This window comes from Phaseolus vulgaris, chromosome 8 (assembly GCF_051622355.1).
Source record: "Phaseolus vulgaris cultivar YP4 chromosome 8, ASM5162235v1, whole genome shotgun sequence".
NCBI classification, from domain to species: domain Eukaryota; kingdom Viridiplantae; phylum Streptophyta; class Magnoliopsida; order Fabales; family Fabaceae; genus Phaseolus; species Phaseolus vulgaris.
Window position 1 is genome coordinate 44,568,536 of NC_143505.1, and position 144,179 is coordinate 44,712,714.

The 144,179-nt window shown below is 34.1% G+C and overlaps 6 protein-coding genes across 8 annotated transcripts; 2 read left to right on the forward strand and 4 right to left on the reverse strand.

Moving 5' to 3' along the window:
- Nucleotides 1-3,275: 3,275 nt before the first annotated feature.
- LOC137825202 (uncharacterized) lies at nucleotides 3,276-4,067 on the reverse strand. The gene has a single exon (XM_068630874.2). The coding sequence runs from the start codon at nucleotides 4,065-4,067 to the stop codon at nucleotides 3,276-3,278; it is 792 nt and encodes a 263-aa protein (XP_068486975.2).
- A 22,992-nt stretch (nucleotides 4,068-27,059) lies between these two features.
- Nucleotides 27,060-29,414, forward strand: LOC137826928 (GDSL esterase/lipase ENOD8). The gene is made up of 5 exons (XM_068633083.2): nucleotides 27,060-27,581; nucleotides 28,117-28,323; nucleotides 28,436-28,605; nucleotides 28,698-28,962; nucleotides 29,042-29,414. The coding sequence occupies exons 1-5, from the start codon at nucleotides 27,161-27,163 to the stop codon at nucleotides 29,311-29,313; spliced, it is 1,335 nt and encodes a 444-aa protein (XP_068489184.2). The 5' UTR covers nucleotides 27,060-27,160; the 3' UTR covers nucleotides 29,314-29,414.
- Nucleotides 29,415-41,411: 11,997 nt separating this feature from the next.
- Nucleotides 41,412-54,621, reverse strand: MAA3 (P-loop containing nucleoside triphosphate hydrolases superfamily protein). Of its 3 annotated transcripts, none has more exons than XM_068629111.2 (20): nucleotides 53,946-54,621; nucleotides 53,694-53,853; nucleotides 53,018-53,151; nucleotides 52,714-52,923; nucleotides 52,326-52,517; nucleotides 51,337-51,372; nucleotides 50,134-50,219; nucleotides 49,886-49,930; nucleotides 48,855-48,966; nucleotides 48,675-48,780; nucleotides 48,228-48,325; nucleotides 45,963-46,076; nucleotides 45,791-45,883; nucleotides 45,083-45,136; nucleotides 44,663-44,721; nucleotides 44,481-44,565; nucleotides 42,818-43,186; nucleotides 42,330-42,452; nucleotides 42,150-42,236; nucleotides 41,412-41,940 (listed from the first exon to the last, which is right to left on the reverse strand). In XM_068629111.2, the coding sequence occupies exons 1-20, from the start codon at nucleotides 54,045-54,047 to the stop codon at nucleotides 41,728-41,730; spliced, it is 2,478 nt and encodes an 825-aa protein (XP_068485212.1). In that variant the 5' UTR covers nucleotides 54,048-54,621; the 3' UTR covers nucleotides 41,412-41,727. The 3 variants fall into 3 exon arrangements, 2 of the variants coding, with proteins under 2 accessions (XP_068485212.1, XP_090149884.1); XM_090293758.1 differs by having other exon boundaries at nucleotides 50,134-50,209; nucleotides 53,946-54,565; XR_016514728.1 differs by lacking the exons at nucleotides 41,412-41,940; nucleotides 42,150-42,236; nucleotides 42,330-42,452; ... (3 more) ...; nucleotides 45,083-45,136; nucleotides 45,791-45,883 and adding an exon at nucleotides 48,030-48,110 and having other exon boundaries at nucleotides 53,946-54,495.
- A 17,363-nt stretch (nucleotides 54,622-71,984) lies between these two features.
- LOC137825203 (uncharacterized) lies at nucleotides 71,985-74,192 on the reverse strand. Its single transcript, XM_090294656.1, has 2 exons — nucleotides 73,805-74,192; nucleotides 71,985-72,833 (listed from the first exon to the last, which is right to left on the reverse strand). Exons 1-2 carry the CDS (start codon nucleotides 74,081-74,083, stop codon nucleotides 72,513-72,515), a joined length of 600 nt encoding a protein of 199 aa, XP_090150782.1. The 5' UTR covers nucleotides 74,084-74,192; the 3' UTR covers nucleotides 71,985-72,512.
- Nucleotides 74,193-78,051: 3,859 nt separating this feature from the next.
- On the forward strand, nucleotides 78,052-80,493 carry LOC137825204 (uncharacterized). Its single transcript, XM_068630876.2, has 3 exons — nucleotides 78,052-78,532; nucleotides 79,115-79,431; nucleotides 79,951-80,493. The coding sequence occupies exons 1-3, from the start codon at nucleotides 78,052-78,054 to the stop codon at nucleotides 80,491-80,493; spliced, it is 1,341 nt and encodes a 446-aa protein (XP_068486977.2).
- Nucleotides 80,494-131,904: 51,411 nt separating this feature from the next.
- Nucleotides 131,905-142,582, reverse strand: LACS9 (long chain acyl-CoA synthetase 9). The gene is made up of 11 exons (XM_068628904.2): nucleotides 141,807-142,582; nucleotides 140,547-140,627; nucleotides 139,542-139,805; nucleotides 138,947-139,078; nucleotides 138,650-138,823; nucleotides 138,050-138,279; nucleotides 136,990-137,107; nucleotides 134,971-135,102; nucleotides 134,633-134,767; nucleotides 134,036-134,242; nucleotides 131,905-132,333 (listed from the first exon to the last, which is right to left on the reverse strand). Exons 1-11 carry the CDS (start codon nucleotides 142,251-142,253, stop codon nucleotides 132,166-132,168), a joined length of 2,088 nt encoding a protein of 695 aa, XP_068485005.1. The 5' UTR covers nucleotides 142,254-142,582; the 3' UTR covers nucleotides 131,905-132,165.
- Between the last annotated feature and the right edge of the window lie 1,597 nt (nucleotides 142,583-144,179).

Consider the following 144,179-nt stretch of genomic DNA (forward strand, 5'->3'; position numbering starts at 1 on the left):
ATTATGCGGGGGACTTCCTCAGCCCAAGACCCCTTGGCTTTCTCCAACCTCCTCTTCAGTCCTCTCTGCAAAACCCGATTGGCCGACTCTACTTACCCATTCGTTTGTGGGTGCTCTACAGAAGCAAACACCTGTTGCGTCCCAATATCCTCGCACAGCTTCTTCAGTAGGTGACTTGCAAACTGGGTCCCATTATCTGATACCAAACACTTGAGCACACCAAAACGATACACAATGTTCTTCCATACGAAACTCTGAATCTTGTGTGCGGTGATCTGGGCTACTGGTTCCGCTTCAATCCATTTTGTGAAGTACTCGATCGCTACAACCAAGTACTTCATTTGCCTGATCGCCAATGGAAAATGTCCCAGAATATCGATTCCCCACGTATGAAACGGCCAGGGGCTGTAGATTGACTTTAGCTCTTCTGGGGGCGCTTTGTGCCAATCGGCGTGTTGCTGGCATTGTTTGCAACGCTGTGCGTATTCCTTGCAATCTTCCCTTATGGTTGGCCAATAATAGCCCGCGCGGAGGGTTCTCGTTGCCAGGGCTCGACCTCCGATGTGGCTCCCGCAAATCCCCTCGTGGAGTTCAGTCATAATTCTTATGCACTTCTCTCCATGCACACATACTAACAGGGGGTGTGTAAATCCGAACCTATACAGCTCTCCATCGATTAAGGTGAACTTGCTGGAGTTTTTCTTTACCTTTCTGGCCTCCGTCGGTTCCACTGGGAGGACGTCGTTTGCTATGTACCGCTGGTATGGTGTTATCCATGTATCTGGTTGGTAGACAGCGCAAACCCACGTTGGCTATCAGTACTCTCGCCCCCATCTCCTTTGCCAATAGAATATCGGCAATCAATGCTTCATATTCCGCCTGATTGTTACTAGCTTTGAAGGCAAACCTCAGGGATTGTTCTATTAACACGCCGTTGGGTCCTTCCAGAATGACTCCAGCCCCACTACCTAGCTGGTTGGACGATCCATCAACCGAGAGCACCCACCGATCATTACTTCCGGCACTATGCGTCGTTTCAGCAGATAGCTCGACCACAAAGTCGGCGAAAATTTGTCCCTTGATCGGTCCTCGGGGTTCATAACTGACGTCGAACTCTGACAACTCCACCGCCCATTTTACCATTCTCCCAGCTACATCCGGTTTCTTAAAAACCTTCTGGATGGGCAAGTCAGTCATCACCCATATCGCGAAGCTCTGGAAGTAATGGCGCAGCCTTCTTGCCGAAAACACGACCGCCAGTGCTGCTTTCTCTAAGGCTTGGTATCTCACTTCAGGTCCTTGCAACACCTTGCTGACAAAATAGATAGGTCTCTGAACTCGATCTTGTTCTTGGACGAGCACCGCACTCAGAGCCCTCTCGGTAACGGCGAAGTATAACCTGAGGGGCGTTCCCACTTGAGGTTTGCACAGCACCGGCGGGCTCGCCAAGTAGTCCTTGAGTTTCACGAAAGCATCTTCACATTCTTTCGTCCAGACGAACTTGTTGTTCCTTTTTAGACACTGGAAATACGGGTGGCCCCTTTCCCCACTGGCGGATACAAATCGCAACAACGCGGCCATCCGACCTGTAAGCTGTTGCACCTCCTTGACAGAAGCGGGGCTTCTCATTGCCAGGATGGCAGCACACTTATCAGGATTCGCTTCGATTCCTCTTTCAGTTAAGAGGAAACCCAAAAACTTTCCCGCTTCTACACTGAAGATGCACTTCTCGAGGTGTAGCTTCAGCTTGTATTTGGCTATCGTAACGAATAGTTCTTCTAGGTCAGCGACGTGCCGATTCCTTTCCGAGGATGTCACGACCATGTCATCGACATAGGCTTGCACGTTCCTCCCTAGCATAGGAGCGAGCACTTTATCCATCAGCCTCTGATACGTGGCTTCCGCATTCTTCAGCCCAAAAGGCATCACCCTGTAGCAATAGCACGACCTTTCCGTCATGAAGGCAGTCTTTTCCTCATCCCTGGGGTGCATCTTGATCTGGTTATACCCCGAGAAGGCATCCAGGAAGCTTAACAACTTGCACCCTGTTGCACTGTCCACCAGGGCATCTATACTGGGCAAAGGGTAGGAATCCTTCGGACACGCCTTGTTCAGATCTGTGAAATCGACGCACATTCGCCATCTCCCGTTGCTCTTCTTCACCAACACAACATTAGTCAACCACTCCGGATACTGTACTTCCTTGATGTGGCCTACAGCGAGGAGTTTCTGTGTTTCCTCTTTGATCGCCTGCCTCCTTTCTTCATTGAACTTCCTTCTTCTTTGACGGACCGGCTTGACTTGGGGGTCTATTGTCAAATGATGGGACAAAAAGTCAGGATCAATTCCCGGCATATCTGATGCGGACCACGCAAACGCATCCAGATGTCCACTTATCACTTTGACGATCTGGTCCCGCGTTTCGTCATCTAAGGTTTTTCCTAGCTTGAATGTCTTCCCGCCGATCTCCTTCTCGAGCCAATCCTTGACCGACTGGGGCCTCCTTTCACTGGCGATGACCGTCTTCGCAATTCCTGACTCCCTGTTGTCTTCTGGGTGATTCTCAACATCTAACATCATCGTATCCCCTTCGGCGACTACTTCAAGCGTTGTGTCCCCAACTCGCTGGTTTTGTTGTCTGGGTTCCGCTCCGGGGGGTGGCGTTGTGCTCACGTGGCACACCGATCGTTTATTCTTAAGGCTGTTTTCATAGCACTTCTTTGCCTCCTTTTGATCAAAATGGATGGTGATAACCACCCCTTCCATCGAAGGTAGCTTGACCTTCATATGCCTAGTGGAGGGCACTGCTCCTACCCTGTTGAGCGTTGGCCTCCCTAACAGGATGTTGTATGCTGAGGGGGCATTTACGACCAGGTACCTGACCTTCTCTGTTCGCGAAGCCGCCCCATCGGTGAATGTCGTTCTTAACTCAATGTATCCCTTGACCTCCACTTGGTCGCCAGCAAAGCCGTATAGGCAGCCCCCATACGGTCTCAGATGGTTTGGGGACAACTGTAACTTTTCGAAAGTTGGCCAGAACATCACGTCTGCTGAGCTCCCTTGATCAACCAATGCTCGATGAACCATCCTTCCCGCCGTGACGAGCGAAATCACGATGGGATCGTTGTCATGGGGCACAACGTCCTTGAGATCTTTTTTGGTGAACGTGATGTCCACGTCGGGTGAATGATCCTCAAAAGTCTCTACTGACATTATGGACCTAGCATACTTCTTGCGTTGTGACGCAGTACACCCACCGCCCGAGAACCCACCCGCTATGGTATGGACCTCGCCGTGTGTCCTGTCTGCTTTTCCACCAAGTAGTCCTTCAGGAAGCCATTCTTTACGAGTTCATCCAATTGGTGACCCAGCGCCAAGCAATTGTTAATATGATGCCCAAATGCCTCGTGGAATTCGCACCATGATTCTTTGTGGGGTCCCAGCGCCTTGTCAGACTTCACCGATGGCCTCAACCTGTCGACTATGTTGGGCACCGCAATCAGATCTTTGAGTTCCATCACAAAGTTGTGCTTCGGTGGCCTGTTTCCTCCTCTCCTTTCCTCAGCTCGACCCCTAGGTTGGGTTCTCCTTGGCTCGTAGGCGCGCTTCCTTTCTGAGTGTTTTCTCTCTGTGGCGGCTTGGTTAACCCGAACAGGTTGCGTACGTATCTGTGCCTTGGGCCGCGCAGGCGCAGCGGTCGTGCACTTCTCGTATGTCTCACCTTCTGAGGCAATATGCTCTACCGCTCGTCGCCTTATTTCGGCGAAAGTTTTGGGGCGACTGCAGTTAAGCATTCTACTGAAAGATCCGGGACGTACCCCCTTCCTGAACGCATACACAATCATGGGCTCCTCCGTGGTGCCTACTTTCACCACTTGCGCCCCAAAACGACTTATGTATTCTTTTAGGGTCTCGCCTTGGAGCTGCTTGACGTCGAAAAGGTCGTACGAGACTGGGGCGGGAGTTCTGTTGGCTAGATACTGCTCTCTAAACAGTTGTGAAAGTTGGGCGAAGGACGTGACGTGGCCCTCTGGGAGGCTGATGAACCAATCCATAGCCATCCCCATCTAGGTACTCATGAAAAGCTTGCACTTCGCAGCGTCTGAATCGCCTAAAAGCAACATCTGTGTGTGGAACGCCGTGAGGTGTGCCTCGGGATCCTCTACCCCTGTGAAGGTCGTTTTGGGTCCCGTGAACGTGTTGGGAATCGCTGTCTCCAGAATTGCCTGTGAAAACGGTGTTGTGAATTCCCTGGGTGGGGATGCAGCCTCAGGCTCGTCTCTGCCACGCCATCCACGGCGTAATTCCTCATTGGCGTGGTGGAGCTCGTCGTTTCTTGCTTGAGAGGCTGCCAGATCCGCCTGCATGCGCTCCTGCTCCACCCTTGAGGCTGCCATTGCGTCCTGCACGCGCTCCTGCTCCACCTTTGAGGCTGCCACTGCGTCCTGCAGCCCTTGCACCATACCCATGAGTGGTTGCAGGGTCATCTCTTCACTCCTGGCGCGTGCTGGTAGGGTGGTCATGGCTCTCTGGAGATCCTCTCGATTTATCTGGGTTTTGAAACCTGGAATTGAAAACTTGTGTGGTGGAACCAATGTTTATTTCGGCTCCACGGTGGGCGCCAAATGTTCCGGTCGGTTGACCTGGGTCGTCTTTATGCGTGGCTTGTCCTAACGAGCTAGGGCACCTTCGTTCTGCCTTGTCTGTGAGTACCTGAAAAAGAAGAACAAAGGGGCGCCCTCGCGGCCGTTTGCACTCCGACGATCAAGTCAGCTAGCGAGAAACACCGAAGTGACTAGAAACTATATAATAGTCTCAATGACCAAAACTGTGTGGCTAAAACTGTGTTGCCCTAATTGCCTTGTGCTCACTGCGGGGTGCTGCGAAGACAACTAGGGTTTGTGCTCTGTGTAACTATGAGAATTAGGTTAAAGCTTGTAAAAACTGTGAAAGCGTCCCTTACTAGGGTTCTTCGTGCCCTTTATATAGGTGAAAACTAGGGTTTACCTTTGCGCTGTTGCTATTACCTAGGGTTCCTTGGAAAAGGTCCTTGCGCCGCTATCCCTAGGATCTTAACGTATCTGGCCCATGGACTTTCTTATCTGGAGTGCAATGAATAACCTTGTGGCCGCTTGGGTTCTAACTTGAGCGTTGTCTCTCTCGCGCCATCATACTCCGTGGGTGCCCTAATTAATCACGTGTCCTGCATGCAGCCTTCCCTGGAGATCTTTAACGAGCACGTGATCATTGCCACGTGCCCCTTTGACTCAATCGTTCGTTATGTGCGGAGGGTCCCACAGGCCGCCACCCAACTCTAGGGCGACATCTTACTTTGGGCGACGTACCTCTATGTGTTGACTTTGACTTTGACTTTCGGTTGATCACCCCGGGACGGTACAGATCTACTGCATCATGAACAAAGTGAAGCTTAATTGGATTCACATCATCAAGGATCATATGCAAAAATCCATAAGGTTAAGTGACTTCCACTATCCCTATGCTATTTTAATCTCTAAATTTCTACACTATTTTGAAGTGGATATTGAAGAGGAGTTGGCTGAAATTATCAAACCTTCAAGTGAGATTAATAGTGGATCCCTAAGCAAAATGGGATTTACTAAGATTGGTGGGAGATGGGTTAGCAAAGATGGTGACCAAGCTGGCCCTAGTGGAACCAATGATTGTGATGAACCTGAAGCTGCAGCCACTCAAGAGGAACCTGCTGCTGAGACTCATGAGGTTGGTCCTAGTGATGGTTACATGGGAGAAAGGATGACTTCAATATCTCCTTTTGAAAGGCTGATGATAAACCACATTGCCACATTTGCTGAAAATCAGAGGAATCTCCATGATTTGTGCGAGTCAAGGTTCAACTATACGGATTCAAGGTTTTCAAACCTGGATGAACAGGTAAAAGAGGTTCATAATCAACTTCTGGAACTACAGTTTGAGAGGGATAACATTCCTTCATTCTAAATTGTTGGTTTAAATTTCTGAACAATTTCTCTTTTCATTTTTATGTTGTTTTTTATCCTTCCTTTTGTCTATTTGAGAAGACAAATATGGGGAGAAGTGTTTGGGATATGTAATATTCTAATATCTACACTTATTTATGATTTTAAACATTGCTATAACTGGTTTATGTTTGAAATTTGAAACTTATTTGAAACTCTGATACAAAATTTCAACCGGTTATTTCTGTGAAATAACCGATTATTTATCTGTGTTGCACCTTTGTATGTTTTATTGGTTTCTCACATTGATTTGCTTGATGTTCCTCTTTGGAAATCACCTATTGGGAACTACTTTGTGGTGCCTGTTTGAATGGAATAGATTATCCTGTATGTCTATGTTTGCTTATGAATGCACGTTATACAGATTCTAAACAATAACATTCCAAAAAGCATCCCAAGGATTTGTCTCCATCAAATAGGGGAAGATTGTAGAACATGAGATCTTTGATGTTTTAAATCCATGATGAAGATTGAAGTTGTGTTGCTTTTGGTTTGGGTTTAGTCTAGAGTGTTTAGAATCTTTGTAATATATTTTCTAGTCCCTTGCCCAAGCTTGCTCAATCTGTTTTGAAAGAGAAAACTATTTTTCTAAGCAAAGAGAAAAACAATCGGTTGAAATCTCAAAATAATCGGTTGTTTGCCACTTGGCTTGTTTGAAGGTTTTAAAACTATTTTTGACTTGGTTAAATAACTGCCTAACCAATTCAACCGGTTAAACTGACTTTTCAACCGGTTGATTGTGACATTTCATAACATCTTTTTGAAAACCTATTAATTTGTTTTGGATGTGAATCAAAACTGTTTTGGCTCATAAATGCTACCTAGAACGACTAGTTTTGAGTGCTATAAATATAGCTTTTCTTTTAAAATAAAATACAGAAGTTTTATATCAAATATAGTGAGATTGAGATTGGTTTTGAAAGAAGTTTTCAAAAGTTTTGCAAGATTGTTGAATAGTTGTGCACTGGTTCAAGGTAAGATCATAAGAGCTTTATGATTCCTGTAAACTCAGGTGTAATCTGTTCCTTTCATTATTCTTGTAATTGTTCTTTCATAAACTTGTAAGTGTGCGTGAAATCTTGTAAAGTCAGAGGTTGTTCTGGCTAGAGGTGTGTGTTTGCAAAGAGGGTGAGTGGTTCTTGTGGTTTCAAGATCACCTCTTTGTGGTTGTGTAAGTTGTAATTTGTGAGTGATTACTAGGGGAACCCAGTGGTTGTTCTGGGAACTAGATGTAGATAAAGTTTGAGTGAACCAGTATAAAATTGGCTGAGTAAATTTCTCTCTCTCACACTCCTTATAACTGTTTGTTTTAATTCTGCTTTTGTTGCTGCTATAAACAACCGGTTAAAACGAAGTTTCAACCGATTGAAATTCTGCAAACAGTTTCTTAATCATTGTTTGATTGCTTTTCTTGATTGATTAATCTGTGAATTGTGTTAAAGCTTCATTCTTATTCAATCTTTGCGAAAATATTTGATAAACAATTCACCCCCCTCTTGTTTTAGCCCTATAATTCTAACAACTACCAGACCTAAAGAATTTGAATATAAAAGAAACATGCATCTATAAACAACAATAACTCCAAAAATATCACATTGTCATCCAATCCCAACAAGATAAAAAAATCTTAGAATGATAGTTCAAGTATGAGAGCCTAAAGTACAACAAACATAGATCCCTGAATGTTGTGGTCGGTGTAGGCTTCAAGATTTCCTTCTACAGAGGTTAGCCTTCACTTTTTTTAGGTTTTGGCTTTATAGCCTGATTGATTTTGTGGTTCAAACTCTCTGAGTCTAAACTAATAGAACTTATTTATCTAATCCTCTTTCTAGATCTCACTTGATCCTTTAAACCTCTATGTTTCTCCACTACCTTTATGTTTCATCATCCGCTCAGCGCAGGTCAATTTGCTCAGTGGATTGGCTTTCCTCATCCTTAAACATTCTTCATGGGCTTCTTGAGATTCCAAAGTCAAGGATTTGTTAAAGATTCGCTCCAAATTCATTTTTAATCATGAGTTAAGTTTAGCTTGACTTAGGCTTCAAGCAAAATTTCCTTTTTCCCAAACTTGGTGTACGTGGGCTTGAACCCTTTTTTAGTGAAGTTGGTTTCTTCATGCTTAAGTATTCTAATTTGCACAACCATTTGGTTTTCGCTCTACCTTTTTTTCTCTTTTATTATTTGATCTACTGGCCTTGATTCACTGAGTGTATGTAGATGCGCTCAACATTTTGAGTTTTTTCCATGGAGCTTTCTCTCTGGACTCAATCCGCTGGGCCATTCTACATGTTCTGGGCGGATTGGCTCTATTTCTCCATCCTTGTTTGTTTATTTTTATGAACTTTTCTACAATAATCTCTGCATTTTTCTCTTTTTTCCTTTCTATCTTCATGTGCAACTATGGTTGGAGATTTTTGGCATGATTCTTACTAACATTTATACATATTTTACCTAAGCTACATGTCTTTTTGTCTATCAAAATAACTACAATTGAGGACTTATAAACTCCCCCCAACTTACTCTTTGCTTACCCTCAAACATAGTTCTTATAGGTGTAGTCCTTGGATTAGTAATGACTAGTTAGCCGTTGTTAAATTCATTCTGGAATTGAGGCTTCCATCCATATGCTTTCAACACAAGTCTTAGTACACTGAATTGTGTTACACATGGAATTAAATCTATTCAAATCATATGTCACGTATAAGTTGACGGGTTCAGCTACTGATACTAAAAAGTTAGAAAAAAATGTTAAACATGATGGTTAAGCTCTATAACTAACTGCTAGTTGTTGTTGAATATGCTTTAAAGTGTCTTCCATCCTTTGATGAAGTTGAGTAGTTGCAGGTATGGTCTGCTCAGCTACAAAACCCTCTCTTGTTGGAGTGGCTACTCTCATCCTTGGCATTTGATTATGAGTTGAGTTGGTGCAATGAGTCAAGATATAAGCTTTGTTAATGGATTTTCTAATGATGCTCTTTGGATAACTAGGCAATCATACTTCATATTTGGTGCAATCCAAGTTCTTGATTATGGAGTTGAATTGAGCAAGGCAGCAAAGGGATTTGAAGAGAATGGCAATGAATGGTAATGAAGGTTTTAGGGTTTGGTGGTTGAAGGTGCAATGAAGGGGAAAAAGGTTTGACCAACCTTCCAAGGTTCACTTACCAACCACTCTTCAGATTCACGGCTTCGAACAAAAATACATCATGTCTCCTCATCAATATTGGTGCACTTTAAACAAGGATTTTGGCCTTTATAATGTCCAAAAACATAATTCTTCATCAATTGTGACTTGAACTGATAGAATGAGTGGTGATATTAGATATAACCTTCGATCTAAGCGGTTCCACATTAGGGATCTCAAAATGCGTATAAAAAAATATCATGAAATTAAAATTGATCAATTAATATTAAAAAACAATATATGATAACAATAATAATGTATACATTACCAGGACATCCTCCCAAAGCACATTCTAGTCGACCTCAGTCACTTCATCCCATGAATTTTTCGATATAGAGATCCTCTCACGAACAACGACTCCAAGATAGTTGCTAAAAGTGTCAGCATTTGGACTAGAAGCCACTCCAATGTTGACGTCAATGTTGAGTGGTGTCTTCTCACCACTAGCACGTCTTAATGAGAGACGCCTCAGTCTAGTAGGCCCTCTGGTGGATCTTCCAGAAGGGGGTTAGAAGAAATCGGAGTCTGATCGTCAACCATATCTATGTTAAAAAAATTAGGTAACAGACATTAGTTAAATTGCATCGAAATAAAATCATATAAAACAAATACATAAAACTTTAAATTCGCATTATCAAAATTATTTCTAAATTTGTACATAGTGGGTGGAATGTTCATATGTAAATTTTCTCATTGTGATCTTTTCGGGTTACTTGTGCATCATCAACTACATCGTCATCTTTATTCATTATTATTGGTGTGAATGAACAGGGGTCACCATTTTCAATATCATCAATATTCTCCTTTGTTTTTTCCCGTGTAAAACGACATACCTATGTTCTGATGTAGGATCTTTGACGTAGAAAACCTGAGATGCTTGTTGAACCATTATAAGTGGCTCATCCCGATAACCTATCTTTCAAAAGTTCACTAATGTAAATCTTGATTCATCTATTTTAACCTCACTCTTATTGTCAACCCATTTACACTTGAAAATTGGAATAAAAAACGTAGTATAGTTAACCTCCCATGTCTTCTATAATACCGTAGCATGTCATTGATCCAACTACAGGATTTGTATCTTTCGAAGTGGAAAACTGAATTGACTCAACTTCAAGAGTAACACCACAATTTTGAATTGTACTTTTTTCATCCATACAACTCATGTAAAATATATAATTGTTCACTTCGTAACCTGTAGAAGAAATGACATTAAACTTCAATCCAACAGCCAACCAGGTCAAGGTCTCCGATGTTGTTGAATCCTTTAACACCTCGACTTTAAATCAAGGCATGAAAGTTTTATTATGTTCCATTAAGACCCATTTCTCTGGTTGTCTTGGGTTATTTTTCTTCATAATGGTTTTATGACCCTCTATGTAAGGTATAACCTCATATGTGTTATTCAATATATACAAATGTGTTTCCAAGACTTCTGATCGATATTTTCTTACCACATGTACATCACATAAACATTTACTTATAAAACAGTTGTGGTGCCATGAGTTGGCTAGAAAACCTATTGGATGTGCTTTTGACATGTACTTTGAACAAAATTCAATACGTTCTTCAGTTATGTAACTTTCAATTATTGAAGCTTCTAGACGATAATGATTTTTGACATACCCTTTCAAAATTTTCATATACCACTCAACATTATATATCCATCTTAAGTAAATTGGTCCACACAATCTAACCTCTCTTACCAAATGCACAACTAGATGAACCATGATGTCAAAAACGAATGGAGGAAAAAACATCTCCAATTCACAAAAGATAACAACAATTTCATGTTCAAGTTTATCTAACTTTACTGCATCAATGACTTTACAACAGATAAAAGAGAAGAATGAGCACAAACGGGTTATGGTATATCTAACATTTCTTGGTAAGATCCCGCAAATAGCTACCGGCAGTAACTTTTGCATCATGATCTGACAAACATGAGACTTCAACCCAATTAGCTTCAAATCTTGCATTGATACTAGGTGATGCAATCCTAGCTTGCATTGTTATGAGTCTTTTGTTTTGTATTTTGGGGTGCGTAATTTAGTGGGATTGGGTGGCACAAAAAGACTCAAACCACATGGATATTCATTGTAAAAACCAAAAACAAAAAATCAAACAAAGGACTACTTGATTTTATGACAAATATGGAAACAACATGAATTTAGACAACTAGAAATGGATCAAAAAATAAAAATTAAACCAACATAAATTGTTTTTACCAAAAGAAAATGAAAGAAGACTCAACAAAAATCAAAAGCACACAAGATAAACTCAAAAAGAACTCCTAAACACCAATATAGATGGTTCAAGAAAGAACAAGTTATTTGAACCGATTAAACTAAACAAAAACACATTTAAATGGTGGAAACACATTTAAAGTAGATTCAAGACATTCTAAAAATTAAGGAACAACACGAAAATGGAAGAACAAAAGTTAGAACGACTTATCTCTTGAAGACCTACCAGATGATGCAAACCTAGCTTGCATTGCTATGAGTCTTTTGTTATGAATTTTGGGGTGCAGAATTTGGTGGGATTGGGTGGATAAAATGAGTGAAATAAATTGTTAAGATGATGATGAAGCTTAAGAGAGGTTAGGCCAACTCCTAAGATTCAAGAAAAACACTAATAAAAATGCAAACTTGAGAGTGAGAATTTGAAGACAAATGAGCTAGCAACTTGGGCAGCATTTCATTATCAATTCAAATCTCATTTTCAAGGGGGCTAGCACTTGTATTCATAATGTTATGGGCAGCCAAGGTGCAAGCTTTAACCCTAAAAAATCTTCACTCATAAAAAACACTTCATGCTTTCTATTTGCATTCTAGTAATTTATTTATGCACCCTAGATGGTCTAGAGTCGCATTGGGTCCAAGGAGGCCCAATTGTAACTCTACCTAGATTCATTCTTTTTCTATTTACACCCTACTCTAATTGACCCAATACATGGCCCATGAAAATTGGTCCAAAACATAGCCTAAGATAATGGTTGTAATACAAGCCCAAAATAAAGTCTATACTACTTTGTACAAATTGATGAAAACTAGCTAACAATGGAAGAGCAGACAACACTTAATTCTCCCTAATATTAGAGTCTTCTGAGATCCTTTTCTTGCTTCCAATCTTCTTAGCCGAATGTTTCGAGACTGGACGGGTTTTCATCACTAGGCTCTTCACATTTAAGGGATGTCCTTGTAGCCCTTTAGACATTAACAAAAAAATAATTTTTTTTCATCTTTTGACATGGTGTAACAGGCTGGGGGCAAATATGTACGCTTATCCATTTGTATTGGTGTTGACTCACCTCGTATGTTCATCTCAATCAAATCTAAACGAGCATTTAGGTCATCCTTTGTCTTCCCGTTAATGTTAAGAAGTGTACCAATTAAAGTTTCACATACATTCTTCTCAACATGCATTACATCTATACAATGTCTGACTTTTAACCTCGACCAGTACGGAAGATCAAAGAAGATTGATTTTTTCTTGCATATGTTTGTCACAGATGACTTCTTTTTCGACTTACCGAAGGTATAGTCTATGTTATTTACCTTTTCGTAAACCTCAACGACAGTTAAGGGACTTGGTGGATTGCCAGTCTCTTGATGTCCATTAAAGGCTTTTTTCAACCTCTAGTAAGGATGATGACTTCTAATAAACCTCTGATGTCGAAGATATATTGTCTTCCTTCCATGTCTCAATTGTTGAGAAACGATGTCTTCTTCACATATTGGACATGCTTTATGACCCTTAACACTATACCCTGATAAGTTACCATATGTCGGAAAGTCATTGATGGTGCAAAATAACATGGCATGCATCTTGAAAGTTTCATTACCAAATTCGTCAAATACTTCAACACCCTGATCCCATGTTAACTTTAAATCTTCAATTAGAGGGCTTAGATAAACATCTATGTCATTTCCTGGTTGTCTTGGACCGGATATAATCATAGACAACATCATGTATTTTCGCTTCTTGCACAATCTAGGAGGTAAGTTGTAAATAACTAGTAAAACAGATTCATTCCGTCTGTAGCTAAACCAAGTCGGATTGACTATTTACCAAACTCTGGAAACTCGTCATCTAAAGCTTAATTGTTTTCAAATCTTTTAAGTTTAAAGTGTTTTTCAAACTAAGTGAAAAACAACCTGTTGTTTTGTTGAAACAACCGATTGTTTTATACTTAGGTGTTTTTGGAAAAGTTTGAAAACGGTTTTGGATGGTTGACTTGCTGTCAAACCAAAACAACCGATTGATTCTCTATTTCAACCGATTATTTGTTTGAAATCCTAACAGAAACAGTTTTGTTTGTTAAAAGAGCTTTAATTGATTTCATAACCGAATACGCTCCTGCTTTAAATGTTTTGACCAAGATTTGAATAGTATAAATAGTTTGTTAATGTTTTATAACAAACAACAAGAAAGAAAAACATATTTGAGTTTTTCAAAGAGTTTTCAAGCATTTGAGTTTTCACTTTGAGCTTTGGTCATTCAAGAGAGAAGTGGAATAGGATTACTCTATATTGATTTCAGTTGATTCTGTAACAGTGTAATTCGTTCTAAAGATTTGTGTAAATTCTGGTGTTGTAAAGCTAAGAAGGGTTGTGTGCTCTTGAGGTTGTCAAGATCAACATTCTTGGTGAGTGTGTGCTGAGCCAAAGGAAGTGTGTGTCTTGAGGAGATCAATGTCACTTCTTCGGTGGTGTGTGTATGTAATCTAGATTTGATTACCTAGTGGATTCTGGAAAACTGGATGTAGCTCTTGGGTTAAGAGTGAACCAGTATAAACTGTTTGTACATTTCTCTCTTCCTTAAACTATTTAATTTCAGTTGTTGTTATTTTTACTGGTATAAACAACCGATTGTTTCTGCGAAACAATAAGTTTGTGAAAACCCCCTTTAAACCATTCATCCCTCTCCGCTCTAATTAAAAGTCATACATTCTAACATTAATTTCAAAAAAAATCATCGTGTTCTGATTGACAATGTTTGACCATAAAAGTGACATGTAGTTGGTATAGTAATTGGACTTTTTTTACGCTAGTGTGTTCTTAGTGTCTAAGTTATACTTCACTTATTAGGAGAAAAAAAAAACAAAAAGTATAAGATTATTGTGTCGGTCATACAAAACACTTAGCGTTTTACAAAATTTATTATTACAAAATTTATTTTTTAAGAAAACTTGATAAGAATAAATTTTAAAAAAAAAACGTTTTAATCATTTATACTTTATTGTAAAAAAAGTTAATCAAAATTAGTAACAGTATATTTGACTTTTCTCTAAGAAACGAAAGAAGGAAGAAAAAAAAACTTAAGCCTTTGATATGATTGTCATAAACTTAAAATATTTTCTTAATAAAATTGAGAGTTAATATTTAATCAAATTATTTGTTCACATACAACATAATCTTTTACAACATTTATAAATTTATAAAAAAAGAATATTAAAATTTGTTATTACTTTAAATTTTAGTAGCAAAAATGTAAATATTTTAAGACATGGAGTTAGATTCACCTAATGACTTGAAAATGGGAAAAGTCTGACTTTTCCTCTCTAAAGTCATTTGAATTTATTTATTAGATATAAAAGCTTATTATTTATCCATCTATTTTTTAAAAAAATAAAATAATATTATTTATTTTCAAAATTATATTCTTACTTCTCATCAAAATTCTAAATTAAGACTTGATGCGGTCACAAGATTGTTGTTATCGAATTAACCACAAGAACCCGTAATTGCAATATGATTTTGAGTTGCCTAAATTTTTACAATCTATGTAATGAATGAAAATGAAAAAAAAAATGAGATCACAGTGACTATTATTAGTTACAAAATAATGACTATATAAATATATTAATAACTTTCTCTAAAAAATAACTAATTTTTGTTCAATCTTATTATTTATTATGTTTTGATACTCAATCACTCTATAAGTATGTTGGTTTACTATTATATTCGCCATCTTCAACCACTTCACTAATCCAGAAGGTGCAATTTCATACCTAAAATAATCAACATTAATTTCATTCAACGACTATGTAAGAAGGTATGCGCTGCCATTATTTATTTATTTCTTTTTTTAAAAAAAAAACTCATTAAATTAGTGACAAATTCTTCCTCACCTTCCTTTTTTTTATGGGCTCCTCTACTTCTCTAATTTCTTTCTATACCTTCATATTAATTTTATAATTATATTAATTATGAGAAGTCAATTTTAATTTTTTCAAAAACTTTAAATAATTATAAATAAAGTATAACCTCAACTACATTTCTGCCATATAGAGTAGTTCTATCATTTAAGCGTGTGAGAAAATTAACGAGAAGATTCGTTATATTCGGCGTTCCTTAATGCGAATATAATATTTTTTAATGTTGTACTCCATTTTTGTTTGGATTTTGTGTCTTTCAAAAAAATGAAAAAAAAAAAAAAAACGAATGAAAACACAACTACCAACCATAAAAACACCACAAAACTTATCTCAACCACCACAAACAACCACTATCGCTTGAAAATGAAAAATAAGACATCATACTTTATAAGATATTATTAGAATTAAAAAATAAAGTGTATAAATGCATCAGGTGTCCGCAGAATTTGCCGAAATTACTTTACTAGCAATATTTTTCTTCATTGCAAGAATTACACTACAAAATAATACATTACATATATATTTTCCCTAAATCTCTAAATTGTATATTTTTTTCAGTAATATCTACTCATTATAAACTATAACAAAGCCGGAATATAACTTCAACATCATTTTATTCCTACTTAAACAAATTGTTTAATAAATTCTTATTAAAAGAATAAATTTAAAATTAACTTTTTATAGCTAAAAATAATATATAGAGATGAGTTAATATACAGAAACTGTTATATGATTTCTTTAATTTTTATTTTATCTTGTTTAACGTAAGAAGTTAAATTAATTTTTTTCTATAATTCTTTTATCATATTATGATTTTTATTATACTTGTTCCTAATTTTTTTCTATAATTCTTTTATCATATTATAATTTTTATTATACTTATTATTAATGTGTCCTTGTAGGCACGTGAAAATTTTCTTAAATATATAACTTAAATATAATTTAATAAAAATTATATTAAAACTTTCAAACTAATTCAATTCATTTTATTTTAAATTTATACAACAAATAAATAAATTTAATGTATAAAAAACTTTATATAATTTATAAAAAAAATTCTTTAATTTATACAAAACAATTAAATTCAAATTATACCAAAAAAAATAATTTATTTCATTTATACAACAAAAAGTTATTTTAAAATATATAACAAATAATAATCTATATTGTTTAATTTATATATGACAATATATAAATAAAATAAATTTAAAATAAATAATCTTTAAAATAATAAAATATTTTATATAATATTTAAATAATTTAAATACATCTTTTCTTTTACTCAATTAATTTTAAATCAAACACTTAATTAATTTAATAAATTTAATTTAATTAATTTATATTAAAAGTTGATCAATTAAATAATTTATTATAATATTAAAGAAATAATTTTAAAATAAATACAATAAAGAATTAAATATTAAAATATTTGTTATACATTAAATAAATTTAAATAAATAATTTTAAAATTCTAAAATATAAACGTGCGTGGACTGTAGCGGACGCATATGCGTGGGCCGTGGCCGACGCAGACTGGACTTTTTTTCAAAAAAATTAAATCCATAAATGTGTCCGTTTTGCGTCGAATATCATTGTTGCGTGGGTTTTTTGCCATTTTAGCAGACGATAGTAGCGTCCGTAAATGGCCTACGCAAAAATTTGGAAGCTAATTGCTTGTTTTCTTGTAGTGACTTAAAGTTATGATGCCTTGGTTAATTAAATAAAGTGAGATAATTGACCAAGTAGTCACTACTTAGCCATCGGTTTAATGGCATGGTTAGACTAATCCATATCAATTATAACTTATTTAAGGGATACTTAAATTTTACTGTACTTTACCTTGTTTTTGATGGAAACTTCAACCTTCTTTTTTAATTTGGGTACAACTTTCCCCCCACTTAATTAAACTTTGGAATTAATATAAGCTTACACAGTCAATTCAACGTTCTTTATAATTAATATTTTAAAATCTTAACTGATATTTTACAAAATTTATTTATTTTGATATTTTTTTTAAAAATCAACATTTCCATAATAAATTTAATTTCTAAATACTTCAATTAACATATTTTTATCATTACAAATATTAAAATTAAATATACTTGTCTGTTAACTCAATTGGTAAAAATAATAAATTATGAAACAAAAGTCAATATTTAATATTCTATTGTTCGTTGGAACTTATCTTTTCTTCTTGCTATCTGGATAATGTATTTCTTTTATTAAATTATTATCTAATAAGTTTTTTGGTACTTGTTTTTTTTTTAAGTTTCATCCATGTAGGATCATATGTAATCACATTCCGTATTAAACAACAGTATTGTCAATCATGGCAATCACAGAGTTCAATGATTGATGAAAACATATAAATTTTTTCGAACGTTTTAAAATATTTCTTCTCATAATCAACAAAACTTGTTATATTAGACTTGTTGTCTTTAATTAAAATGTCCAACTTCTTAAATTGGATATAATATTATTGTTATGTAAGATAATATCATTCAACTTCTTAAATTAGATATAATCTAATGCAGTATTATCAAATATGTAACCTTCAAACATTATATAATAGAATAATATGTAATCATAAAACATAATTCAAAATCTTCTTCAATTTCTTCTCATATTTAATATCAACAAAACTTGTTATATTAGACTTTTTGCATTTAATTAAAATGTCCATTTATTTTGGTATTGTGCATTTGTCATAATTGAATTCTCAGTTATTATTTCTTTAAAGTGCTGCGCACACGTCAAAACGTTGTTGTGTGGGAAATTAAAAGCTTCTGTGCTGTGATTGCAACCTTTTAATACGGGGAAGACGGGAGCGAAGCTGTTACGGTGGAAGCCCAGTGAGGAAAATCGAAGTGGGTACTTGGTGACGGCGACGATTAGGGTTTTTACGGCGGCGATTAGGGTTTTTAGGGTTTTTTTACAGAGAAGATTAGGTTCTTTTCCCACTGCTTGGATCTGCACTTTCCGCTCTTTCTTCCATTCTCGCACGCCAACTCCTTCATATTTGTTGGGTGGTCGAAGGGGGAGAGGGTTCTAGATTGGCGTGGCTCTGGTTCGTCAGAATTGGGTTTTTGGTTTGCTTTCAAAGCCAAATTGCCTCACTTCATCAGCGGAATAGCTGGAGGTGCGGCGCGGAGTTCTTGGCGGCAACTTATTAGCCTTCTAAAATGACGGAGGGTTCTGCGGGTTTTCTCATACCATGGGCTTGTTTGATGGATCGGGAAGTATGTCCTGATAAAAAAATATATTCTATATCCGGTCAAAGGAAGACTTTTGCTCAGGCTTTGGGAAATACTTTTGACATTCCTTTGTCTCAGCTACCTACTCCTTGTATTAAGGGTGACATGATTGTTGTCCGGATTGATGAGGCAGATTACTTGACTGGTCTTGAGGATTGCAAAACCCATCTCCATGGTCGGATTATTCTATCTAAGGGGGATAAACCTCTTACACACCTGGATTTAACTAAAAAGTTGCAGCCGGTGTGGAAAGCTCTTGGACCATGGAAAGCAATTCCTCTTGGAAAAGGTTTCTATGAGTTTGAGTTCGCTTCTATAGAAGACATGCGATGGGCCCTCGGGATGGGTTCGCTGAAGTTATCTCCTGGTTTATTGAGATTGTTTGCCTGGACAAAAGACTTTGTCCCAGCTACCATGAAGAGTACCAAAGCTCAGACATGGGTTAGAATCTACCATTTGCCTTTGGAGTATTGGAAACCAAAGACAATATATTCCATCGTTAGAGGCCTTGGTACTTCTTTGTCTTTGGATGAGCATACTATGAGAAAGAATAGGGGTATGTTTGCTAGAGTGTTGGTGGATATTGATCTACTGTCCCCTCTCTCCGATCAACTTTTGGTTGAACGTCCAGACTTTGCTTTTGTAGCTGGTGTGGAATATGAATGGCTTCCTCCATTTTGCTCTCATTGTAAGATGATTGGGCACGAGCTTGCTCAGTGTCGAGCGATCCATGACCAAGGTTGCGTTCTTGGGCCTCAACATAAACCTTCTCAGAAGGCATCTTCTGATGAACGGGACCAAGGGAGGACCGTGATTCCTAAACAACGTAAAGAATATAGGAAAAAAGATCCGGAGACAAAACTCGTGGAAGGCCTCATTGATAAGTTGAAAGTTGATGAAACAGGTGGAGGGGAGGATGATTTTGCAGATATGCCTCCTCTTGAGGATGCTTCAGATCATGATAGGTCCTCACCCAAGCAGGGGTTGTCCACTCTCACTTTGGATTCACTTGTTGTTATGCAAGCTAAGGACTCAGAGTCAAATTCAACAACTTTTATTGATGATCATCATGTGGAGGTATCTGTTCCTGTGATTGTACCATCTCCGTTGCGTACTACCTCTCCTCGGAGGGTTAAATCACATGCGGATACTAATGCACCAGTTCCTAATGTGGAGGTCTCTGCTATTGTGACTGTACCATCTCAGTCGCCTCATACCTCCCCTCGGAAGGCTAAATATCTTGGGGATGTTAAAGCAATATCGTTGGTCCTTCAAAATCACTTTTCTTCTCTTGATGGTTTGGAAACTACAGATGTGGGAGGTGATTCTCATATTGGAGCGTCAACTATTCCGCCTACCATTGTTGGAATTAATTCTGATCATATTGAAAATCAGGTTGTTTCAAAATTCTGGGCTGACTCTAATGACATGGAGGAGGATGACAGTGATAATTGGGAGGAAACAGTTCGCACTAAAAGAAAACCAGGGAGACCACCTAAGGGGACTGGTAAATCCAGGAAAACTGCTAAGGCAGTTCTCTCTACAACGTCGCAATGAAGGTCTCTTCATTTTTTTGGAATGTCAGAGGATTGGGAAACCACAAAACTGTGGAGATGTTGCTTAGTTTACTTAACCTACATAAACCTCTCCTGGTTTTTCTTGCTGAACCCATGATGCCGTACACTAATTCTTTCGACGTCCTTTTCAAATCTGTTAATATGCATTTGGTGGCTACGTCTCCTATTGTTAATAAAGTTGCTAAGCTTTGGTGTTTGTCGGTTCCTAATCTTGTCCAAAATTTCTTGGTTAATGATCAATTTATCTCTGTAACTTGTCGTCTGCAGGATAAAAGTTTTAGCTTTGCAGGTGTTTATGGTGCTAACACATACTTGTCTAGACGATTTTTATGGAGGGATTTTAGTTTCTTCACAGGGCCTTGGTGTATTCTGGGAGATTTTAATGTTGTGCTCTCGGCGGATGACTGTAAAGGGGGGGGTGGCTCCTAATCAGGTTTCTTGTAATGAATTCCTGGACGGGATTAATACTAATGATCTTTCTTGTATGCCTTTACTGGATCTTGTTATACTTGGTGTAACGGAAGGAGAGGGTTGCATAGAATTCACAGAAGACTAGATAGGGCTTTACGTAATGGAGTGTGTCTGGATGAATGGGAATCTTGTACTTATCAGGTTCTTGTTAAAAATTGTTCTGATCATTCCCCTATTCTTGCTAGTCTTGCTAGTAATTCTTTGCGGAAGGTTAGCAATTTTCGTTTCTTTTCGATGTGGCTTCAGGACACTTCGTGTCTAAAGCTTATTCATGATTCTTGGGCTAATCAGGTTGTTGGTTGTCCTATGTTTATCTTGCAACATAAGTTAAAAAGGTTGAAACTTGAGCTCCGAGACTGGAATAAAAATTATTTTGGTAATGTTCATAATGGAGTTCTTCTTAAGCAGGGCATCCTTCTTGGGATTCAAAAAAGCTTAGAGACTGCTAGTTTGTCTGATAGTGATGGACTTCTCTGTCAAGAAAAGATTGCTAAGGAGGAGCTTGATCATGCTCTTCACTGTCAATATTTGTTTTGGAAAGAAAGGGCTAGGATGTTATGGTTCAAGGATGGAGATCAAAATACTGCTTTTTTCCATGCGGTGGTCAAAAGGAAAAATAATTCTAGTGGGATTCATCGTCTACGGATTGATAATGAGGTTACGGAGGATCCTAAAATCATTGAGGATCTTATTTTGGACTTTTATAAAAATCTTTATGCTGAGTCTATTTCTAATGTTCTGGATACTGATAATATGGAAGATTTTATTGGTATTTATATTCCTGAGATGGTTTCCTTTGAGGAGAATATGATGTTGATTAAATGTCCAGATTTTTCTGAAATTAAAAATGCTGTTTTTAATCTTAACGGTAATAGTGCTCCTGGTCCTGATGGTTTTGGTGGTGTTTTCTATCATTCTTGCTGGGAAATTATTGGGACAGATGTTTGCAATGCTGTTCAACAGTTTTTTAAACAAAACTGGGTTCTCCCTGGAATGAACAGTAATGTGGTATCTCTTATTCCAAAGGTTCAGGGTGTTGATTCCATTAAAGATTACAGGCCAATTGTTGTTGCTAATTTCAAGTTTAAGATTATTTCCAAGATACTAGCGGATAGGCTTGCACTTGTGGCTGCTAGAATCATTTCTCCTAATCAATATGGATTTGTGCAGGGTAGACAGATTCAGGATTGCATTGGTATTGCTTCTGAAGCTATTAACATGCTTTCTAAAAAGGTTAGAGGAGGTAATGTGGCTTACAAAGTTGATATTCATAAAGCTTTTGACACTCTGAGTTGGAAGTTCTTATTATTAGTTTTAAAACGCTTTGGTTTTCACCCCTCATTTGTCGGTTGGATTAGTACAATTCTCCGTTCAGCTATGCTTTCTGTAAGAATAAGTGGTAGTTTGGTGGGTTTTTTTCCTTGCAGTCGAGGGGTAAGACAAGGTGATCCATTGTCTCCTTTACTTTTCTGTCTTGCAGAGGAAGTTCTTAGTAGAGGTCTCTCTAAGCTTGTGAATGATAAGAAGATTTTAAATATGGCCAGTCCGCAAGGTTATCTCACTCCCTCTCATATTTTGTATGTTGATGACATATTTATTTTTTGTAGGGGGGATATTAAGTCTCTTAGAAATTTGAGTTCTTTTCTTAAAACATATGGTGATTTTTCTGGTCAATATATTAATAACTCTAAAAGTAGTTTCTTCACCATGGATAATTCTCCAAGATTTGTCACCAAAATTCAAAATATTCTTTCCTGTAGTCATGGTTGTTTGCCTTTCAATTATTTAGGAGTGCCTATCTTTGTTGGTGCTCCAAAGTGTCGGTTTCTTCAACTTTGGCTGATAAAGTTAAATTGAAGCTAGCATCTTGGAAAGGTAAATCTCTTAGCATGATGGGTCGAATTCAGCTGGTCAATACAGTGATTACTGGATCTCTAGCTTATAGTTTTAATATGTATAAGTGGCCTGTTTCACTTATTAAGCAAGTTGAGCAGTGGTGTCGCAACTTTATTTGGACTGGTGATATTCTGAAAAAAGGTATTGCTACCGTTAATTGGGGGAAAAAATTTTCACCTCTTGAGGATGGAGGCTTGAATATTGTTAATCTTCATCATGAAAATAATGCATATCTTCTTAAGCTTGCTTGGAACTTTGCTTATAGCGACAAACCTTGGTTTTTACTCTTGAAAGCCAGGGTTCTTAAATCAAAATACGAATTTAGAACAGTTTATAGATCCTTCTCTCTCTGGCCTGGAATTAAGCAATTTTATTCTACCATACTTGACTATACTTCTTGGACTGTTGGTACAGGTTCTTTTATTAATTTCTGGAATGATAAATGGTGCTCTACTACTTCTTTAGCAAATATTGCAGGGTTATCTGATGGTGTTAGCATTCCGGATACAGTCTCTCAATTTTGGACAGGTTGTGATTGAAATATTCCCTTCTCTTTACAGCAGATGCCTCTTTTTTTTAATCATATCATGATTAGAGAGGAACAGGATATTCCTAATTGGATTCTAAATGAGTCTGGTCGTTTCACGCTTAAATTGGCTAGGACTTTTTTCTTGGAACCAGGAGTTCCAGGTGGTTGGGGTAAATTCATTTGGTCTTCATCTATTCCGCCTTCCAAAACTCTAGTACTCTGGAAAAAATTTCATGGGCGACTTCCTACAGATAAACATATTCAGAATAAGGGTTTGCATATATGTTCTATGTGTTCGCTTTGTGAAAAGCAAGAGGAATCTATTCAACATCTATTTTTTGAATGTTCTAACGCATTGCATATTTGGAGTTGGGTACGACAAATTTTTCTTACTTCTCATTTCTCTAATAAGGATTATCTACTTTCTTTTATTAAGAGTGATGGTAGTCCTTTGGTTAAATTGATTAAGCTTGCGGTGATAACTTTTTCTATATGGATGATATGGCGTATGAGGAATTATGCTAGATTTCAGGATAAGATTGGGGTTTCTAAGGCTATTTCAATAATTAAATATTTAACTTGTCTAGTGGGAAATTCGTCTAAAGCTTCAATGAAGAATGATATGTTGGACTTCAACGTGATTAAGTTTTTCGGTATTAAGACTCGTAGTGGTAAAGTTCTTCGTCCTCTTCCTATTAGATGGGAATTTCCTTCACCAGGCTGGGTCAAAACTAATACTGATGGGGCTGCTAGGGGGTATCATGGTCTTGCTACTTGTGGAGGTATTTTTCGTGGGAGTATGGGAGAATTTATTGGTGCTTTTTTAGCGTTTCTTGAAGTTCAAACTGCTTTGGTTGCTGAGTTTTATGGAGTTATACATGCTATGGAGGAAGCTCAAAAAATGGGACTTACTAATGTCTGGCTTGAATGTGATTCTGCCTTGGTTTGTGCTGCGTTTACTGCTAGGACTAATGTTCCATGGATGCTTCAGAATCGATGGAATACTTGTCTTAATTTTTGTAGGACAATCAGGTTTAGGGTAACTCATATTTTTCGTGAAGGGAATGCGTGTGCTGATAAGTTGGCTAATTTAGGATTTATTCATAGAGAATCATTTCATTGGTATAATAGACTCCCAGCTAGTCTGTTCTTAGAATTCTTTATGAATAGGTATAATCTACCTATGTATCGTTTGTGTTAACATATGGGTTTTGGTCTAGTCCCCCCATATTTTTGTATTTTCTTTCTTTTTTCTTTTTTAATAATATTTTTTTTTCATGTGATGGCAGATGATTGTTGTTACTTGAGGTGTCAGCTTAGTTGAGATGTCAAGTTGCATAGTGATGCCTAACACGAAAACTTTATAAAAAAAAAAGTGTTGTATTCATAAAGCTTTACATTTTTAACCACAAATTTTGTGTTTACATAGAAAAAAATTTATTGGAAACCTGAAGATGGGGAAAGAATTAAAAAAATTTCCACTCAAAATTCATACATGCGTTATCTGGAATGTTCATTGATGATGTGTGGACTTCTTTGCTTTCCCAGTGGAATTCATCTTTCTTTCGTGCCAAGTGTATTAAAGCCCAAATAAACTGAACATCTGACACGGGTGGTTCTTTACACGCAAGTGACTTCATTAGTACATATGAGCATGCCATTCTCATTGTATGTATTCACAAAAAATATAAGTAGCATTGGACTATGTTTGTAATTGATTTTGAATTATGTTTTATGATTATATATTATTCTATTATATAATGTTTGAAGGTTACATATTTGATAATATTGCATTGGATTATATCCAATTTAAGAATTTGTATGATATTATATTGCATAACAATAATATTATTTATGTTTGTTGCTTTTAGGCAACAGAGTTGGGTCGCCCTGCACATATTGATGAGGTATTTATGCAGACTCATCTACGAAAGAGTAATGGTGAATTTGTTGATGAAAGATCAAGACAAACACATGTGAGTTACATTCTGTTGTTGTTATTTTTCTTTATTTTAGTTATATATTGTACATATGACATTATTTTTATGTATGAATAATAGGAAGAATTTCATAGTTGATATACTCAAGTCATATCGGAGGTTGCATCTTGTAGATCACAATCTGAATCATTCCCCACAGATTCTACAGAGGAAGACAAAATAAGAACTGAAAGTCAACTTCTTACTGTAGAAGGCAAGAAGAAATGTCGAATCTACAGGTTTGGAGACTTGGCTCATAACTTTAAATTTGGTCATACTCTCACCTATCATGAACCTTTGAGTTCCTCTAAGGATTCACCATGTTTATTGTTTCTAGAGGAAAATGTCCAGAATTATAAGGAACATAATGATAGACCCATTGAGCAAGTGAAATCATTAGTTAGTATCGTTCTTCCTTTCCTTCCTCCTGATGAACGAAGTGTCATTCAACAACAATCTAATCAAGTATTGTCGCAACAAGAACCACCAAGGCAAAAGGAACCACTCAAGAAACAACAAGATGACGATAATGATTATGTAGGCTATTAGGATTATGTTTGTAGTTTTTTTTTTTAATTGTAGATTATATTACAAGTTCACTTTACTTTTGAATTATGTATCTTTAGTTATGTTTCAAGTTTGTTTAGATTTTTATATATATTTCAAGTGGACTTGAATTTTGTATTATGTTATCTTTCATATGATGAGACTTCAATTATGTTATGTTTGAATTCAAAATTAAATGTGTGTTTTATTTTATGTTAGGTGTACTAGATGATGTTTGGTAATAAATTATTCAATTAATATATCTTGGATATGTTAAATTTATACAAGTGTTAGACATTCATTTAAATGCATGAATAGACATTTTGATGGATGTAGGATTACCTACGAATTTACTCGTGGAATAGAGTTGGTGGATAATGTGTGTATAGATTTTACCTACAGACTAGTGTTCGTGAGTTTTACCTATAGACTGGTGGTCATAGTTTACCTATAGATTGTTATTTGTGGGTATTACCTACAGAGTAGTATTCGCAAGTATTGCCTACGGACTGTTGTTACCCAGATACTCATATTCTGTAGATAAATTACTTACACCAATATTACATACGGATTTCTTTCCATAAAAAAATCTGTGGGTAAAACTGATTTATTTTCAGATTTAGTCCATAGGTAAATCAATTTTTTTAGTGTTACTTGATGGTGGAACACAATTAAAAAATATAAATACTTTGAACATTTAACTAAATTAAATTTTTTAATTGAAACGCAATTTAAAATACATAAACTTTTAAAATACTTAAACTACTTTTTATATAGGCATACAATACTTAAAACTTAATTTTGTTAGTTTGTTATATTACTTGTGGAGACTTATAAGCAATAAGAAAAGAGGATAACAACCACGTTAATAATTGATGACAGAAGAGAGGAACTCAATTTTTATTATTTTTTTGTCAGCAAAGAATTGAAATTAAATTAAACGGGACATTTCAGGGATGTCCCAACCCTTATACATACCTCAAACATCACATATTGTTAAAACCACATGTGAAACAAAGATATAGGTCAACATGGGTACATTAGACAACACAACAAGGAAACCGAAAAAAGTGCAAATTTTTAATAGAGAGGAACTCAATTGATAAAGCTTAAAATTTGTAGACGCTGAATACCATAAATATTTTTAATAGAAAACTTAATTGAAATTAGTGAAATTTATGAGAGAATGATAAGTGAATTAAATCATAATGTAATATGAATTTAGAATAATAATAATAATAATAATCAATATAATTAAATATAATACTGTGTATTTATTAAGAAAAATAAAGAAAAAAAATGTGAATATTAATTTTGAGCAAAATGTTGATATGGCAATGTGTATATGTACCTAAACATTACTTATAATATATATTAGACATATGTATGGGGAAAGTGAAAGTTATAAATATAGCAGTAGTTAAGTGTCTTCTTGTCTTTGTTCAAAAATAGGTCCCCCCATGTCAGAAATCCTCCACTGAATTAATTGTGGGAATTAAATTCGTACCTAAAAATAGAAACTCCATGTTAGCCAAAATGGACCGTTAATGAATTTGAGTGATGAAAATAAAATTTGTGTTTCAGGGTTCGTCTTGTATAAACAGTCAACCTTTTTGTTTGGCATATATATATATTTGGAGAGCCAAAGCATAGCTTTGTGCCTTGCCAAATTAATAATAATGTCTCTCACGGAGTTTTGTACCCTTACCAAGGTGTTTCACAACCCTCTTGTGTCTTCACTTGTGCTTTTGTCCATGGCTATAACATCACTCATGATCAACCCTTCAATGGCCTCTACAAAACGCTGTGATTTCCCTGCAATCTTTAACTTGGGTGCCTCAAACGCTGACACTGGTGGCTTGGCTGCTTCCTTCCCTTTTGCTGGACCAAAAGCACCCAGTGGAGACACCTTTTTTCACAGACCAGCTGGAAGGTTCTGTGATGGCCGACTCATCATTGATTTCATAGGTAACATTCATTATTATTTTCTCTTTCATATAACTTACGTGTCTAATGGTAGTATGACATAAAGCACGTGGAATAAATGTAGTGAGTAGTCTTTCTCACAGAAGAACACTTCAGGTGGCCATTATTAGTGTATCCTAACATTCATTTTTCCTTCATGCTTTGTTTCTCTTCCACCCTTATCAGTAACAATTATTTCCAGTAGAATGTGGCAACGCTTCGATGCACTTACTCAAATGGGTGACTTATCAAGGATAGATATGACAAAAAATCTCAAACATATTATCTAAGAAAAATTGAAACCTGATTTGGGTGTTTAATTTTAAGTAACATAAATTTCGTTCATCAACCGTTTTAAAAACTGTACTGCTATATGCTGTGGTACATGATATATTGAGTTGTAGGTTAAATAACACATATTACGTTCATGATCATTTTAAGCACTGTATATGCTAAATGTGATAAAATTGTCACGTGAAGCACTCTTCCTAGTGAAGGATTTGAATTCTAATCTTGTCCCTTAATTTTGTAATTTCAGCACAGAGTTTTGGACTCCCTTATCTCAGTCCATATCTTGATTCAATGGGGTCCAACTTCTCAGGAGGAGCAAATTTTGCATCAGCAGGATCAACAATCAGACTCCAGCAATCTGTAGGGCAGTTTAGATCCAGTCCTTTCAACCTTGGATTTCAGTACTTGCAATTCGAGCGTTTTAAACCAACTTCAAAGTTCATTAGAGACCAAGGTATATTAATAAATTGTTCTGATTTTCAATTAAGAATTTTCCAGCTAATATGCATGATATGGTGTTAGTTTTCATATATGTTGTGTAATGTGTTTTTAACTTTTTTTTGCAGGTGGAATATTTGCAACACTGATGCCCAAAGAAGAATACTTTGATGAAGCTTTATACACGTTTGATATAGGTCAAAATGATCTCACGGTTGGCTTTTTGGGTAACATGACCCTTCAACAAGTTATTCAGTCTATACCTGATATAGTATCGAACTTCACATCAAATATAAAGGTAGTTGCATAATAAATACCCTTTCGACCTATATTTGTACCTAGTAGATTTCATAATTTATTATGCTAAGTTGGTGAATTTTTGTGATGAAGAACATATACAATTTGGGGGCCAGATCATTTTGGATTCACAACACTGGACCCATTGGTTGTGTCCCTATGATTTTGACCAATTTTGAATCTGCTGAAAGGGATAAGTATGGTTGTGCAAAGGCATACAATGAAGTGGCTCAGTCTTTTAACCAAAATTTGAAGGAAGCCTTGGTTCATCTTCGTCAGGATCTTCCTCTGGCTGCAATTACATATGTAGATATCTACTCTGCTAAGTACTCTCTTTTCAGCAACCCAAAGAAATATGGTGAGCCAAATTAAAATGACATTATCTCATTGTCCTCAAACTTCTCGACAATATTTGATAATGTTATTATAATCTCCAGGATTTGAGCTTCCACTTGTTTCTTGTTGTGGCTATGGAGGGAAGTACAACTTCAGCAATAGTGTTGGATGTGGAGGAACCATTAAAGTCAAGGACATTGATGTTTTTGTGGGTTCATGTGAAAAACCATCTGTTAGAGTGATATGGGATGGGATCCATTACACTGAAGCAGCTAACAAGGTTGTCTTTGATCAAATCTCTTCTGGGGCTTTCACAGATCCACCCATTCCATTGAATATGGCATGTAACAGAGAATTGACAATACACCAATGAGCTTCGTATGTTTATGATTGCTGTCCTTTCTAATAAAAATAAAGTGTACTATGTCTCCATTTAATTCTATTAGATTATAGACATATTTCATTTTGTTTTAATGTCTTGGCAATTTTAACCAATTTCATTACATGACAGAATTTATTTTGTTATGGTTGTTACTAAATAATTTATCATCAAGGACAAAGTCTTTATGTTATGGAAAGATATATCATGCTCAAAATAAACATAAACATAAGCAACTGTATAATGCACATCATTCTATATAATATATATATATATATATATATATATATATATATATATATTCAAGCAACGCCAAAAAATTATATATAAAAAAATTTAATTGTTCTTAAAATCAATGAGAGATGTGCATGTATGACATAGAAGAGACATATTAACATTTAGGTGGAAGATTTAAATCATCAATCACCTAAAATATTATGTTTGATTGCAAATGATGAATGTGTCTGGTTATGGCATAGAAGATTAACTCATATTCTTATATCTTATCTAGAAAAATCAATCTCTAAATATTTTAAATATTTTTCAATTGGTTTACCAAAGCTAAATTTTCAAAATGACAAGATCTTTTTTCATTTTAAAAAGAAAAACAAGTCAAGCATTCATTAAAAAAAAATCATTAAATAAAAACTAATTTTAGAAATGAAAAATAATTAGTTATTATAGTGACTAAATTAGAAACCATTTTAAAGACTAAAAAAAATTATTGGTTTCTAAATTTGTTTCTATTATTAATAAATAGTTACTAAATTGGTATCTAATTAGCTACTAAGGTTTTAACTACCAAATTAAAACCTTTGTAGCTAATTAGAGATCAATTTAGAAATTGTTTATCAATAATAGAAACTAATTTAGAAACCAATAATATTTTTAGTCTCTAAAATTATTTCTAATTTAGTCACTATAGTAATTAATTATTTTTTATCTCTAAAATTGGTTTCTATTTAATGATTTTTTTCTAGTGATTCTTTCAAATCTAAAACTATTTTATCAACTTAGAAACCTCTTGAATGAAGTAACATGGATTTATTTGGTCATTATATAACTAAAAATATTGGTGGAAATTTCTATGCATTAGTTTTGGTTTATGACTTTTCTAGATATACTAGCATATTCTTTCTTGCATCAATGAATGAAGCTTTAAAGCCTTTACTTTGCTAAGGTTATAGAAAATGAGAAGCATTTAAAAATTAAATCCTTGAGAAGTGATTATAGTGGAGAGTTTCAAAATGAGTCATTAGAATGTTTTTGTAAAAATAATGGAATCTCACCCAATTTTTGTGCTCAAGAACATCCCAATAGAATGTTATTGTTGAAATAAAATTAAATCTCTAGAAGAATTAGCAAGAACAATGTTAAATGAGAGCAGTTTACCTAACTATTGTTGGACAAATGTAGTAATAAGTATTGCATGTTATGTTCTTAATAAAATTCTCAATAGGTTTGTTTTGAAGCTCATTCCATATGAGCTTTTCAACAGAATAAAAACCTAATATTTCTCATTTGAAAGTTTTTTTGTTGTAAATGCTTAACTTTGAATAATGAAAATGAAAATCTTGGAAAATTTGACTCAAAGGTAGATGAAGCTACATTATGTGGATATTCATCGTATACTAGAGTTTTTAATAAAAGAACTTTAGTAGTGAAAGAATCAATTTATGTTGTCTTTGATGAAACAGACCATGAGGTAACACTCTTAGTCAAATAATTAATCTTCTCTTGATCTTGATGATGCAAGAGAAAGAGATGAAGAAAATTATTCTTTTAAAATTGTTAAGGAAAAGCAATATAACATTAGAAGTGAATATGCACTTCCAAAGGAATGGAGAACTCCAATAAATTTGTCCATTGACAATTTTATTAGAGACATATATAGGGATTGCATAAGAAGAAGAAAGGTTAGTAATTTTTGTTTGCGTGTGGCCTATGTTTATCATATTAAACCAAAGGATATAAATGAAGTTTTGAAGGATGAGAAGTTATTTTTTGCCATGCAAGAAGAGTTACATCAGTTTAAAAGAAACCAAGTATCGGATCGTGTTCCTAGAACTACCACACAATAGGTTATTGGTATCTATAAATAAGTTAATTGAAGATGGTCTTATCATCAAGAGTGAAATAAGATTACTTGACAAAGTGATGAAGCCATGGTCAAGCATCAATTGACCAAGGACCCCAATCTCCCAGGAAGGTTACCAGAAGTATGACATAGGATCCAGGGTTTGGTCACCCACCCCAGTCAACCCAAGACCTAAGCCCAACCATCTCCAAAAGAATCACTAGGAGCATTTCACAGAAGCAAAGGTCAGTGCATCAATTATTCTTCTTATTTTGTCTTTCATTAGAATAGGTATCTTTTGTAATAAATTGGGCTCGCATCATGCCCATATAAAACCCTGTGACTCCACATAGAAACCCTAGGATGCTTATTCTCTTCTCTTATCTACTCACACTTAACACATTAAACACATGTGAAAAGAGTAAAGTGTGACTCCCTCTCTAGATACACTTTTTTAGGTTTTCTTTAGGAGCACATGGGAGAAAATTTGAATTTCAAATATCCCTCTAACCTTTAGGATTCTCGACCACTTCATGTTATAAATAAACCACCCCTCTCTTGTATTTTCACACATTGAATTAAAGAAAAGTTATTATGCTAGTTTTGTGAGAAAAGAGTTCTCTTCTTTTTGTGAGATTTTTATCTTGAGTTGTAGATTCAAGTGGCGAATCCTATCTCACTGATATGGGTTTCTCCTCCAAGTGGTGTGGCTACATGTTATGAGTTGATTTGAGAATTACACTTATTTTTATAGGTTTCACTTTGATTAGGAATTAAATTGAATACTATGGTGACAACTCAGTGAGGATCACCACTAGACATGAACTTAACCAAATGGTTAAATAAGTGTGAAGGTTCTCTTCAAAGAGAAAAAATAAAAATACACGCACACACACACACTATAATTGATGATAAATTGTGAAAATGAAATGAAGCAACAAGTAAAGACAATGAATAAAAGGAATTGAACAAGACAAGATAGAAAGGATGAAGACACTTAGATGGATGAAAAGTATTCGATGAAGGTGGAAGCATAGAGGTAGTCACACAACTTGGAGGAGGGATCCAAGATAAGTGAAGAGTGTTGATCAAGAGTGATCAAGTGCTTTGAAGAATTCAAATTGTACTTTGAAGAATCCAAATCCTTTGTGTTTGATGCAAGGTTGTGTTGTTGTTGTGTTTTGAGAGGGATCTAGGTAGTTTTATTTGTAATCCACTCCTTTGTTGAATCTAAAGCTAATGTGTTTTAAATCCTTTTTGAAATAAAGTGTTTTTCCAACTATGTGTAAAACAACATGTTTTGTCGAATCAACCGGTTGTTTTACTCTTAGGAGTTTCTGAAAAGTTGAAAACTGTTTAAGTTTGGTTGACTTAACTGCCAAACCAAACAATCGGTTGTTTCGTGGTTTCAACCGATTGTTTCTTTAAAAATCCTAACAGAATTCTGTTTTGGTGGTTGAATGTGTTTTAAATGATTTCCAACTGAATACGCTCCTTCATTAAATGTTTTGACCAATCTTTGGAAAATATAAAAGTTTGTTTATGTTTTCAAAGAAGAAAGGGAAACAGATTTGAGTTTTCAATTGTGAAAGAGTTGATTCCAGATTTGAACATTCGCATCAAAGCTTTGGATTTTCTAAGAGAGTGGAATAAGATTGCATTTGATTGATTTCAGATTGTTCTGTAAACAAGTGTAATCTCTTCTCAACCTTCTGTATTTTCTGGTGTTGTGTTGCCAATGAGTGTTGTGTGCTCTTGAAATGGTCAAGATCAATACTCTTGGTGTGTGATTTGTCAAAATGAGTGTGTTTCTTGAAGGGTTCAAGGTCACTACTTTGGTGGATTATGTGTTGTAATTTGGTTTGATTACTTAGTAGATTACCCAGTGGTTTTTTGGGGAATGGATGTAGCTCTTGGTTTAAGAGTGAACCAGTATAAACTGTTGGTGTATCTTTCTCTTACCCTTAAACTCATTTAAATTTGGTTTTAAGTTTTACTGGTATAAACAACCGATTGCTTCGCAAAAACAACCGATTGTTTTTTTGTTGCTTTGCTGTTTTATTGCTTTTGTTCTTGGCTAACCTGATTTCTGTTCTGGATTCATACAAGGAATTTTGTTAAACTTTAAAAAGATTTTAAAAACCTCCTTTAAACAATTCACCCCCTCTCGTTTAAAGGCATATATGTTGAATCAAGTGTGTTCAAGCTTTGAAGAATCCAAACCCTTTGAAGGTTGATGGAAGGCAGGATGTGCTTGCTGTTGTTGATGTGTTTTAGAATAGGATCCGGGGTAGATTATCTATGTTAAATCCACTCTTGATTGAATCCAAAGCTTAAGCATTCTCAATCCTTTCTGGAAACAACCTTGTTTCTCATGTGAAGGGGGTTGACATGAAGATCACTTATGATGTGTGGACTGTTGTTGCTGGTCTGAAATATGCTGGCCTAAGCATCAACAAGGGAAAACTTGGAGTAGTGGAGGATTTCAACAAAGTCCAATACTACAAGAGTTGCTTGAAGAATCAAAATGCCCAAGTGAGAACTTGTTCGGTTGGAGGCTTAAAGCTAGATGAAAGGGTGTTTGCTCTTATTGTAACTTGGATTCTTACTCCAAGCGGGAGCAACCATTCTATCCTTACAAAATAAAACCTAGTATACATCTATTGCATCATGAAGATGATCAAAATCAACTGGATCCACATCAGTAAAGAACACATGCAAAAAGCCATGAGGTTAAGTGATTATCACTATCCCTATGCTGTTTTAATCTCTAAATTCTTGCTTTATTTTGAAGTGAATCTTGAAGATGAGACATTTAAGTTGGTTAAGCCAACACAAGAGTGTTGAAGCTGGAGGAAGCTTCTTCCCTACCAAGGCTTGATGTGTGTTTGATGAAGAAAATAGCTTGAGTGCTTTGAAGATTGTAATAGGCTTTTAGATTCGTTTGTAATTAGGCTTGTAATTGTGTATGGTTGCCTTTTGCTATGTGACCTATCCTAGATGCCTAACCAAGTCTAGATCAAGCACATGATGTGGTTAAATTGTTTTTGAAAAGCTGTTTAAAGTGTTTTTAAAAGTTTTAAATCAGTACACAAATAAATCTGTTTTATGGAGAAAGAATCGGTTTATTTCTTCTCTGTTAAAAGGCTTTTCTAAAATTCTGTTAGGGCACCACAGGCAAAGCTTAGTTCGTTTTTTCAGTTAAAGCTGAGCTGGCCTATTTGCTATCATTTAATCTGTTTCACTGTGAAAGAATCGGTTTGCTCTTTGGTCAGTTGAAAGGTTTTTCACAAGTTAGTTAGGGCACCAAAGGTACAACTCAGACAGTTATTTCAGTTAGCTGAGTTGGCGGTTTTCACAAAATAAATCTGTTAAGTTCAAAAATGAATCTGTTGTTTTCATAACTGCTTTTCAACTGTTTTTTGAAAAGAGGTTAGAAACTGTTCTCTATATAAAGAAAAGTCTCTCTCACATGAAAAAGAGCTGAGCAATTACGTTTTTGACGGAGATCAAACAATTTCCATGTGAGAAGAAAGATTGAAAGATTTTTGAAAGGTTTTCCAAAGAGATTTTCAAGTGTGCTTGTTCTAGGAAACCTTTGATCTTGGTGAAGGTGCTGGTGCAGTTCTGCAGCAAATTGAACTACTGGTTTTGAGTTCTTGCATCTTCTTTTCAGGTGTAATCTTTCCTTTATTCTGGTTTGTAAAGGTGTAAGTGTTAGTCACTCCTTGATAGGGTTTCTTGGAGTGCAAGGTGTGCTGAAATAGGGTCTTTCAGCATTGATTGTGTTGTTCTTGTAGTGTTCAAGAACTGTTGTGTTTGTAAGTAATTGGTACTGTTTTTAGTGGATTCCACCTTGGGGTAAGGTGAGACTGGACGTAGCTCTGTATGAGTGAACCAGTATAAAAACTTGTGTGCCTTTTCTTCTCATCCCTGCACTCATTTCTGGTTTTGCTTAATTCTGTCAAGAACTAAATCTGTTCTTTTGAAATTGAATCTGTTAATTCTGGGTTTAATAAAAACTGTTCTTCCTGATCTATTAAAGCTTTCTAATCACAATCAAGGCAGTTGTATATGCTGTTTTAATTGATCTGAAAACAAATTGTCTATTCATTAAAACCTGAGAAAGATTTATTCTCATTAAAACCTTGTGTTGAATGAAGTTGATTGATTTCTTGGCATAGCTGTATTCTTCATACTCATAAAATCCAACTAATCTGATTGTGTTATAATCCTCTGTTGATTACAATTCTAATTTGAACAAAGTCAAATTGTGCTAGACTGCTCTGAAGAATCAATCTGTTTTGTGTAAAAACAATCTGTTCTTTTTGCCTCTGGTATACTGTAAATTGTGTGTTCTTGCGAAAATTTTATAAGCTCAATTCACCCCTCCCCTCTTGAACTTAGACACTAATAGACCCAACAAAGAGATGAACAATGGCTCTCTTAGCAAGATGGGATTCACCAAAATAAATGGGAAATGGGTGAGCAAAGATGGTGATCATGGTGCTTCATCAAGTGCCGCAGCTGCTGATTTTGATGAAGAATATCAAGCTGCTGACATGGATTTTCACCATGAAGAACAACCTGAAACCAATCTAGGTGTTGGAACCAGTGCAGGAAATCAAGGAGATGAAATGTCATCCATGTCTTCTTTTGAAAGATACATGGTAAATAGGCTTGATGGATTTGTCGAGAATCAAAGAAATCTTCATGATTTATGTGTAAGCAACTTTCAGAGTATAGACAACAGGTTCAACAACATGGATACACGGTTCATGACCTTGGATGAACATATAGATGCTATTCAGAATCAGATTTTTGAACTCCAATATGGCAAAGATGATTAAAGGAAAAACAACTGGTTGAATTCACGAAACAACCGATTGTGTTTAGGTCTTGTATCAGTTTTATTGCTTTTGTTCTCTATTTCTGTATGATCTGGAACAATTATGTTTTTATCTCTTCTTTTTGTCTATTTGTGAAGACAAATAAGGGGAGATTTATGTTGTGTTGTCTTTCGTTATCTTTTATTTCTGCAAAACTCTATGTTGTGTATGAATGTTTAATTAAGCCTTATTTCTGCTGGTTTTAAAACTGCTGATATACTGTTTCTGTTTTTGCTCTAACCCTATATCAGAGATATTGTGCTTTGCTTAAACTTTGTCTTACAGCAACCAGGGATTTGTCTTCATCAAATAGGGGAAGATTGTTGAATCGAGTGTGTTCAAGCTTTGAAGAATCCAAACCCTTTAAAGGTTGATGGAAGGCAGGATGTGCTTGTTGTTGCTTATGTGTTTTAGAATAGGATCTGGGGTGTTAAATCCACTCTTGATTGAATCCAAAGCTTAAGCATTCTCAAACCTTTTAATTGAAAGTGTTTTTCAAACTAAGTGAAAAACAACTTGTTGTTTTGTCGAAACAACCGATTGTTTTATACTTAGGTGTTTTTAGAAAGGTTGAAAACTGTTTTTGATGGTTGACTTGCTGTCAAACCAAAACAACCGATTGATTCGAGCATTCAACCGATTGTTTGTTTTGGGACCATAACAGAAAACTATTTTGTGCTTTGACTGAGCTTTATATGATTTTATAATTGAATACGCTCCAGTTTTAAAATGCTTTGACCAGTCTTTGAATGCAATAAATAGTTTGTTCAGATTTTGTAACACAAGAACTTAGTTTTAATCAAAGAAAAACATATTTGAGTTTTTCACAGTTTTTGCTTTTGAAGAGTTGGAGATTGCTTTGATCAAGAGAGTGTGATATAGGATTTTCATCTTGTATTGATTTCAGATCTTTTCTATAACAAGTGTAATCCTTTGTACTTTGAAGAAACTTTGTGTGTGAAGCTGAGAAGTGTTGTGTGCTCTTGAGGTTGTCAAGATCAGCATTCTTAGTGGTGTTTGTGCTGAGCCAAAGGAAGTTTGTATCTTGAGGGGATCAAGGTCACTTCTTTGGTGGAGTTGTAAGTAATCTAGGGTTGATTGCTTAGTGGATTCCCCAGTGGTTTCTGGGAAGACTGGATGTAGCTCTTGGTTTAAGAGTGAACCAGTATAAACTTTTGTATGCATTCTCTCTATCCCTTGAACTCTTTAATTTCAGTTTATACTTGTGAACTAGTATAAACAACCGATTGTTTTTCTGGTGTTGTGCTAAATTGCTTTGTGTTTTTGGCAAACTGATTTCTTAATCAAGTTTTTCAAAGTGATTTCATTCTAGACTGAAAAGTTTGCGAAAACCCTCTTTAAACCATTCACCCCCCCCCCCCCCCTCTAGTTTAAAGCCATACATTCTTACAATATATTCTAACAAAGAAGAATCGTCACTTGAAGCCATCCAAGATAAGACTTGGAGGAAATTTTAGAACACCAAAAATTCATTTAAGTAGAGTTTCTTTACTCAAAATTCAATGTCAATTACAAGAGGCGGTGGCCACCTATTTATAGTGATAGGTGCCATGTTATTAAGGCATAGAGGAAAATTTGAAATTCAAAATAAGCTAGCTTAACTCCTAAAAATTTGCCACTAATTGTGGATCTAGAAGGGGGTCACACTTTACACATTTAAACATGTGCTTAGTGAAAAAAAGTGTGACTATGTGGGTTGCATATATATGTGATGCATTCTAGAAGTTAGGATTTCATTATCCTAAGGGCCATGAACAAGTTTAATGTATGCTATTTAACACCTTCTTTTTAAAAAGATTAAAAGAAAGAATAGTTGGTAGCCTGACCCATGCTTTGATGTTCTGCTCTTGATGATCTTTTGAGAAATGGTAGGACCTTGTGACCTAGCCTGAGATGCTTGACTTAGCCTTGAATATTATTTCTTGCTCCTGGTCATCTTCTTGTAAGGTTGGGTTAGTTTAGATGGTGATGCTCCATTCATGGTTACATTATACTCTCTAGGTTGGAAAAAATTCGTCCACAAATTTAGAACTCATGTATATAACATAGCCAGATTGCTCACATTAAAGATAATACTTCATTTAGAAGAGCAACAATCATGCAAAAATCCTTGAAAATCGTTTAGAAGAGTTGTCTAACCCATGAAAACTTTGTACTTCACTCACATATGTAGGGGTAGCCCATTCATAAATTGCTACTACTTTTTCTTGGTCCATATGGACACCTTTGGAACTTACCACAAACCTTAGGAAAATAACATGGTTTATGGCAAAGACATATTTTTTCTTTGTTAGTAAACAAAGCCTCTTTCCTAAGGGTTTATAAAACACTCCTCGCATGACTTTGATGTTTTTCCATAGTTAAGTTATAGATTAGAATGTCATAAACATAAGTCACTACGAACTTGCCTATGAAGGGGCTTAGGACATCATGTATGATTCACATAAAGGTGTCAAGGGCATTGGATAGGCCAAAGGGCATGACCAACCATTCATATACTCTAAATTTTGTCTTAAAAACATTTTTTCCATTCATCCCTTGGTTTAATACGAATTTGATTATATCGCTTTTGAAATCAACTTTGGAAAACAAACGAGACTCATTTAACTCATCCAACAAGTCGTCTAATCTAGGTATGATATGCCTCTTTATGTTATTGATGGCACAACAGTTTGTACACATACACTAGCTTCCATCCTTTTTGGGAACAAGAATGATTGGCAAAACATAAAAACTCATGTTTTGGACCGAACCCTTTTCTATTAACCCTTAAACTTGCCGATAGATCTTTTTTTTTCCTTGAGATTAGTTTTATATGTTGGTCGATTTGGTAAAAAAGCCCAAGGGATAAAGTTTATTTGTTGTTCAATACCCTTTAGAGGTGGCAACTCCTTAGAGATGCCAAAGTGGTATACTCTTATAATTCTACAACATCTACAATTTCTCTCCTTAACTCACTCACAAATCTAGCTATCTTTGACTCGTCACTTTCATGCATATTCACTTTAGTCAAAGAAATTTCTAAGTCCTTAAAATATTCATCCACACTCTTATTTCCATGTTGAAGTTGTTGAAACTTCAACAAGAGTTCCTTCCTATAATGAGGAGGAACGAACAGTTCGTGCATACATTGCTTTAAATCACTCCAAGAGACCATGTTTGCCCTCTTGTTTAGTCCAATGTCCATTACAATTTTATGCCACCATTGCATGGCATAATCCTCAAATTCTATAGAAGCTAACTTTACCCATTGCCTATCATCTACATCATACAAACTAAAAATTTGTTCTACTTTAGCTTCTCATCCTAAGTATACATTAGGATCATTATTTCCATTAAAAGAAGACAAACTGACATTGGGCATTTAGCTTTTGTGATGTTGATGATGGCTAGCCACCAAAACCATGACTAAGAGGATAGAAGAACATGAAGCCTCAAAGAAGAAGACTCTCCTAATTTGAAAAGTAGAACAGTAGAATTTTCTTCTTTCTTATTAATCTTGTACATATTGTATAGGTTTATTTTCTCTTGTATTTTTTTTAGGATTTTGTAGAGGCATATGTGGGCTAGTTTAGGATCTCATTCTTAAAAACTTTGAAAGCTTGAGGATTCTTGTCATTCGCTATGTGGAGGAGAATGTGTTTTCATCAAGTAGTACAAAAGCTAAGCATGGAGGTCTTCAAAAGATAAGTTGGAACTAGGTTGGAATAGGCCTAGGTCAAGTCAAGTCTAGTTGGGGCTAGGTTGGGTCAAGCTTAGGTCGAGCCGAACCTAAATGAGACTGAGATGATAAAAATGACTATTTTACCCTTCTTTAAAGTGACTTATGAATTATTCATTTTCTGGAATTTTTTCCAAAACATACATTCCAAGTTTTTCTGAACATGATAAAAATTTTAGAACAGATTTCCATAATAAAAAATTTGAAATTCATGAAATATACATTCTTGAATAAGCTTTTCAAAACAGAATTTTCATAACAAACTTCATAGGATGTATATAATAACTTCTGATATGTGTTGTCTCAAATGAGAGTCCCAGAACAAATTTTTTTAACACATAAGAACTTTCCAAAACAAGATATTTTTTTATTCTTCTAATTACAATGTTCTCCTTCTCTTCTTCTTCTACAGTGATAATGCAGAAACAACGACAACGGTATAAAGAAGTGAACGGGATAATTCGATTATTTCACCCAAGTATAGGGTGCGAGTTCAAAAATAGGGAGATACAGAAAGTAAAAACCTATATTTTATTACATTTGGATTGAATTTAGATTAAATTTTAAAAAAATCCAATCCATAATCTACTCATAGAATCCATAATCAACTCGTAGCACTATTGGTTGTTTTTGTCCTTGTCCTTGTCATAGCACTATGTAAGAAAAAACATTTGCTAATTTCCAACCCTAGTATAACACAATAATTGCCTCTGCAACTACCTACCTAGATATAATAGTATTCGTCTCATCAATTATATAGTATCGTATGGTGGATTTTTTAATTAATGTTTTATTGTTAAACTTGGTATTTCTATTAATTAAGAAATAATTGATATTTTAAAGTATTCTTGTCAAAAAATATCTTAGGTACACGAAATAAGGAACATAAAGTATGTATCTGAATACTTTTAATTATTTAGAAAAGCTTTTAAACAAGCAGCAAACAACCACACGTTAGTTGATAATAAAGGTTAAGTGAAAATGCTAGTCAGCCTCAATTTGTTCATAAATCTTTAAGATAAAACAATTTTATTGCAAATAAAACCTGACCTCAGATTACACTTGTTCACATTTACTTCGCAAGTCCTCTCAACCCAAGAAAAAGGAAAAGCTATTTAAATTTAATTATTCAATGATTTGATTAAAAATTGAAAAATAAGCTTTATTATTAAGGTCGTTAAGATAATTGTGAAAATATATGAAGAATGCTTTTTAATAACAATTTCACTTTTGATAGTTTAATAAACTGTCCTAAACACAACGGTTGGCATTAACTTCTTAATTATCAATTAAACTAAACATCTAAAGTAGTAGTGCCTCTTTAAAAAGTACAACTTAGTATTAACGTAACATTAAAACTGCTTTTCTCCTCAAACATGTCATCTGGTAATAAAGCATACACAATATCATTCAATGGCAAGAAAAAAACTAAGGTCTGAGATTTGTAGTCACTTTTTTTTCGTGTCTCAACTACCAGAAATCTAGGGTTTAAACAAACCTAATATGTTCAAAGCTGTACATTTTTAGTTGCAGTCAATAAATACCACATTAGTTGAAAGTCAGTGACTACGCAAGGTCTCTTTTGCATCAGCCTTCGTGGGAGTTTAGAAGCAATGGATTACAAGTTGTTAATTTGGAGATCAAATAACGATGACAGGAAAACGACATAAATTACACCTATATGCTCAACACAACAAACGCTAATCCTCATCAAAACCCGCATCATTCATGTCCACATCGCCATCATCATTGTCCTCAGCTTGTGCTTGATCATCAAATGTTGCAGCATTGCTAGGCTGCACATCATTATCTACTGTATCAGTGGCTCCAATCACATGAGATGGTTCGGCCTCCTTTGTTTGCATGGACGTCAGACTTTCATCGCTGAAGAATGATGAATATGGTTGAGAAACCTGCAGATGAATATTGATTAGTTCGTCTTCTGCTAGGTGTAAGATTCTTGGTTACATAATCTAACTGCGAATATAGTGCATAAATTCGGGTAAACATTACGTATAAAAACAATGAACATCTACTAATAGGATTAAAATTCTTTTTTTAATGGATCAGATTCAATGTGTTGATAATAGTAGACGTATAAATGACTTTTCAGCACTTTTACTTTGAATAAACAGTTCCTTTTCTCTGCACTTTCCACCAGCTTGTTCCATTGTTTACTCCTGCTTAATGTTGAGGCAGATCCAACCACCTAGATCAACAGCATAGAAATGGATCGATATTCAGGTGTATGGACCAAATGAAATTCATGAACTCATGACATTAACCCTAAAAGACATAGTACCAATACTGCTGACTTTGCTCTAGTGATCCCAACATTCATTCGTCGGATGTCGTCCACAAATCCTATGCCTTTATCTTTGCTTGCCCTGACACATGAAAATATTGCAATGTCCTTTTCCCGTCCCTGAAAAAAATGGTAAATTATATGCCAAACCTTAAAGTAACAACCCTTCTGAAATGAAAAGAAATATACGCACTCTTCAATTCACCAGGATTTATTTCTCCAATTTCTGAATTTTTTAAAATTTATAATTTATAATTTAATCAAGCAAAATTAGACAATGAAGCCTCGTCTATGGTGCAGTGCAACAGTTCATGTGGATGTATATTCATAACCAGCTGTCTAAGTCACTCAATCTTAGTCTTGCAAATGCCAGGTAAACAATTAAACCTTATTCAAGTATTTGCATAATATACTGTTAAACAATCAACCAACAGTAAAACCAAAAATGAACATGAAGGATATCATATAATAAACATTAAGTTTACCTGGCAACCATCAACAGTACATATATCAACTACTTTCTCAGCTGACATTCCAAAGGTCTCTTCAAAACGTTTTTGGAAGAGTTTGACTTGTTGACTATAGGGTGATATAATTGCAACTTGGTTACCAGATTTCAGTGCCGGATAAAGTGAAATGAGTTTTTGATACAAGAATAGAACAAAATCAACTTCCTCAACATTTATCCATGAACCACTCCCAGATGGCCGAGCCTCTTTCCCCTCGTGTATATCAAAGAAACAGAAAGGGCCAAAGCAGCGGTAATCATGCCATGCACGTTTTGTCCGTGATTTCACCTCATCCCCATCTTGCAATGAGTCTCCATAAAACTCCCTAGAAGGAAAGCTTCTTATCTGTTTGATCATAACAATATAAAACCCATAAAAAATCACAGGAGATTTCAAAAAGATAAAAATAATAGAAGAAAATGATGATGAATTTTCTCCAGAGAAAAATAAGAAAAGGAAAAACATTGGGTACTCAAGGACCAAATACTAATGAGATTAACATAATCCCTATTTTTAACCTTGACGAAACACAATTAAACTGATTAAAACAGGAACAGGTTATATTCTCTGGTATGTGATGCAATCAAATCCTAGGGGAAAACTTTAGGACTTAAGAAGTGTGATACACAACAGAATTTGAATAGCAACAAAATAGTATTTGTATTGAAATGTAGCCAAAAAAAGAGGAATCCTCTATTACAATGTCGAAAGAGGAGATTTTTAAGAGAAATGAAACTATGAATGGATGAGGCACTCTTGCAGAATGGTAAATAGGGAAAACAAACCAAAACCCCCTCCCCATCGTGGGGAAGAACTTCTCTCAGGCTGCCCAAAATAACTTTCCTTCAAGAATGATCATGATCCTTTTCAGTTTATCCCCCCCTCCAAATGCCTACTACTCTCCCTACTCCCTCCAGCACAATTTTTGCATCTTCACTCTCTTTCTGCCAGATGACTATTCTGTTATGCCCTACTTTTCTGCTTCAGCTGGTGCCACTTGATTCTTTCTACACTCTTACCCAAGACGGCCTAATTTCTGAGGCATATTTGCCCCTTCTTCTATTACCCTGACTCTCTTTCCCCTATATACCTTCATTACAGGCCTATTTGTAACATGGAATATATCACATGAAGATCAGATGCTAGGAAAAATACTTTAGGAACTGTAGAAATGTAGCCTGGAACATCTACATAATACATTTGTAAGTCTTCAATTTAAAACATTTTCTACACCTCACTGTTTTTTATTTATATTCTTCAATTTAAAATATTGCCTTGATGAGTTTCTTGATTAGGCATCATTAAAAGTCGTTCCTTCAATTCAAAACCACAATTATACTTTATTAAAATTTTGCTAACAAATCCACCATTATAATACCACTTACAGAAACAGAGCCAACATGGCCCCTGTATTCAACCAGCAACAGATTAAATCTCAATAATACTCATTTGGCCACAGAAAGATGACATTAAATAAGTTAATTTTGCAAGATTCTTCTAAACATACGTATTAGAAATGGATTATGGCCTAAGTCAACTCCAAAACCTAATTCATGGGGGAAAGATAGCCCACACCTTCTGAGCAGTATTTTAGCCATATTTCTAGCTAATATAGAACATGTTAACAGTATGCACCAACCTCGGGATGCATTCGATACTGAGTCTTCAACATTTTAACTGGATAACCAGCCTCCTTCAATCTTTCAAATAAGCTTGTTCCATATCTTAAATTCATGAAACAGAGTCAAAAAAATTCAAGTGTTAGCAAAAAGAATGGTTTAATGTTTTAAAATCATAACCACCACATAAATAATTGTTTACCCGTGATTCTTAGCAACGTCTGAAATTACAGTTGCTGGAAGTTGAGCTGGATCACCAACCTTTAAAAATATTTCAACAAAATATAGCCTCAATAAGGACACCATTTGCCAAAATGAATTAAAAAGTCGGTAGCCCAACAAGCTTCTCAAAGGGTTCAACAATTGTTGTGCAAAAATATTTCCACTGTCCAGGCCTTGTCTAACCATTAGTAATTAATAGACATGAATTGTCCATCCCATTGCTGTATACCATTTCGCATCTTTTTGATTAAGAGTTAATATGAATAATGGATTTGTTTTCTTCGCATGCTTTTTTTCTTAAAAATTTGTATTTTATACATGATATAGAATATTATTCACATGTAGATTAAGACAGGTAAAAAGTATAATAATGTAGTTTTCTGTAATGTAAATAAAGTACCAGAAAAACTTTTTTGCATTGATTGGCTAATGGAACAAGAGTTGCAGGCTCCACCTGTCATAAAGAGTTAAAAAAAGTAACAACGGTTTTACATTAGATATAATTGGCAATCTTTAATCTGCTCGATAAAACAATAAGTAATACAGCAGGAAACTACATAATAATAAACCATTTCAACTTTCTAGGATTGCCTATTTTCATTTCAATTTAGGAAACAAGATTACAATTACTAGTCTAATTAACACAATAAATCTTGTTCCTAAAGAATATCTTTACGAAGTTCCTCCTTGTGTATTTGGTTCTACTTGTTTCATGTATGACCTTTCTCCAAGTAAAGATAAATTATCTGCTCATACTATCAAAATCTCTTACTGGTTGCTCTTGACTTAGGGGACCAAAGTTACTCCATGACAAGTATCCAAGTACTTGAGAAACTTACTTTCAAAAGAGCTATTAGGGAGAAAGAACCAAACACTTAAATACTCCACTAGTATCCCATACTGCTCAATGTGAGACTTAGGGACCATACACTACCAAGTTCCTATATAGCACCATTCCTGACAGCTGATGACTTGGGGGCTTTTTCTATATGACACTTAACTTAGTGACACTTCATTCAACATCTTTAGATCAAACTTTGTCTAGTTTATATTATAAGCAATCTTAAAAGTGACTCAGCAACTAAACTCAAGAAGATTTCACACTTACAGCTTGTGCTGCTTCATCTATAATCACAACATCAAATCCACGATTTAGTTTACTGAAAACATGGGAACCACTAAAGCTGAGAGTGGAGAAGACCTGCCAAGCACACAAAAAATACTAAGAAAATCAGATTGCTTTTGCTAATGCATTTAACATAGAGAGTGGGGATACATACAATAGTGGCCTCGTCTAAAATTGCAGCCCGGATACTGTCATCATTACTTCCTGCAGGACCATTACTCTGTTTATTGGTAGATGATTTATTGGCACAAGAACGTTTTTGTTTGATCTGCGTATAAAATTTTAAAACATTTAAATTCAACCCAATTACATTTGAGAGTGTATTAACAATACAGATGCTTAGACTACCAATTCATTGGTCAAAATACTGTCCAAATTGGTAGGTTTGAACCAAGTTCAAGAAATATCTAATATGCTCAAAATTTATTTAACAACATTATTCCAAAAAGGAGTATAAAATGATCACAATATCTTCAGTGGTTGGTACACATCATAAATAAAGCAATGACTGATGCACGTGCTTTGGGCTTTAAATCTATGTATAAATGTGTTTTGCGTTAGTGTGACTGGATGACCCAATTATAAGATGTATGAAGCCTGAACAAGGCAAATTATTTTCGTTGCCAGCAAAAGATGTAGGTAAAGTTTCAGTCATAGTACAGAGTGGAGAAGCTTCAACCACTTCAAGTGTCAATACAACTAGGCACAGTTCTCAATGTTGAGCTAAGATGCATTGCAAGGATACCTATTGATCAAAAGCCTACGAAATAATGCAGGTTTGTCAATATTAAATTAGCACATTATTGATCCTTTCGTGGACAAAGACAACCCACCTGCTTTCTAGAGACCTACGCCATCAAATCGGAAATGGCATAATGCAAATAAGGTTCCAGAATATGGCAAGAGGAGATTCTACTGAATTCATTCATCTAAAACTGAAATAACATAACGTATGATGAAGGAACAGAAAGACCAAGCATTACTTATCTACAACGTGTCTGAATACGAAATCAACACTGCAACTGGCCATGCTTTTGAGTTTCAATTTCTTAAAATAAAAAATGCAGAATAATATACCCCAGTAGGTTTAGTGACGGACAGGCTGTATGATAGAAGGCTGTGTATTTGATTATAGAAAATGGTAAAAACCCAAAATATAGAAATCAGATTACTATATTTACAGAAACCAGAACTCTGACTAGTCTAGCTCTTTGAGAGCATATATTGCCCCAACTCACCTCTATAGTTATTACCCTTGCTCTCCCTTGTCATTCAACAAAAAGGCTAAAATAAGATAACAAATTATAGAAATAAGGAGCACATCCTTTATAATCAAGAATATCTATATTATATGTATAATATTAAGAACATTTTTATTTATTCCCGTATCATATCTATATAAAGCATCTTTGTTGTCTAAAAAACACAAGATTCCAGCTCAATGTTTCTCTCTTTCCTATAGTTTAACATGGTATCATGGCCTTTTTCAACACCGTGTTGAACCGCTAGACTCACTGTCTCCTAGGGATTACTTTTTTGATGAACCTTTCTCCTAGGTTCGCATTCACTGTATAAGAGGGTCTCCCATGAAACTTCCAAAACCTAACAATTTTAGGTCCAATGCTGAAATTGGATGAAGTTTGATTAAAGGGAACTGAGGAGAAAGATTCGCAAAAAACAAAATGAAATACTCTAAAGATAGTGGATCTACCAGGCCAACACAGTTTTGTAAAAAGCTCTAAATACCATATTAAACTTTAGGAAAGAGTGAAACATTGAGCTGACACCGTGTTTTTGAAACAGCACAGAGGCTTTATTTATATTGAGAAAAATGAATCAATGCAATAAATAGAGGAGATTTGATATCCTCTAATCTAATAACAAAGATATGATATTGGAATAAATAAATAAGTTCCTAATAACGTATATAATCTTGATGTTCTGATTATATAAAATTAGTTCCTTATTTCTATAATTATGACAATATTCCTTATTATATAGGATGAGCTCCTTATTTCTGTAATAATAACAAGAGCCTTTCATCTAACTTCATATCACTCATTATATCAAGACTCTTCATTCATTTCAGGAAAATGTTAGCATCCCCTTAGGGCTGAATATTAACATCTAAAAGTGCTAAGTTTTTTATTGAAAAAGAAAAAAACCATAACATTTTATACTTTTGATCTACAAATGTTTTCTTTCTCAATAAAAAACTTACCATTTTTTTAGATGCATAAATCAGTCCCAAGCGTTGATGTTAATAAAACTGTTAATTTAATAGTTAAGCTCCCCTCTGGACCTGCCCAGGCATAATCATGGCATTATAACAAAATTTTACAGTAGTGATATGAAAGATTAAATAATCATGGTGGCAGCGTAGCTAATTGAAACACATTTGATCTAATATTCCACGTACAAGTTCATCCAGGGAAACAGCCTTGATAGAATGATGTGCCTTGAGACCAATTCGTACAATTTTAGGGCAATAAACACGGTCATTTTCATCATGCACACCTAAGAACATCCATGAACAAAAATTCAAAAAATAAATATGCAATCATGGTAAGACAGTATAGAAATATGAAATTCTTAAAAGGAAAGGCAAAACATAAACAAGGAATGTAAAAAAAAAAAAAAATTGCTAGGTCAAGTTCAGTCTGCTTATAATATGAAATAGTTAATTACAATGCCTGACCACACAACCAGGATGGCAATGACACCTCCCTAGTGAAGGTGTCCTAGTTGAAATCTTAACCCCCACCCCCAAACACAAACACAAAACTAAGAGGGACAAATCATGGCAAGAATGCAAAAAGAAGAACTTTCTTTTTTCCCAAATAAATGCATAGAAGAAACTTGATACCTCCATTGAGAACCCTCAGCACAATCTCATCAAGGGCAGAGTTTGATGGGGCACATACTAGCACTCTTACACGGTACTTACGACTTGAAGTTACAGCTTCAGGTTTCTGACAAAACCCATCATTAGAGAAGACATTATTTTGCAAGATCAACAATTTTAACCAATGAAAAAAGTACTTACTAGTTCATTTCCAGTAGTTGGGTAAAAACCATCATCACCATCTTTTGGCATCACACTATCCCTTGGATTAACACTACTAAGCCATGGAGATGCTAGTCTCCAATGTCTTTGTCTGCCAAAACAAAAAGGGGAAAAAAATAAAATCTTCTAGCCAGATGAAATATGAAAAATGCATTCTACTAACAAAGCAAGTATAAAAAACATATTTGGTCTATTTTAATTGACTATGGGGCATAAGAGGGCACCATCCCAAGGTGATTTTGCAAGATATATATACTCGTTCAACATCATCTAATCAAACTGAATTATTCTTGAATTCCACAAAGACAGTTAAAGAGGGAGCCAACATGCAAGGGATACTAAGGAGGCGAAAATCAACTTTATCAGTTCGGAAACCCAAACTAAATAAAACTGACTTGTCTGACTTATACTTTAATCATCTAGAATTAATTGAAAACCTACTCATGAATATTCTAATCAAAATACTTTATTTGGACCTTGGAGAATCTAAAGTACAGTTAAGCCAGCAGGTTCTCTCTCTCTCTTGTCATCCTTCAACAACAGAAATATAAAGTAATCATCCAGATCTCTTACTTGTGTAAGCCAAATTCCAAAAACTGTGTCATAAACTTTAAACAATCTTCCCAGCTTCTTATGATGTCAATGTAATGTTAAACAAACTAAAGTGAAGAGAAACCAAGAAAATACGCACTTAACTTGAATTACAGCTATTTTCTTTATGTTTATCATGATATGATACAAAAATCAAATTCTACCCTTATTGTTGCACTTCTACTTGATTCAGAACAATGTTTATGAACTACTTGAAGGTATGCATAGCGAGAGAGAAAAATGCATAACACAAAGCAAGAACAAACTAATCATGAACAGAACAGAGAAGGATTTTAAAAGATGGCACATATGGGGAATTAAAAGAACTTATCATGTCAGAAACACAGGAAAAAACTAACATTCATGGCATGACTTTTTCTTGACTGGTAAAGCCTAAATATTCTCAAAGAAAAACTTACTTCTCTGCAATAGGTAATTGTGGCCCCTGCTTTAGCTCATAGGTCCTGCTTCCAAAAAACAAATATCAGTAAATGCTTAGTAGAAAACATTACCATAAATTGCTTGGTAGAAGAAAAATTTGCTTCAAAATCTCACTTCTACCAGGCACACTCTTGACACAATGCTTTGCACTAGACAACAATTGAAACCAAAAACTGAAATTCTAGACATAGAAGACTGCAGACATATATTAAAATATAGTACTTACTTTGAATGCATTCTTGTAGGAGTTGCATGCAAAATGGTACTTAGAATCCCAAGTATAGTCTGAGTCTTCCCAGTCCCTGGGGGGCCCTGATAGGAGTTAGTTAGGCTCGATTACTACTTTTTTTATAATAAAAACAAGCTACCATACAATGATAAAATCCCAGATATCTCTCATAGGTATCTAGCAAGGGGATAATGCTTGTCACAGAAATAACAAGTAGTAATAATTTACAGTAGCAAAAATTCTGGAAATGACCTACTGACATTAGATAAATGGACATTATAAACTGTTTTCCAGTAGTAATAACTTACAAACCCTAACCTAATGACCTAACTGTGTTTTAAAAGAAACACAATAGCAGAGGTAAATTACATTGCAAGAAATGGAGAACCAAACCAATTCATGATTCAACCAGTCTAACCGGTTATTCTTTTTGTTACAGAAAAGTTAAAAGAAAAATCTGCTCAGTCATTTTGGAGGCCAAAAAGAAAATCACAACAAAATCAAAGAAAAAACTGGCTATAAAACATTCTTCATGTTGTAAATAGTAGATTACTAGGATAACAAAAAATCAATATCTCCATCCATAGTAATTAGGAAAAATTATCTTCTAAATCTTCCTATTTATTTCAGCATATTTTTATTTTTATTTTTTAAATGGTTTTGATTATTACAAATAGAGATGATGAGAAGGCAATTGGAGAAATTGTAATCAATAATAAAATAATTCTTTGTTTTCCCACATAGCTCAAGTCGATAACAGAGCTCCCGATCTTGGGAGCCCTGTTTCCTCTACCTCATTAACAGATGTCACTGTCGCTGTTCACTAGCAGCAATGGGCCTCCATGAAAAATCCACATTATCAATATCTCCATAATAATTATGAAAAAAATATCTTTAAAATCTTCCTTTTCATTTCAGCATATTTTAATTTACTTTTTTCAATAATGGTTTTGATTATTACAAATGGAGACGATGAGAATTGGTGTGATTGTAATCAATAAAATAATTCTTTATTTTCTTACATAGTTCAAGTCTTCAAATTGGAAGTTCTTTGAAATAAATTACTCTCAATTCCCAACTATAACAAATAATTCAGCATAACTGATGAACATACCATCAAACATTGCATAAAAGGGAAGGCAAATATGAAAAAAGCATTAAAAGAATTTTAAAACAGAAAAAAGCCAAATGGAGACCAACCTGTATCAGGACAAAGGCTTTTGATGATAGACCAGCCTGGAACAGGAATAAAATGTTACTATGGAATGAATAAATGTTACAAGAGCTTTACATCTTATTAAGCAATAAAAGTTCTGATCAATCTTCACTTTCTTATCAAGATTTTTTTGGTCATTTTTTCGCTTCTCTTCTCTTTGTTGTTTGTAACTTATTAGAATGGCATACGTGTAGTGTAGATTTTTGTAACAAATGTGCATGCTTGAATGAGGGGGAAAATGGTTTCCTTTCCTAGCTAAACTATAATGCTTCTCCTTACAAAAGCTAACTTTGAGAAAGGAGGATCTGTTCAGACATTATAAATGTATATAGCTTTTAAATTTTTTAAAAGATCTTTCAAAAGGGTTCATCAGCAAAAATACATTTTCCTCCAAAAGGGTACTGAGAATTTCATAAAACAAAAGAAAATGATAAAGAAGAAAGCATTTATAAAGATGGTGAGATAAAGGTGTGATTTTCTTTTGTTTTACAGTTCATATGTTAGGTAGTTTGTCTTAGAGGTCATTTGCTCTTATATTTCTTTTTCTGAGTCCTATATCAAAACCAAAAGATATAAAGATGAGTTTGAAAAACCCAAGCCTTTAACATGTACAGCAGAAAAGAAAATGGGGAAGACAAGGAGCATGTTCAGATTGACAAAACTTGGAGACAAGAAAAGAAGAAACAGAACTCTGAATGATATGTTATGCATCATTATACGTTTGTAGTAATATATCCTGTATTTTAGTTATAACATCCTTTAACTAAATGTCCAATCCAAACTTGAAAATATGCCCTATTAAGTAATGATTAGAATCCAACATTTATTCTTTGCAAACAATATATCAGTAACTAATAAAGAGAGAAAACCCTAGCATTGGTTAAGAAAAGCAAAAAGATAATTAACAAACCTGAAGTTGATGAACAAGATTTAGTCTATGTTACTTTATTGAACTTCTAAAGTAAAAACTTACTGTGATGGCCTCACGTTGGTACTGATTAAAAGTATTTTCAACATATTCCCTCAATGGTGTTGGGATTTTCCATCCCTCAACTTCGGTGCCAAAGCTTTCTCCAACTGCACCTAATATTAAATCCTTGTACGGGAGACAGCTTATAGTTCGAATAGCCAAATATTCACGAGCAATAGTAGATAAACTGCACAGCTGCATGATTTTCACATTGGATCAAAGGCAAAGCTAATTTATTAGAAAATGTCTCTGTTAAGAAAAAAAATTGCAAAAACCACTTTACGTTTCTTTTTTAAATTTATAATACAATTCATTAGTCAAGGAAGGAAGCCTCCACGTATAAAAAAACACACAATTGATATCACTAATAGTACAAGATAGAACTGTTTACCTTCATAAAATATAATTGTCTTTCTGTCTCGCATACATGAGATCGCATGTTAAACAGCCTAGGGCAAGATTGTACATTATCTGTATTAAATTTTAAGAACTCCCCTGCAAGATAGAGTCTAACTCGAACAAGTCTTGTTTCAAAAAATTTCCGCACATGTTCCACCAAAGCAAATGCATAAACAGTGGGTAATCTTTTTCCATCCACAAACTGCAGTGACAAATACAGATGGGCAATTAAATCAAATTCAAATAGTCAAACAATTCAAAGCCCAAAACACACAACTTCTTATCACTAGTAGTACCTTATCTTTCGAAAGCAGCAAAAGATCATTCTGTGATATTGATTCTCCCTCAATAATTTCACAAGGAAATTCTATAAAGTGAAAGTCATCTGCCTCACTCCAACTTTTTACCACCCCCAATTTCCAATCAGTCACTGTGGTCAGACAAAAAAAAAAGTTCTTCAGCAAATACAACAAGAGACCCTTCAAACTTTTACTCTGGTCCCTAGGGTATCACAGCAGAGAGGTAGAGTAGAGACTAATCCAAAGATTTATTTAAGGGGCTAGTCTCTCTTAGCCGATAGTTAAAGAGACTTATCCAAAAAATTATTTAAAGGGTAAGTTTCTCTTAATAGATATTCTCCCATTAACACAGACCTAGGATCGAACCTCTGATCATTGCTTAAGAAGTATATTTATTTGTCAACCACACCACACCAATTGGTTGACCCTAACTTAAAACATGGAAAGCAAATACACTATTTAAATTGAAGCAAGAAAGGAAGAACCGCAACTTAGACAGAGCTTTAACAGTCCTCAGACTAGTGCTACAATGTCACTCATATTTAACAAGCATCGCATAGAAAAGGCTAAAGACCTGTGACAAACGCCATTAACAATTAACTGAGCTACATTGCTACTCTTCTAGAATAACAATCTTCTAAAAAAAACGCAAAATAGTTTAAATTAGAGATACCATCTTCCTCCTCTTTCTCCTTAATGATCTGGGATTTGGCTTCTTCAAAGATGAGGGGTTCGTAGGTGGCAATATAGTCATCAACATCTGTGTACCGGTTCTTCACCTTCACGAGTGTCGACAACTTCGCAGTCCCTTTTTTCTCGCTGTTCCTCTGCTTCTGAAAACACAAAATTCCAAAAAGACATGACGAATGCAAAATAAAAAGAACACAGAAACAAAAGAAAAAGAGTAAGGAGTGAAGTGAATTGCCTTGAATTCCTTGAGGAGGGCAAAGTAGTCCCAACTAAGAATAATCTGGTAAAAGCGGCGGATTACTGATTCCTCCTGAAGCTTTTCCTTCTCAACTGCCATAACGACTGATGGAGGGAAAAGGGAAATAAAACTCCAACTATTCAAGCAGCACCGAAGCGAAAGCACTACAAACGAAAGCACCACTAACTCGACCCTCAAAACGGCGCCGAATCGAAGAAGAAGAAGAAGAAGCACCACGACTCCAAAGAGAAGCCGAGGAAATCAACGGTGACAAGTACAACGACAGCGACGCTAATCGCAATGAAACGGTGGCGGAAGGGCCTGTGGCGGTTACGGACAAGAATGCCGGAGACGCAAAGTAGGGACCGCCGGAAAATGTGACTGCAAGGGTTTTGAGAATTCTCCGCTTCAGTGGCCTTTCTTATTGGACGATCGTGATAGCATGTACTGTTATCAAAATTAGCATCCAAATATGGTTAATCAAAAAATAACAACATTCAAAACACATTGGAAATACCAAGAATTATTTTTATTAAAAATTCTCACTATTTTTGTTTAAGGTACGAGAAAAAAAATATATAATGTAATTAAAACTCCAGAGTTAACGCAAAGACTTTTCAGGTATTTGGAACTGCAATTATGATAATAAATATTCTTTGCAATATTTTATAATACCAAAAAAATATGATTTTTTAACAGATAAATAGTGTAACACTTCGTCAAGTGGTCCGGTCTTTGTTCTTTCTATGAACTTTTTTTAAAATTATTCATTATTCTTATTCTATTCTCAATTTGTGGCCTTAAAATATTATATAGAAAATTTAGATTACATTTAATATAAAAATATTTAAAATACATCATTCTGCATTCAAAACAATATATATATAAATCATAAGATAAATTATACTTACCTAATATATATCAAATATTATATTCTTCTAATTTCTAAACTAGGCATTTATCCTTTTAAATTTTTAGTAAAATGATAATCTTACACCTTTTTTTTTATTAAATTTATATTGTAAAATTTACAAAAAAAATACTTTAATATCAACCAAAAAATTTATGGAAGACACGTAACATATAAAGCTTTTGGTAAAACTATTCATCATAAAAATATTCTAATAATGTAATTTTCAAAAACGAGATTATACTTTGTTTGACAAACCTTAAAAAGAGAGCAATTATATTAATAAGAATAAAATAATATGTGTGTATATAGAATTTAAAAAGATAAATTAAGAATAGGGTTGTAATTTGTATGGCATTCTTAACTAAATTATTTTTAAATAAATGATATAATAAAATATTAACTAAAAAATCTTCACCATTTTTATTTTCCATGTTTTCACTCTATTTTTTTACTTTTTTTGTTATGCTTAAGACTCTATCATCCTTAGATGCTATAAAATGTCAAATTAAATTAACTTTCAAAATTTATATTATTTTCATCCGAGTTTCATCACTATCACTAAAAGGTAAAAAACAAGTCTGGTGAGATTTTTCTTATATTAATCTTAATTAATTTGAATGTGTTTTGTTACGACCTCAACTCCAAAAAAATTATTAATATTTTATTTAAATTGTATATTATTTTCTTTTATTTATTTTACTATGTTTTTATTATTTAATTTTTTATTTACAATAATACACTCATTATTTTTATTTTATTGTATGTTTCTATTATTTAAATTTATTTCTAACAACATATTTGTTCTTTTTATTTCTATTATTCAATTTTTTTAATAACCACAAATTCCTTTTATTTTATATGGTTTAATTTATTTCTAAGGTATAGTGATCTTTTTTGTTTTTTTATATTTGTGTTATTTAATTTATTTCTAATAATAAACAGTCATATTTTTTTAATTTACTTTCAATTATGTATTAACCTTTTTATTATTTTATTGTATTCCTATTATTTAATTCTCTTTTAGTAATATATTAGTTATTTTTTGTGTTTTTATTATTTTATTTTTATTTTTTCTCCATTCTTCCTTGATAATTAGGAAAATTTCACACCAAAAGAGAGGTGATGAGGAAGGAATATAAAGGCTAGAATAAGAAGTACGGATAACGAGAGAGCACAAAATTGAGAGTGATAATACATAATAGACGTCATCCATATTACATATAAACGTCCTCCATAGTATATAATAGATGTCCTCCATATTACCTTGTTTTCAATCCTTTTGAGAAAAACATATTTTCCCTCGGCCTTTGACTGAAACCTTAGTTGAGTTTCCAAAAGACACATGTCCATCTTCCGTCTCTTGTTTATAAAGAAAGAGGTTTTTGTGCCCACACACATGATTACTAACACTTGTGTCTAAATACCATACCATGTCACTATCCAGAGTGAAGCTTTCATTGGCCATCATGAGAATTCCTTCATCTTTTGTCTCATCTTCCTCCATTAAATTTGCATTTTATTTCACTCTCTTATCGGAGCATTCCTTTGCATAGTGTCCATATTTGACGCAGTTGTAACATTCAACATTTGGACAATTAAAATGACCACCTCTTCTTCGACCACGACCTCGTCCACGTTAGTTTTGCTGGTTCATTTGTCCCTCCCCCCCTCTTCATTGTTGTTTCCATGGTCATCTCTTCCAAATTTCTTGACTCCTCGTACATTAATGGTCATCTCTTCCAAATTTTTTGACTCCTCGATTGCACATACAACATTTTCAAAGTTATTGGTCAATGATCAAAACCCTTGCATCCATGAGAGTTTCTCCATTGCGTTTGAGTTAATTGGCTAACATTTGCACAAGAGTAATGTAACTAAATACATCTTCTCAATCCTTAATCTTCATGGCCTCCATCTCACATTGCAAAGTCGTCTTATCTTTCGATCGTGTTCAATGTTTTGTGTTGGCCCGCCAAGTATCCTGTGGTAGTTTCTGGTTCTTCAAAACATTCTTGAACCACCTCTCAAGAATCTTAAGATCCAATAAGGGCTTTCATTTGCTCCAATGGTCATAATTCGTCATCTTTGTTAATCAAAGCAGTGATAGATTGTTGGCTATACTGGCCATAGCTTTGATACCAATTTGTACAAAGAAAGAATATAATTTTATTTCATTATTACTTTTCAAATAAGAATACAATCTTTTTAAATAGTCTCACAATAAACTTTTCACATTTTACATGTTATCTGATAACAATTATACTATCAATTACATTTAAAATTATAATACAAATGAAATTTAAAATCATAACTAAAGATGATAATTATGACGATTTTGAGTTTAATGAATAATCCTCCCTAGATACCTGACCTAGAAGAGGCCGAGAGTCCCACCCAGAGATTATGCAAGAGCGAAGATTTGCAATATTGTCAAATGTATTGTTTGTCGTGTTTGTAAAAAATGTATTATACGAATTATCATCACTGCATTTGGATAAATAACTGCCTGATCATGCAAACTATAAAGTGTTTTTTTTATTATTTTTTTCTAATTTCATGCATCTACTCCATGCTATAAATACGCATACAGATATAGACAAAAAAAAAATACAGTTAAAATATAAATTATAGGACACCAGACATGATATATATATATATATATATATATATATATATTAATATGCTTTGTAATGTGAAAAGATCAAGACAAATATTTATAAAAAAATTAACAAAACATAAATTTATGTAAACTATAATATTTGATTTCTGTAATTTATCCTCATTAAAAAATAAAACTTCAAATTCCGATTCATAAATAAATAAACTAACAATATAAAAAGTTAAGTGTCATCCAAAAAAATCATTTCCAGTAATATTTCACAATTTAGCTTCTTCATATTTTGAGAAGTGTTTCTTTAATTTTTTTTCTTAGTAAAAGTTTAATATTATGGTTTAATTTACTATAACAATAGATTTATATTATAAAAAATATTTTATGTTTGTAATTTTAAAAAAGCAGAAATAAAATATTTAAATTAGAAAAAATACAAATATTATAAAATTATATAATAAATATATTTAAATTTAAATTGAAATATATTTTCTGTATTTTTGTGTGAGAGTCGTGTCCAAGGAGCTCGATTGTATCATCTCCGGCAGGCAACTCCCTCCTGCACTTCTACAAATTTCTTCCTGCACTCCATTTTCAGAGAAGACTATTTTTCCCCTTTTAGAAAATGATTTCTGTATTATTTTTTTCGAAATATTTCTGAAACCTCTTTTTCGGAACATGTTTTATGAATTCTGGATTTATTATCCAGAAATAAATAAATAAAATGTGTACTGAGAAAGCTGTTCTGGAATGATTTTTTTTTTCTTCTGGATTTTCTATTCCGAAAAATTATAAAAAGTAATTTTGATATTTTTTAAGAATGTAGGGGTGCAGAAAAAAAATGTAGAGTTGCAGGAAGAAATTACCTCTCTGCACATCCAAAATTAGGATTATATTTGTCACCGCGTTGTGCATGCATCTGCAACCTCTCATGTCGAAGATGAGTCCGAAGCGCGAAACAGTGCCTCCATAACATGTTGGAGCTTCATAGATGGGTAGTCTAGCTTATGATGGCATACAATATGAAGAAAAATTGGTAAAAACTCTTCTCGCCAATTTCTTCTTCCACCTCCATAAATCTTTTAATTTCAAAACTACCCTTCGACAAAAGTTCAAGGTTTGTTTTTTTTTCATTTGCGAATTGTATAATTTGTAAACTTTCCAAACTCAATATTTTGAAATACAAAATTGTATTTCGAATTCTATAATTTAGAAGGATAGTTTTGTATTCTGAATTTAAAATTCAGAATGTATTTTTGAATCTAAAAAATACCTTTTGAATTCTAGAATTCAGAAAAAAAAATTGTATTTCAAATTTTAAAGTTTTATAATTTTAGAATTTGGAAGAAGGGAAAAATGGATACCAATGAAGAAGTTGTAGAAAAGGGTAAAATTGTCATGTATTCTATGTAGGTATAGGAAGAAATCCTCCTCTTTCCTTAGTGTAAAGTTGTTTCTAGGCCCTTTTACATTTTATTATTCCTATCACAAGCCTTTTTGCTCTTTTAGAGGAAGAGTTTGACCCATTCATTTGGCCCAACTTATCTACTAGTTGCCACTTGCTTTTTTAATATATGCATCATATTTTTATTGAAAAGACTGGGTCCTTTCAGCTGGACAAGCACTTTTGCTATTTGCAATTAGTTCTTGATATTCACGCGTAGTCTTTTAAAAATATACAAGCTCATTTATTCGGCCCAAGTTTTCCAGTATTTATTATCACCCGCTTTATATAAAGGCAATTGCTTCCTGCACCCAACACTTTTGAACCTGCACCAAACGTAATTTCAAAAATTCTAAAAATATCCTTTATTTCAGAAATAAAAATTCGGAATTGAAAATAATATTCTGAAAAAGTATATTTGGAAGAGACTATTGTGTTCTGGATATAAAAATCTGGAAAAAAAAATAAAAATCCCATTATAGATAAAAAAAACTCCGAATTTGAAAATAATACATTCCAAAAAAATTTATCTGGAAGAGATTATTGTGTTCCAGAAAAGGGGGTCAAGAATGTAATTTTATATGTACCCCATTTTTTAGGGGTATTTTTGTCTTTTCACCTGTAATTGGGTGCAATCATATGGTGCAGGAAGCAATTTCCTTATATAAATACGCCATGATTATTTGAAGGCTGCTTCTTCCTGCACCTCCATACCTTCTTGTGCCACCCCCATAAATTTTTCTTATTCCAAAAATACCCTTTTCAATATTTTGGATTACATAATCCGGAAGTCTTTTTCTAGATTCAGAATTAGCTTCCAGATTATGTAATCCGGAAGTCTTTTGTGATTAGCTTCCAGATTACATAATCCGGAAGTCTTTTCTATACATAAGATTAGCTTCTGGATTATGTAATCCAGAAGTCTTTTTTTTCAGATGTGTTATTAGCTTCCGGATTACATAATCCGGAAGTCTTTTCTAAATATGAAATTGACTTCTGGATTATGTAATCCGGAATTTATCCGGATTACATAATCCATAGGCTTATTATTTCAAATCCAAGGGGTGAAAAAAAAGGATAAAATGGTATTTCATATTTAGTATGGGGTGGCACAAGAAGGTATGGAGGTGTAGGAAGAAAGAGTCTTATTTGAATAGTCTGGCCCCATTTGACTGGGACATCATTTTACTATCCGTCACTCGTACTTTTATTAATGCATGGATCAGTTCTTATATTATTTAAACAGATTTGGGCCTGTTTGTTAGGTCCAAGGTTTCTGTTATTTGTCACTTCAATTTATTCCGACTGTTTTCCAGTATTTAATACCACCCGCTTTTATAAATAAGCCATGATTTTTTGAAAAGTCTGGCCCAATTTGACTGGCCTATCAATATTTCTATCTATCACTCCTATTTTTATTAATGCACGGATCAGTTCTTATTTTATTTAAATAGGGTTGGACCTGTTTGTTCAGCCTAAGCTTTATGCTATTTGTCACCCCAATTTATCGGTCCATTTTCCAGTATTTATTACCACCCATTTTTTATAAATAAGCAATGATTTTTTGAAATGTCTGGACCCATTCGACTGGCCCATCAATTTTACTAGCTATCACTCCCATTTTTATTAATTCACGGATCTGTTCTTATTTTATTTAAACAAGGTTGGGCCTGTTTGTTCGGCTCAAAGTTCCTGCTATTTGTGATCTCAATTTTTTCGGGCCAAGTTTTCCAGTATTTATTACCACCCATTTTTTATAAATAAGCCATGATTTTTTGAAAAGTATGGCCCCATTGGACTTGACCAATTCTTTTACTATCTGTTACTCCCATTTTTATTAATGCACAAATCAGTTTTTATAAGTTTTGGGCTTGTTTGTCCGGCCCAAGGTTCCTGCTATGGCAGTTTCTTCCTGCACCCTCACGTTTTTCTTCCTGCTCCCCCACACTCTTTTGCAAAGACTAAATAGTCCTTATTAGTTTTTTAAAACCTCCAAATATCCCTAACCTAAAATACCCTAAAGAAGGCAGTGAGTGGTGTTCTTTTGCAGCGTGAATCCCTACCACCAGTGCGATTCTTCATCTTCCACCAGCGGTACCTCCAAACCATGTACCAAATCATTCTCCTTTCAATCTCACACATTTTTTCTTGGTGATTTAGAATACTCTTAGCAAAGGTAAGTAAATTTTTATGTTTTTGGATCTAGACATCCATTTTTTGTATGAATTTTTGTTTCCGTAAGTGTCTTTTCACATTCAAGATTATAGAATTCGGTAGAATTCGGTAAAATTGTGGATTTATGCTTCTAGTAAAATTCCGGATCCAACAATCCAAAATTAAAAAAGACCATTTCGGATTTAGGAATCCATAACACAAAAAAACAATTCCAGATTCAGAAATCCATAATGCAATTTAGGCTTCTGGATCCACCAATCCGTAATACAATTTAGACTTCGAGATTTAGCAATATGGAAAACAACAATTTATGATATTTTAACTTCCACAACACACCCTCATCCGGAAAACACAATTTAATCAATTATGGATTCATGAATCCAGAATACATTACCGGATTCTGATATCCGGTAATCTCGAAATCTCCATAACCACCATGCTCCTAAAAGAAACTTAATTCTTACCTCTACATCCCAAACAACACTTCAGCAACGTTGCGTTCTCCTCCGGTTTGCTTCGAACAATTACAAAGACCCTCCACATTAGTTGATATTCAATGATGAAGATGAATAATAACAATGGAAGTCCAACACGATGCCTCTTTTCAAATTATAGATCAATTTTAATTTTGGGATATTTAAAATTTTGGGGGTACAGGAAGAAAAACGTGGGGGTGCAGGAAGAAGAAGCCTCATGCTATTTATCACCCCAATTTATTCTTCCCAAGTTTTCCTGTAGTTATTACCGCCCTCTTTTTATTATGCTATTGCTTCCTGCACCATACCACCGCACCCAATTACAGGGAAAAAACAAAAATATCCTTAAAAATGGGATACATATAAAATTATATTTCGAACTCCTTTTTCCTGAACACAATAATCTCTTTGGGATAAATTTTTCTGGAATGTATTATTTTCAATTCTGGATTTTTTTTATCCGGAATGAGATTTTAATTTTTTGTTTCCGATTTTTTATATCTAGAACACAATAATCTCTTCCAGATCTACTTTTTCAGAATGTATTGTTTTCAATTCTGGATTTTCATTTCCGGAATAAAGGGCATTTTTGGAATTTTAGAAACTGTGTTGGATGCAAGTTCAAAAGTCTGACCACATTCGACTTGCCCATCACTTGACTATCTGTGACTCCCATTTTTATTAATGCACGAACCAGTTATTATTTTATTTAAACAGGTTTGGGCCTGTTTGTTTGGCCCAATGTTTCTGCTATTTGTCAACTATTTTTACATATGCAGTCAACAATTTTTTTTGTGCGAAAATTAAAAATAAAATAAAATTGATATGCATAAATAAATTTAGGTATTTCTATGATTGCATCTGTCATCTGATATTTAATATGATTGTTTGAGTATTTTGTATGATCATATGCATCATTTTTTACTTAAAATCTTTTTATCAAAAAATTAAAAAATATGTTCTTGGGACATGTCGTTGTGAGCAGGTCAATTTTTTAAGCTAGAGACTTCTTTCGTTATTAGGTTCCCTCGGACTCGTCTGACAGCTGTTTCTTGGCATTGAGATTTTTCTCAGCCAGTTGTCACTTCATTTCCTCGTTCTCCTTCTTGAGAACTCGCATTTCCTCCTCACTCTTTTGTTTCATCTACGCCATCTCTCTTTACAGAGATATGAGCAAGGTCATCTGCTCCGCTTTTGTCATCCTCTTGCTTCTCATGTTACTTGTTGACACCATCTACTTTTTGTTGACTTCTTTTACTCTCTCGGCCTCACGATAGGCACCAATTGTTTTTGTAAAAGGGGTTGAGACACAGTAGTATCCACCAATTGAACAATTGTATATTCTTCTTCAGTTTCTCACTCTTGTCCTCCTTCCTTCGATCTTTTGGTCTTGACTCTCGGTTGGGAGGACACCTGCAAAAGGTTCTCCGACGTTCAAGTAAGTGTTCTGTATTCAATTGCAATAAATGTTGTAATAATGACATACATTTGCCTTGGTTATAACGCCTATTTAAAGTATTTAATGGACCATTTCAATATTGGACCTTGATTAAGGCGTGCGCTGCCATTAGCGTTCACGATACCTAATTTCCCTATGATTTAATTACCATTAATACATAGTTTAGTAAATAGATCTGAACGTTCAATCCTGACAGTACAATAACATATATAAAAATATTGTTCTTATCAAAATTTGTACCAAAACTATTTGGACTCAAACCAAAAATTTAGTTACCATTAGTTAATACAAGAACAACTGAGTAAGTGAGCAACCAAATGAAGGCAAAGTTGCTTCAATCAAAACTCGTACTCACCAAACCAAAAGTCGTTTCACAGATCTATGTCCATTGAATTGCGCAAATCGAAATCGAATTTGAAAAGCGTAGTTTCACCGAACAAACTACACTGAATTGAAATTCGAAATCATGAACAATGATCTCTTAACGATTCAATTTTAACCACCATTGGAAAGGAAACAACGCACACGACAGAGCAAATGAATTGCACATGGTTATTCCTCAGCGTATTAAACTTTTTTTTATCTTAGATTTTCATATTAGGTTCACACTAAACAAATGTACCGATTAAGAACCAATTGAATCCAAATAGCTACGCCTTAGTTCGGTTTACTCAAATTTCTTCACTGAACAGAACTTCACTGCTTTGCTTCAACTTTAGTTCACACTGAAAATTTCCAAAACTTTAAATGTCGAATTTCAAACAGAGCCACCACAACTATTCCGGTGATGAATTTTCAACACAATAAAGGAAGAATTTCCAAGCTATTCTCAATCCATCTACTGATTTTCCACAATTTCTCGATGCGATCCTCAATTTCCAATCATCGAAAGTGTTTAAGCGCGAAAGAATTGAAACGCTCCTTGTAGAATCAACTTCACCATGAATTAGACTCGTGTACCAATTCAATTAAACCAATTGAAAATTGAATCGCGACTGAACAACCAAAAATTTTCATATATTTTTTGAAAATTCAAAAACTAACCTTGAAAATGTTGGATTTAAAATTTCAACAAAAACATAACAGAGACCTAACTCTACATAAAATTTTCAGTGATCTACTATCAATTTAAGAAATCAAATTTGAAAAACAAAAGCACTCAAGAGCTATAAATTATGCGACAGACATAAACATCATGTAACTTGAAAATTCAAAAGCACAACTAATGGAGTTTGTTACATATTAGCACTAAACATGAAACCCTGAGAGATAGAGCATCCCCTGAGCTTGCCCAACCTCTCAGAAGGATGACCTGGAGCATGATACAAGACCCATGGCTAGGTCATGATCATTCCCTAGCCAGTGCCTCAGAACCTATCATTCCACAGAGGATCACCAGGAGCAGAGCCCACATAATGGAAGCTGAGCACCAACTAGTCTCTTTGTTTTTAATTCCAGTAGATTAGGTTTCACATATCATAAATTGGAGTGTGCTTAGGAATTAGGGCTTGTACCAAACCCATTTTCTCTTCATGAGCACCCAGGTTTAGGTCTTTGCAACCCTAGCTTCTAGAAACTAGGTCTAGGGGGCGACATTTACTATAGTCAACCCTAGAGTTGTCCCTCCCCTCTTCTCTCTCCTTTCATCTTGTCCACTAAGGCACCCCTCCCTTATAAATTGGGTGCCTTGCCTCATGTAATTTCACCTTGAATTTGAATATAGAAGATAAACTCCCTTTGAGTGATTAGTGATCTTTGTCTCCTAAATTGTTCTTGTGTTTTATCTTGAGTTTAGTGCACCTTAAGTGGCGGCTCTTCACCACTCATCTTGGAGTCTTTCACCACTCCAAGTGGCGTGACCACCTTCCTTTTTCCACAAGCTTTCTTCATCTCTTCATCCTTTTATTTTCCATTCCTTACATCCCATATTAATTTCATATTGCTTGTTTTTTCTTCTTTCCATTCAGTCTTTATTACTCTTATTATCTTTTTGCTTCTTAAGTTTCGTACCTCATCATCATCACCATATAATTGTATTTTCTCTTTTACTCTTTAAAAGAGAACCTTCACACTTACTTAACCACTTGGTTAAGTTCGTGTCCAGTGACAATCTTCTTCGAGCTTATCACCATATTCTGCTTAATTCAAAAACCATAAACAAATGCAACATCGAAAATGTGCAATCATAAAATAAACTCACATCAATTTGTGAGAGTGAGAGGTGAGACCAACTCACTGAAAAGTAGTTTAGACTAAGTCTAGAAGATGACTAATCTAGGGAAAACTTAAGAACATATAGAATGACCAAAATTGGACAACATTATCAATACTTATTCCAAGTTAAAAATTCAAGGAGAGCTCACTCCTATTTATAGCTACATCGATGTTCAATGAGAACAAGGGTGAAAGGAAAAATTCAAACTAAATCTTGGTGCCAAGTCTAGTCATGTCTTCCACATGAGTGAAACTTGGAAGGCAAGCTACAAAATCCTAGCTTGGAGCCCACACTTCCCCTTATATGACCGACCTAGGGTTTCTCTTTGGCCATTACAAGTCCAATTGAAACCTTAGCTAGGTTTAGAAAACCCTAATCTAACACAGACTCACATACAAGCCAAAAATCCTATTCTACTTGGCCCACGAAATCCTAATCTACATTATGCAATTACTCAAACTAAAGCTTGACCCACAATAGTGATGATTTGACCCTATTCTTGTATTTCTTCATCGTACTTCTTTATTGGACCTACAAAAGATAGATAAAAACCCAATTAAGTCCATTCGTGTTAAATCCTTGAATAAAACTTTAAGTCTTTAATCTTCTTATTGTGCAGATGTCGTGTTTTCCATCAAATACACTTTCTAGTTCCTGAGAATTTGACAATCCAATTTTTAACTGTACTATAGTTGATTCGGCACATTCTATCAATAAAACACGATAACAATAATATATGTGGATCTTTAATTACTTCAACAACTTAACTTTGTATGAAATACCGAAAGAATGTTGAAATGGTAACAAGGTTTGGTTTAAAGCCATGTAAAATTTTGAAGCATTAGATTATTTTTAGCATGAATTTGATAATCTATTGATGGAAACATCCGAGAGAAAAGGAGTTTTTTTTTATCTTCATTTAGTTGATGTTGCTTAGCAAGAACTTCAGTTAAATTATAAGTTACAACAATTATTTCAGACTAACCAATTTGAAAAGGCCAATTGCATCAATATGAAACAGGTATTTCTCTCATAGTTTCTATTTTTCTTAATTTACATGACTAAGGGTGTAACAGTAGCATTATTACTATGATATATCATAACAAAATTTCTACTTCATAATTTACTTTCACAGATATCAGTTTTTTCTTCATCATAATTTAAAGTATTGTATATTATAGAATGTTTCAATTATTCAGTATGAAATATATTATAGCAAATAAACTGATTTTATATTCCCTGTTTCATCGCATTTCATGAAAACTGAGTTATTTTTCAGAAAAAAAATAAAAAATGCTGAATCTGTTTATCTTTCAATTTTATGACCAATTTCTGAAAGAAGTCACTCTTAAAGATGGGGACAAATTTAAAGTTGATGTGAAGAAATGGTAGCGTTTATTATCTATGTGAAAGGAACAAAACTTTGACAATTTTTATATAGACTCAGTCAAGGGCAATGGCTTAAACTCATGTCATCAATAATCACTTTCTAATTCATGTTAATAATAGTCTCTTCCAGAAAGTCAAATTCCCTTATGCAAAAACAAAATTTGATGTATGCTCAAATGAATGTGTGAACTAATCAATTGAAATTCATACATATTTTGTTCAAGAAATTGACGATAAACCCTAGTATGATTTAAAAAAAAAAAATAATGTTCTTCTTTAGAATTTATGTTTTTAAAAATTACAATATTAATATATATTTTCGTGAATATTTATTGCAGTGCTGTGTTTTTCTTTGTTTCGTCAAATTGCTTTGGCCAACCATTATCAAATCATTGATTTAATTTATCATATGGAGTTGCAAATATTTTTTAAAATGTGATGTTCCGTTTCTTGCATTGCTTAAAACGGACTTCACTTATTCATCCAGATTCAAAAGTCCACAGAATAAATTGGATTCAAATAAAAAAATTATGATATCAATTTTAAGTGGGGTCATTTCACCTAATAAGTCACTTTCAAAAGTCCACCCAATAAATTAAATCCAAATAAAAAAAATTGTGACATAAATTGAATTTAATCATTTCTTCCTTTAACTCATTGCTCCTTAAACCTATAAGTTGTTACGTTTTATAAAAATAATAATTATATATTAAGAAAATAAAAATAATTTTATTATAGCATATTCATGTATTACAATTTATGCATTAAATCATTATATATAAAATTAAAATTAATTTTATTAATATGATTTAAATTTTAAAATGCACATTTTATTTTAATTTTTTTAATTAAATTTTTATTTATTTATTTATTTATTTTACTTTTTTAAATAGGTCTAAAATTAGTTGATTTATTAACCTTTAGATTTAGAATGTATTTGGTAAAACCAAAGAGTTAAAAATGTTTGATATGTATCTCACGATAACTTATTTTAGATTTCTAATTTACAAATGCAATTTTTTTTTTCTCTGACTTCGTTATATTTTAATATATTTCCTTCATATTATTAATTTCTTTCTGTCTATTATTACTTTTTCCAATCTTATAGAAAAAATTAATTATTGCACTATTTTTAATATTTATTGTATTACTTTTAAATTTTTATGTAGGTAAAACTAAAAAATATTTTATATTAAATTGAAATAACAAATATTTTACCATATAATATGTGAAAATTACACATGATGAAAACTGTTTAAAAAACAAGTCTAAGAGTAGTTTAAATTGATAAATAAATAAAATTAAGTTTCTGAAAATAAATAAAAAATAAATTTACTTAATACTCATCACGTAAATTTATTTAAATAAAACGACTTATCCAAATCAAAACAGTCTATACAAGTTTTAAAAAATAAATAGAAATATTATTTTTTTAATATGATTTAATTATTTAAAAAAGTCTAAAATTATCATTTTATAATAATATATTTTTTATCTAAAAAATATAAATTTTATTTATATAATAAAATTTATATATTTTATATATTTTAATATTATATGACATCTATTAACTAATTTATGAATTATATCAAATGTTTTAATTTAATAAGCTTATAGATTATAAATTTATCAGTTAGTTCATTAATTAATAGCGAAAACACTATGTTTGTATTTTATTATTATTATTCTTATTATTATAATATTATATATTATTATATGTGTATTCCTATCTTTTAAATATCAAATATTACTAAGAAAAAATAAGATAAAAATATCTTTTCTTATTAACTATGAGTTTCAACATACAATTTTAATAATTAAGTTACATTGCAAAATATATTAAATAAATTTAAATTTACAGCACAACATAATTATATCAAAAATCTGAATGTTCTGTATTCAAGTAATTACCTGTTTGAGAGAATTGAAGTATCTGCCCATCAAATCACGTCTCAATTCAAAGTTTTATTTAAATCATTCTTTTCAAATAAATGTAGTGCACGTCTCTCAAATAGTTTCTTTTAAATTTAATATTAACTTTTTTTTTTTAAATTTAAGTAATTATAAAATATAAAAATAACTAAAATAAAATATTGATATAAGGATAAAATATAAACAAATTTGTGTATAACATAAAATAGTTTGTAGTGGAAAATTCTATATTCGTATTTATTAAAATAAATTATAATTTATACTTTTAATATAAATATGTAAATAATAATAATTTATTTAATTTTAAATATTAATTTACATACAATTAACGTTTGTACATTTAACTCATCAGAACATCCTACACTGTCTTTATTTTCACTATTTTATGTTACAAGTATATTATGATTAAAATTCATGTTGATATTATTGTAACATAAATGCTCACCTTTTGTTCCTACTGTTAATATTTCTACAAATTAATTAGCTGTTCAAAAGTTTCATACCATCTTACATGTCAACCGGATAATTATTAGTTAAAGTTATCTGATTAACATATTATAAATTATTTGTTTATTTCTTCTACCAAGAATCTAATTGACATTTTTTTTAAATATTTTTATAAGTTAAATATGTCTTTTATTTTTTTATTATAATGTGAAATTAATTTTATTTTTAGTCTAAATTTTAGATTTTTTAAGTATTTGTAGTAAAAAATTGTTGGAATAAATTTTTATTAGTGTTTTTTTTTACTTAACAGTATGTATAAAATTTGAATTATGGACGCATGATAATACAGAAAAAATATTTAAGTATCTTTTATCAATAAAATAAAAAGGAAGTTCATTTCGTAAATAAAATTTTGTAGACAATCCCCGTTCATAATTGGAGTAATAATTTAGTAAAAGTGGGGATATGAACATCCCAATTGAACAGGGAAAGATGTGAACAGAAGCCTACCTAAATGCATGGTTTTGAGCCTAAAATAGTATTACTGTTATCTCTTTTTGGTTATTAAAAAGTGACTAGGCTATTTTGGCTTTAGTATAAAAGCCTTAAAAAACTTGTAAAGGTAAATATAAAATGTGTATAAGTTTAATATTACATCTAAAAAAAATTAAAGCTTAAGCATTAAATGTGAGGTTGTAGCAGTATTAATGATGTAATCCACAAGGAGTTTGGATTGAGACACATTAGTTAGGGTTTTCATTTTTTCAACTTCAAAATAAATGTGTGTCAAGCAACATATACTAAATGCTATGAGAGTGGTGCTTTATGTGTCCCTATCTTCTTCTAGGCTTGTCTTTTGTATTATTTTATTCATAAATATCCAAAAATTTAAATTCACTTTACAAAACCCTTTAATCAAAAATTTTAATACAAGAGACTAATATATTAACTTTAATATGAAATTGTTCGAGGATTGTTTTAATTTGATCTTTAGTAAAAAAACTGTGCTTAGATTTTACTTACCCTCTTAATTGAATTACGCAATCTTACAATATTAATAAATAATATCAATTTAAAAAAGAAAAAACACTAAATTATTGATATATGCCTGTCTAATAGAAATTTACGAAAGTGGTATAATTCTTTTTATAATATATTAAAATAAACAATTTTAAAAAATTATTCATATGGATAAGGTTATGGTTGAAACAATGACTTTATAATTAAAAACTCATATTTTAATATAAAATTTTAATTTTTTTCAGTAAGTTAAAGTCTTGCTTTTCAACATGTTTTTTTATTTTATTTTTACCGAATTGTGCTTGCAAAAGTATGATTTTAATTAAATAAATTGTACTTACAAACATGATTTTAGTAAAAAAAAAATTAAAATGATATTTGCCAATATGATTCATAGTAGAAAAAAAGTTAATTATATATTAGACACATTTATTTATGTGAAATTATAACTGTAAATATAACTTATAAAGATAAAATGATCCATTTTAAAAAACAATTAAAAAAATTACACTACTTTTCCTTGCTTAACTACGAAATAGTAAGAAGTTACTCCTTTCACGCAGATTTACTTCCATTCTTTTTCTCTAAATTATAGATATCCCCTCTTATCTTTTCTCTTGAATGGATAGAATAGTGTAACTATGGGAGCAAACATAGCCTAAGGAAACTAAGTGGGTTTGCAAATTAAGCATGGATGATGCAGTGAAGATTACAGAAAATAGCTTAATCTACACTCTCTGACATGATGGAGACACCTCACCTTTGTTTGTAGGTTTTTCTCTTTGTCTATGAATTGTACCAAAGTTCACATGCAATGGAATAAATGGGGTGGGTTTTTCCTTCTTTTTTCCACCAAGAATCAAACAAGCTTTAGGTCCAGTCTACACTCTAGAGAAATGGGGACAAATTAAACCTATGACTCATCCTCAGGTGAATTCCAGTAGAAAAGGGAGAGGAGAGAGGAGTTTGAAAAAAAAAACAAAACTAAAAAGATAGAAGAAAAGGAGTAATAATTGTGATAACATGTGATGAAAAAGAAACAACTTAGAAAGAGAGTAACAATTTATTTGGTAGAAATAAGATAGGAGGGAATTTTAGAGGAGAAAGTAGAAACAGAAGAGGAATTAAAAGGTTGAGTTTAATAAGAATAGAAATTTCAAAGGGGAGCAGTTTTGAATTTAAAGAAATATAAGAATATAGTAACTAAGGATTTGTCCATATGGCATATGCAATATAGTTTTTGCATTATGCTAAAACTCATAGGCTAAGATAATCACAATATGATAAATGAAATGAAACTTAGGTTAAGTAAGTTAGAAGATTTTCCTAAAGGATAATGGTGCCTCACTTTCTGTGTGTCTTTCCTAATCTAATGCACGTATAGGGTGAAGTTTTGATGGTTTGTCTAGTCAATTTTGTTTAGTCGGTGAAGCTTTTCTCTATTGGTCCCTCCCATTGTGATCCCAATGTGGCAACCTATAATGGTCCTACCCATAATGCATCCCATTTTAATTTTCATGGTCACGAAAATGACTTTCCATTACTTTGCCAACATCATACTAATTGCAAAGGCCTAATTGAATATGATAAATGCAATTAGGTTTTAAGATTTTCGATCAAAATAATTAGTAATATATATTCTATAACAAAATAGATATTTTAATTTTACATACCCATTTGTTAGTACAAGTGATAGTTGTTTGTAATTCTTAACCTAATTATTTAGTGATGATGTCCCTTTTAACAAATCATGGAAAGAAACACTCACATTATATGGCCCAAATGGTATTAATAGTTATTTCTAACTATGAATATCATAAGATATTTTTAATTCTATAAAAGACAATATTTTTAATTGAATCACAAATACTCACAAAATGATGAAACTAGATCTTTAGTCTGAATAGACAAAGATCAAACCTAAGAACTAATTTTTTTTTTTAAAGATGTAGCAATTGAATAAAAATCAATTTGAATTTTATTTTGAAGAATGAAGTAACAAGACATTTTGGCACCATCAAGACAAGCCCTATAGCACAATGTTATAGGGCCCTAGTGCTTAATTTGTTTCCCACTATGGGTACCTAACATGGGGTTTTTTTTGCAGTGCCGTATGGAATGGAACACTCAAATGTTTTTCTCATTTACAGCTAGCCTGTACTACATGTCCATGCCACAACAACTAGAAAAAAAAAACATAGCAAAAAAGAATTACAAGAACCTCATTCCCAAGTCCTCAAAGCATGCAAAGCACTCACTTTTTTTAACTTTCATGTATCTAAAGCACATTTTCAAAAGATCAATCAACAAAGCTATCTTTGACTCTACCTTCTTCTTCTTAGTAGTGGTGTTGTACTATATATGTTGTTAAAAACTTCACATCCACACTTAGTAGTAGTAAGTAGTAACCACAAAAGGGAGAGAGAGAGAGAGAGAGAAAAAAAGCAAGTGTTTTTGGTACATGTCACTTTCTTTTTACCCCTTTATTCCACGGTCTTTCTCTTTGTCAATGATCTCATCCAACCCTTTCTAACCTTCACTCCTTCAACCTTGTTGCCAACATGGCCCACACTACCCTTACTGGACCTCTTCCATTGGATGAAATGGACCAAACGGCCCATACGCTTTCTCCATCTAAACGCGTTATTTGACTTTCCATGCTCTATCACACTCTTGTTCTCCTTTGCTTCCTTCTCTAGGAACTTGCCCTCTACACATACCTTATTAGACATGTTAGAGAGGGTGCTCTTTTCCCATGAAGCCACTCCATTTTCTTCAAACTTTATTGAGATGAATGACTCTGAAAAGTTCAACCAATTCCACATTGTCAATATAATAACTTGAAGATACCATCCAACACACCCACATAAAAAACATTTGTTATTCTTCACTACAAGTTCTACAGAAGAAACATGCTTAGTTTAGGTTTAAACTTTAAATTATGTAGTTCTATTGCACATAAGACAAATTAACATGTTTTAAAGCTTGATGCACATAATAGAATAACAAACAAAAGCAGTCAATGGAATAGATACATAAATTTGCTTTAAATTAACATAATACACGTACACACACCACCAACTCATGCATCTATATGATGAATTTTTGCCCAAGTTAGAAGGGGGTTCGTAATCGAATTTTTAGTTGGCGCAATTTTTCTTGAAACTGTTTTAGACACTGACATATGATCATCAACAACAGCATCGCATATGTCAGAAACATGAATGACATCTTGCCAAATAATTTGTTTTGTAAGTTGTAACTCAACTCCCCAGCAAATCTATAACCTCAAACAAAACATATTTTAGGTGTTATAGTTCTCTTGTCGCTTGCACATGACTTCCACAAGCCACGCCAGGAAGAAGAATTGAAGAAGGATCAATAAAGATTGAACATTTTGAAAAGCTTCACCTTATGGTGTGTTGGCACTCTTATCAGCTACCTCTTTTACCTTAATTTCATCGTCATCATAATCTAATCTTGCACATGAAGATACACACACATGCACATGCTATGCTATGCTAAGTCTTCATGGATTAATAGCAATGTTTCACCCACCATGTGTGCACATTGAACAAGGTAAAGGAAAATGAGATGAAAGAAGATAAAAACCACCAACAGTGATATAGCACTTACAAATTTAACTACCCCCACAGAAGATAAATCTTCCCTTTTTATATAAAAATTATAAAGTATAGAGGGAGATCAAAAAGAAAAAAGGGTAATAAAATTTGACAATGGCAATATGAAGCAATGTGTAAAATAAGGTCTTTCCTTCTGGGCTGGGAGAGGCATCATCTTGGTCATAGTAGTGAGATTTGAATTGGTGGCGAGTGAAGAGAGAACCAAAAGCAAAGATCTTGTGAATAGAAGTTGAAGGCTTCCTCTGAGTGGAACTTTGAAGCCTGTGATGGTGATGATGATGGTGAAGGTCTTGTTTTGCAGCCAGTATGAGGAGCCTCTCATTCAAGCACAAGGGGCACACACCAACAACTACTTGTTTCGGGTGGAAAGAGCAGCATGTTTTTTCCTCCTTGTAAGCATTCCTATTCATGTTTTGGCTCAATTCACAATAAGAAGAAAGGGAAGAAGAATGATGGAGGAAAAAAAATGAAAAGGCAATCCCAATGTGATGTGAACTACTAATTAATTAAAAGAAATGTAGTGTGAGGTATTCTTAAGAATATATATAGGTGGGAAACCAAATGAAAAATCATGAGCATGGACCCAGCGATGTAAGACCCTAGACAGTATTGTTTGAAAACATTGTAAATTTATACTTTAAAAAGAAGAAATAAAAGAGAAATAAGAAGTGTTTCAAGATTTATTGTGGATCGGAAATAAGGAAATTTCATGTATATATTTTAAAGAAAAAAAATAAGAAAAATAAGAAATATTTTATAATATATAAGGTGAAATAATTCAATTTTATAAAATTGAATTTTGAAATTCACTTTTTAATAATAAAAAAAATAGAAAAGTATTAATTAAAAGAATTGGTGAAATAATAAAAGTAAGGAATAGTAAACATTTTGGAGTAAAATATTGCTTGTACAATCTTGTAGGGTACATATTTTCAATGTAGAGTAATGATCAATATGGAATTAATATGGATATATACTGCAGCTAAAGAGATTATAGCTGAGATAGATTCATAAAACTTCCCCACAACCTCACTCCATAGGCTTTCTGTCTTAGAAGTTGTATGGCTTATAGAGTATTGTTTTTGTAGGAATAAAGTTTGGTAGGAATAAAGTGCTCAGTGATCGGAGCTAGGTGAATAGGTGTGGGTAGGTCAGTTTGATTGTTGGGCCTATAAAGTGGGTTATGAGTTTGATCCAGTTATACTAGTAAGTCTGTTGGAGAATAATTAACATAATATTTTTATACACTAATATAAGGTTATTTAGTAAAAGATATTTCTTAATCTAAAGGGTGTGTGTTAGTGCACGTAGTGGTTAAGCCACGTAAGTATATTTTAACCTAAGTGTGCGTTTTAGGGCACGTAATGGTTACGTTGCATGCATCGTGGAAAGACAACGTTGCACCATGAGTAAGGGTGTCCACGTAAACAAAGAATTTACTGTTGGTAGCGCCTAAGATGGTGCCTGTTGGTTGGTGGTTTTTCTGTTGTTATTTTATTATTTTATGCTTTCGGTTGAGATTATATTCTCGTGGGTGAAAGCTGTTAAACGAGTAAGCTATAAAAGGGGTTTGAGACCTAGGTAAATGTACGTTGTTTTTGAGACTGAAATTGAACACTTATTTAATTTTAGTAAGTTCTTATTGACTTGATTGTTAGAGTGTGATCAATAGGTAGAGCCCCCTCTGTCTTAACATAGCCATGTACCAGTGCAACAAGATGTATAACAGATTCCAGAGGAGATAGACTGAAGCTAGAGCTTGTCACCAGAGTCAAACGGTGAGAACATTTGGCGCCCACCGTGGGTCTCGATAAAACTTTATCCCATCCACAATTGTGTTTGAGTTTTCCAGTGATATGAGGAACACTAGGCAAGCACCGCTGAGATCTGAAGGGAACGACGCCCTCACCCTACAATAGCTCATGGACACTGTGAAAGCTCTCTAAGAAGCCAACGAGCAGTACAGGCGAGAGTAGAAGTGGATCCAACAAGAGGCCAAAGCCGAGCAGGAAAGGCTAATGGCAGAAGCCAAAGCCGAGCAGGAAAGGCTAATGGCAGAGGTTAAAGCCGAACAAGAAAAGCTTATTGCAGAAGCTCGAGCTGAGCAAGTGCTTAGGCAAGATCAACTAACGGTGGAGATAGATGCTTCATGAGCAAACAGTGAGGAATCACACAAGGCCAATGAGAAATTGCGCAAGAATCTACAACAACTTGATCAACGCTCTATAAGGGAGCGAAGTTTGAATGTGCCCCCTAGAGCTCGTCCCAAGCCATTCTTGCAGGAAATCATGGATGTGCTTGTGCTGCCATACTACATCACACCTAAGATCGTTTTCACGGGAGTAGAAGACTCTAAAAACCATCTTACGACGTTCAATGCCCAAATGATTATTTTCGGGGGAATAAATGTTATCCATTGCAAGATGTTCATGGGTACATTCACAGACACAACCCTGTAGTGGTTTAGTGGGCTTCCTTGATGGCCACATCATCTCCTTCGACCAGTTTTCCAAGTTGTTCAGGGAACAATTCTTTGTCAACCAGGCAAATCCTCTGATTCTATATGAACTTTTCAACGTGAAACAGAGGCGTGGAAAAGTTGAGGTTCCCTCAAAAGCCTGACAGGAATCTGGGGCCACGAAAGGAGGTTTGGTTTTGAATTCCACAAGGGATTTGGGCATGACGTTGAGCGTTGTATAACTTTGGGTTACCAATTGGTAGATTTGGTGAAGGACAAATTCTTGAAGGAATACCTTGAGACGAACCAGGAGAACCCCAAGGGAGAGGTTGCTCCCAGGGACCAAGCACATGAGATACCAATCCATAGGGAGATGAAAACCATCTCGGGAGGATTTGTTGGAGGAGGGAGCTCTACTTCCAAGGGTAAGCGATATGCGAGAGCAATGATGACCGTGGAGGCAAGGATACCCGACCATCCACCAGAGTCCGCTCTCTATTTTACGAGCTTTGACCTAGAGGACGTGGTTCCTCGTGAGGATGATCCAATGGTGATATCTGTTGTCATCGTGGGAAGGAAGGTACACCAAATTCTCATTTACTAGGGAGCTCAGCTGATGTGGTGTTCTGGTCAACATTCAACAATTTGCAGTTATCCCCCAACCAGCTAAAGTCGTACGATGGTTGCTTGTTTGGCTTTCCGGGATATCAGGTGGAAGAGCGGGGATACATCGAGCTGATGACGACTTTTTCTAATGGCACCCCAGCTCAGAAGATTAACGTCAGATACATTGTGGTTAATGCCTCTTCAACTTACTATTTGCTTTTGGGGAGACCTTCTTTGAACAGGTTAGGTGCGGTGTCTTCAACGAGGCACATGCAAATGAATTTGCCTTCGCTTGATGGATGAGTGATCACCATCAAGTTTGATCAGAAGACAACGAGAAAGTGCAACTAGAAAGTTCTACGAGAGTAGCTTGAAAAGTAAAAGGGCGTACTCAATCATTGTTCAGGCGGGAGAGCCAGAAGATATTGTGCAAGATGGAGTCATCAACAAGAGGCAACCTGGACCTACTGGTGAGGTTCTGGAAAAGGAAATAAGAGGGAAGAAGTTCAAGCTTGACATGTCTATATGTCAAGAGTTGTAGGACAAGATAACCGATGTGATATCGAAGCACATGGATGCTTTCGCTTGGTCATCCGCGAACATGCCTAGGATAAACCCAAATTTCTTATGCCATAGGCTTATTGTGGATGAGAAGGTCAGGCCGGTAGTCCAGAGGAGGAGGAAGTTCAATGAGGAAAGGCACCTAATCATTAGGGAAGAAACGCAGAAGCTTCTGAATGCTAGCCACATAAGGGAAATCCAATACCTTGAGTGGTTGGAAAATGTGGTGTTGGTGTAGAAGGCTAATGGGAAGTGGAGGATGTGCATTGAATTTATAGACCTGAACAAGACCTGTCCCAAGGATTATTACCCATTCCCAAGTATAGATTCCTTGGTGGACAACGCCTTGGGTTGTCTACTGTTAAGCTTCTTGGACGCGTTCTCGGGGTACAACCAAATCTGTATGCACTCTAGAGACGAGAGTATGACTGCTTTCATGGCCGAGTTCGCTAGCTACTATTATAAGGTCATGCCCTTTGGCCTTAAGAATGCTGACACCACTTACCAAAGATTGATGAACCGGATTCTCACCCCAATGATTGGGCGAAATGTGCAAGCATATGTAGATGACATGGTCATCACATCAGAGGAGAAAGATCAACACATTTATGATTTAGAGGATCTATTTGCAATAATAGCTAAGTAAACACAGAGAAGTGTGTGTTCGGGGTGGAAGTTGGGAAGTTCCTTGGATTTTTGATCACTGAAAGGGGGATAAAGGCGAACCCCGACAAATGTGCTGAAATCATAGGGATGGGGAGGCTTGTCAGCGTGAAGGAAGTCCAACAGCTAACTGGACATATGACTGCCCTATCTCGATTCTTGTCCGCTAGTGGAGATAAGGGGTATCCATATTTTCAATGTTTGAAGAAGAATAACCGATTTGTGTGGACTCGTGAGTGTGAAGAGACCTTCATCAAGTTGAAGGAGTTTTTGGCAAGCCCTTCTGTCCTTTGTAAGCCGCTGTCAGGTACTCCCATTCGTCTTTATTTTGCAGTCACAGAACGGACAATAAGCTCGGTCATTGTGCAAGAGCAAGATAGGATCCAGAAGTCGGTCTACTTTGTGAGTAAGGTGCTGCAAGGGCCAGAAACGCAGTACCAAGCCATCGAGAAGGCCTCTTTGGCGGTGGTATTCACAGCTCGGCGAATCCTCCATTACTTCCAGAGCTTTACTGTGATAGTGATGACTGAGATACCTATCCACAAAGTCCTTCAGCAGCTAGACATAACAGGTCGGATGGTCGGTTGGGTAGTTGAGTTGTCTGAGTTCGAGGTGTAGTATGAACTCCGAGAGCCTAAGGGCCAGGTGTATGCTGACTTCATGGTAGAGTTGTCATATGAGGGTCCCCAGCCTAATCCTAATGACTTCCAGTGGGTCCTTTCAGTGAACGGATCATCTAACCAACAAAGGAGTGGAGTTGGGGTCATTTTGGAAGGGCCGAGCAGGTTGTTAATTGAGCAAGCCCCAAGGTTCGCCTTCAAAGCCAGGAACAACCAAGCTGAATACGAAGCCTTGATAGTTGGGATATTGCTAGCCAAGGAGTAAGACACTTGAAGTTTGTTGGTGAAGAGTGACTCGTTGCTAGTTATTGGGCAAGTCATAGGTGAGTACCAGGCTAAGGATATACAATTAGCCTCGTACCTGACATATGTTATGCTTCTGAAAGCAGCTTTCTCCACATTCGAGCTAGTGCATGTCCTAAGAGAATAAAACTCTCGAGCAGACTTGCTGTCCAAACTGGCAAACTCGGGGAAGGGAGGTCGGTAGAGGTCAGTCATTCAAGAGACCTTGAAGTTGCTTAGGACAACTGCAGAAGGGCTAGTCGAGGTCAGTCGCGTGGAGATCTTGGGTGTGAGCTTGAAGCAAGGGAGGAGACAACGATCATTGACACATGAGACCTTGAAAGTGCCCAAGATAACCACCTATGACTTGTTGGGAGATGAGTCTCTGGAGGTCCTGCATGTCAACATTGTGGAGACTTGGATAACTCCATACCAACGCTACCTAGCTGATATTTTGCTCCCTGCAAAACCTGTAGAGGCTAAAACGATTAAGAGGAATGCAGAAAATTATATCCTTGTAGATGGCAAGCTGTTATGTCATAGTTATACCCATTCAATCCTCACTTGTGTAAGTAGGGATCATTGTACCCGCATCATGGGGGAGCTCCACAAAGGCATTTGCGAGAGTCATGTCGGAGGAAGGGATCTCTCGTTGAAGGTCGTCAGAGCTGGGTATTATTGGCCGACTATGAAGGAGAATTGCGTGCAGCATGCATAACGATGCGAGCAGTGTCAGAAACATGTTGATTGGTATCATGCACCAGCTGAGGAGTTACGGTCGATCTATAGCCCATGGCCTTTCCATACCTGGAGAATAGACATCTTGGGTCCTTTCCCTTTGGAGATTTAGCAGATGAAGTATCTTATAGTGGCCATCGAATACTTCACGAAGTGGATCGAAGTCGAGCTAGTCGCACAAACAACTGCATTTTGTGTGGAAGAACATCATATGTCATTTTGGAATCCCTAGACACTTGGTGCTAACAATGGAACCCAGTTCGCAAGTCAGCAGTTGTGCAAGCTATTCTTGGAGCTCGACATAAAACAAATATTTGCTTCGGTGGAACACCCTTAGACGAATGGTTAGGTTGAGTTTGCCAACAGAGTCTTAGTCAGAGGGTTGAAGAGAAGATTGGAGAAGGCCAAGGGAAATTGGTTAGAAGAAGTTCCTCGAATTTTGTGGGCTTATCACACTACTCCTCAGTCAACAACTAAGGAGACGCCCTTCAGTTTGGTATATGGGTCAGACGCCATGATACCAGTAGAGATCCAAGAGAGCTCTCCTCGGTTTCAGAAGTTTATTATTGAAGAGTCTAACGAAGGAAGGAAGATGAACCTGGATTTGCTAGACGAAGTGCGCAAGCAAGCTCACATTAATTTCGAGGCTTTGAAGATAAGGGTGGAGCTGAAGCAAAAGACCAAGTTGAAGCCTCGTCAGTTCCGGGTTGCCGACTTGGTGATGCGAAAGACTCACCCCTATCAGTTGGAGAATAAGTTGTCTCCAAAGTGGACTGGCCCATTCCGTGTAGTTAAGGTGCTCAGGAACAGAGTTTACAGGCTCGAAACCCTCGAGGGGGGAGCTATACCTCGAACGTGGAATGAAGCGAATCTCAAATTTTATTTCAGTTAAGACATTTTGTTAATGCTTTCTTTATGAATGATGTAATGCTTAAGGGGGCATTTTTTCCCTTATGAGGATTTTTTAACGAGGTCACCGAATAAAACTTGTTCTGGAAAGATGGTGCATTAGATTTTTGTATTTGTTAGCACACGATAAAACGACCGTCCTCGGTAAGATTGTCTAAGTAGGCGCCATGTGTGTACAACTGATTTTATGCTAGGTAAGGCGACTTGTCCTAGTGAGATTATCCGAGCAGGCGCTCTGTGCGCGAATTATTTATCCATGATTAAGATAAGGCGACCTTTTTCTTGGTAAGATTCCAAGTTCAGGCGCTCTGAAGTACAATCGACCATAACTAAGATTGTTTGGCTTGAAATAGGTAAGACGACCTCTCTCGGTAAAATTATCTGAGCAGACTCTCTGTGTAAAGTTGATCATCTATAGGCAGGTAATACGACCTAACTTGGCGTCGGTATGACCATCCGAGCTCGAGCGCTCTACAGATGAGTATTGAGACTAAGATTGTCTAAGAAGTCGGGTTAGTCCGTCGAGAGGACGATCACTCGAGTTCGAGTGCCTTGTGGAATGATTAAGTAATGAGCGGTGAAGGTGACCGTTTTTGCCAAAATGGAGTTGACTTGGTGCGTGAGTGAACACCCTGGTTAGATGCTCTAAGAAGGTAGATGAATCAATTTTAGTGTAGGAAGAGAAGACCAAACGTGGAAAGGTGCAGCTCTCCGAGTATGTGAAGCCATGCCTAGCGAGCTCAAGGTATATGACCCCTACCCAAGTATATGAAGAATACCCATGTTTGTCAAAAGGCTTTTTGCGGCCAGAGGGTATGGTTCGCCAAAAGGTTAGTTCCTTGAGAACACAGTAATTTTTTATGCTTGAAGTTATGCATTGAGTCTATTGTCATTTTAGCTTAGAGGGTTAGCATAAGTGTTAGATTGGTATGTTGTCAATAGATGTTGAAAGTTATGCTAATCGTGTTTCACTAAGTTAAATAACGAAGTGTGCATTGGCTACGCTAGTCGAAATTTACTAAGTTAAATAGCTAGACTAGCAAAAAAAGTTGCCATTAACATTGATGAATAAAAAGTACTTTATAAAATAAAAAGGTGTAATATTGTTCAAAGTGTTACATGAAAAATTCAAGGCTACTCCTCCACAAGTTGCCCATTGACCACAACTTTACCCGGGCCAAGTTGGGAGAAATCGATTTTGGGATGAAGGCCCGAGGCTTGCTAGACGACCTCCTCAAACCCTACAAGGTAGAATTGAGCGACGTTGTTCTTGAAGGATTCTTTTTATTTGGTAAGGTCCTCATCTATTTGTGCTAGTTCTTCCTTGAGCTTTTCCACCTCTGCCAAGAGTTTTCCTTTTCCTCAGTCAAGCTCGAGGCCTCCTTAGCCTTCTCAGTCAGGAGGACTTCGGTTTCTTGGCATATGAGTTTGGATTGCTGAAGCTCTACTTGAAGACTCCCCATTTCTTAGCATAGGAGTTTGGATTGCTAAAGCTCGACTTGAAGATTCTCCATTCCTTTATGGAGCTCAATATCTCTTGATCCTTTTGATCTGCCGACCCTTCCAATCCTTTAACTTGGTGACAACCAAGTAACTTGCAGCGAGGGCTTGTCCCAGTTGCCTCATGGTTTCGTGCACCAAGCGATCTTCCTCGAGGGTTATGAGTTTCTACTTCTCCTTGTTAGGTAGAAGGGTCTTCTCGAGGAAGGAGAGGACGTCCAAGTCAAGGTTCCATAAACCCTTTCCCCTGAAGCTCGTGCCCTCATCCTCTTGCACCACCATCATGTCGCGTGGTAGGGTTGGACTCGCTGAGGGAGAGTGGTAGGGAGGAGCACGCCCATATGAGTGGGAATGCTCAGTAGGGGCGGCTGTGACTTTCCTTTTCCTTTTGAAGACCATCCCATAATTGGTCTCCTCGTCGTCCTCAGTGGAGGCTTGAACGACAGTGGTTAGAGCTCTGAGCTTAAGATCCTAGGGTGGTTGAGCAGCCTCCCTCATCCTCTTAGCCCTTTCTGCTAGCTCTTTCTTATCAATCCTCGTCAACATGCTATCTGCGAAAGAGAATAAGAAATGATCAGTAACAATAGCGAAGTTAGTCCTATCAAGAGTAGAGAATGAAAAGTACCCATATAAGCCTTTATAGCCCTTGGGGTGAACTTTCTGCTTGTGAGAAAGGCATTGTCAAAGACCACCTTTAAGCTTGACAAGAATTGGCAGACCTCCTGGTCGTGCTGAGGCAGATCTTCTAGGCGCCGAGCACCTTGGAAGCATGGTTCTTCGGTCCAGTATAGAGGAAATCTATCCAGAAAGGTTGGATCCCTTTTGTTGCATCGAATTTTCAAAAATTTGCCCTTGAAGCCTTTATAGGATTGTTGGAAGAGTGAAATCAATGCCCTTCCAGACACCCCATTGAAGGATACCCAAAGCTGGAAGCCTAGGCATTTGGCCTCAAAGAAATATAAGAAGACTTCAACAAATGGCAAAAGGCCAAACTATTTGCAAAGGATAATGAAGCCCCAAACAAATGCCCAACTATTTCGGTGTAGCTGGACAAGGGCTACATTGATTTCGGTAAGGAGTTCTTTTTCGAAATTGAATAAGGGAAGACGAAGAAAAATCCTTTTAAAAACGGTGGCATAGAAATAACAGAAAGGACCATCAGTATCCGAGGACTAATCACAACAAACGGGTTCGTCCTCCCTACACAAGATTATCCTAAGAGATCTATCACTCTTTCTAAGGGCCATTATACGCTCACGGGAAGTGTATATTAAGGTCTCCTCTAAGAGGTTTGGAGGTTCCCACGGGTACAAAGCTTTTTTAATCCATTGCAGAGGTATATCTGAAAATGCAAACACAAGCAAAATACAAACACGAATTCAAGCCAGGCAAAGCAAGTACATGCAAGAATAAAGATACATTCCAGATTCAAGCAAAGCAATCAACAAATATAGCAACCAACATGGGCAGAAAAGAGTAAATCCAGAGGAACCCCAGCTCAAGCAATATGATCATTGTAATCGCGAATGCTCTAATTAGGCAGTGATGCAAATGCAAAGTAGTGAGTTGATTGAAAGGAAGTACCTTGTTGCAGTAAGTAGTCGAAGACGATGAAGATTTTTGGGTGCGCGAAGGAGTGTGTAGAGGAAGCTTGAAGAGCGCAAGGGTTTTGCAAGAGTTAGAGAAATGAAACCGTAAGTGGCAGAGAGTTTCGAACGTTGGCTTATACGAGTATGGGAATTTCAAGCGACAATGTTTTCCGTAATTGATGAGAGTGCCACGTGTGCGTTCGAGATTGAGTGTGGTGAGATGTTGCCTTAAAAACGCTTCATGTGCCGTGTCACACCTACCAACTGAGAAACTGGCACGTTAGCCGTCAGAGCACTCGTAAATCCTCTTCGCTCAGCCAAGCTCAGCTCGAGCATGGGGGACTTGTGTACTGGACAAAGTGCTCAGTGCTTAGTGAACGGAGCTCAGTCACGGGTGTGGGTAGGTCAACTCGGCTGTTGGGCCTATAAAGTGGGTCACAAGTTTGACCTAATTATACTGGTAAGCCCGTTGGAAAATAATTAAAATAATATTTTTATATGCTAATATAAGGTTATTAGTAAAAGATATTTCTTAACCTAAGGGTGCATGTTAGTGCACGTAGTGGTTAAGTCACATAAGTATATTTTAACCTAAGTGTGCATTTTAGGGAACGTAGTGGTTAAGTTGCTTGCGTTGTGAAAGATAACGTTGCACCATGAGTAAGGGTGCCCATGTAAACAAAGAATTTTACTATTGGTAGTGCCTAAGATGGTGCCCTGTTTGCAAGTGATTTTTCTGTTGTTATTTTCGTATTTTATGCTTTCGGTTGAGATTTTATTCTTGTGAGTGAAAGCTATTAAACGAGTAAGCTATAAAAAAGGCTTGAGACTCCGGGTAAACGAACGTTGTTTATGAGACTAAAACTGAATACTTCTTTAATTTTTGTAAGCTCTTACTGACTTGATTGTCGAAGTGTGATCAACAGGTAGAACTCCCTCTATCTCAACGGAATCACGTACCAGTGCAACAAAAAGTAGAATAGATACCACAAAAGTTATAATTTCATTCTTCCAAAATTTTCATGCACTTTTTTTTTTGTAATCAATTAATAGGTAGTGTTGATCCGGTCTGAGATGTTTAGCTTTGACTTTAATGGAATATTAAGCTGCTCTCCTTTCAATCACAATCAGTGATAAAACAAAGGGTAAATGATGACTCGGTCATTCAATACTCTTCATTTAATCCTAGAAAAAATATATTTAGTTTATAAATATGTAAAATATCTCACAATTATATTCTCTTTATTAAGTTTAAGAATCAATTTAACTTAGGAATCATTTTGTAATTAAGCTATCATATTCAGGAACTAAATTAAAATTTTCACTCTTTTGACTCTAGTTCGCACATTTAATTAATAATTAAATTAGCAGTTTAGTGTAAAATAAATTATATTATATTTGTATATAGAACAGACAAAATATATAAACGAAAACTAAACTGTAATAGTTTAATAGAAGTCAACTAAATTATATAAATATTTAAATTTAAATACACTGAACTAAATAACCTAAATTAAACCGAATATCTCTTAATTTTTGTTGCTATTTAAAGTATATACACTATTTATATTATTATTATTATTATTAAATATGTTATTTTAAAATGATTTTTTCATTCTCATAAATTATATTTTAATTTAATTTAAGAAAGTCTATTAAAAGGTAATTACTTTTTAAAAACTAACAACCATTTGGTTTAGATTTTTAAAAACAAATCATATTTTATTTATCAAATCGAATTCAAAACCTTGTGGGTTTGGTTATTCTTGTAGTCTATATATATATATATATATATAACATTTGGATGGTTTAATGTAACTAATTAAATATAAAGTTTCTCCAATTCATTTTTTAAAAAAATAAACATTTATTTAAAACTATTTAGTCACATTAGTTTTATAAAGGATTGTCACATTGCTTTCACTTACATAACACCTTTTTTTTGGTCTTATTTTTAATAAAAAATAATAAGATAATTTAAACTTGCCTAAAAAAATAATGTTTGTTTTGAGATTGAGGAATGGCTTGGGTTCATTTTTTTTTCCAAGGAGAAAAGTGAGTTGCATTGATTTAGAGTTTCGGTTAAGAAAATTAGTTAACTAAGAAAAATAACCTATATTATTAAGGTATGAAGTATAGATTTATGATGACAGATTCACAAAGGTATCATATCTAGTAATCGAAAGACCAATATTATCATTTGATATATGGTATGTAATTGTATGCTCCTAGTTGTAAGTTTTCTACGAAGCTTCCTTAAAATGGTACTTAGTTATAGTTCTTTCGCACATCATTAAGAAAACGGATGTTTTCGGTGCTACCTTAGTCCCTTGCTTGTTCAAAACTTTCTTTAAAGATGGTTTAACATAAGAAAACTAATAGGAAATAATGCATTTCATTCACGGTTTTATGTAAATAATTAAATATATAAAAGTTTGACTCATAATTAATCTCGCCTAAAAAAAAGTATGGTTCTTTTTTGGTGAAAAAAATAGTATTTATGATAGGTTGAGTTTGTACTTTCAGGAAATGTTCATTGAGGTATTTGATGAAGATAAAAGAGAGATTCATTTACAAAAGATTATTCGACACTCAAGTCAATAAAAGGTAGAAAAGATATAGAATATGAGTATAAAGTAAATAAGAGAATTGAGTGAGTACTCCTAGTGAGATCAATATATATTTATAAACTTTTGAGCCTAGGTTGAAATATCCAAAAAAATATTTTAAAATAAATAAAATATATAATTGATTACTAAATATTTGTTATTCAATAAATTATAATAATATATGTACATACATATTTGAGTTATATGATTACACTTGATTTGATTTGATTTGATTTTATATTATTATATTGTGATGCATTTCCTCATATCTCGAATACAAATAGATACACAAGTCTCCCAAAGCTTGAGATCCATAAATGAGGTGCCAGTGGACAAATTTGAAGGATAAACGAGTTTTAGTGTTTAACTTGAGTAATTAGCTTTGAGATTGTATTTTCACAACCATCTTTTGGGTTCGATGCTTTGAGAGTTTCACATGATTGAATTTATTCGAGTTTTCTTGTTATAATGACTTGTCTTGTAATAGTGTCCCTAATGTGCATTAATGTGTGAATTTTACCTTTTTTAGACTTTATGTCATTTGTAAATTAAATTTTTAAATTGAATTGCATTGAGCTGATGTGATGATAATTTATTTTCAAAAAACCTTTTTCAATAATTGGATTACTTTGATCCAATGCATTTTCAAGTGCTTATCGAATTGCCTTCCTTCGACATGATGATCGTTTATTTCCAAACAACATGTTCACTAGATTACTTTGACCCATGTGATTGTCATTTATTTTCAAAAGACTTGGTCATTGATGTGATTGTCGTTTATTTTTAAATGACTTGTTTTAAGCACAACATTAGATTACTTTGACCCAATATGATGGTTGTTTATTTTCAAACAACTTGGTCATCAGGTTACTTTGACCTAGTGTAGTGGTTGTTTATTTTCAAAACAACTTGGCCATTAAACTACTCTGATTTGATGTGATGGTCATTTAGTTTCAAACGACTTATTTTAAGCACAACATCAAATTTCTTTGACCCAATATGACAATCATTTATTTTCAAACAACTTGGTCATCAGATTACTTTGATTCAATATGACTTGTTTAAAACACAACATTAGATTACTTTGAGTCGATGCTGATTCAACTTGACCCAATGCTGGTTCTGCAAGAGCTCTAGGCTTTTGTCAATTTTTTTATGCATGCCAATTATTGCATTTTAGAGATTCTCTCCAAGTTTTTGAAGGAGAGTTTCCATATGTGCTTTGAGGGCTCTGATGCGCCAATGCATTATGCTTTTGGTAAGTATCATAAGACTTGTGGCATGTGAATAATTTTACTCAAGTCCTACGTTGAGTGCCAAATGTTCTTACTGAAAATGTGCGTGGTTCTTTTGTGGTGGAAAAAGTGGTATTTTTGGAAAGTCGAGTTTGTACCTCTAAGGATTAATCCCCGAGTGTTGATGAAGATCGAGAGGAGATCCACATGTAGAAAATTCTCCAACACTCAAGTCGTTAAGAGTTAAATAAATTATAGAATATATGAATATACAAATGAATAAGAGAATTGAGTAAGTACTCTCTCTAAGATTAATATATATTTATAGAGTTTTGAACTATCCAAAAGATATTTTAAAATAAATAAAAGATAATTAATTATTAAATATTTTTTTATTCAATCAATTATATATATATATATATAGATATATATATATATATATATGAAGTACAATAAGTATACTTCCGATAACTAATTTATTCTTTAATTAGTCATTGGAGAAGGATTATTCTATTTAAGACTACTTACATAATAGTCAAATTAATTAAAAAATAACATTGATGTGGCTAACATAGATAATACTTATTATTTACACCTTGTGTGGACTCTTCCTGAGTAGGGGATCGGGTAGGTTTGTATCTGATCCTTAGAGATGTCCAACTTCTTGAACACCGAACAGAATAAAACATCGGTTGAACTACCTTGGTCAATCAAGATCCGCTTCACCCTCCAGTTTGCCACAGTGACTGTGATTACCACCAGAGCATCTTGCTTAGGGTCCCATGATGAATGATCCTCATTTGTAAAGAGAATTTCGGGCAAATCCTATGGTGGCAGGAGGCTAACGACATTGACACTTCGGAGGTGCCTCTTCCTTGTCGAGTTAGAGGGACCACCACCGACAAACCCGCGACCAATGCTAAGCCCAGGTCCCTCACGGTTCTTGTTGGGATTCGCCCATGTCATGCTGGGTGGTTCTTGCCCTGCTTCTCTATGGGGTGGCAACTCAGCATGATCGCTCCACCACCTCGTCCTCGTCCTGATTGCCTTTTACCTCGTGCCCGACTTGACCCTCTATCCTGGTTGATCTTGATCTGGTAGATGATATGGCTCAGGGCCCCTAACCTAACAAGCTCTTTCAGAAAATCCTTCACCTTGAAGCACCACTATGTACTATGCTCCTGATTCTGGTGATAACTGCATTGCTTAGCGTGATCTCCCAAAGGATTGTTGGGGGTTGGAGATGGCAGACATACCAACTCCAAGTTGTAGGCCTCCTGTAGCACAATTTCCCTCGAGACATTTAGTGGGTGTAGTTATAAAATTTCCCTGACCTCTTTCTATTATAACTTGTGAAGGTCGTGGTGGTTGGCACCTTCATCATCTTCCTTAGTGCCTCGACGTTCTCCTTGATGCTCATATACCTTGCCGCCCTGGCCCGCAACTGGTCCATGTCATTTGGTGGTTCAACATACAGGGTGTCCAGGAACTTCCCTCGTCGCAGTCCTACCAGCAAGGCATGCATAGACACTGTCGGGTGCAAGTTGGGTATGTTTAGAATGGCCCAGGAAAATCCTGGGCCATAAAATGCCTTGACCCTTCTCCCTCTCCTTGTATGACATTGTGCAAGGATGCCAAGATGGCGACCACGGGCTTGCAATCTGTGAACCGAGCTAGGAATCGACCACACAAAGTGTTAAAGGAGTCTACCAAGTTCCTTTGTAGATAGTAGTACCATTCTAGGGCTACCCTTGCCAGGGTGGTGGGGAATAGCCTACTGTGCACGCCCATATCTTCTAAGAATAGGTGAGCCTATGTCATATAGGCCTTAACATTGGCTTCGAGATCCGAACCTCCCAAATACTTCTCCAAATTGGGCCATCTCCACCTCTAGGGTAGCTGGGCTTTCATAACCTTGTCGGTGAAGGGATGGAAGCCTATTAAGTTTTCCTTCATCGTGCGGTTGATAGCGGGTTGGGAAGCGCCTTGAAGGGTTGGTGTCCGTTTCCCTGGCTTCCTTGCCCCGTCGCACCTTGAGAGATAATCGTCGGGGTCCCCTTCCGGTGGGAGTTCGAGATTTTGATTTCTCCCAATGAGTGGAGTCCCTGGGAGAGCCTCGTTGGGACCCTACGATATGACTTGAATATTGCGAGTCGCCCTGAGTGTGGTTGTCGTCCTTGCGAGCCATCTGGTCCTGTAGTGCTAGTAACTCCACTCTATGTTATTCTTTCAGGGATGCCAAGTCTTGTTCCATTTTCTTCTGCATCTGGCCCAAAGTGTCCCGCATAGTTCTTTGCAAGTTCTCCTCACTCCCCTAGAGGAAAGCCTCAAGTGGTTGACTCATGTTATCATGTAGAGTACTCATGTCGAAAGTGCATATCGAGTTATGGTGGTCTTGAGAAATGTTTTGCCAGGACCACACGCTAGGCACCAAATGTTCCTACCGAAAATGAACTCGGGAGTGCAACTCGGCAAGGTCAGGATGTTTCTCAAGGAATGAGCTTTCAGTTGGTCTCTAGTGAGAAGAGGAGGTCCACTTGAAAATGACTCTCCAATGCTTAAGTCAGTAGGAGCACAAAGATGATAAGTTCTTAACCGTATAAGAGTGAAAGTATGAGATAAGATAAGATTATACTTCCTGGAGAGTGTGTATTTATAGATTAACCAAGTGACATCCTTTGAGTAAACTGTTACTAGTCATTTGGATTAGGCATATAACTGTTATTCATTGTTTAATAAATAGTCATTCATCATTTAAGGCTCATTGATTAGGCTGTTTCACTTATGATAGTCATTAATGACAAGTACCGGCTCGATTACGAAGTCTGATAGTCATCCCAAACTGTTAGCCATTCCCGACCTAAAGGTAGATAGGTACACATATTTTTTTAGTTCTCTAAATATATAAAACTTTAATCCTAATCTTTCTAAATATGTAATATTTCGTTTTAAGTTCTAAGTATGTAAAAAAGAGAGTCCGTATTTGTTCTTTTAAATATGTAAACGTTTAATTTTAGTCTCTCTCAATGAATGACACTATTAGAACAAGAAGAAGAAAATGGCACACATGGCATGTGGTGAGATGTAAATTCATTAGCCATGTGAGGATTTAACCTATCGAAAATGAGTATATTTCTTAAAATATTTTTAAAAAAAGTTTCTTTAGATATGGAGGACTAAAAGTAAGCGTTTCCATATTTTGATAAACTAAATAACCGCAAGAAAATTGCATGATTGTGGAAATCGCAACATTAGAAATGCAAGTCTCAATTAATGTAGTTAGTATTGTAGAATCTAGTTTACCAGATTGTGTAGTGTTATTGCAATTTATTTGATATTGAAATTCATCTCTTCTCTTTGAATGAAAAAAATTTGATTAGTTAAAAAAGTCTTAGCTATATTATAATATTCTGATAACAAGAGAACAAAATAATTGAGAATATTAAAAAAGTGTTAAAAAGGATAAATTACTTTTATCTACCTATATGAGATATATTCATAATAAAATTATATATATATATATATATATAAATAAGAGATGTTGGTTATAATTGAATGGTGATATCTTATGCAAATACTTAATAATAATTATATCTTATACTTTTTTTTTCTAGCTTTTATTTAAGGGTTTAAAAGCTTATAAATACATATTAATTCTATAAGGAGTAGTAACTAAATTCTCTTTCACTATTATACTCATATATTAAAAAAAATAAATTAAAATCACAACTCTCTTTCACTAACTAAATTTTTACTGACTTGAGTATTGGAGAATTTTTTGTAGGTGCATCTCTCCTCAACCTCCATTAAGAACTTGACAACAAGTCATTGGGTTATCAACTCAGCATACTGAAACACTACTCTCTCCACCTTGGAATATCCACATTCTTTTTCTGGTAAGAACATTCGATGTCCACCGTGGGACACAAGTAAAGTTATTCCTCAACCATGACGTATATGATACTTACAAGAAGCAGAATACACACATCAACATCATCATACCCTGAGATGGATCATACAATTGTCGATTCTATGAAAAATAAGGAGAACCCCATCATGTGATATTTGATATGCAAGATAAATTTGATAAAGACATGAAACTCTTGCGGAACCAACACCGTGATAAGGTTCAAGCTCACCATAACAAGCTTCAACCTCTTCATAATAGTCTCTACATACTTAAAAAAGAGTGTTCTATCCAATGTACAAAGTCAAAACCACAAGTTCAAACTTGACATTCTGAACGAATCACAAACTCTCATTCGCCCCTAACAATGAGGCACGAACTAAGAGGTGAAGGAGGCAGTTGTTTAATCCGTTACCTTAATCCTAAAAGAAGGGTCTATCCTCCACCAACACAACACCCTAAGCAGGTCGTGGAGTCTCACCGACACACCTCAATAAGGCATGACTCTGATGGATCACAAAGTCTCATGGACACGTCTTTGCAAGGCATGACTCAGAGCTAGTCGTGGAGTCATGACTATTTGGGTAGTTGGCTCTAGAAGGGTGAGGTATTGAATGGAGTCTGAACTCAAATCGCGAATTTAAAGACAATATAAGATAACGTCTAACAAGCCAGTATAAGATAAAAGTAGACATAAATTTATACCGGTTCATCCTACCACTTGGGCTACTTCCAGTCCCTTTAAGCAAACTACTTAAGAGATTTTCACTAACCAAAAATAATTTGGTTACAACAAATTTTAACACCTCTATAGGAATAAGTATTTGATCGCTCCAGGTACACCGATTTTAACACCTCTCTAAGATCAAGCATTCTGGCCTCTCCAGATGCACTGAGTTTTAAGACCTCTCCAGGAACAAGTATTCTAATCTCTCTAGGTACACTGAGTTTTAACATCTCTTTAGGAATAAGTATTCTGACCTCTCTAGGTACATTAAGTATTCTCACATATCTAGTCACAACAAATATTCTCACTCTTTAGGTTCACTAGTCTTAATATCCTGCTAATACTAAGACCTCTCAAGATCTGAGAAAAACACTATCAAAGAGCGAACAATGAAAGCTTATTGGTATCTTCACAAAGGGAAGGATGTACGATGGTTAGCTCACAACCCGAATGACTAGACACTTTATATACAAAAAATGTGAATCTTTTATTTTGTACAAAAATGAATTTTTTCTTCGTCGTTCTTCACTACTATCATCTTCTTCAGCTTGAGTCCTTTATATAGTCTTCAAGAATGATGACTGTTGAAGCTTGTAAATAAAAAGTCTTAAAGACAACACAAATCTCGCTCTACACTTCATCACTTTGACATTAGAAGCTAAAAAAGAATTGTCTACTACGAATATTTCTTGTGCGTCTTGAGAAATTTTATGTTGACGTTGATCTTCCAAATCTTTCTACAATTGGGTATTTTTGTAAGTTGACTCTTGAATCTCCAAAACACAAAGACTACATAAATTTCACACTGTAGTATATTCGTTTTCCATTAGATGCTTTATAAGGAAACTTATGCTTTGATGATTTCTTGCGTGTCTTGAACAATAATATAATACCTTTGAACTTTGAAAACTCTTTTTTACTTATTTATATGTTGAAGCTTGAATATTCTATTCTTCAGGTTTGCTTGAATCTCATATTGTACTTCATTGTTTTATATTAGACGCTCCAAGATGAAACTTCTGATTTGAAGATTTCTACGTGTCTTGAGTGTTTATTTGTAAATGTTGAACTTCAAAATCACTCTATATTTTTATATCTTAAACATTGAAGCTTGATTATGCTAATCTTGAAGTCTACATGAATTTCGCATGGTATCACATTTATTCTACCGTTAGACGTTCTATAAGGAAACTTTGAATTGCATCTTACTGCACGTCTTTAATGCTCTAAATATTTATGGAATCAATGTGATTGAGATGTACTGCATATATTATTTGAATATCAAGTTAATAACATTTATTGTGGTGTTGAAGTAGTATGTTTAAGTATTTATATGGTTGTGCATGCGATATAGTTTCTTGCAAATTATAATTAGATGTTTGAATAAGAGAGATGAAAAACAATGATCTCTTTTATGGAATTCTCAACCTTCACGTGACAAGTGATTGTACAAGTGATGAAGAGTTAAAAGTTTGAGGTGAATTTCAAAATTTAGTAACTTGATGCACTAAATCATTTTGTTTAAGTGATGATGTATTGTTTGACCAAGGAAGACTTGTCAAAACTTGAATCAATTATCTCTCCTCAATAAATTTATTGCTTAAGCGAGGGTTTTGTTGCTTAAGTTATATGAGTTGTCACTCAAACGACTTACTCTGCTTGGTTGGTTGATTTAGATTGAATATTAATTATTTCATTACTCATATTTATGATGTAATTTAATTCGAGAATGTAGATATGTAATATAATGAACTAAGCATGTTCTAATGTTGGTATGAAATAATGAGAGTGATATTGATAAATACATATGTCATGTAAGTGATAAATACATGTCATGTAGGTAGTAATCAATGAGATATTAGTAAGTTGTTGGTGTATTGTGTGAGTATTAAGAGAATTTGGTGAGATTCCTAATACATTGAGTTATATAGACAAGTATATGGTGAGAGTCGATGGAGATTTCTGACATCAATTTACGGATAGAGAGTCACAAAAGAAATTACTATGTGAAGGAGGTTGTTAGATGAGATATATATTGGAGAGGATAAATTATTAAACTAACTAGATATTATAACATTTTTAGTCTCTAAGTCCAAACTTAATGATTGTATTTCAAAAGTAGTCAATTGTTATTTATTTATAGTTGGTAAGACAAATAATCTTTAGTGGGCTTAATGCGAAACATCCAAAACTATTGTTTAGGGTATTATGTAGGAAACAACTTGCTCTCTTTCAAACTCAATTTTAGAATAATTTTAGAATATCTTTAGTGAGAAAAATTGACCAGTCCTTTTAGTTGTTCTCATTGCAATTATGTTGTAAACAAAACTGGAAGTTTTTCTCCATAATATGCTTAGTCATTTCATATTTGCTCAACCGTTTTCAATTCGCTCAACTCTTTTAAATCCGTTAAGCCTTTACAAGCCTTTTACCTATAATGTTAAGTTTTAGTCTCTGGAGCTAATCTTCCTTTTGGTTTAAAATGTGTTTAGTAAATATGGGTTGTTAAATGACCTAATTTTCCAACCTTACCCTTTGGAGTGAATATGCTCAGTGTCTTGGGATCCACTCAACGAAAGTAAGATGGTGATAAGATAAATTTTAGCAATTTAATTAGTAGTTTGGGATTGATCTATGTGAGTTGAGTGCTTAAGTTGATTTCTTTTTCTCATTTGATATATAACAAAGCTAAGAATAAAGAAAAAAGACATTTCCTTACCATTGAAGACATGAGAATTACAAGTTTTCTTTTTGTCCTCTTCCCTTACCTTTCCATCATTTCTTCTCCTCTTTCCTTTCAAGTTCTATGATCAAATTTTTATTTAGTCGAGGAACTGTTCTATTTTTATTTTTTCCCTTTTTGTGATATGAAATGTGACCTTAAGTTATGAAATTATAACTTTTAAGTAATTTTGTAAAGATATATGTTATCATTTAAACCTTTCTAATAAACTATTTTTCTTAAACCTAGTTACGGAGATATATAAGTATAATACTATATTTTATAAGAATATGAGAATTATTGAAAGTTATTATTATTTTAATTTAAAACATATATTTTTTAAGATGTTATGTGATATGAGATGGTATGAGATTAAGATATTAATGTTAATTATTATATGCTTTTGATTAGTGAAATAATTATATAAGAAGAGAAATTGGAAACCTATACTCTAGATTGTGTATGATGCTTTTATCGCGTTATCTTTATTTTATTGTATATATTACGTTATGTAATATAAATTTATTTGCATTATATAATATGAATACTATACTTAAAATTACAGAGTGTTACAAACATAAATTATGTATAAAATGAATCAACTATAAATTCATAAGCCACTATAAATCTAACCATGTTATATTTATTGAAAATTACATTAACTACTAATATTTTATCATGATTCTGTATCATTAAACGTGATTCAACCACACGTGTTAATTCTCAATGCAAAAGTTATCATTTAATATTTTTGCATATTTTTTCACTGATTACATCATTATGATAAGGCTTCTCAACATTTGGATTTGGCTTATTATTAAGATTTGACTTGCTAACAACAGAGTTTGACAAAAGGTTCAGATGAAAATTAATTTCTTTTGATGAAAAGTCGTAATATACGAAGATAATTAAGCTCGAATATCAATAATTTTAAAATAAAAATTAATTTTTTATTAGTAAAATTAACGGTTATTATATGTTGATATACGACGTAATAAGGCTCTACCCTACTATATCTCCATAGAATTTTATAACGATACATTTTCTAATCTATTATAGTCAATTGTTTAATCCAAAAATAAGATATGCTTTATTTATCATACGGTCTATCTATTTGAAATAAAATATAATAATGATAACACACTAATGTTATATATTAGATATTCAAATAACACAATAAAAAGATTTAAAATATAAATTAGACTTTTTATTTTAATTTTAATAAATTAATTTTAAATATTTTGTATATGTAATATAAAATAAAGTTATAAAACTATAAATAGATTTGTGTATCAGGCAATACAAAAAAATAACATGTTGAATATAGATGTCACGGTACCTTATCCATTTTTCATCTCTAAATTAATTAGGGAATTTTTAATTATCCTAAAATTTAAGGGTGATAAAACGAGAGTCAATCCAGTCCATTTTGATCTGACTCGCAACTGGTCTATCAAAATCAGAATAAGAAAGAATGAGTTGGTTCATCAGAGTTATACAGATTGAAATTTGTAATCCATCTCCCCCTATGATAGGTTGACGAAAAAAATTTAATGTCTAATAAAATAAAAATAATCAAATAATATATAAAATTTTATATAAAATATAAATCACCATCTATTTTAATTTCAAAAACATAAAATTTATTTTTAAAATATTAAAACTAAAAAATACAATCGCCATGTGATTCACTTTGTCATTCTTACTTAAAAATATAAAATATTCATTCTTACTAAAAATATAAAATATTCTTTTAGTAGTAGCACAAAAATCATATCATATTCTAAAAGTTTGGTATATAATATTATTTAACAAAAAGAATATAATAACCATTTTAATAGCACACATCATATCATAATATTATTGTAGATTTATAATTTTTTTATTAACATTGTAATTTTTATTACATAAATTTATACCTTAGACGTTATCTTTAATACTCAATAATATTTTCGCTAGTAAGCTTTTTTAGTTGCGTTGGTTTCCACTCTTGGATTTTTGTTTAAAATGAGTTATTTTATCCTGCCTTTTTTTTTTAATTTTACGCACTGCCACCTTAAAATTTTTAAACCATCAATGAATTAAAATTTATTTTAAATATTAATTTAAAATTATTATTACAAAAATTATTAAATTTATCATATATGATTATATCAATTGAATGACAGAACGAGTTATACTTAATTTTTTTTTAAAAAAAACCATACTTAAAATGATTATGCCTTCCAATAGGAATATTACTAGGTTTCTTTTATTTTTTTTTATCAGCAATGAATAAATAAAATTATAGGGATATTTCAGGGGTATCCCAACCCATATACATATCTCTCCTTTATGGTTGGAACAAAACAACCTTAAAGTGAGAAAACCATACCCAATCGAGATAAACCCTGCTCTCGGGGAGGATCCACTCGGGAAAACCCCATCTCTTTGCTCTTATAAGGTTTACAGACATCTTTATCGAACCAGCACAAACCCGGCGATGTGTCAACCTCGGTAATTTTCAGTACCTGATCTTCCGTTCTTCGAATACGGCAATGATACACAACTTCACCGACCGCTTCATCTACCGGCGATCATGTTTACCTTTGCCATCGGCGACCACCGACTAGCGCATGGAGATCGCCATTTCAAGTTTCGTCGACCACCAGCAACGCACGCATGGAGATCGCCATTTCAAGTTACGACGACCACCAGCAACGCACGCAAGGAGATCGTCGTTTCCTCGACCGGCGATCATGTTTGCCTTTGCCTTCGGCGACCACCGACTAGCGCATGGAGATCACCATTACAAGTTTCGACGACCACCAGCTACGCACGCATGGAGATCGCCGTTCCATCAACCGGCGATCATGTTTACCTTTGCCTTCGGCGACCACCGACTAGCGCATGGAGATCGCCATTTCAAGTTTCGACGACCACCAGCAACGCACGCATGGAGATCGCCATTTCAAGTTACGACGACCACCAGCAACGTACGCAAGGAGATCATCGTTTCCTCGACCGGCGATCATGTTTGCCTTTGCGACCACTGACTAGCGCATGGAGATCACCATTTCAAGTTTCGACGACCACCAGCTACGCACGCATGGAGATCGTCGTTCCATCAACCGGCGATCATGTTTACCTTTGCCTTTGGCGACCACCGACTAGCGCATGGAGATCGCCATGCCTGCCAGATTCCCTCAACACCAACAAGAGCCAGGTCAGCCACTTCACCATAACACCTTCCATTGCGACCTAATTTCTCCCCAGCCCCAACACCGGGGATCCTCTTGCACCAAACAACCCCTTTGAAGGCTTTCTGCCAAGCCGCTCTTCTGCTCTTGATGGCAACTCCACTATTTACCTCTGTTCCTGCAGCACCTAATGCCTCTCCTCAAGAAAAACTTTTCTAGCAACCCGTTACTTGAAGCTTTTGATACAGATAAATGGATTTAGGACCCAATCAGCCAGAGAATAGCTACAGCGGAGACCTTTATGCTTTAACCATTGCCATGATTTGAGTTGAGCTAACAAGAAAGTCTCTTCCGCATCAACAACACCTTGTTTGAACACAACATAATTCCTTTTATTAAAAGCTCAAAATAGTTTTGGGACGATGCAATGTTTTGGTTTCTTTCTTTGTTGTAAATGCACAAGTGATTATTATGAATACATTATCAATGGAACAAACTATACTATTAACTAATTATAAATCATGATAGATATAATTTGAAAATAAATATTAAGAAAATAGTGAACTTGTTATACAAAATCATTTTAACGGATTCACAATATAAAAAAAATTTAAATTATCAAAGTGTATTATTTACTCTTATCAGTATTATTACAAGCAACACTTCTTCCTTTTTTTTTCTTTTTTTTTTCTGATTTTCTGCAATACTGCCAAAAGAAAGGGAACAGATATTTACTTTGATGCCTAGCCTAAGCTTCTTAACCATGGGACCTACATTGATTATTTTCATTCCTTCTAGCGTTCTCAAGTGCTTGCAAGGCAAACTTTATTTTATATCATCTATGTATATTATTCCATTAAATATTATTTTTTAATTTGAACTAAAGTTCTCATTTAAAAACACAATAATATAATTAAGTCTTTATTTTGTTTTCGTTTTACTTAAGAAAATTCACTAATTAAATTTTAATAATCCCATAAATTTAATATTTTAAATTAAATTGTTATTAAATAAATTAATATCTTTAAATACTATTTTTAATTTTTTATTTTACTTAAACATTTTGTTGTTTGATTTTATGGATAACGTGATAATTATTTTTATTTTTCTATCTCAAACTTGTTAGTTAAATTTGTTTAGTAGCTCAGGAATCTCTTCAAACTTACATGTTAAATTAGGAACAAGTTCAATAGCAAATGGGAAAAGATTAAAAAAAATGATCAAATTAAAAAATAAGAAAAAAAAATCATATCATTTAGCTAACATTATAATTAAATGACAATATACTTACATAAAAAAAATCATTTAATAAAAGAAAACTTTTTAACTTTAATTAACTAAAAATATCTAAATTTATAAATAATTAAAACTTAATTAAGCTTTAAAACTTTTATTTTATATGTTGAAGATCTCAGATCGATTAAATATAAAGACATTTCATAGTATATGGACTTATTTTTTAAATTTGTATTAAAGTCATATAAAGTTTATCTTAACGATAATTTATAGTTTGTTGTGTTTATTAGACCGCCTGCTACCAAGTCCTGTCTGAACATTTATAAATATATAGTCACACACATAAGTTACAGATCGTGTGATGGGTGTGTAAATAAAGATAAAGATAACAATTTACTTAATTAAATAAAAAAATAAAAAGGCAATTAATTCTTTACTACTTGATTTGAATCTTTTGGAATTTGAAGAGGGATAAATTTTGTATTCCATTTATGGGTGAATCTTTGTTAAATTTTGTGAATGTTCTCCTATGTTTCCGCCGTTGGAGCACGACAATGATTCTGGCAAAGGGATCCAGCAGTGTCGTTGGTTATAAGATGGAAGATTCACTAATAAAACACTGCCATTAGTCTCCACAACCCACAACGGTGTTGTCTTTATGCACCGAATAAAATACAAGCTAACACAAACCTTACAAATTTTCAAAAAGTCAATAACCAAAATTAGTGCCTTCCCATTTTACTACCCATACCAAACCTCCATCATGAAAACGATATTCCAACCAATTAATACCAGTATTCATTCATCTTTTCAATTTGTTCCTTTTCCTTCTATTTCCTACGCTTGCTTATCATCTACCTGTCCTTTTCCCTCTCATAACTTCAAAATAAACTACCATCAATTTAATTAATACCTCAAAAATAATAATAAATTACTACTTTTATTTTATTTTATTTTCTAATTTTATTTATATACAATGTAATGTATATATAAGATGCCATGGAAATATAATTCACGAACGTATTTTTTTTAATATTAATCTCTTTCAATATTTTAAGTCTAATCTCGCTTATTATCGTGTAAAAGTTGTAAACTTCATATCATAAAAAATTGAGCACCAATTCTTCATTATATGAAACTCAACAAATATTTAAATAGAATTATAACTTTAAGTTTTGTGAACGAAAATATTAATTAAACATATTTCTAAGATTGGTAAGTAAAATTTCCATCAAAACTAGTAATGATTAAAACTAAAATCATTGCTTGGAAGTCATCATATTGTCCAAATTAAGATCGTCATATGTAGCATCATAGCATCTTTGATATAAACTATATTATGACACGATAATTAAACTATAATACCTTGAATCTAAGAGAAGAATGAACAAATGTTTGGGAGAACAAAATCAAATGGCGTTCTTTGACCTTAACTATCTTTCCCTTTTCAAACACTCATAATTCTAACTTTTGACCACAAGCACAGAATCAACATTTTTGCTCATACTCATACCTCCACCACATTAAATCTGAATCATTCACACTCCAATAACCAGTCTCTTCAAAATTTCTTCAAATTTAAATTTAAACCCTTTTGATTCTTTGAACTAGTTTCAATTTCTTTATAGGATGAAGTGCAAGATTTGGATTTTTTAAGAACCAAAAAGATGAGTCCTGAGATAATTTATACAAGAATGGTATATGAAGACGTATGAGTATGTAGCAGGGGTGATTGACAGTGGTTAATAATTGGTTGAGCTTTGATCTCTTTCTCCTTTTGCCAACATGATCCAGACAGAAGGTTAAGAACATTGAGGAGTACATGTAGTCACATGCACTACCATGCATCATAGATGGTGGAAGAGTGCATTAATTGGGGGTTTGGAGAGAGAGAGAGATAAGCAGAAGAAAATGGGATGTAGCATAGGGATAGAAGAATGGAGTGTCCATGAAACAAACATCCGAAAAATCTTAAAGGTGAATGAAACAAATCACATGGCTAAGAAGAGTATGTAGGGACTGTTTCAGATCTGGTTGGCTTCAGGTCACACTCAATGGTCCATACTTGGATTTTCCTCTCCTTCGTTTAATCCTACACCTCTTCCCCTTCTTTATCATCATCTTCTTTTCTTTTTTCTTTCATTTTTTTTTTTCTAAAAACAATGTATATAATGAAGAAGTATTTTTTTACAGTAAATATAATCACTTTTGCCAATCTAAAAGAAATCTCATTGAACATCCTCTATCATTACAATTAAGATGCATAGCGTGTTCTTCTTTTAGTTTTGAATATAATTATCTTTAAAAAAATACAAAAAAAAATATACAAGTCATGATAGCATATAGCATGTTTAAACTGTCCCACATGAAGTAACTGAAATATTACTCTCTTTTATTTAATTGAGGTTTTATTACTTCTACCTCCACATTTATCTCTTTTAAATAAAAGACGTTTATTTTATTAAGAAAAAAGACATGCGTTTGAGATGCGTCAAAGTTTTAAAGAAATACAACTACTTCTATATTTAACTATTGTTTTTTTTATTTATATAACTTTATTTTTTTAAAGTATAGTGGTGTACAAATATTCATATTATATTTAACGTAGTGATTGATTTTGTTTTTATTACTTAGAAATTAACAACGAAATGAGGAAATTCATGTTAATTAGTATTTTGTTTTGTTTAGAAATTACTCTCATAATTTTTACCTCTCAAGATATAGTGTTTTGAAAAGAATGTCATTAATGGTAAGACTCGGTTTTAATTTAATAAAGATGTTTTTTAAGAGAATAAAAGGTAAGTTTTTTAGATTATTTCAAGTATACAATTTGAATTTTAATTATCCATCTTATTTTCTTAATCTTTTGAGACATTTATTAAGGATAAACTGATGCAATTCGTGTTGATGAATTATGGAAGAGGAATAAGGTAGCAGCGGAAGAGGATGAAGATGCATTGAAATTGGAGGTGTTTTGGTGAAGAAATGAGGTGAAATAGGTGTTGAATGTAGAAAGAGGTTGAGTCAACTTTTTAGGGTTTCATTTAGGTCTTTTGGCTCTTTGGAAAAGGGAGATTTAGGACATAATGAAGTCTGAATTTCAGTTTACTCATTCAAAATATTCCAAATCTGAATACAAAGATGAAGGAGACACCTATTTATAGACTTCCATGGGTAAAGATAGCTTAAGGTTTAAGCTACCTTAATCTTAGTTAGTCTAGCTAACCTATGGTAAGGTTTTTGAGCTTCTAACTAATGTTGTGTCGTGATCCTTTACTCATTTGAGCTCTAGAAACCCTTGCTTGCATGTCAAGTGATGATTTCTAGAGTGTACGTGATTTATTAAAATTCTACTATAGAAAATTGTCCAGAAATACAAGCCCTGAAATAACTATTATTTGTTTTTACAAGTTTTAACAAACTAAGACAATTATTATGTTGTACATTCTTCTGTTCTTAGCCTTATGTATGGTGACTTGGAACTTGTGGTTGGTCCTCCATCATAAATTGTGATGAAACTCCAAGTTCTAAAATAAACAATATCTCGAATGTGATGATTAACCCCAATGATATATCTTAACGAACTTGAGGTCGAAACAATTTAATTATTCATTTTCAAATCTCATTATTTCTCTAACCTATTTTTTTAAAACTCTTTCTAATTATAAAAATATACATGTATGTTCTAGTAGTGATTGCATATTATACAAAATATAATTTGAGAGGTTAGAAAAATATTTAAGGTGTAACTTATCACGTTACCAGGTGAAAGATAAAAATAAAGATAACAATGATGATCCTCATATGAAGGTTGTGTGGTATCTTCTTATCCTTCCAAAGTGTAAGCATTTGTTTGTAAAACCAAATGATGTTAAAAACCTTAGACGACACGCAAATAAGAGGAAATGTGACTGAATGTATGATCATCTAGCTAATTCTATGCAATGGAAGAACATTGATAATGAGTTCCCTAATTTGGTAAAGAATCAAGAAATCTTAGGCTTAGTATAGCTACAGATGGAGTGAATATATTTAGTAATTTAAGTACCAACCACAGTTCATGACTTGTTTTACTAGTTATTCATAACTTACATCTTTGATTGTACATGAATAAAAAGTAAAACATATTTTTTATGATGAACTTTGGTTTAAGACAACCATAAATTAACATAGATGTTTATCTTAGTCCAATAATTGAAGATTTAAAGTTGTTATGGGATGAAGGGGTTGAAGTATTTTATAAGTTTGCCAATGAATCTTTCAAGATGCATACCGTGTTATTTTGTACTATTAATGACTTTCTTGCATATGAAAACTTGTTAAGGTATAGTGTTAAGCATTAATGGACATAAAGAGAGTGTGAATTCGCCAATTCCATTTATTGGTATTCAAATTTATGTAAAGATAAATAACATACATGTCCTTGTGAAGTTGAAAAATAAGTCATCTACGACAAACACATGGAAGAAAAAGTTCATATTCTTTGATATTTCGTTTTAGTGTAAGTTTGAAGTCAAACATTGTATAAATATAATGTATGTAGAGAAAAATGTGTAATAACTTAATTGGTAAACTTTTTAACAGTAAAGAGAAGATGAATGATGATGTAAATGCTCGTTTGGATTTGATTGAAATGAAGATACGAGAGTTAGCAACAAGAGAGGTGGGTAAACACACATAATGTTACACTATGTAAAAAGAAGAAGAAAATAAGTTTAGCCAATGTGTAAAAGGGTGTGAAGGTATCATAATAATACTTTTCAAATGTTAAGAACCTTGTATCTATGCAAGATTTGAAGCTCATTGGTCTAATGTCTCATGATTGGGACATCTTGATACAAATATTATCGTTTGTGGCTATTTATGGGATCTTATCCAAAATGTTTTCATAATCTTCTTGTGTCCATTATTCTCTTCATTTTGTAGTAAATTTTTCGACCCTATAAAGTTGGATGAAATTGAAGGTGAGATCATGATGCATTTACTTGTTCATCTTGTAAACATATGTAAAAATCAGTATCATTCGAAACTTCCATGATTGGAATATACATTGTAGAAGAAACTATTGATTTTTGTTTGAGTACATGTTGAAAGCAAATCATATAGGATTTCCTGTCAAATATTGGAAAATAGGTGATCCATAAGCATGTGTTCACGATGTGTACACATGATAACCAAATCTTATTCAAAAGTGTTAGAAGAACATTTGTATATATTGAATAACAAAAATGTTATTATAACTTACTTATTTGTCCACAAAGCCATTGTGAAGGAGAAACACCTGAACAATAGGAAAAAGAGAGTTAATGGAGCTTAATAAGAATATCATGACTTGGTTGAAAGATGTGATCTTGAAAAATTCAACAACATATGAAACATAAATATTGTTGGCAAATGGACTCTAGTTTGATGTATTATTAATTACGACATTAATAATTATTCATTTTATACGAAGTGTTTGGATGAAATTTTTTTAATGCAAAATAGTGGGTAACTCTTGAAGCCGAGTCACTATAATAAAATAAAATGAATTAGCTTTCTAGGATCGTCTAATGGTTGGTATGTTTTAATTCTGGCAAATTTTGGTTTCTTAATCTTTGTTGTTTGGATTTTCTTAATAATTGAAAAATAAGTTGGTTATGAGAAATTTTGGATTAAATCTTTTGATGGATTGTCCATGGTGCGTTTTAAAGCCTTAATTGGTATATCATTTAATGTTCTTTTTAGTGTGTTTTCACTCATATTTGCTCATACTATACAACTTTTCTTTGTTATGCAACTGTGATTTACGTGCATGAACTGATATGATAGATGCATACTTTGTTTAAATTAGTCAACTAGTCATATTAGCCTACCTTCACGATAATCCATTTGTTAACCCTTTGAGCTTATAACCTTTTTCTTATTATTAAGCCTCCTTATAAGCTCTGAAAGAAAAAAAAACATGTTTATCCCTGACTTAGAAGATAAAGGAGTTTTATCAATTTGGGAATAGGTTCTTGAATAAATGTAGGGATGATGCAAACCACCTCGACAAGCATATGACGAAGAACACAATAGACACTTCATAATTACGTTAGTCATCTCAGCATACAAGACCAAACCCCACCAAACCTCAAGAGAGCCTCAGTAGAAGAAGAACCAGACATAAACCAGAATATCAGATGTTCTTCCTTTTAGTCTTTTCACAATATAAATTTATGTAAATAAATTGGGCTCACTTTGGGGGTTCAAATAGAAGAATAAGCTAGAAGAGGGTGTACTTAGTAAATTGTGCTTGTGCCAAAGCCCACCTTTACCTAGCTTCTAGAAACTCACCCATGTGCCACCCATGTGCTCACCTTTGACATAGATTCTAGAAGACTCTCCCATGTGCTCACATTTGACCTAGTTTCTAGAAGCTTGTAGTCATACACCCCTACCCTTCATCTTTTCCTCTCAAAGGCGTCATATCTATAAATAGGGTGCCTCCCCTCTTGTAAAACACTCCAAGTGGCGTGACCACCATCATCATCCAGAAGCTTCCTCTATCTCTTCATCTCTTCATTCCTTGCACCATTTCCATTCCACTTCTATTCTTGTGTTCTTCTTTTCCTTTTTGGTTTTTCCATCTTGTGCTTTCCATTATATGCTTTAATTTCGCACCTCATCATCATCATCACCTTATATTTTGTTTTTTCTCTTTACACTCTTGAAGAGAACCTTCACACTTACTTAATCACTTGGTTAAGTTCGTGTCCGATGATAATCTTCATTGAGTCTCACCTTATTCTGCTTAAAACCAAAAACTCATAAACAAGTGAAACTCCTAAAATGTGCAATCTTAAAATCAACTCACATTAGGGGTTGCACCTCATTTTCATACTTTACCTCCTTAATACCAAATAAGATAGAAAAATAAAGAAAGGAAAAAGGAATAATAATAAAAAAAACCAAATAAATAACATAATAACGAATTGTCTAATACACTAGCTAGATTGTCTATTACATGAGAAAAGCAATAAAAATGATATCTTGAAATAAATAGAGGAGTTGAATTGTCATGATACTTACACTTGTTTTTAGACCTATCCCCACTGTTCATTTGTTTTTCTATGGTGTTTAAGCATATTTTCCCCATTTTACCTTAGCTTCATTATATCCCTTATGAATTCCTCTTGATCTATAATTTCATGTTTTTTAAATGTTGCGAATATTAGAGTCTTGCTAAGCATATGGTGTGTTTGTCTGCATGAATGCTGAGTGTAAATACAAATCCTAAACACTGGAGAGTTGGAGAGCGTCTAGTGAAAGTTCTATCATTCTTGATTCAACCTTTGATTTCAATTACCTGCTTGTGCATTAAAATATAGGAATTTCCATTCACATTTTTCTTGATTCCTTGATTTCTTGAAATTATATCATGTCCCTCTTTATGCGTTCTTATACTTTGCTATTCGTAATTTGTATGTTTTTTCTTTTTTCTTTTATTTTTTGGTCCATAGAATGTTGTGCCCAGGAGTGCTAAATGATAAGTGTGGGAGTATTTGATGAACATAATTTTATTCGCACTTAATAGCTTTAATATAGATTATTGGACTATAATAATAAATAAATCTATTGTTTTAATTAAGATTCATATAATTGAGTTTATTTGGACCTTAACTATTATTTTTGTTAATTTTGTGTTTTTAGAGTAGATGGTATTAAGGAAGTGTATACCTTCATGAATGGACCAAATATGCAAAAGTCCAAGTTGTTTCTTTGAATCAAAATAGAAAAAAAAATTGAGAGGTTTTATGAAAAGTATGAGAGATTTTCTCCACCTAAGTAGGAGTTGAATCTTCTACACTATTTTCTCCACGATCTTCTCCATAATTTTCTCCACTATATTCTCCACCAAAAGTGGTGCCTCTAACATAGAATATGGAGGAGGTTGCATGGAGCATGTCTATTTAAGGAGAGCAAGGGAAACACACAAACGACAAAAATATCTCTGAGTGCAAAGTTGTTTGCTTTGTTATTTTTCTGCATTTTTTATCTTTGTATTTTTTCCTCCTATTGAAAGGATAAACATTTTTTTTGTTGATTCCTTTGTAATTTCTCATTGAGTTAAGAGGTTTTGATCAAGAAAAGTTTCGTTTTTCAATTCTCTATAACAGTTGTTTTAATATTCTAATATCCTGGAAAACTGTTTTTTGTGAGAGGTTGTACTTGAATGCATGATTGAGAGGCTTCCTTATCTTAAAATTTGGTTTCTTAGTTCACATTGTTCTAATTAACTTATTGGGTGCATGATTCAAGAGAGAGAAGATAAGCATTCGCATGGAGTATAAGCATGGAAAAAGTGGGTACTAATTAAACTAGTAGATGAATGCTTTACTGGTGAGCTTCAATTGAATCAGATTAACGTATGTTCAGTCTAGTTTAGCTTTGTTTGAGGATTGAGAAAAGACCAATCTTTAGACAACCTGTGAAGAATTCAATGGTAAAAGAACTTGGGGATCACCCGCTTATTATTTGTTGCTTTAGTCTTTTTTATATTTTATGTTAAACAATCTCAACCCATTTTATCTTTATTATTGATAACTTTTCTTACTTGCAGATAGATTTTGAACATTGATTTACTGATTTCATTATTGGATTCATTGGGAGATGATTTGATTCATTTTACCATAATTATACTATCATCTCTCTAGCGTTAGACAGTTTAATTTGATAGCAAACTGAAAACTATCAGTTATACTCGTTCATTTACACCAATGATGATTATTAAAGATGGCAATGATGTAGTCAATGATATACATGCAACCCAAAAGTACCACGATGAGGAAATATACATATGACCATTGCACATGTTGTGTATGAGTTTATTAATTTTGATAGTTTCTCTTATGAAATTGTTTGTTTCATAAATGTTATTAACATTTTCTACTTTGTTCTTTTAAAAGAGATATAACCAATGATCAGAGTCCATATAATTTGGAGGTGATCTCCATAAGATCTAATAAAAGATCTATCAGACTAAAGCTACTCAAATATTCTAGCGGTAGGAGGACAACACTAACTATCAACATTAATATTTGTGAGGACTCTAAGTCAAATGCATAAACTTTTAGCAGTTATCTTAGAGTCATAACTTGTGAGAAGATTTCTATTATAGTACTTTCCTAAGATCATGTGTCAGACGTTGATTGGAACTTGATCTAGCATGATATTTGGTAACATATCTAATCATATTCTTGTTAGATATTTGTTTCCTATAGTCCTCGTAATTATAAGTTGATATTCTTTTTCATTTGTCAAGTAGATTCATTTTGATATCCCTAATGTCGACATGTTGAGATTGGAAGTTTTGTCTTCGATCATAATAAATTTCGTTAGTTTAAGTAAAAAATGTTGATGATAACAAATGTTTTTGGAATTGAGATCCTAGACAATCTAGTTCCCATATATCTCCTTAAGAGAGTTTTAATAATGACAAACATTGAGTTGTGTTTTGTGCAAGTTGTAACCTATCAGACCATCCAAAAGTTACACCCAATAATGCCTAGGGTTATGCCTCACAACTTCTATTTAAAGATAAAGAAGAAAAACACAGTAAGAAGTCTCTAGAAAATCTCTCTAATAGATTTGTTGCATCATCTAGTAATAATTTTGTATCTCATAAAATGTTTTCAAAAGGGTTCTCAAGAGAACCAAGGAAAACTATCATAAAAGGTCCCAAAGTTGTATGGGTGTCTAAGGACAAAATAATACCTCTTAAATATATTCTTAATGTAAGTAAAGAAACCCCTATCATGGTACCTCGACAGTGGCTGCTCATGTTACATGATGGAAGAAAGGTATATATTCCAAAGCCTAAAACTAAAGAAAGGAGGAAAAGTAATCTTTGGAGGAAACTAGCACAACCAGGTGATTTGTGGTGGTTAGTTAAGTGTGAACATTTCTTTGTGTATCAGTAATGTTTTATTAGTAGATGGTCTGAAACACAACCTTCTGAGCATAAATTAATTATGTAACAACGAAAATAATGTTATCTTTGACAAAGACCAATGTACAATCTAACAAAATGATGGAACCAAAATATTTGTTGCTAGTAGACAAGGTAACCTTTATAAATTTGGCATGGATGAGTTATTAAGTCAAAAGGTGTTCTGTCTCATGCCTGAAAGGAAAGAAGATCATTGGCTATGGTATAGGAAGTGTGGTGACACTAGTTTGAGATTTATCTCTAAACTAGTAAAACATGATCTCGTAAGAGGTCTGCCAATAATGTCACTCAATGAAAATCTTCTTTGTGAGGCATGTGTTAAGGCAAAACAACTCAAAAGCTCATTCAAGAGCAAGAACAACATTTCCACTCAAAGGCCTCTTGAATTGATACACTTAGAACATTTTGGACCAACTAGAATTGAGTATATTAGTGGCAAAAGATATTGTCTTGTTATGAAGGATGACTTTACTAGATGGACATGGGTTAAGTTCCTTAAACCTAAAGATGAGTCTTTCAAGGTCTTATGTAATTTGTTTAAACAAATTCAAAAAACAAAATGGTTTATCCATGATTACCATCAGAAGTGATCGTGAAGGTGAATTTGAAAATGAAAACTTTTGAGTCTTTTGCGAAAATCATGGTATCAACCATAACTTTTCTACTCCTGGGACACCATAACAAAATGATGTTGTTGAGAGAAAGAATAGGTCTTTATAGGAAATGGCTCAAACGATGTTAAACACCAATTTTATTCCAAAACATTTTTGGGCTGAAGCAATTAAGACATCATGTTATTTACAAAATCGTATTTACATAAGACCATTGGCAAATAAGACTTCTTATGAAATGTAAAAGAACAGAAAACCCAATATATCCTATGGCTAGAACTATTCGAAAGGACACATATTGGGCCTTTAACTAGGTTCGTGGCTAAAAGAATGAAAGAAGAAGGCATTCAGAAAACTCTATCTTTTATGGAGAATTAATTTTTACCTTTCCTTCCAAATTTCCTAGTCTTATAAAATTGTAAAGAATAGTGAAGGAATTTATTTGGGCTTGCATTTGGGCCTATTAGAATAAGAAGTAGAGAGTCTAGTTAGAGTTACAATTGGGCCTCTTTTAGCCCATTTGCAACCTTAGACAATTTAGTGTTTTTGGAGAGGTTTCTAAGGACTCATGGAAGGAACCTACATAGCAAGGGAAGTGTGAAGGGCCAGTTGGATAACCAACATGGGAAGCATGTCTGCCACATGGTTGCACCTCAATGGAGAGAAAGCCTCTCCACTCACAAGCCACCACTTCTAATTACATGAATGGAGAGGATTTGTTCCAATTATAGAGTGTCATTTGTCAAGCTATGAGTGGAGAATATTTTCATATTTTTGGCACCATTTAGACTATAAATAGAGGTGCTATGTTGAATAAGATGCTTTGATGCCTCCAAATCTACGTGGAAGACTTGAAGAACTTGTTGCTATGTGTGTGTGTTGTCTAGTAGTTTTTGACTTGTTAATTAACATCTTGTATTGATTCAAGCTCAATTGACTCTTTCTCTATTTTAAAAGAAATGTTTTCTAAAGAGTTGAGAAATTTTAGTCAGTTGTTTATCAAATCAACCATTTGAAAAAGTTGATACTCAAAAGTATTTAGGCTAAAACAAGTTTTTCAACTTGTTGAATTGTCGAAAGAACTGGTTGTTTGAAACTTAATGGTTTTGAAAATGTTTTGAAAAATCTTTGCTTTATTTTGTCTTTGTTGTCAAACTGAAACAATAAGTTATTTCAATAAAACAACTGGTTGTTTTTATGAAAACCTTAACAAAAAATTTATTTCAATTTATTTTTTTGGAAAACAAATTATATCATTTATCTTTAGAATAATATCACAACAGACTTAAAGATCATGATACTTAATCATTTATGTTATCTTCAGAATAACATGATAACAAATTTACATATATATGTTATTTTCATAATAATATGATAACAATTTTAAAAATAACAATTATATCTTTCATATTTAGAATAATCATTAATCATTTATGTTATCTTAAAAATAACATGATATCAAATTTACATATATCTGTTATTTTCATAATAATATAATAACAGATTTAAATAACAACAATTATATCTTTTATCTTCACAATCATATCACAACAGTCTTAAATGATAAATCATTTATGTGATTTTCATAATAACATGATAACATATTAAAATACAATTATATTTGTTATCTTCAAAATGATATCACAACAGTCTTAAATGATAAATCATTTATGTGATTTTCATAATAATACGATAACATATTTAAACAATAACAATTATGTTTGTTATTTTCAGGAATCTCAACAGATTTAAATGATAATGATAATTTATATCACGGTAATTAGTGAGATCAATTTTACCTGTCTCCATGATTTGTTGCAAGGTTGGGGCTTCGCTTCCTTTAGATCCCAACAGTCATTGCCTCGTGTTTCTCATCAAATTGGCAGGCTCGGTGGTAAATGTGGATGCAATTAGGTTTTATTGGGCCCCACGGTGGGAGCCAAATGTTCTCGGCGGTTGACCTCGGGTTGACTGGATTGACAAGTTCTGCTTCTAGTATGTCTCCTCCAAACACACTGGAACAACGCTCCATTGAGACAGAGGGGGCTCTACCTGTTGATCACACTCCGACGATCAAGTCAGTGAGAGCATACAAAATAATAATCAGTTTTAGTCTCTAGTACTTAGAAACAACATACTTTTACCTGGGGTCTCAAGCCCCTTTTATAACTTACTCGTTTAACAACTTTCACGTACAAGAATCTAATCTCAACCGGAAGCATACGTAACAAAAAAAAATTATGTTCATAGACACTTTCACTCACGGTGCTACAACATAAGAGAATCTTACGCACCGTTAATCTTGGGTGCTCTCTACTTATTAACAACTTTATCTTTTCAATTAATAGCTTTATGCACACGTTTATTCAGTTAACAACCACAAATATATTGATGCATACACTTATCTATGAACATATATATATATATATATATATATATATATAGCTAACAACCAATATATGACAAAACTTATTATTTTAATTATTATCCATCGGGCTTACCAATATGATTGGGTCAAACTCATGACCTACCCTTTAGGCCCAATAGCCGAGTTGACCTACCCACATTCCTAGATCGAGGTCGTCCTGAAATCCCGAGCACTCCTTCCCAGTACAATAACTTCTATAAGGTGGTTCTTTATAAGTGTTAAGTGCCTCCATGTTGACTCTCTAATTTCATCTAATGAATCTTCAGTAAAAGCATCTGATTCCTCTTTTGAATCGTCTAGAGGTTTTGTGAGATCATCTAACCTTTTTGTTCGATCGTCTAATAGTTTTTCTTTTAATTCTTACAGGTCAAAACCAGAAGAGTTTTCTTGCTCTAACAATTTCTTATCAAGAATATAGTCATTGAATCTTACATGAATGGCTTCTTCTACCAATTCGGTTTTAGAGCTATATACTCTATAAGCTTTAGAGGTTTCAGAGTAGCCTAGTAAGATTCCTTCATCACTTCTGAAATCAAACTTACCAAAACTATCCTTGGTGTTTAAAACGAAGCATTGGACTCCAAACGGATGTGATGCAATTATAGCTTGATTTGCATTATTTCTTTTGGTTTAGATCTTTGTTACGGAAGGTGGGGTAGATTTGTGACTTCTATGGTTAAAGTTGAACCATTGATGAAGGTGAAATGAAATAGGGAAAATTGGCTTAGAAGATGTGAGGAAAAATTCTAAGAAAATCCTTGCTAAAACACTAACAAAAGTGCTAATTAGGAGGGAGCTAAGAGACAATATCGGTTGAATTTGTGCAGCTATTCATTAGTTAATCAAAGCTTCAAAATACATGGGTTGAGCATGTTAGAATGTGTGGCCTAAACAAGAGGGGGGGGGGGGGTGAATTGTTATCGCAAGATTTTCATAAAGTTTGGAAGTAGACTGAAAGATTTGAAAAATCAACCAATTGATTTTCTATTCAACTAGATAAAAATCCAATTTTAAAGTTCTTTATAGAAATTCAACCGATTGTTTTCTCAAAGAAACAAGTTGTTTATACCAAAAGAGAAAGAATAGTGATGAAAACAGTGTATAAGAGAAGGGATAAAGAGATTCACACACAAAGGTTTATACGAGTTCACTCTTAACCTAGAGCTACATCCAGTCCTCAGCTAACCACTGAGAATTCACTAAGTAATCAAAGAAATATTATAAACACACACCAAGAGTGATGATCTTGAACCCTTCAAGAACACACACCACTCATTTGCAACACCACAGTTTTCAGAAACTCTTTTCTGAACCTGCCTTACACCAAATACACAAAATTACAATGTTCAAAAGAAAAGAAATAGATTACACCTAGGCTTCTCAAAGCATTAGAATAGAAGTATACAAAAACCAATCCTATTCCACACAAGTGATGATCCAAATCTCTTGATCTCTTAAAAACATTTTTAATAATCTCTCTTAGGTTCTTGAAAAGATCGTAAAATAGTCTTTATATAGACTTAAGCAAGTGGTTAAAATTGTTAGATCATAAATTAAAAGCAATTGGAATCATTTAAAACAGTTTCAAACTCTATGATTTAAATTGGTTATCATATTAGTCTAAAAGTCATAGATATTTTAATCTGTTATCGTGTTATTCTGAAGATAACACAAATGTTTATTATCATTTAAATCTGTTGTGATATTATTATCATCATCATTATCATGATCTCTCACATGAGAGAAATTATTCTTGTTACTGGATAAAGAGCGCAGTAGTGTAAGAGTACATTTCTAGAAAAGTTCTGGCAAGGAAAGACTTGGTATTTAAGCACGTCCATTGGTGACCCACCTCTCTTTCCTGGGAACTTACCTGGTGTACTAGTTCACGGTCTACAGTTTTTTTTTCCAGTTGAAACTGAGATGCCGCTTCATCATCTTCATTATCGTGAACTCTCGCATGAGAGAAATTACTCTTGTATTGGATATAGAGCGTAGTATAGTACATGTCTAGGAAGGTTATGGCAAGGAAAGACTTGGTATTTAAGCGCGTCCATTAATGACCCACCTCTCTTTCCTGGGAACTTACCTGGTGTACTAGTTCACGATCTACAATCAAACATTATTATCTACATCAATGGTGTACTAGTTCACGCTCTACTAAACATTATTATTCATAGCGTATATTTCGATTTAACTCTATGGAAAAAGAAAAAAAAGGAGATATATGCAACACAGATCAAACACTTTGCCAAATTTGCCATAACTCATGTGTTGAGAATGACAAATGTTTATGTCCTACTGTAGCTCGACAGTAAAAGGCAGTACAACACCAAACTTTTATACTATACAGGATCATAGAAGTGTTGGGCGATGGAGCGTACAGGCTGGAAACCCTCGAGGAGGGAGCCATTCCTCGAACGTGGAATGTGGCAAACCCCAAGTTTTACTTCAGTTAAGATATTTTGTTTTAATGCTTTCTTTTTGAACAATGTGATGGTTAAGGTGATGCTTTTTTTTTCCCTTAAAGGGGTTTTTTAATGAGGTCATCTAATGATAAGTTTGTTATTGAAAGATGATGCATTAGATTTGTTTATTTATTTAGAGTTAGCACATAGTAAGACGACCTGTCTCGGTAAGATTATCCGAGTAGGCGCCCTATGTGTAAATTGATTATTTATTGTCAGGAAAGACAACCTGTCTCGGTAAGATTAACCGAGTAGACGCCCTGTGTGTAAACTGATTATCTATTGTCAGGGAAGACGACCTGTCCCGGTAAGATTATCCGAGTAGGCGCCCTATGTGTAAATTGATTATCTGTTGTCAGATAAGACGACTGTTTTGGTAAGATTATTCGAGTAGGCGCCTTGTGTGTAAATTGATTATCCATTGTCAAGTAAGATGACTTGTCTCGATAAGATTATCCGAGTAGGCGTTCTGTGTGTAAATTGATTATCTGTTGTCAGGTAAGATGACCTGTCTCGGTAAGATTATCCGAGTAGGCACCTGTGTGTAAATTGATTATCTGTTGCCAGGTAAGACGACCTATCTCGGTAAGATTATCCAAGTAGGCGCCCTTTGTGTAAATTAATTATCTATTGTCAGGGAAGACGACTTGTCTCGGTAAGATTATCCGAGTAGGCACCCTGTGTGTAAATTGATTATCTGTTGTCAGATAAAACGACCTATCTTTGTAAGATTATCCGAGTAGGCGCCCTTTGTGTAAATTGATTATCCAGTATCAGGTAAGACGACCTGTCTCGGTAAGATTATCCGAGTAGGCACCCTGTGTGTAATTTTTTTTATCTATTGTTAGGTAAGACGACCTAGCCAGATGTCAAGTATGACCACCCGAGTTCATATGCTCTGTAGTTTGATTTGCTATGAATAAAGTTGTTTGGCTCAAGGCAAGGTAAGACAACCTAACTCAGTGTGCGAACGATCACCCGAGTTCATACGCTCTATGGAATGATTAAGTAATGCACAGTGGAATTGTCTGCTTATGCTTACGATAAATTAAGGTTAACTCGGAGTACAAGTGAGTATCCGAGTTTAGATACCCTAAGAGATAAATGGATCATTCTTGGCGCAGTACGAGTGAGTATCCGAGTATGTGAAGAAATACTTGGCAAGGTCAAGGTATATGACTGATGAGAATAAAAAATACATGAACATGACCACGAATGCCATATTTGAAGGGTGATCTCAAAAAACATTTAAAGATGCCATAATAGGAGGAATGGTCAAGGACCACAAGACTTGAAGTTCTTCCTATTAGTGTTCTTAATATAGGAGTAGCCTTAGGAAAATGCCAAAAGAGGAAAACCAAAAGACACCTCTCATTATAAGGCATTATAGGCGATTTTTTAGGAAAAGTTGGAAGAAGTGACTCTTCCTACTCCTTTCTCTCTTAGGCGCTAGAAGGAGCTAGAAGAGTGACTTTTCCAACTCCTTTTCCCTTGTACAATGACCGGCCCTCTCCATTATAAATAGGGGTGTTTGGTACCTTGAATAATAAGTTGAATTTTTTAGTAAAGAAGTTATACCAAATTGGTGATAGAGTTGTGTGAGACTTGTTCTCTTCTCTTCTTCCTATCTTGGGTGGTTCTTGGGACTCTCAATTGGCGGCATCCACTCATATTGAAGCTTTTCCACCCTTCAAGTGGCGTGAACATTCCAAGGGTCATCAACCACATAAGTCTTCTTCAACTCTTCATTTTTTTCTTCCATATCTATTCCATATCAAAAACTCTAAAACATGTCTTTGTTGTTTTCTTGATGTTTCAATCAATAGAAATGTGTTAGGTTATTTTTTTAATCGGTTCTTTGTGTTTGTTTGTTGTTCTTTATGGTTTACATGTTCTTATTGAAGTTTCAATCGGTTCATAGGCTTCATTGTCTTGTTTCAATCGGTTGAAATCCTAGAAATGGGTTTCGATGCGGTTTTGGCTTGGTTTTTGTGTTCTTGATAAGTTCTTCAATGTTATAGATTCTTGATCCAATTCTTGAAAGTGTCTTTTCATATACGAACTCACATCAGTGACCCTTCACCAAGTTTGTGAAATGCACCTATATTCGTCGAGAATGAGCATTGGCTCGTTGCAGATGTGGGGTATAGTTCTTCAAAAGGTTAGTTCTTGGAGAACCCCGTTATTACTCATGCTCAGTTTCTGTATTGAATTCTTGTTATTTTAATTAGTTCAATCTCAAAGAGTTAGCCTAAGTGTTAAATTGATATGTTAACAATAGTTGTTGTATTTAGGCTAGTCGAAGTTTACTATGTTAAATAGTGAGAAAGACACAATTGGTGTGCAAGAGGTAAAAATGTTGATAAATAAAAAGCGTTACATTGTTCAAAATGTTAAGTAATTTACAGATAGATGAAAGTTAAGACTACTCATCCCTTAGTTGACCATAGACCACGGTTTTACTCGGGCCGAGTTGGGAATAATCAATGTCAGGGTAGAGTCCTTAAGCTTGTTCGATGGCCGCCTCAAATCCTACAAAGTAGGCTTGGGCGGGATCTTGCTTGCATGCTTCGATTTCTTTGGCAAATTTTGTTGAATCAAGTGTGTTCAAGCATTGAAGAATCCAAATCCTTTGTGTTTGATGGAAGGCTGGATGTGCTTGTTGTTGCTGAGGTGCTTTAGAATAGGATCTGGGGTAGATTATATTGTGTTAATCTACTCTTGATTGAATCTTAAAGCTAAAGTATTTTCAAACCTTTTTAATTGAAATTGTTTTTCAAATTAAGTGAAAAACAACCAGTTGTTTTGTCGAAACAACCGATTGTTTTACACTTAGGTGTTTTAAAAAAGGTTGAAAACTGTTTTTGGTGGTTGACTTGCTGTCAAACCAAAACAACTGATTGATTCGCACATTCAACCGGTTGTTTGTTTTCAAATCATAACAGAAAACTGTTTTGTGTGTTGACTGAGCTTTAAATGATTTTGTAACTGAATCTGCTCCTGTTTTAAATGCTTTGACCATTCTTTGAAAGCAATAAATAGTTTGTCCATCTTTTGTAACAAACAAGAACTAAGATTTAATCATAGAAAAATAGATTTGAGTTTTTCACTGATTTTTCTTTTCAAGAGTTAAAGATTGCTTTGAGTTTGCTTTGATCAAGAGAGAGTGGAATAGGATTTCATTTGTATTGATTTCAGTTCATTCTGTAACAAGTGTAATCCTTCTATACTTTGTGTAAACTCTGGTGTGGTTGGCCAAGAAGTGTTGTGTGCTCTTGAGGTTGTCAAGATCAACATTCTTGATGGTGCATGTGCTGAGCCAAAGGAAGTGTGTTTCTTGAGGGGATCAAGGTCACTTCTTTGGTGGTGTTTGTAAGTAATCTAGGTTTGGTTACTTAGTAGATTCCCCAGTGGTTTCTGGGAAACTGGATGTAGCTCTTGGTTTAAGAGTGAACCAGTATAAACTGTTTGTGCAATCTCTCTCTTCCTTAAACTCTTTAAATTCAATTTGTATATTTTTCAACTGGTATAAACAACCGATTGTTACAACCGGTTGTTTTTCTGGTGTTGTATTAAATTGCTTTGTGTTTTTGGCTAACTGGATTCTGAATCAAGTTTTCTAAAAGGAATTTTATTCTAGACTAAAAAGTTTGCGAAAATCCTCTTTAAACCATTCACCCCCTCTAGTTTAAAGCCATACATTCTAACAAATTCTTCATCCTTTTGAGCCAACTCCCCTTTGAGTTTATCGACCTCAACCAAGAGTCTGCTCCTTTCTGCAGCAACCTCTTGGGCCTAGTTTGCAGCCTCCTTGGTCTTCTCGGCCAAGTGTCACTCAGCTTCTTGTGGTAAACCTTTGGTATGCTAGAGCTGACTTTGCAGGAGTTCCATTTCTTTGTGGAGCTTAAAGATCTCCTGGGCCTTCAAGTCCTTTTCCACCCTCATCTTTTTCATTTTGGCAGTAGCCAAGCAGCTTGTGGCAAAGGCTTGGCCGAATTGTGTTATGGCTTCACGAACCAAGTGATTTTTTTTGTGAGCCACAAGCCTTTCCTTCTTTTTGGCACGTAGCAGGACTTCTTCAAGGAATGTAGGAGCATCAAGGCTTTGGTCCCATAGATTTCTTCTTTTTGAACTCTCTGCTTCGCCCTCTCAGACCACCATCATATCTCGGGACAGAGTATGGCCTTCGGAGGAAGTAGCATGGTGAGAAGGAGCACGCCCATCCGAGTGAGAGTGCTCAGTAGGGGAAGCGATTTCCTTCCTCTTTCTTGTAGAGACTAGCCCCGAGGTGGTTTCCTCGTCATCAGTTGGAGCTTTGGTGATGGTGGCAACAATTTTAAGCTTCTGCGTTAAGGAATCCTTGGGCACGTTGGCAGCAACCCTCATCCTCTTGGACATCTTCTCTAGCTCTTTCTTCTTGAATTTGGACAACATGCTTCCTGCAAGGAAAATAAGTGAATGGTTAGTATAGAAAGTAAAGGCTTGTCTCACTAAGGGTAGGGAATGAGGAGTACCACTATAAGCCTTTAGAGAACCAGGAGTGAACTCTTTACTTAGAAGGAAGGTTGTGTCAAATACAACCTTCAGGCTCGACAGAAACTTGTAGACCACCTTGTCAAAGGGGGCAGGTCTTCAAGGCACCGGGCTCCCTGGAATCGTGGCTCTTTTATCCAATATAAAGGGAACCCGTCCAGATGGGTCAGATTCCTTTTGTTACATCGGAATTTTAGAAATTTATCTTTAAAGTTTTTATATGAAGACTGGAAGAGAGAGAGCATAAATATTTCAGATACACCATTGAAAGACACCCACAATTGGCGACCCAAGCGTTTGGCCTAAAAAAAGTAGAAAAATGTCAAGCTGGGAGCAAAGAATGTTGAAGGCATGAATAAATGTCCAACTATTTGGGTGTAGCTAGGTAGGAGCCACATTTAGCTCGATCAAAAAAAGGTTAAGGGAAGGCGCAAAAGAACTTTTTGAAAATGGTTGCGTAAAAGAAACAAAATGGACCCTCTGGGTCCGAGGACTCATCGCAGAATATTGGCTCATCCTCCCTACACGAAACTATATTCAATCTATCATCCACTTTTCCAAAATGACAACCACTTATTTCTTAGGGTTACGATAAGTTCATGCGAGGTGTAAGAAGAAGTTTCATTTAAAAGGTTTTGGGGAGCTCAGGGATACAAGGTTTTGTAATCCATTGCAAGTTATATTTAAAGCACAAAAACACAGACATAAACATATACAAACATCCTTTAGACCAAGCGGTATAAACAGATCAAGAATAAGGGTGAAAACACATCCATGAAATGTAATAAGCAACAATCATCGACAAGAAACAGTGAATCAGAGAAATTCGAAGCTCATGCAATATCAACAGTAATGTAAATGCTTGATGATGAGCCCAGGCAGTATGATCAGTAAGATGAATGTACAAGGATGGAGAATGGTAAAGATGAAATACCTGTTGCAAGAAGCAAGTGAAGAAAGGAAATTTTCTTTGTTGTAGAAGATCTTGACGGCGCAAGAGGAAGAGGAAAGCTCTGGGAAGAAGTTTTGAGAATACGAGGAGTTTTCTGAAAAGTGAAATATTGCGTGAGGAAGAAGACAAAAGGAGAGGGTTTTAGAGATTTTGGGGAAATGGAACAATGGAGTAAGAGTGGGAATTTCGAAGGGGAATGTCAAGCGGCAATGCTTTCCCACCATTGATGGAGGTGCCACGTGTATGCTTGGGATTGAGTGCGGAGAGATGTCACCTCAGAGATGCTTCGTACACCGCGCCACACCTACCCATTGAGAAACCATTAGATCAGCCGCCAAAGCACTCGAAAAGCCTCTTCGCTTAGCCAAGCTCAACTCGAGCCTGGGGGGCTTGTGTACCGAGCAGGAGTGCTCGGGATCTCGGGACCTCGGTCTAGGCATATGAGTAGTTCAGCTTGGTTATTAGGTCCAAAGGATGGGTCATGAGTTTGGCCCAGTCATATTGGTAAGCCTGATAGAGATTAATTAAAATAATAAGTTTTGTCATATATTGGTTGTTAGTTAAATATATATATATATATATATATATATATATGTTAATAGATAAGTGTATGTGTCAATATATTTGGGGTTGTTAATTGAATAAACGTGTGCATAAAGTTGTTAATTGAAAAGATAAAGTTGTTAAAAAGTAGAGAGCCCCCGATAATAAAGGTGTGTAAGATTCTCTTCTATTGTAGAATAGTTAGTTAAGGTGCCAATGAACAAAATGTTTTTTTGTTACGTATGCTTTCGATTGAGATTAGATTTTCGTAAGTGAAAGTTGTTAAACGAGTAAGGTATAAAAGGGGCTTGAGACCCTAGGTAAAAGTATGTTGTTTTTTAGTACTAGAGACTGAAACTTATTGCTATTTTGTATGCCTCACTGACTTGATCGATAGAGTGTGATCAACAAGCAGAGCCCCCTCTGTCTCAACAGAGCGTTGTTCCAGTGCGCCAGGAGGAGACAAACTAGAAGCGAAGTTTGTCCATCCAGTCAACCCAAGGTCTACCGGCGAGAACAGTTATCATTGATGATCAAGAAAAGGTGTGCCAACAAGATCCAAAGCAAAAGATCAATCAAGTATGATTTCACAACTTGAACCAAAGAATGTCAATGAGGCTTTGGAAGACAAGCACTAGATAAGATCCATGATGGAAGAGCAAAAGCAGTTTCAAAAGAACAATTTCTGGACAGTCGTTGAATCCCTTATTTGGAAATCAATTATTAAATCTAAATGTGTATTCATAATGAAACTGGATGTGCAAGGAAAAGTTGAGAAATAAAGCTACACTTATGGCAAAGGGCTCATCACAACAACAAGACGTGTACGTTGAACAACCCCTAGGCTTTGAAGGTTCTACTTTGCCAAAAAATGTCTTCAAACTTAACAAATATTTATATGGACTCAAGCAAGCTCCAAGAGCGTGGTATGAACGTTTAAGTAACTTCCTTGTTGAAAATGATTTCAAACAACAAAATGGACATTGTTGAAAAGAGACCATGATAAAGACTTCACATTAATTCAAATGTACGTTGATGATATCAATTAATGATTGTTTGTGCAAGCAATTTGTTGATATTATGCAAGGAGAATTTTAAATGAGAATGATGGAAGAACTAATATTCTCCCTAGGACTTCAAATCAAGCAGTCAGACGATAAAATCATTGTGCATCAAACCAGGTATGTCAAGGAATTTTTGAAGAAGTTCCTATTAAACGATGATAAGTCCATGAGCACTCCCATGCATCCCACAACATCCCTTGGACTTGAAAAGGAATATAAGCAGTAAACATCACTAAATATAGGTAGATGATTGGATCTCTGCTTTATCTCACAGCATCAAGACCTGACATATGTTTAGTGTATGTTTATGTGCTTGGTTTCAAGCTTATCCAAGAGAATTTCATCTTAGTGTTGTAAAGAGAATATCTAGATATCTCAAGGGAACTTCCAACCTTGGTCTTTCTTATAAAGCTCGAGATAATTTCAACCTGCAAGGTTACTGTGATGTTGACTATATAGGAGATAAGGTGGATTGAAAGAGCACTAGTGGAGGATTTTCATTTGAGGCAATCTCATTTCATAAACTAGTAAGAAAGAAGGGACAATTGCTTTATCCACAACAGAAGTTGAATATGTGTCAACAACATATTGTTGCACACAATTGTTGTGGATCAAAATTCAACTTAAGGACTACAACGTTCATGAGACACTCGTCCCTATTATGTGTGATAACAATGATGCAATTAGTTTATCCAAAAACCCTATTTTACATTCAATGGCCAAACATATTGAAATTAAACATTACTTCATAAGAGATTATGGGCAAAAAGGAATTGTTGATCTGCAATTTGTTCCTACTGAGAATCAACTTGTAGCTATTTTCACAAGACCTCTTATAGAGGAGATATTTTAAAAAATAAGAGATCTTTTGGGCATGAGTGTTATTGAAGGCTGATTAAAATCAATTGGTAAAGCGTAAATTATTCGTTTGAGCATATAACATCTTTTCACTAGACGATTTAGTTGTTTTATGCATACGATAGATAAACTAGTTTGTTCACGGTAGAAGAATGTCATTTAAAAACCCGTAAATCTCGTATGGAAGTAGATATGATCACAATTTTTTTAGAATGCATAAATTTAAACTATTTTAGGAAAATATGTGTGAATATTTGTTGTTTTTAATCAATGATTTTTTAAAAATATGTCTTCAAATCCTTTCTTTCTTAAAAAGATAATATACGAGTTGCATTAGGACCTACAACAATATCTATATAAACTCAGCCAACCCTAAGGTCATAGCATCCAAACCAAAAGCCTTAGAGCATTAGACAACTCCTCGAAATTCAAAATGTGCCAATCCAACTAGGCACGCCATCTATCTCAGTATCCTCTAAATCTTCTCATCCCCACCTAGAAAAATCACTCCATGTTTTCAAATTGGAAGGAAAAAGCTCCAAAGAAAAATACTAGCTTTCTTTGGAAAAGAGTGGGGTTAAAAGCCATCAAGGAGACTACTGACAAGGCTCTTAAACTAAAGGATTTAAGAGAACCTAAACCAGATCATAATGAAGAATGGCTTGTAAAATACTCCCAAGAGATGATCAAGAGATCGTTGTTCACTGAATATCGCCAAACTAATCAGCACATTGCTAGGCTTGAAAAAAAGCTAAGGAAAAACAAAGAAGAAGATCTACTTAATTAGGCGTTAAGGAAAAACTAATCAGCACATACAGAGGCACGCTGGGGAACAAACTAGAGGATTTAGCTTAGTTTCTCCAATCAAATTAATTAGGCGTTAAGTGGAAATCCCTTTAGTCAACCTTTTCAGCCACTGCAAACCCCACAATAGTGATCATTTCTTTCATCAACCCTTTTTACTAATGACAAAAAAGGGTAGAAGAGTATGTGGTGTTTTTGAAAAAGTGTATTTTAGCATTTGATTTTAACAATTGTTTATGGAGTTTTTGTTTATGCATAAAAATTTAATATATTTGATATTAGAAACTGTGGCATGGCAAAAATCATAAAAGATATACTCACATTATAGTTTTTGTCATCATCAAAAAGGGGGAGATTGTTAGAACTCTAGATGATCCAATCAATCCTAAACAATCTCATGATAAGGGGCTCTAAGCAAATTTTGATTATAACAGAAAACTATAAAGATATGCTATGATTTTTAACATTAATATTAAGAGTGTAGCAGATGTTGTTCCTGAAAGGAAGAAAGATGATGTTACACAAAATATTTGACATTGTCAAATACTATATATTCTTGCAAGATGATGACAAGAGTGAACACAACAATAGCTAAAAGTGTTAAACGAACACAAGTGCTAAAAATAACTAGAAGCTTGTCTTCACAAGAAAGCGTCAAACAATGTTCCAAAAGGAACTCGTCAGGCGATGTTCAATCTATAAGAGAGCTATACAATTGTCTCACAAAGATGGTAGACGATGTCTACCGAAGAACTCAATGGACCAAAATCATTACACAATGTTAGAAAGAACTAACACAAATGACATACGATACAACGTGTTGGACGATGATCAAGTCATACATGTGACAGACGATGATGCACGTTGGACATTTTCAAAAGGAAGTTCACAAACTCAATATTTACATTCTATATATGTTGAAATGATTATCAAATGTTTTCATACTCGTTTTAATATTGTGAAATCATTGAAAATGATTTAAACCAAAACTAACAGTAGAAACCAATAATAGAATGTGTTTGCGAAATTGATTTAAAATACAATGCAAACTGTTTCTATACAGAAGCTTAAATATTTCAAGGAAGAAATATATTTTTCTAAGTAATTACAATATATGTTTTATTGATCAAATTCAAATTTGTATAAGAAAGATTTAGAAAAACATAGTACATGATTGATTTTATATTAAAAGAAATTTTCCAAATAAACTAGATTAAATCTATTTACACTTAAATGTTTCTAAATTAATATCCAATTTAATAGAAAGACTTGATAATTAAGAGATATTCAAAGATAATGTTTTCCAGTAATACTCATGCTTTAATATAAATATTATATTGATTACTAAGATTCAAGAAAGGTTTCTAAATGTGATTTAGGATCATAAAGACGCATACAAATCAATATCCAGAATTTCCATACTCAGCATCTGATTAAGGAATCCATGAAATTGATGAACGAGATTAGTGTGATTAAGCATTAAAGTGTCATTCAGTCTTTGATTAGAAGAAGCACACATAACGGATTTATTCCAGGAGCAATCAGGTGTCAAAGACGTATTCAGATCTTATATCAAAACATTCCTAATTAAACATTTGATACAAGAATAGATGAAATTCAATATGAAGAAGTGGAGAACGTGATTCAATATATTCTAGATATATCTTCAACATTTAGACAACCACAAATATATAAAGAATTCAAACGAGTGCATTGATCAAATTAAGAGGATGCGAAGATTACTTCAAATGAAACATTTCCTTATCAAGTGTCCACTACATTCATGAAGATACAATGTTTCAAAGATGATTGAGGAATCAATCACAAAGCATTAAAGGTGTAACTTTCACATCAGAAGATTAAAAGGAAACAATTCAAATTGTTTCACACACTCAAAGACGTGCAAAATTCAATTAAAGCAGAAGTTGCCATATTCAACATTTGATGAGAAGAAGATGGTGAACAATACACAACAATGAAGGATATGATAACATATACTAAAGATTACAATATTGAAGTATCAGCATTCATATTTGGACAAAGAAAATAAAAAATTAAAATTACAGTTAAAGTCCAAGACGTAGAAAGATCAATCAGATTAAAGAACTTCCATATCCAACATCAAACGGCTATGTGAACAAGAGAAGAATTCAAAGCTTCAACGTCACAATTTGAAAGCTATATAAAGACCTTGAAGATGAAGAAGACACACACAAGAGACAACTAACATACAACGCAATCAAAATCTTTATTGTGCATAGTCTTGCTAAATTTCATACTTGTTGTTCAGAGCACTTATACTTTGAGGAATCAGCCATACATGGTAAATCCTTGACTATTTTAAGATAACTTTTTGCGCTTTCATTGATGCTTTCTAATTGAGAGTGTTTTTTACTTATTGAGAGGTCTTAGTCTCAGGGGGAGATTAAGACTGGTTACCTGGAGAGGTGCAGAATATTTGTTACCTTGAGAGGTGTAGAATACTTGTGTTAGTAAAGTCTCTTAAGTGGGTTTCTTGAGAAGACTAGACGTAGCTCAAAACTTGAGTGAACCAATATAAAATTTTGTGCGTACTTAGTAAATCAAAGAGTGAAAATATGATTGATCCTTTTAAAAAAAGTATTTATAGGAAAAAATATAGACGTTCGAATGATTAAAAACAAAGTTACCTCAATCAATCAAATTACTTATTATTAGGAGTCATTTTAGTTTATAAAGCAAAAGACTTTTCGAGCAAGAGAGAACAGAGAAAGTCTAGGGTTCAAACTCTTCTTAGAAAGCAAACGTAAAAGAATAGAAAGCTTGGAATAACGAAAGGGTTTTTCTCAAGCAAAAGATTTGAAAACAAGACTAAAATAAGTTATGCTTCTCTGACAATATGTGTTGACATGGCATCGTGCAACCTTTAATTTGTGCTTTAGTTGTTTTAAGTTGAGACGCTTGAAGAGATGTGCATTAATGATTTTTTCGTTCGACCATTAATGATACTGAATGCGTCTATGAAAACCTAATTATTAATTATTAAAGAACATTTTCCCTTTCAACTTTTGTATGTACCCAACATCCACAATTGAGAGTCAAACCAAGTCAAGCTTGGTTTGTTGCCTTTTGTTTATATGCCTACAACAAGGATTATGAATTTTTTTAACAATCATATTTTCTTGGGTCCTTTTTTTTTGTTAGTTCTTGGTGTTTTTATACTATGTTTACACTTGGCACTAGGGTGTTCAGGTTTGCCAAAATGAGAACAAAAACTTCTTTTCTTTTTAAGAAAACTTTTATTATTATCTTTCTTTCTTTAAAGATCATATACCCTAGTCCAAACTTATCAAGGGTGTCTAGAGGTTGATACCAAAAGATTAAGAGCTTTAGAACATAAAAAAACATTAAATAATGCTTATAAGTTATTTTTCAACCTTTTAGTTTTAACTCCATATGATGAAACAATCTTTTCCAGAGTTGATGCTTTATCATCAGTCGCAACTTTTTCTTCCTTGATCTTTCCATTCTCAATAAGTAATGCTTTAAATTTTTTCTTCAATTTTAAATATCGTTTAGAAAGATTATTGCAAGTGTTGAAAAGATTCTCATAAGAGAAATCACCTCATCTTCATCATCAAATGATACGCAAAGAACAAAAAGAGGTTTAGAGTGTCCTCTTCATTTATGTCTACAATCAGACACAATTTGGCGTGTTTATCTACGTTAGAGTCAGGCCCTAAATCTATATACTCCCAAGTTGACATCAAACTCTTCTTAAATCTTGGCTTTTTCTTCGGTTTTGATCACTTAAACTTCATGTGCCCTAGCATCTCGCACACATAACATACAATGTCTTGTTCCTCCTTCTGTCTATACAAAATTTCTTTTCTCTTAATAGAAAAATTTATGTTGCTTTGTCTATTACATTCAAGAAATTACTTAAATAGTCTTAACATTAGAGATATTTCTTCATCAATTGAGTTGTCTTTTTCTACCTTAGATATCCCTCTTTCCTCTCTTAAAGCTTTAGTTTCCTTTGTCTGATGGGCGTAGTCTTGATCTTTGCCTTGAGCCCTAGATTTGATAAGGTGGAAACTTCTTTCTGACTTCTAACTTGAAGATGTATTTCATGCACACTCAAGATTCCAAGGATTCCATCCGACATGAGCTTTTTAAGATCTCGGGCCTCTGTGATGGTCATTGTCTTGGGCTCTCAAATCTTAAGCATATTCTCCAGCAACTTCAAATTGATTTATTCCTTGGAGAAGATCTTTTCAAACATATCATCTATGCTTTACCATCCTTCGTGGTGAAAGATTCATACTGATGAGTGAGGGTGGTATTTTTATGTAGTTGCACGTCTTCATTTCCCTCGTAGTTTAAGCTCAATGGGTCTCATATGGCAGTTTTTAACTTGCAAGTTATTTTATACTCATTTTTTTATAAGGCACGATGAGAGTGTACCTTACTTTGTTGTTCAACTACATTTGGTTGAACTTTTCATCCTCTCACTCCTCCTTTGAGGATGAGATTTCTATATCATCTCATGTGATAATTTGCTACAACTAGTTATGTATGGACTTGACATCAATCTCCATCTGATCCTTCCAAATAAAGTCTTATAAAGTCTTTTCAACAGCTTATAAAGTTTTCTCCTATGAAAGATGAAGGTCTGGGTCTAGATAGAGAGAGAGGAACCTTCAATGATCAGTTGTTGTTGCTCCATTCCTGATATGTTAGATCTTTTCCTCTAGATGTTGTCTAACGCTCAACCCTTTAGAGGTTGAGCTATGATACCACCTGAAGAAAACAGGAAAAACCGAAGAAGGGAGGGTTGATATTGCATACTAAGATGATATTTTTTTACATGATAGATGATCTGTCAAAACCTTTTTTCAGAAAGTCAAGTTTGTAGGAATCTTCCTTCTCAAATTAGTATAATTAATACAACATGCAATATAATAGATTAAGAAGAAAAGGATTACTTATTATGTTTATATTGGTTTTTCTGTTAATGCAAACTACATTCAGTTCTTTACCAACTAGTCAAGTTCCACTAGACAGACTACTGATGTGAAGTACAATCGTGTATTCTTTCGGATTGTAGCCATTTCTCACTAACCTCGTACGAGTATTCTTTCATATTGTAACCACTCTTGGCTAACCCCACCAAGTATGTTTTTTTTCTTTTACAATTAGCCATTGCTAGCTAAAAATCTAGAGTATTTTTCTGAATAGGTGTCACTCCTGATTAACCACGTCGAGTATTTTTCAACAACAAGTCACTTGAGGCTTAACACGGGTATTCTTTTAATCCTAGTCACTTGTGACTAACCCCCATTGAGTATTATGTTTGCAACAAACCATCATGACTTGTGATAAAGAAAATGCTTTAATGATCAATAGATCATAGGTCTTACTCACTAGATAGGGTAGCATCTTTCTACATTTACAAGGTTAAGCACTCTACTAATTTACTAAAGGTTGAACATAAACAGTGTTTTCTTCAAATCTTTTAGCGCACAAAAAACATTAGCAGTGTTTTAGTACTTTTTGCAAATCTTGCTATTCTTTTTTCTTCTTCTTCTTAGATGGTTTTATTTAGGCGTGGAAGAAAAAAGTCGTTGCAAATCCTTTTCTTTGGGATGGCAATGCAAGGGTGGGCAAATTCGTACCTTTTTTCACCATTGAGTCAGCTTTAGACACACTTAAGTCTCTTCCTTGTGTCTAATGAGCTTTGTAGTGGAAGATTCATTAAATGTATTTTATACATGCACTAAAGGCACATGTTCTCTTTAAGCAACATCCTAATAACTAGTTAGACTTATCAAGTCTGGATCAAGGAGCCTTTACTTGAAACTATGTAAAGAGAGCATATTCGTATAGAGCAGATACTCCATTCCAATGTTAACAATGCAAGTGCCAGTTCGTGAGGCAAAGCAACTTTAGCTTGAGTTCCAAGGGATCGTTGAAGTGACAAAAGCTCTAAGCAGATCCTCTTGGTTAGACGTAAAGAACGAACATTTCCGACAACATAAAATAAGAATATAGATATTTGTGAAGTAAGATGTTAACTTAAGACTATATGCATATCGTCTTACCATGTGAATACTTATGAAACGTAAAACAAGATTGCATAGTATTATATTGCCTAACAAATGAAACACTTGTGTCTTACATAATCTATTGTTTGAGTAAAGCTTGTGTCTTATGGATGAAGTACTACCATGTTTCATACTTTATTGTTTTCAACACTTAATCAAAATCATGGGTGTTAGACTTTTTCTTAACACAAGTTATTTTTCTTCGTCTTATGGTTGTCCACATTCAAACACATAGATGCATTAAATGTTCTTCAAGCAACATTAAATTCATGTAGCTTCTTTATGCAACTTTCTCATACATGGTACAACATATCAAGCTTAGGTTAGGAAGCTTCTTTCCAAACCTGAGTAAAGCAAGAAGTCTAACGTGGTTGGATGCCTGTTTTACAAAGCAAAATTATTGCATTTGTTCTACTCGACGAAACAATTGTGTTTGTCTAAATTTATGTTTTAAAATCATGTTTTTGTGCTTTGTTGTTAAGCACACAATCAAAACTACACATAAAGTTTGTTCAATTTTTACCTAACATAATTACTTTAAAATATGCTACCTTTGTAATAATGAAGGCATCAAGGACGATGGCATGCTAGGAAATATTGCCATGATAATTATTACTAGAAATATGCAAAGAAATTATCAAGTAAGTTTGGACACATGCAAAAAAGTCATTGAAGGAAACAAGAAAATTACTAAAAAAAATAATTAAAAAGGATATACGAAGAATAATATCACTAAAAATTTGGTCTTTAATTAAGCTTTATGACACCACGTGATCCATGTACTGTACCTTATCTACTAGAATAGCCTAATTGGATAAAGTTATTGTTTTTGTAGTAATATTAACAAGAAAAGGAAAGAACCATTTTTTTTAAAAGATCAAGATAAAGTAACACTGTGAAATTGAGTCATCGAGAGATTATAACAAATAAGCATAATCAAGCTCCCTAAAACAACCTAGACAGACCATACACAGAATCAAGCCTCTTGAGATTAGTTGCATCAACTCATTAACTTCAATTTGGTTTTTATGTTAAGAGTTGCCCAAAAGTTGAGCAAATCATCTTGAAGTTTGTACATGAGCATATCCACAATGCTCCGTCATTAGCATCTGCAATAATTAGAGTGCACTTCCATGATTATTTTGTAAGGGTATGTGGTTCATTATACTCTAAGCTCTTTTCCCTTTTACTTTAAAAAGTACTATGTCAAGGAACTCACAAACATGAAGCATTTCAAGGATCTGATGGATTAGTGCTTCTAAACTCGACAATCAATTAGGTTGAAAAGAATGCTCATCCAAATCTCACAGGAAGAAGCTTTAACTTCACTAAAAGAATAAAGAGCCTTTGTTGAGGCTTAGTGCCTTTGCTTGGTCTCTTGTGTTGATATCCCAAATTGGTTACCAGAGACACTATTATAACCATAGTAAACACAAACATCAACTTTCTCTAAATTGTTAGTGCTTGCCATTCTGAGAAGCTCAAACACGGACATTTTAATCACAACACTTGCACTAGAGCTCATCATTTACATTTGATTATTTTATCATTTCTATAAAATATTTATACAATGACATTCGTTCAAACATTTCATAAAAATAAGTGGTAGAGAAATAAGTAAGTTGGGTAAATTGTACAAAATGACACATCCTTATGAACACAAGTTATCAACCAGCGTTCAATGTGATTCATGAAGAACCTAGATCACAAAATAAACAAAACCCTAAAGCCATGAAACCAGATAATGAAACACTATCAAAACAATAACTAAACTTAGATCACAAAATTTAGAAATGAACCTAATATGAATCACTTGGCAAGTCACAAATTCTGCAAGAGAAAGCATATTCGAAGCAAGTATTCAAGAGATAGCAAATGAAGGACAGATAGACGAAGCACTTCGACGACGAGATAGAAAGCAAAGATAGAATGTAGAACAAGAGAAAGAGTAGTGTGCAAAGGAAGAATCATACATAAGAGATTGAAATTTCAAAATCCTTTCTATTTTGTGTGTATTTGAAATTTACTATTTTGATTAATTGAAATGTCCTATAAAATTCTTTAATTTCAATTTCTTTATCCAAACAACTCATTTTACTATAAAAAAATTATAAATTCTTCAAATACATTAATTATCCTTCTAAATTACATCATCCAAACACATTATAACAATCTATTCATCAACATTTCTTTATGTAGGCAAGGCTAGATAAATTAAAGTATAACTGAAATTATCAAAACCAAAGTCTTTCATTTTAACATTTTTATTCCTTCCATCTGATTTAGCGGAATCAGGATGCACCGATGGTTTTGGAACAAAACTTTTTGTAGAAGGGAAAAGTGACAAATAAACATAATATTGAATTCTCATTACTCATAAGTAACTCTATAATTGGAAAATTGATAGAACAATAATGTCTAATAAAAACTCATTTTACAGTGTCACTACTTCAGTAAATTCAATTATTCAACTTATTGGCCTTTTGCACGTAATAAGCCTCACTTTGCATGATAAATTTCAAATGGAAAAAATAGAATGATAAACAACAAAATAATACAAAACCTCTCTCACCTCAACCCTGCCCTATGCAAATGGGAAAAGCTTGTAAAAAGATTAGTAGTGTCCTTAGCCTATGAAGCATACAACTTTGAAAGTTCTTCATCAAACGTCTTTTTTATGGCCTCTCTCTTGAGTTTGAGAGCAGCTGTGACAAGGCCAGACTCAGGGGTCCATGGGTCAGAAAGCAATTTAATTTTTGCAGGAATCTCAAATTTCTCCAGATGAGCCTTCTTTCCCTCCTGCCAATAGTTTCATTAATAGAAATTATATTATTAATATTTTCACAATATTATATACAATTACCTGAGATAAAAAAAAAGGAAGAGAGAAGTGAGAAACGAGATGCTTGATTTGATAGAAAAAGATAGAAATTTTGAGTTTTAAGAAAATGTTACAATAGCATAACTCATTCACAGACTAAGAGAACAAAAGAGGGAACACATGGCATGTTGATTCAAAGAACATATATATGCATGCTAGAAAAAGTGCAGACCCTTTTCTTTTAATTGTGAAATTTGGGACTTACGCCAAACAGAAATAATAATAGGGAACTAAGTGGGACATCTTTGGTGTAACGTACGTAACAAGATATAAAATCAAGTGCCAATATCAAGTAAGAAATGAACTTTACAACCTAATATATGGACTTTTGCTAACATGCATGCCTATCTATATGACTTTACTAACATGTCATGTGGAGTAAAAAATTTATAGAAGTAAACATCACTAAATCTATATAAATATATAAAAAAGATGAAACACCAGCTCCATAAATCATCATGGCAATGTCTTTTAGACAACATAAGCAAAATCTTATAACATCGCCTTCCTTGGCAGTTACTCTCACTTTTCTCATGACAAGCCAATGTTATTAGCAATTTACGATGATAACCACTTCCTCTGTAAATCATTTCTAAACTCTCTTAGCTTTCTATTAAAGGTTTTGCTAACCAGTACCATTAATGTCCATGAATTAAAAAGACAGAAAGTTTTCTTCGAAAATCATATAAAAATGTATTTTTTTACATAATCCGATAAAAGAAACTTTCTACTTTCAAAACCTGTGACCTTAAAAACTAGTTAGTATTTGCCTTCCTTTTATGCTTCTTGGATATCGTAATCATTTATGTTTCATTATACCTACACTCCAATCCATTTCATTATTTATCATAATATTGGTTGTTTTTTTGAACCATACAGAAATTAGAAAATGCCATCTCGATTGATCCTTTTTTATTGTCATGATTAAATGCAAAAGCAATGTCTTGGTTTAAATAGTAACTCTAAGTCAAGGATAGAGGATAGCGCAATGAATATCAATGTCATGGTCAAAATAAACACACAATTACAACCCTTTTATAAAAGGAGGATCACTATTTTCCCGATGATAAAAGCTTTTCAAAACATTGAACAAGATATATCATATTCATATGCAAAAAGTGGCCCTGCTTAGTCCCTTGCCCTCACTAAAATCACTTATGTATCCATCAAAGTTATGGTTGTTTGAGTAGAGGATAGAAAAAAGGAGGTAAAATTAAGTGGGATCAAAATGTTGCTAATGTTCACTTATTACATGATTGGTAGAGGGTACAAAATAAATATAAACTTAGTTACATTACATGCAACAGTAGGGGGCAAAATTTATGGGAAGAGCAAGTGAAATCCAAGTTGCAACTTTTAACCGTTCCACATTTTTCGTTGTGCAAAATATGGTGTGACGTGATTTGTTTTCTAAATTTGCCTCTATGGTTGTTTGAATAAGAGACAAGCCCGATTAATAATTTTGGATGTAACTATAAAGTTAATCTCAAAAGTTGCTTTAGTTAACTTAGAACTCTATAATGTATTGTTGATTTAGACAAGTGTACTTTCTAAAAAGTGACATTAATTCCTAACCATTACCACTCAGTTGTTAAGAGAACTTAGACAAGTAGGACATACCTTTACAAGTGATGCATGCACCTCCTTCACAGTTTCTTCTTTTGCACACAGATCTGAAAAATTGATATATGAAATTCCTTGTTCTGAAGCCCATTCCTCCAATGTAAACTGAGAACCCACCACAAGTGCCACACAGTAACTGTGGAAAGGATCGGCATGAACCATAATATTGTCCACAAAGGGGCTAACAATAAGAGCTGCCTCAACCTGAATTTAATAAGTTGGTCATATAGGAAATAAGTTATTTTAAGATTAGGATACTCTTAGAATTTGAACTTAACCTTACACTTTTAACTCCAGTGTAGTGCCACTTACACATTTTCTAACAAACCTTCTAAAATATTGGATGAACTTTTTTTAAAATTACAAATTTTAATGATTCTCTCTTTCACATTAATGAATCCCTATCTTGATTCTGTAGTTTCCAAAAAGTTTTAACCAACAGTGGAAGTTAGAAAGAGCATGTTTGAGAGTTATTGCTAACACTAATAACTCTAAAAAGAGGGCCTAGAAATAAAAGTAGTAGTGGTCTTTTCAATAACACAGCTCTTCCTTTAAACTAAAATTAAAAAAACAAAAAGTATTATCCATATATACCTTTCCCAAGGAGACATACTCTCCATGCTGCAGTTTAACAATGTCCTTTTTACGGTCAATGATTTCAAGGCATCCATCTGAATGAAATCTCCCAATGTCACCAGTGTAAAACCACCTCATTCCTCTTTCATCAACCTTCAAAACAGAAGTACAAATTAATTATCTTCCTCCCCCCACATAAAAAATGTGTAAAAAAATACAGACAGACAGACATAGATATCTTTCAAATTGACTAATCAGAACTTTTACGGCAACAATGGAAAATCAGAAGCGATACATTATCCCAGTTTGTCTTTTCCACCCAAAGAAAAATAACAGAAAGGACCATCGAAACAAACCTTGTATGATTCATTTGTTTTTTCTTCATTTTTGAAATACCCGAGAGTGACATTTGGACCGCCAATTACAATTTCTCCACGGGGCATTGGTGAGTCATTTGTTAAATATCCACCTTCAGGCCAGTCGATTAGCTGTGATAAGAAAATCAAATGTTCATGAGAAATACTCTATCACGGATACCAGAAAGAAAAGTAAACCGCCATTATTAGATATGTATAGTAGAAAATAGATGATGATGACTCAATCTTGAGGCCCCTTTACATTGCACCATTATAGAAGGAAGATCATAGATTCTACCTATTTCTATAAAATTTTACGAGCTACGAATCACTCATGATAATAAAATTTAAGAAAACAAGGAAATAGTTGACATCCAATACATCCTCTTTAAGAGTTGTGAGAAAGCCTCCATAAAGTCGTAATGTATTAGGTAACACTTCAAAATATTCAAAAAGTGCGTTTAAGGATAGATTTGAAAATATTTTCTAATTTGAAATTTACATATAAAGTATAAACCTTAGACAGGTTAACTTTTTGTGAGTGAAACCTAGGACCCCATGGATACATCTCAAATCTCCTACCACTGGGTCAACTCTATTGGTTCAAATAGGATACAATAACACCAGACAAATTTTTTCAAAAAACTTTAAGAAAAGGTACATGTTCACTAGTTACTTGAGACTAGTAGTTAAAAATGGTAAAAAATCAATGACAACCATGGTTATAAACAAAACCTTTTGCGAAAAGAAAATGGTAAAATGAGTATAGAAAGAAAAACCTTCCTATTCTGGTAATTTCTCCACATGCTAAGAAATTTTACATAACGTGACTTTACAAGATTTACTGAAGACAGATAAGCCATGCATATATACACCGCCGTGTTGAATGGTCACCATCAAGAATTGTTATCCAAGCATAATTGTAAGGTTTTTGTGTCGCTTCTCATGATTAGTGTAGCAAGGTCAAGAGTTGAGGTTAGTAAATTGCAATTGGTTGATCAGTTTGTTTTTGCTGTTTTGTTAATGTTCTTTTCGGGTCTCTAGTCAGAGGATGTTCTGCCCTCTGCTTTTGCAGTTCCTTGGAAATGAGTACGGGGTGTACACAGAACAATGAGATTTAATGATCTAAATTGGGCATCTCTAGTTGATACCATAGTAAATTACAATTTACTCCAAAAGCAAGAAGAGAAGCACTAGCAAGCAATACATTCTCTAACACTCTTATGGAGACACTATTATTGATTGAAATTTATTAGAAATCACAGATTTTTGAGGATGTCACTTTTTAATTAGTCTATCTACTGAACTTATAGTTTTCAGTCAATTTTAAAATATAATAAAGTAGTGCAAGAGATTCAGTTGCTAACACAACACTCCTCCAAGGAAGAAATATAGTTTGCACATTATTTGCTAATATAATGTTCTACAACTACAACAAAAGCCTTTTCGTAATAGGTGAGGAAACATATATAAAACAACGAATAGTTTATGCCAAAAACGTCTTCAGAAAAACCATTTCTATCTAACCACAATTTTAATAGTCTCATTTCCGAATTTTCTCGGTCTTCCTTATACCTCTTCTCCGTCTTATTAACATTCTTCGCACTCGAGCTTCAATTGGTCTTTATTCATTCCTGCAATCTTATATATTCTTTTTATGTCCTAGACAATCGTCCATCTTATCAAATGTATATGGTGGTAATGGAATGTCTTAAGTCAGAAAGGTAGATTAATTATGCTTATAATGCGTCATGATATAAGTTGCAACGACTTTCTCTAAAGCTAATTGGGAAGTATGATTCCATTAAATAACAGTATGAAAATTAGTACTGACTTGTGTAAGATCTCGAGTTAAAGCCATTAGGAGGGGGCTAGTGGTGAGGTAGGTTTGAGTAGTTTGCAAGAGTTCATAGGATCAAATGCCATGCTATGACATTACCCCCCTCCCCATAAGCAAAAAATAAATAAAAAATCGCCATTCAAGTTGTAAGAAGGTAAATTGATCAAATCTATAATTACCTTAATAAATGAGCACGGAAGAGGTGGTCCAACACGACCAACAGAAGTATCATCAACATCAGAGAATGTCCCACCAGCACAAGTCTCTGTAAGACCATATCCTTGACCGATTGGAGCACTGAATATGACCATAAATTTTAAATATGACAACATATTAAAGGAAATGCAAAAGGCAAAAGCACTAGAGTAGAAACTAGTAAAATTTCCTTTAGTTGAACACACAAAAGTGAATGAAGTAATTTATCCTGTAGAAGGCCATTCTACGCACAACAGATACATCGGATTTTAAAAGAAAAATGCTAACCCACAGAAAAGTTTCAGTTTTATTTGTTTACGACAACTATCAAGGCCAATTACAACTTCAGCAATTACGTTTGATATTTTAATCGCAAGCCTCCCTATCTAGATTATATACTCTTTCATAATATTCTGACTTCTTGTGTTTGGTTCAGATTGTTTTGGGATAAAATAATCACTTCTTTCCAAAAGCAATTTCATGAAACTGGCAAAGGAAAAAAGAAAACATCGTTTCTCTAAAATAAATTGTGAAAAATCATCATGAAGGTTGATAGAACGATATCCTAATATTAAGTCTGACTCTCAAATTGGTCCTCTAGACTTAAAGTTCTGATCCTCAACCAGTATCATAAAATAAACGGTCGAAACTTTTACAAGTTTCACTACACCACCTTAAAATACCAAAATAATATGTCTTCAAAGTTAAAGATAAGCTAATATTTGACATATACATGCAATGCATGCTGCAATTTAGTGCAATGGTTATGTTTTGGAGAATAATTCTTTCTCTTTTGATTAGCTTGTAAAATATAGTGTTCTTTTCAATTGACAGTTATTTTATATGGATTTCAACTGTTGAAAGACTAGCTAGATTTGAGTTAATGTGTCTTTCATGTTTAGCATAAACTTTATGTTTTTAATGTTCTTGGTTTCTTTTAAGAAAATATCTTATCCTCTACACTTTTTCGCTCATTTTTTTCCAAAATAAAATTAATTTTTTATTTCAAAGATAATGCATATATATAATGACAAGAAGACTGACCCGAGACAAATGTTGATGAACTTCTGGGTATCACCAGAAAGAGGAGCGCCACCGGATAGTATAAAACGGATACGGCCGCCCAAAATAGCTCGGACCTTTTTGAACACAAGAAAATCCCAAAGAGCCTTTTCCAAACCCCAAGCTCCAAGCCAACTACCATTAACTGCTTGCAACCTCCGGGCATAGGCTAAATAAAATAATTTCTTTGGCAATCCTCCTGTTGCATTTACCTGCATTGACAAGCTTTTAAGTTTTAAGTCCTCAATCTCGCCCAACTAGACCGTGTTTGGATAAACTTCTCTATAAATACCTTTAAGAGATAAAACTCAGATAAAATACATTGACCTTCTCAAGATAAAATTAACTTATAGAGCTTAGTTTCTGGTAGAGCTAAATAAAAACTAGAACTTTCACAAATGTAAAGTGTATCAATTGATTTTGGCTTATGCATGAAGCTCAATTCATTTTACCTTCTTTTGTTTTCTTCTTTAATTGCTATAGAAAAGTACGTCCTAACAATGCAACTAGCTTTCTAACATACATGTACTCTTGATGTGTGCAATGTAGGAGTGCAATCACATAAGTCACAAAGCAAAGTACCTTCTTGAACACTCCATCACGAACACGATCAAGAATTGCCGGTACAGCTGCCATTAAAGTTGGACCCAGTGCACTAGCATCCCCCTTTGTTCCTTTTTTAATCTTGTTTGACGTGTCAGTAAGGGTCAAAGGAGATCCATATCCTATAGGAACTCCTACAGCTGCCATCAAACTCTAAGTCGTATGCAAGTTTGTCAAAACATGAAATAAAGGAGAACAGAAGAAATTAATATGGAAATAAATCAACGCCCTTAAAAATATTCATGGAATGTATTCGAGAACAGTATACTCACGTACCTCAGCTGCTAATTCTAAGATATGAGCCATCGGTAAGTATGCAAGATATATATCCTTTGTCCCAATATCAGGAATAATGGTCATCACAGCAGAGAGTGTAGCTAAGACATTCCCATGTGTCATCATCACACCCTGTGCAAAAGAAAGATTAAAGAAATGGAAAAACAACATAAAAGTTAAACTACTTATTTGGTCCTAGTTGTCTCCATTTTAGGTTTTAGTCCCTGTACAAGAAAACTGTAAATTTTAGTCCCTACCTAGTCTTTTTGTGACAGTAGATAATTTTCGTGGCGGTTTTACTGTCAGAAAGTGTTTTCTAGTGTTAGTAACAAGGATCAAAACTAAATTTGTGTGCATGCACAGGAACTAAAAATTTAGTTTTCTTGAGCAGAGGCTAATACTTAAAATGAGGGAAACTATAGAACCAAGGGAATAATTTAACCTAATATAAACAACAATAGAATAAAAGGGAACAAAAAGAAACAAAGAAAACATATTTTAGACTTTCTAAAACACTATGTAGAACAGTAATTCCAGTAAAAGGATTCAAGAAATTGAAATTGGAAGTGCTACACATCTCAAAGATGCTTCTGACCTTGGGTAATCCTGTACTTCCACTTGTATACATTATAACTGCAACATCTGCGGAAAGAGGTAAATCAGCTTCGACAGGGTTTTCTTTGCCAAGTCTCGCAACCTCAGCGAACGAAGTGATTGTCCAGTTATATGCAATAGAAGAGGCATCAGATGGGATATCATCATCCATGCAAATCACACGTTTCACCGAATCAAGTTGTCCACTTATATTTACTAGTGTTTTCAATTCTTTTCGTCCACAAATCACTGTTGTAACCTCTGTCTGGAAAAGGTTTCTTAAAGTGAGTTCGTAACAAAACAAAGAGCACACAAACTTAAAAAAAAGGCAAACACAAAAACATTGCAAACCATATTAAGTTCAAGAAAGTAAATCACAAGTGTGAGAACGAGCTCTGGCTATATAAACAACTTTATGAGACATTCAAATTTCGGTAGTTAAATAAACCGTAAATGCTAGAAAGTGTGCGATGTGATGTTCAAGTTTGCTCACAAAAATATTGTGAACAATATCTCAGTTGATTTCTTTCGAAAACTTACAAACCAACTATAGCCTTTTGTTGGTTGCTTATATAATGCCACCTTATGATGTAGCCAAAATTCGTTTGGTGCACTGAATTGAAGAGGATTGAGAAATTGCAAGAAGCATTTATACATTGACATTTGCTGTGAAATAGAATTGTCTTCATGGCATTCTAGTGTTCTGCCAGATAGCCAGCCATGGCTACTGTGCAGTTCCTAGCAAAGTTATTATTTGGCATACATCAAAAGAGGCCATATTGCTTTAGAAATGTAATCACACTTCTTTCTTTCTTTTTTCTCACATGTCATATACGGGACAAGAGCTAAAAAAATAGATCCATCATATAATACAATCAAACGTGGCAAACTGGTATTTATCCAAGGGTAAAATCCACTGGATTATGATGAGGAGATACAGCAATTAGCAGGACATTCCAGGCATAGATGTGTGAGAAATAAGAGACAAAAGAGGAGTAACAAAAACCTCATTCAATGAGTAAGATAAAGCTTCCTCTCCCAATGATGCATATATAGTCACAACTGTCACATTTCGCCTGAAACAACCCTGAAGAAGCAAAAGGAGGGAAAGAAAAACCATGTCAAATTATTTCGCCCTTATTATAAGGAAGAGTTATAAGTACACAATCTTATCCTTCCTAAGCAAAGAAGTTGTTTTCACATTTAAATTCATGACAACTGATATCAAAGTGCAACTTTACCACTGGACCAAGTGTAACCTTCTTTAAATGTCACGAAGGTGTAGTTTCTTTCTACCTTACTAAACTTTAAAGACAGCTTTTTTGTTTCTTAAGCGAGTTCTTCCAATCAAATTTCCTACTTGATAAATAAAAGAATGGTGATGACTCTACTTTGTGAGAAAACAATTCCAGCATTAGAAGTGAAGCGTGACCCGTTTGTATGTAGTGACAGAAATATGTAAAAAATAAATAATTGCCACAAATATTTCATTGAATAGAAATTAAAAATAATTCACAAAAATAGTTAGAAAAAAATAAAATGGTCAGGCAAAGCAAGGTTTGAGAGTGGTCTAACCAGTCCTCGACCTACTATGATTGAGATAAATTAAACAGAAAGTGTAACCCATATAATTTCGTAAACTTAAATAAATTTTATCTATTAAAAAATGTACTTCTCCTAAAATTAGCACGACATGAAGTATTAGAATCAAAATGAAAGTGCATACAAGTCAAGAAATTAGTGCAGATATAAAATGTCAAGCGTAAACCTATATTTTTATAATTACATAAATATAATCTTACTTTTTTTCACAAAAATCCCATGTTACTTAATTACTTAAGAAATTTAAATATTTTCCAGAAAACTTACTGCCTTAAATACATTTTATTTTCCATACTTTCAATTTCGTGAACTTAATCCCATAATTTTTTGCAAAATTTTCATTCTTCTACTATCTTAATAATACAATTTTAGTCTATCCATAAATTTAATAATTGACAAAAATCTTGATGTTACATTACAACATTGTCATAACATTTATATTGACCGACACTTTAGTATACTATTACATGAATATTTTTTTATCAAATATTAGATGTTGAAGTAATTCACATAATAAAATTGTACATTAAATACTTAGAAAAAGCAAATCCAAAACAATATGAAATGAGCGAAACTGCAAAATTTGAAAAAAAAGAGTATAATAATTAGTCAATTTTAATTTTAATTAAATTTGTTCAGCAATAGTTTAACCAGGCAGCAGAACCTGAAGCGCCATAAACCACTCTTGGCGCGTGTCAGCGAAGATGGCGGCGCGTTCCTCCCTGGCATGTCCGAGGAAGGCCAACCCCGAGGCAAAGCTCGAAACGACATCGAAGACAGTGGCGTAGGAGAGCCAGCCGTAGTCTCCCAAGTGAAGCTTCTCGAACGACCTGCCGTCATGCCCGCTCTCCACTTCCCTTGCCAGCACCACGCGCGTGCCGAGGAGGACCCTCTCCGCGTGCGTTTTGCACGCCTCTTCGAAGAGCTCCGCGAGCGTTGCGACGCCTTCCCACGCACTCTGGACCGGGGAGTCGAACCGGCTGTTGCGGATGGTCAGACCGACCTCATCACCGGTTTGGAGCGGAACGCCGCGTTGTTTGCGAGGATTCTTGTTGCGGACGAGAAGCGTGACGAGGAGAGGGAGTATGACTCCGAAAATGTAGGGATTCATGGTGGCGAGGGATGTGTGTGTGTGTGTGTGATGTGTTCGAGAGAGAGGCTTAAATTAAGTAAACGGAAGAGAAGAGAGTGCTGCGTTGGGGAGAACGACGCAGAGAACGGCGTTGGAGTTTCAGTAGCGAACGAGTTCCCCAACTTGGTTTGGCTTAAGTGCTTTCAGATTTGTTTTGTCGTCAACCTTTCTCTGTTTTTTTTCTTTCGAATTTTTGTTGGATGGTTTTCCTTGGATTAGGTTGCCTACGTGGAAACAGATGCCTGCCCGCAAAAGCGGAGAATAATGGAAAGAAATCATTATTCCACCAAACTACACTAAAACTCTACAAAAATGGTTTCCTTCTTATTTTTTAATATTTATAACAACTTTTAAAATACATATAACAGCTGTCTTATAATGACGGTAATTTAAATTCTTTTTACACATATTGATATCGCTTCTTAAATAATTTTACTCTTTTAATATATATATATATATATATATATATTGTTTATTGAGCGAAAAAAGTAATTAATTTGGAAATGAACTAAAAAAGTTAATGCCCCATTAGAAATTGAAAATATCAGTCAAATTAGTTTTTTAAAAACACTACGGTTACAATTATTTAAAATGAAAAAAGGTTGGATGTTATACTTTTCATTTAATTTAATGTATAATATTGTCAATATAATGCTATAATATTGTCAATATAATGCTAACGTGCGAATTAAAAAAATATGAAATATTTGTTACAATTTTAAAAACTTTAAAGGGATAATGCAATTTATTCAAATTAATTTTAAAATAAATAAATAGCATAATAGATTTAATTGTAGAATTTATTATTGAAGTTTTGTACCGGTTCGATACCAACCAAGTCATGTCACTCGATCTTAGCGACCGATTGATCGATTGAAGACACATTTAAAGCAGTTACAATAAATAGTAGTTAAGGTAGTTGCAAGAATTCCCTGAAAATACAAGACATGTCTCATCAAATCCTGGTAATGCCCCGAGAAATCATGGAACCTCCCTAAAAATAAGTTAACATTGATATATGATAGATTTAACCCATTACACAGATGGTCAATGACTAAACACTATAAATAAACCCTCTACAGAGGTGTAAGGTACGCTTTTAATCAATTCTTAATATACACTCTATATATTGAGTACTTACTTGATCATCGGAGTACTTTTTCCAGGTCAACCCCGATCAAGCACCAACAATTAAAGAATGAGACTTAGAGGGAGGAGCAAGGGAACGACCGACACGTCAACAATTGTACAACCAGTTTCAAGTACTATCTAGGCTCACTTTGTCCATACAAGTACAATTGACGTCCATCGTGGGTCCGAGATAAAATACAACAAACAACAATGGTTTCAATAAGGCAACATCCAGTGAACAATGACCGAATGCCTGAAGACCAAATCGCTATGCTCCAAATACTTCAAAAAACAAATGGAAGAGATGCGTCAAAAGGCATTGAAGATCGACAGAAGAATGACAGGTTTATTTTATTAGCCAAGTACTACACGGTGTAAAGGTTCGCTATCAAATGATTGAAAAGGTAGCCATAGCACTAGTTGTCACCGCACGAAGAATGCAGATGTATTTTCAAAATCACCGCATAATAGTCAAGACTGACTACCCACTTCTAAAGATTCTAGCTAAGACTGATTTGGTCGGACGAATGATTGGATGGGCAGTCGAATTATTTGAGTTTCAGGTTCAATATCAACTAAGGGGGGCAATTAAATCTCAAGCCTGATGTGAGTTGATTAGGAGATGATTCATTTTTAGACACTTTAAGAATTAGGATCAAGATTCTTCAAGCAATTCAAGAACACAATTCAAGAAACAATAACCGAATTGATACTAAGATACAAACACACCAAACCAATTAGAAACTCATTTCAAGAACATGAACCGATTGGTAT

Bases quoted from the DNA above. Each gene is read 5' to 3' on its own strand.
- LOC137825202 (XM_068630874.2), bottom strand. From the start codon at position 4,067: ATGGGGATGGCTATGGATTGGTTCATCAGCCTCCCAGAGGGCCACGTC.
- LOC137825203 (XM_090294656.1), bottom strand. From the start codon at position 74,083: ATGAATAGGAATGCTTACAAGGAGGAAAAAACATGCTGCTCTTTCCAC. The intron at 72,834-73,804 runs GGAAAGACCTTA...TGGTTGAACTTT, and splicing joins ATGCCTCTCCCAGCCCAGAA to TCAGAGTCATTCATCTCAAT.
- LOC137825204 (XM_068630876.2), top strand. From the start codon at position 78,052: ATGGGGAGGCTTGTCAGCGTGAAGGAAGTCCAACAGCTAACTGGACAT. The intron at 78,533-79,114 runs GTCGGATGGTCG...GGACAACTGCAG, and splicing joins TCAGCAGCTAGACATAACAG to AAGGGCTAGTCGAGGTCAGT. The intron at 79,432-79,950 runs GTAAGTAGGGAT...ACGAATGGTTAG, and splicing joins CCCATTCAATCCTCACTTGT to GTTGAGTTTGCCAACAGAGT.
- LACS9 (XM_068628904.2), bottom strand. From the start codon at position 142,253: ATGAATCCCTACATTTTCGGAGTCATACTCCCTCTCCTCGTCACGCTT. The intron at 138,280-138,649 runs GTACTTTGCTTT...TTGTCAATGCAG, and splicing joins GTGATGGAGTGTTCAAGAAG to GTAAATGCAACAGGAGGATT. The intron at 134,243-134,632 runs GTATATATGGAT...TATTAAATTCAG, and splicing joins AGTATGTCTCCTTGGGAAAG to GTTGAGGCAGCTCTTATTGT.
- LOC137826928 (XM_068633083.2), top strand. From the start codon at position 27,161: ATGAATTTGAGTGATGAAAATAAAATTTGTGTTTCAGGGTTCGTCTTG. The intron at 27,582-28,116 runs GTAACATTCATT...TTGTAATTTCAG, and splicing joins ACTCATCATTGATTTCATAG to CACAGAGTTTTGGACTCCCT. The intron at 28,324-28,435 runs GTATATTAATAA...TTTTTTTTGCAG, and splicing joins AAAGTTCATTAGAGACCAAG to GTGGAATATTTGCAACACTG.
- MAA3 (XM_068629111.2), bottom strand. From the start codon at position 54,047: ATGGCAGTTGAGAAGGAAAAGCTTCAGGAGGAATCAGTAATCCGCCGC. The intron at 48,326-48,674 runs GTATCAAGTTTC...GGATGTTCTTAG, and splicing joins GCTGAGGGTTCTCAATGGAG to GTGTGCATGATGAAAATGAC. The intron at 44,722-45,082 runs GTACTTTATTTA...ATATTTTTAAAG, and splicing joins AATGCAAAAAAGTTTTTCTG to GTTGGTGATCCAGCTCAACT.